Source organism: Schistocerca serialis, chromosome 2 (assembly GCF_023864345.2).
Source record: "Schistocerca serialis cubense isolate TAMUIC-IGC-003099 chromosome 2, iqSchSeri2.2, whole genome shotgun sequence".
NCBI classification, from domain to species: domain Eukaryota; kingdom Metazoa; phylum Arthropoda; class Insecta; order Orthoptera; family Acrididae; genus Schistocerca; species Schistocerca serialis.
Genome location: NC_064639.1, coordinates 586163759 through 586266968, shown reverse-complemented (window position 1 = coordinate 586266968; position 103210 = coordinate 586163759). Strand labels below are relative to the sequence as shown.

At 41.8% G+C, this 103210-nt stretch overlaps 1 protein-coding gene across 2 annotated transcripts; it reads right to left on the bottom strand.

Annotated features, from left to right (window-relative positions):
• Positions 1-14266: 14266 nt before the first annotated feature.
• On the bottom strand, positions 14267-90040 carry LOC126457605 (COP9 signalosome complex subunit 4). 2 transcript variants are annotated; one of them, XM_050094053.1, is made up of 9 exons: positions 89899-90040; positions 86145-86224; positions 71397-71515; positions 26341-26477; positions 22714-22828; positions 20777-21008; positions 15888-16058; positions 14589-14789; positions 14267-14476 (listed from the first exon to the last, which is right to left on the bottom strand). In XM_050094053.1, the coding sequence occupies exons 1-9, from the start codon at positions 89979-89981 to the stop codon at positions 14343-14345; spliced, it is 1272 nt and encodes a 423-aa protein (XP_049950010.1). In that variant the 5' UTR covers positions 89982-90040; the 3' UTR covers positions 14267-14342. The 2 variants fall into 2 exon arrangements, with proteins under 2 accessions (XP_049950010.1, XP_049950011.1); XM_050094054.1 differs by having other exon boundaries at positions 20777-20966.
• Between the last annotated feature and the right edge of the window lie 13170 nt (positions 90041-103210).

Below are 103210 nucleotides of genomic sequence, written 5' to 3'. Positions count from 1 at the left end.
CTTGCTGCTATATCGGCTGCCTCGTTTCTGTGGATACCAACGTGCCCTAGGATCCAGAGGAATGCCACAGATGTCCCACTGGGTGGGCAGGGGGGCATAAGGAGTTTTTCCTGCTATTCAAACTGTAAATGGGCAGTTTTACTGCAAGGTTTTGATGCAATTGAGGAAAAATGTTTGGTGCAAATGGCCAGAGTTGAGGTAAAAGATAGACTGGTTGGTACAATGTAATTCTCTGGTATTTTGGGTAGCCTGTCATATGTAAACCTTATTTCATTGTTGACAGTAAGTGAAATACATACATACATACATACATACTGCACATTAATGTCACTGACATCAGTTTATTACTAACTTTTTAAATGATTATTACAAGCATTATTCATTCATGAACAGTACTACAGAAAACCTGCACTCTTCTAATTGTATCTTCTTCTTCTTCTTCTTCTTCTGCTGCTGCTGCTGCTACTACTACTACTACTACTACTACTACTACTACTGACATGAGATTCTCTCCCCTTGACCTCCATTTCCCAGCACTTGTTCCTCACACTATTTTTGTTGCTCCCACCAGTATGATTCTTTAGACAAATAATGCACTGGGCATGTGACAATACTTGGAAAAGCAAATAGGAGGAACTGCCTTGGTCACGTGACTACATACATCCACACTCCAGTTAAAGTAGTGCATGTTGCTACCATTTCTTTAGCACAACCTCAAAGAAAAAACTCTCGGAAAATTAAGGATTCAGACTGCACGTCAAACTTTTACTACACACTGGAATTTCAGTTTACGAGGTCTTAAGATAATATATCGTAAATACAATGAGTTAAAAGACTTTTGCAAAACATCACCACAGATGATGAATAGAGGGCTGAATGGCATCTGGGGTGGGGGGGGGTGGGGGGAGGTAGTGGGGGCAGCAAGGAGGTCTACATGCCCTGGGCACCAAATGATCTCCAAGAGAAACCAAATTTTCCAAAAAATATATTATTATTGAGTAAATTCTATGTAATTACTATATGTTGTTGTGGATGGGGGCGGGAGTGGGGGGGGGGGGGGGGGGGGGGGGGCGGCGGACAGGCAATGAAATGCGCTGTCATGCCCCTAATACAGAGGAGGAGGGGATAGTTATCTTCACCATGCCACTAATTGGGATTCAGTCATTCAATAGTGCTTCTGGCCTACTTAGCATTCTTATCATTTCTTTTTCCTGCTTTGGCTTTACAACTAATTCTAAGCTCTTACTCAACACAAAACTACATGTTTTAACAGTAGGTGCAATTTTGAAACCAAGAAGAGCATCAGTTTTGTGAAATGGCAGCGGTATTCCCAATCGATTCTCGATCGTTGGGCCTCCGAGTGGTGTTTCTTTCTCCGTTGCGGGGCGCCTCCTGGTGGTTGGTGGCGCCGTCTCTGTCTGGTGGCGTGTGCGTGGGCAGTCAAGTTTGGGCACGAGCATTGCCTTTTGCGTCGGATGGTGGGTCCCTCCGCGCTGTCGCTGGCCCGGGTCGGTGGTTGGAGTCGTCGCCTGATTACCAGCTTTCCTGCCCAGCCTGACTGCGCCTTGCTGAGGTCTGGGTGACGATACTTGTGCTGGATCATTTTTCTCGCGGCAATTTCCCTGGACTGCGCCTTGGCAGGAGCTTGTGGCTGTGCTGCTCCCGGATATAGTTTACAGGGAAGTACTTTTCCGTCCTTGGTAGTTTGGTGCTGTTTGTGTGTTTCAGCATGCTACAGCTAAGATGATTATCTTTGTTGTTATGATTGTGTCATAATCATGGGCAAACCCCAGTGTTCGTCTTTCTCGGCATTCTGTTGGGTGATGTACCTTACTTAAAAAAAAATCATAAATTTAATCTTACCTGTGAAGCCATATTTGTAGAGCGTTGTTATTTAAATTTCATTGTCTACTGTTCACTCCAATAAAGCCACCCTGTTAAAGAAAACATTTTGGTGCTACCATTTGTTTCCCCCTTGTTCCCCTACCACGGCTCACTGGTAGCAGAGCCACGTCCTCCTTTGGGTCAGCCTTTGCCTTTTATATATTTAACGTTATTCTGGTGTTAACTTGTTTTGTGTATGTTTTGTTATTAATTGGTCGTGTGTTTTTTTGTTTAGCTGCCATGATGTCCGCTAGGTAGTGTGCGGGGGTACAGTATTTGAAGAAGGAGCAGTTTGTTCACGAATTACAACTGCGTGAGCGCCCAGTCGGTAGGACAGTGCCAGAGTTAGCGGCACGGTTGCGTGCGAGTATTGATGCTCCTGTACATATCCGTCCTGAGGTTTTTCCGCCAGTCGGTGAGTCGCATGCATATATATCTCGTAGCTTGTGCAGTTTGGAGCCAACCGTAACCCTATTTGAGTCAGACTTACCTACGTGTTGCCAAGTGGCACGTTTGCAAGCCCATCTGTCCCATTATGCCCGTTATTTGTCTGATTTGCAGTCGCTGGCTTTGATTAAAAATGTTACTCAGTTTAATGAACTTTCGGCATTAGTGCAATTGCTGCAAATGCATTTGTTGAAGTCGGCCTCGGACGCGGACGAGTTACCTGGGGAAAGCGGTCAGGAGCACAGTCTTGGCAATAGGTAGCACACTGTCACTAATAGCCAGACATCTGCGGTTTCTGAGAGTTTTTCCCGTTTACCACATCCTTTGACTGCCTTACTGCACAAGGTACAAGTTTTAGTCGTGGACTCCTTGCAAAAGATAAAGGTGTTTCTGGGGCTTTTGGTTCAGCTGTCAGTTCATGCTGATGCGTTACGTATTGATCATTCCATTATTTTGTCTGTGTTGTACACCCTGGCTAGAGGTCGTTTAGCAGCTATGTTGTCAGAGGCGCTGCGGGGCAGGGGATCCTTGTTTACCGTGCGTGAGCGCATTCTAAAGGACTTCTTGTCTGCACGTATGCACGATCAATTGCTCCATGAATATTTTTGGAAGGTACAGGGGCAATATGAAACATTAGCCCAGTATTTTGAGCGTGTCCATACTGCTATCTCTGCTCTCGATGTTGCCATGACTGAGGAAGAAGTGGTGACCGTGCTTCTTGATGGTAAGCGACCTCAGGACAGAGCTGCTTTGGTTTTACTGCAGCGTCCCACTACTTATCAACAGTTTTTTGAGCTTACTTCATGTGCTGATTTCCTTGCTTTAACCAATGTGCAATGGCAGTTGGAGGGTTTGTCGGTGCGATCGTCTGGTATCACATCTGAACCCCAACCTTTGACTTTGGAGGGTAGTAAGCACCGCTGTTTCCGTTGTGCTTCTGACTGGCACTTGGTTAGTAATTGGCCTCTGCAGCCCAAGGGCCCAGACCCCCCCGCAAGATGCCTTGGTTAACAGGAGGCGGCATTGTTTTAGCTGTGGCTCGATCCAGCATTCGGTCGCGACTGTTCCTTGCAGTGTCGTCCTCGTGCTCCTAGATGACGCCAGGACTGGCAGGGGAGGGCTCATAAGCATAAGCGTAAAGGGAGTTGGCTCCTTAATGGTAACTGTTTGTTCCTAAAATCCCTCCCCTTCCATATGAGTATGCTAGGATTGGTCAGGAGCCTGTTTGCACTTTGTTGGATTCCGGGTGCTCAGTATCCATTATTGACAGGCAATGGTGCAACGAGTTTAAGCATTTGTGCAGGTTCTCTCTTTCCCGCCCGTACGAGAGTAGATTTCGTTTAACTGATGGTCGCGTGTTGCATATTTTTGGTGTGGTGCGTGGGAGCGTTTCGATTAATGGTTTCTCGTGGCCCTTCTCGTTTATTGTGGCCGATAAGCTTAGCACTCCTTTAATATTGGGTTGTGATTTTATTCAGCATACCGGGCTCGTGTTTGATTACTCGGGGGCGGGCGGGCGGGGGGGGGGGGGGGGGGGGGGGGGGCCAAGTTTTATTTTAAGTTTTGCCCCGAGGTTTGTATTGGGTTTTGTTCTTGTAATTGGCAGTAAGGTAGTGAGGAAGGTGGTGTGGATCTGGCTCACTTGATTGCCGAAGAAGCTCTCCAGGTTGGGCGCCTAGTTGGCAAGTTTCCCGACGTTCTTACTCGGCTTGGTGCCACGAATCTCATTCAATATGAAATTCAGCTAACTGATGACATCCCTGTTCGGCGTGTGCCGTATCGCCTCCTAAGATGCGTGTCCTTAGGGATAAATTCCAGCAAATGCTGCAAGAGGGTGTTATTCCACCATCTACTTCCCCTTATGCCTCACCCAAGTTTTTGGTCCCTAAAGCGAACGGCACCGATTTCAGGCCTGTAGTGGATTACCGAGAACTCAATAAGAAGGTTATTCTTGAGTCCATGCCGTTGCCTGATTTGCATAACTGTTTTTGTTGGTTCCAAGGCACTACCATATGCTACCATATTTTCGATCCTGGATTTGAATCAGGCGTATTATCAGATCCCTCTTGCTGAGTCATCTAAGCATGTTACGGCCTTTTGTACGGACTGGTACCTTTTCGAGTTCAATCGTGTCCCCTTTGGTTTAGCTACTGGCGCAGCCGTGTTGTCCCGATTGCTAGATAATGTTCTTCACAACATCAAGTCTAAATGTGTTTACAACTATTTGAATGATTTTGTGGTTTTCAGTCAGTCATTTTCTCAACATTTTCAGCATTTAGAGGAAGTATTTGGCAGATTAAGGTCAGCGGGTCTCACTGTTAGATCATCCAAAATCACCTTATGTCGCCCTAGTATTTCTTTTCTGGGGCATGTTGTCTCGGCTCGTGGGGTTGATATTGATCATGAGAGAACCAAAGCTATTAGGGACTTTCCTGCCCCCCCGTGATCGTCTGGTGTGGCCAGATTTATTGGCATGGTCAATTTTTTTCATAAGCACATTCCTAACTTTGCTGAACTCGCTGCCCCCTTAACCGTCTTCATAAAAAGAACTCAGCCTTTGTGTGGGGAGAGCAACAGCAGCGTGCCTTTCAGGCTCTGAAGTCCGCCTTGGCTAATCCTCCTGTTCTGGCTATTCCTGATTTTAACCACACCTTTATCATGCAGACGGATGCCTCCAATGCTGGGTTGGCTGCCGCCTATTGCAGGAACAGGAGAGGGAAAGACGCCCTATCGATTATGCCTCTTGGTGCCTAACTGAAGCGGAAAGTAATTATTCTGTCTACGAGTGTGAAGCCTTGGCTGTGTTGTTTGCGGTGGAGAAATTTCTTTTCTTTTTGGACCACCGTGAGTTTATCTTAGAAACCGACAATCAGGCTCTGAGTTGGGGGTTGGCCCACCCCCGTAAGGCTGGTCGTATTGCCAGGTGGGCGGTGCGGCTGTCGGCTTTCTGCTTCCAAGTCCGATATATTAGGGGTGCTGATAATGAGACTGCAGACGCCTTGAGTCACATGTTTACTGAGCAAGAGTCCGGTCCGTGTCAACCTAGTTACGAGGTTTGTGCTGTCCTCACTGAAATGCCCAGTCTGTCTGGTGATTTAGACGGCGAACAGAGGAGAGATCCGCATTTGGGTGGCATTTATGAGCAACTTCAGCAAGGTCAGGTCGTTACCGGTTTTACTCTGCGTGACCGCGTGCTTTGTAAGCAGGACCGTGATGGTCGCAATTTAAAGATCTGTCTTCCTGGAGCCTTGGTTCCCATGGTGGTTAAATATTTTCACTCTGGCCAAGGTACACGAGAAGTTTTATTGGCCTCACTTGTATCGTGATGTTCATGCTTACGTCAACAATTGTTATGAGTGTAAGAGGGCTAAACCTGATTCGGGTCCGCGTAGGGGTTTGTTGCATTCTGTGCGTGAAGAATATCCCCTGGATCGAGTCTTTGTGGATTATATCGGCCCCCTGCCACGCACCAGGAGGGGTAATAAGTATGTATTTGTAGCCGTTGTTACCCAGTCGCAGAGTTACTGCTTTGATTACCATACAGCAGCTTACTCAGGTCATGTTGTAGTTTGGTCCGCCCAAGAGTTTGGTCACGGATAATGCTCCGGCGTTCGTATCCTGTAATTTTAAGGCATTTTGCTTTAATCGGGGGTTCAGACATATTACTACTACCCCTTATCACCCACAACCTTCCTTCGCCGAAAGAGTGAATCGTAATCTCAAGTCTGCTTTGTGTATTTACCATGCGCGTGCCCACGCCAAGTGAGGCGAGACCTTGCGGTGGATTAATCAGGCGTTTAGTTCAGCGAATCATGAATCTACCGGTACCACGCCTAATAGCTTGATGTTTGCATATCAGGTGAATTCCCCATTGTCCAACTTATGGAGAATAAATGGTTTATTGCCAGCCGTTCTCCAGGAGAATAAACTGAGGGCCAAGAATAATATTCTCGCTGATCATCAGAGGGAGGCCTCTAAATATAATCGAGGCAGGTGCCCCTACCATGCTAAGATAGGTGACCTGGTTTTTGTCCGCACCCAGCCCCAATGCGGGTCGTCGCAAGGAAAGGGGAAGTTCCGCCCGCGTTTTAGAGAGAGAGAGAGAGAGAGAGAGAGAGAGAGAGAGAGAGAGAGAGAGAGAGAGAGAGAGAGAGAGAGAGAGAGACTGGGGAGAAATCCTGGGATGGGCCTAAGGATTTAGTTAGAAGAGACTGGCGATCCTGCTGCAATTCTGGAATGGCGTCACGGGGGCAGGGTTGGTAAGTGGACGTACCCGACAGCTGATGGAGCCCTTCTGCTACATAATTCTTGTGGTTCAAAATGCCAGTGGTGGAGCCTTTGTCAGCAGATGAGATAATAAGGTCAGGATCCGTTTTTCTGTGGAGGATTGCAGTTCTTTACGCAGATGTAAGGTCTGCGGCACGATGGTGAGGCAACTTTTAAGATTAAGAAATTATGGCAAGTTAACAGAGGATGACGTGAGGGCAGTGGTGTAGTGGATGACAGTTGGATGGAGGAGTGAACTGAGTCAGGCAGGGTTCAACATTGGTCTTTGGTTGAGTGTGATTGGTAGTGTTGGTGGCGAAAAAGGGGAGGAGGAGAGAAGATCATTAACAAGTCCTGCATAATTTAATTTGGGAGTGGGGCAAAATATGAGGCCTTTGGAAAGGATTGGTACTTCTATGGGGTAAAATCTTTTGCAGGAAAGGTCCATGATTGTGCTTTTGGTCTGTGTAGGTTCTGTATTCTGTATGGATGTGGGAGGTAGTTTTTGAGGGTGGGATATATACAGGGTGGTCCATTGATCGTGACCATGCGAAATATCCCATGAAATAAGCATCAAACGAAACAACTACATAGAACAAAACTTGTCTAGCTTGAAGGGGGAAACCAGATGGCGCTCCCATAGGTCAAACGGATATCGACTGTTTTTTAAAATAGGAACCCCCACTTTTTATTACATATTCGTGTAGTACGTAAAGAAATATGAATGTTTTAGTTGGACCACTTTTTTCGCTTTGCGATAGATGGTGCTGTAATAGTCACAAACATATGGCTCACTATTTCAGACGAACAGTTGGTAACAAGTAGGTTGTTTAAATTAAAATACAGAACGTAGGTACGTTTGAACATTTTATTTCGGTTATTCCAATGTTATACATGTACCTTTGTGAACTTATCATTTCTGAGAACGCATGCCGTTACAGCGTGATTACCTGTAAATACCACATTAATGCAATAAATGCTCAAAATTATGTCCGTCAACCTCAATGCATTTGGCAATATGTGTAACGACATTCCTCTCAACAGCAAGCAGTTCGCCTTCCATAATGTTCGCACATGCATTGACAATGTGCTGATGCAGCTCATCATGCATTGTCCGTGGATCACAATAGCAAATATCCTTCAACTTTCCCCACAGAAAGAAATCCAGGGACGTCAGATCTGGTGAACGTGCGGGCCATGGTATGGTGCTTCGACGACCAATCCACCTGTCATGAAATATGCTTTTCAATACCGCTTCAACCGCATGCAAGCTATGTGCCGGACATCCATCATGTTGGAAGTACATTGCCATTCTGTCATGCAGTGAAACATCTTGTTGTAACATCGGTAGAACATTTCTTAGGATATCAGCATACATTGCACCATTTAGATTTCCATCGGTAAAATGGGGACCAATTATCCTTCCTCCCATAATGCCGCACAATACATTAACCCGCCAGGGTCGCTGATGTTCCGCTTGTCACAGCCATCGTGGATTTTCCGCTGCCCAGTAGTGCATATTATGCCAGTTTACGTTACCGCTGTTGATGAATGACGCTTTGTCGCTAAATAGAACGCGTGCAAAAAATCTGTCATTGTCCCAAAATCTCTCTTATGCCCAATGGCAGAACTGTACACAATGTTCAAAGTCGTCGCCATGCAATTCCTAGTGCATAGAAATATGGTACAGGTGCAATCGATGTTGACGTAACATTCTCAACACCGACGTTTTTGAGATTCCCGATTCCCGCGCAGTTTGTCTGCTACTGGTGTGTGGATTAGCCGCAACAGCAGCTAAAACACCTACTTGGGCATCATCATTTGTCGCAGGTAGTGGTTGACGTTTCACATGTGGCTGAACACTTCCTGTTTCCTTAAATAACGTAACTATCAGGTGAACCGTCCAGACACTTGGATGATGTCATCCAGGATACCGAGCAGCATACATAGCACATGCCTGTTGGGCATTTTGATCACCACAGTCATCCATCAACACGATATCGACCTTTTCTGCAATTGGTAAACAGTCCCTTTTAACACTGGTAATGTATCACCAAGCAAATACCGTCGGCACTGGCGGAATGTTACGTGAGACCATGTACTTATACGTTTGTGACTATTACAGCGCCATTTATCACAAAGCGAAAGAAGTGGTTCATTCATATTTCCTTACGTACTGCACGAATACCATATTTACTCGAATCTAAGCCGCACTTTTTTCCGGTTTTTGTAATAAAAAAAAAAACCGCCTGCAGCTTAGAATCGAGTGCAAAGTAAGCGGAAGTTCTGAAAAATGTTGGTAGGTGCCGCCACAATTAACTTCTGCCGTCGAATATATGTAGCGCTACACAGACACGCTTTACAGGCACAAAGATAAATACCAGTGCCAAAACCTCTGCGTCAGTAAATAAATTTAAAAAAAAAAAAAAGGTGGAAGACGAGATTTTTTTTCTCCGCCCCAAGTTTCGACCACTGCATTTTCATACATTATCGAATGAAGTAAATACAAATTCTGTATTGTTCATCTTCGAATGTAGCAGCATTTCAATGTACTACGAAAATCGGACTAGCAAGACTGTTTGGGATGTTTGTCAATATGGCCAACTCTACGTTCTGAATTTTTTCCTACCTGTGAGAAGATATGGTTGTTAATAGGAACTCTTATGAATTGTGAATCGCATGCAGTATTCTCTTCACCATAAGAATAATACGAATATAAATATTCTGCCAAGTATTCTTTTGTGTTTGCTTTTATCTCATTTAAATCCTGTCTGCCAAATAACCTACGAAACTAGTGTGAGACAACAGCAAATGCGGAAGAATATACATATCATGTCACGTTTATATTCATAGTATTCTTATGCCTAATAGTGATACAGTCAAAATGAAGCATGGCAACTGACTAGATTTTTAAATCTAAGATGACTAATTTCTGTGAAGAATGTAATGTACACGGGAGGCGTCTAACTAAAATTTTTCTCCGTTTGAAAATCTTTGCAAACTTTCATTCAGAACATCTATCATACGCAGTCTATTATTTGGTTCTTGTTGATCATTATCAATGAAAGCAGCAGTGTAAGTAACAACAAATACCAGTCTCTTGCCATTGTTTCGCTAATGAGATAATTCCTCTCTCTTTTTTATTGTAAGTGGCGGTAGCACGCACAAAAGCAAGCCATGCCGCGAGTGGCGACAGGTCGTAAGCACTCATTATCAGAATGCGATAAACAATGAATGACACAGTACAATAATGCATTTTCAGCTTAGAGTGACGTGAACACCTATAACAAAGAGAACGACACTTATCAGATCAAAGAAAAGTGAGCAACCAATTCAAACCAGACGAAGCACGTGAAAAAGGAAGGGTATCCGTATAAATACAGACGGAGTGCCTGACGCATAGCAATGGCTACCTCGTAAAGCTTAACCGCTAAGCTTACGACTTGAACCAAACTACTGTAGCTGTATCGTCATTCATTCGACCTAAATTGTGTCTCATATTATAATAGACCAACTTTGTTCCGATTTGGAGGTGCGGCCTAAATCTTTTCTCTCCCCTTGAATTTAGAATCTCAAATTTCAGGTGCGGCTTAGATTCGGGAAAATTTTTTTTCCTTGATTTCGAGTCTCATTTTTCAGGTGCGGCTTAGATTCGAGTGCGGCTTAGATTCATGTAAATTCGGTATGTAATAAGAAATGGGGGTTCCTATTAAAAAAAAACACAGAGTTGATACCCGTTTGACCTATGGCAGCGCCATCTAACGCGCCAACCATAGCGCCATCTGGTTTCCCCCTTCGAGCTAGACGAGTTTCGTTCTTTGTAGTTTTTTTGTTTGATGCTTATTTCGCGAGATATTTGGCCCAGTCACTATCAATGGACCACCCTGTATAGTAGGTCTGCAAGGCAGGGTTTGTCAGTTTTGACAGGATGTGGGGGAAGATTTGGAAGTTATTGTAGAGGTGGTGGAGAATTGTAATCCAAGGTGGGAGTAGGAGGTGAACAGATTGTAGTGTTTTTTGAGGTTGTGCAGTGCATGTAGTTCTAGTTCCTGGAAGGCAAAAATTTCCATGTGTGAGATGGGATCCAGGAATTTGGGATACCACTGCAGGAGAATTTTATGGATGGAGAGGAGATACTGCAAGATGATTTGGGCCTGAGGATTATGTTGTTGAGGGATAAGGATTGGCGGAATCTAAACAGATTGAGGTCTTTGTGAAACGAGAGGTTGCAGCTGGAGGCAGGTAATTTGATGGGGGGTCCATAAGCGAAACAAATAGGCAGGAACAGTTAAGTGGGACAGGTTTCTGGCTAGGGATAAGAGAACTATTCTGTATTGGCATGGATGGTGTAAATAATGTAGAAGAATGTTCAAAAAATTCACAAAAATACAGGGGAAAAAATCATGAGAAGGATGGACTGAATGAAATATGGGGAAACAATATGAAACCTGAGGGAGTGAGCCAACAGTAACAGGTAAAAACCAGCTGAAATCGATGTGAAAACACAAAGAGATCAAAGAAAAAATAAATACGCAGACTGTAATGTGGGTTGCAGTTCTGTGGGTGAATATGCTTGAAGAAGGGGGCGACAGCAGATGTGACTAGACCAAGTGAGGCTAATATGTGCGAAATGGAATGGAGACAGGAAGAGTGACCAATTTGGAGGTCTAGGATTAATGATATCGGCTGGAGTAATGTGGCATATGAGATGCTGCACCAACAATCAGCGTGTAAGCCTGTGATGCACATGGACAAGATGGTTACAAAATGTGATCGTAAGTGAGAGTGTATGGTGCAGTTTGGAAGGCGACAAATTAAACACTGGAAAGAAGAGAAAGGAGGACAGACAGGCAGCATTGTAAAGTGTCAGAAAATGGTAACAAAGGAACACAGCACTGGGTTATGAGATGGGAAAAAACCCATTCGACAAAATCAAACAAGATTACATCCTTTAATTGTATAGGTAGGTTAGAGATTTTAAAAAGGAAAATCCAGTATGGAATAATGACAACACTATGAGGAAAGGATAGATTGCTACTCATCATACAGTGGAGATGTTGAGTCACAGCCTAAATTGTTTACCGTGACAAATACTTATCATCCACAGACATTTTTAAATTCATAACGGACAATTGTCTTCAAGAATCTATAATGAAGTTTATCAAACTGATTCTTACATTCCCTGTCACTACAGCTTCTTTGAAAGAAGTATGAGCATTCTTAAAAGAATTAAAAATTGCCCTCACAATTCAATGACAAATGACAGGTTCAGTTCTCGTTGCACAAAACGTGGTTAAACAAATTACAAGTGACCAGAAGTTTAAAGTCAACTTGATAAATAACTTTGTTGCCAACAAGAATCAAAGCATGAATCTCCTGTATAAAAAGATAAAAAGGTAAGCCTACCGGCAATTAATCCATTGGCTTCACCACCATAGCTTAGTGTGTCATGTCACAAGTTAGTACACTACAGTTTGTGGGTTTGACCCAGTTACAGAATGCTTTTCCCTGCTGTCTTTTTCTTCATACTTACCACACTTTCACTTCCATTGCACTGGTTACAAAGTAGGTGGCAGGGAGATAAAAATACAATTGTTTCGATATTCAATACGCAGAAGGTGCATACAAGTTGTTACAATTTATAGAGTAACACTTCATACAAACATCAGTAAGATAAATTGCTCCTGCACCATCAACATTTTATGACCGACATCTACCCACAAGAGCATTTAAGTTTCAAGAAATTTGTGGGGAACTTATGTCATGAACATTCTACAGTCTGGTCTCTATAATATTAGTTTTGCAGTCATAAATCAACATCTAAAATTTGTGACTTTCACCCTTATTTTGGTCATGTACACAACATAGTTCAACGTCACCAAAAATAAAACTATACTATTAGCACTGAGCCTATGACCTATAGTGCACCAGTCTGACACTATACACACTTGGCTATCTCACCACTGCAGCAGAAGTGTGTCTATATTTATTGGTTGTACTATGCAGGACACAGGTGTACAGGCATGTTGATAGTATTCCACTTGTAAGGATACCCAAGTGTTCACTGTTACAGTCTCCCAAACCTATTTCTTGTGCATAAACACAATTGTGCTGCCATCCTGGCCACATAATCAGTTCACTTTGTTGGTTACTACAGCGTTTCTTTTGTTACAAAGTAAATGTGTATGTTTAGCATCAGAATGAGAAGTGATAAACAATTCTGTAAGTAGTCAGTAGCTAGAATGATAAATGTGTAACTATATCAAAATTCAATTGATTCCATAAGAAAATTTCATGTTCGTCTATTTATACACGGTAGAATAGCTTACGCTTCATACATGATGCTAATGGTTCATAGAGCACGAATACGCAGGAAAAAATACAGCATTTGGACGCAATCTGTTTTAGACACAGATGTAAAGTTGATATTTAAGTATTGCTGTTCTAATACAGTCAAAAAGGAAGATTAGCTCTTACCTTCTTGTAAAGTACTTCGGAGGTGGAACATTAACTTCACTAGGTAAGTATGGGACCAGAAACTAATCAGGCTAAAGGAACCATTCTGGTATTAGCCTGAAAGGATTTAGGTAAATACGAATCTGGCTGCCAGAATGGCAATTTGAATTTGCTCCTTCTGAAGAGAAGTCCAGTCTCAACAACTTTGTCAATGAAAAAGCCTTATAACTGCAATAAAAAAGTTCAGAAACAGCTACAGGTTGACTACAAGTAGGAATTTTACAAGTTGAACAGCCCAGATTCAGGAACAGCAGCTTGTTCGGACAATTAAGAAAATTTACAGAAGTCTAATCCACTGTATAGGATGGATAAAAAGGGCTGGTCAGCTTTGGTTACAATAGATCCAATCAATAGTGTGTGGCCGAAAACAGGATACAGTTGTCAATACATTTCTACAGTTATTCCAATTCAAACAAAAGTCAGTTGTTGTTACCTTACTTTCATTTCAATTTCACACTGCCAGTAGACCAGATGTCGAAGTGATACAATGAGCATAAATTTTAGAGTAGTATCAAATCTGAGAATAAGTTGCAAAGACTAATGTAAGGTATAACTGTTCTTAACCCATCAATTGGTTTGAAAATTTTAAACTTTTAATTTTTCATAGAATGCCAAAGGTGACAGAAGCAATAAGTATCACAAAAAACTATGATCAGATGAGGTTTGAATGCTAGACCTCAGATTTGTAGCCTAGTGCTTTAGCACTAACTAAATGTCAATAATTGCTGCTGGTGGCATTTTTGACTACCTAACACTCTTTGATCCACTCATACATTTCCCGCATTGAAGTAGCCAGTCTGACAAGATCAAGCAATTTGTTTTTTAATCTCTTTAGAACACAACGTGTCAAAATAGTAGCCCAAATATCATTCCATTGTGAAACTAGACACTTCTGAATTTTATCAATATTCCTTTTATAGCGAGTACAGTGTGGACATTATACAGATACCATGTACAACTGTTTCTATTTAGATGTTTTAAGAATGTATGCATGCTGCCTAACAGTATATACAGGTTTAGAAACATTAATACTGGTGCTGCCAATTTTGCCTAACCTGTGATGTCATTTTAATAAGGTATTATCAAAGTCCATGCAAAATTATGTTTTATACATACATAATGAGGTAGTTGCAGGAATTTGTAAAACCAAATATTTTTCGTGAAAATATTTAATAACAAAAGAGTGACAAAAGGAACAACGTTACTCAAATAATCCATTACAAGGCTTATCAGTGAATCATTTGTTCTTCCAGAGCCTTAGCAATCCATTCTGGTTCAGTATTTGTTATCTTTTCAATTATCTGATTAACTTGGTAGCAAAGTGACTGTATTTGTTTGTCCCATGTCGGCAGAACTTCACGTGCTGAAATGGAAGAAATTAAAAATTACAAGCCATGACACAAACAGAAACAAGGGTTTTAAGATATAAATATCATTTTTCACACCACTCAAAAACAATAACGGGATATACAAACTTTCAAAGTGAACAATGGAATCAATCTGATCAATGTATCCATTCATACGGCCCTCTGTTATCATTTGACTAGCAATTTTTTCTGCTTTAATCGGAGGAATTTCCAGCAAGGCCCCAAGTTCTTCAAAAGTAATATTATTATAAAGTTTACTAGCAGATAGCAGATTGTGTTCAATGACTGCTCGCTCTAAGATTGTGGAACCTGCAAAAAATTTACAAAAATTGAAAATTCACATCAACTCACCACAAAACTGATGAGGTACTGAATTAAAGTCTCTCACAAAGAATGACCCAGTTTCACTCATAATAGTGATGCAGTTGCCAATTCTTGGCAAATTTATTTATTTTTTCTTCATATTTAGTGTGCCCCCTGAACAGTAACAGTCTGAGATACCAAAACAAGCTTTATGGCATGCAACTTAATACTGAGGGGTGAGTAACTGTAAGGATACTGAAGATATTTGTAGAATAAGAGCATCTTTTCATGAAAGTAGCAAAGCCTTTTTTTCCTTTTACAAAGCCATAACTGCAGCTTATCAACAGAGGTCTTGGCCAACAAATTTTAAATTCTGACAGACACACTCATTTTTTCAAGCACAATTTTCATAATTTTTGTAGCACTTTCAGTACTATTGTTAAGCAATACTTTATAACTAAATTCATGAAGTTCATAATTGTAAAATAAACAACAATATTACTCTCTGGTGCATAAAGTCTCAAAAATTAAGAAGGTGGAATTTTTGAAAAGAACAGTAGTGTCAACTGTAGGCTTCTCAGGCAAAAATCTTGTAATATTCAAGTACCGATGTGATTCTAGAGTGCCGCCGCTATAGCAAACCAAACTATGTGGCAGTTAGTTTCACACATGTAAGCATTTTAGAAGTATCTTATGGGTATTAAATTTTTCTCCCATACTCAGGGCATAGATTTTAGACCTCTGTTATATAATACATATAACCTACTCATATAGTTTAATACATAGCACACTAGCTTGTGAGAGGGGTTGATCCAGGTGCAATTTTTTTTATTTTTTTGGTTACTGATCAGCATCCGTTATACCTACTGCTTTAAGCATGTGAATTCTAACACTTGTTTCTGTTAAATCCATTATCTTACATTTCTTCTGCTCCATACCAGTTTCAGTAAAATACCAGTGACTGTGACAAAATAGCGTTCAACGCACAAAATGTGTTACAATTACTGCATATTTTCTGTCTCTGTTTCCTTTATCTCTAGTACTTTTATTACACAATATCTCTAGTACTTTTATTACACAATATTTACTAGACAGGAAACTCACCATCAGGAGTAAGTGCCTTCTGATGTGGTTGAAGCAAATTCCCAAATTCTTGCAGCTCTGAGCGACGAATGATCCTGTCTAAATACATTTTTTCTAAAATGGAGTATGCTGGTAACTGTTGGCATCTCTCATCCTTGAACAGTGTTGCCAGCATACGACTTCGCTGTTGGCCTATAATATTAGAACAAATAAATAATAATGTTTCAGGAGGACAAGGTCATAAACATATTATTAGTGTCTAAAGGCTACTGCCTATTTTTTACTTAATGCTTAGCAATAAGTACTTCAGCTGTCTAACAAATGAGAGTGGGCACACTTGCTTAAATTGCAAAATGAAAGTTAATTACAGCACAATACATACTGCACAGCTACACTATTGTCAGTCAGCACAATGTAGTCACACGGGTGTGTGTGCGTGTGCGAAAAAGAGAGAGAGAGAGAGAGAGAGAGAGAGAGAGAGAGGGGGGGAGGAGAGGGGGGAGAGGCACACGTGCGCATCTTTCAATCACTCAATGCCTTTACTATACATTGGATTTCTACCTTTAGGCCTGTTCTTATCATTCCATCAAACTTCTCTATTGTCATATGTCTCTTTGGTGAGGCTTTTACATGTCAAAAAGTTAACTACTTTGAAGTACTGTGCGTATTTACATTGCACATACTGTTATATTCAAGTGAAAATTTATTCATGCTGCATGGTAATCAGTAATCCAGAAAAATTTCCCTGTACAGTCAGCCAACATTAAACTAAAATTGCTAGGTTCTTGATGCTACTCAAATGTGCTACAACAGTGTAACGTGGATTTGAGTATAGTCTTGCCTTGATAACATAAATCAAAATGTTACAGAGACTTAATACACCAGAGAAATAGAACTGAACAAAATGGAGAAGCATTAAAGGTAGAGTCTCATAAAATTCATTACTATGTCCAGTTTTGTAATGAACTAATGTAAATGACCTTCCAATGACTTGATAACTCTGTTCTAAAATTGTCATGTGTGTTAAACATACTACGATACAAAGACTCACCTCATGAACTTTTAAACAGAAAAAAAGGAGCTGCTGATAACTCATACAGATGACAAAGGACACACATCAAATGAAGAAAATGAAAAATCATATGGCATTGTTGGCCGGGAGGTCCCAACCACAAGTTCAGGCACCAAATCAGGAAGAGTTTTCTTCCTTTACACACAGTGGCCTCCTCTTATGCAGTGTAGAGTTGTGTCTCCATCATATACTGGGTGTAGGTGACTACAGAGTGTGTGAGTGAGAGTCACTGTGTTGTACGATGAGATAAGAGTGAGGGTGAAACCAGATGTCATATAGCTCACTCCTTTAAACCAGATAAAAGTGGACCACCACACTTAACACCCCCATCCAACTGACAAGTTCACAATCAATAGTGTCATGTGCCCCCAGTCCATGAAACACTGCAGAAAGGTTTGGAATTTAATTCCTGATACTGGTGCCAAGTCAAGCGATCAGAAACTATACACCACCACCTCTCTTTCCCATGCCAATCATATATTGGTGGCGATAAATACTTCCTCCATCTGGATCTGAAGCAAATGTCTCCAATTTCAGTACCACTGCAAAGGCATGCGTTAGCAAATTTTGCTGTGGAGGTGAGTCACAAACAAAATGTGATTCTACCTGGATAAAATATCAAAATGAAGTCACACGCAAATTAAGCATGTTTAGCACTTAAAAGCATCTCCCACTGTCTTATTTTACAACTTTCTGCTGTCTCATGGAATTTTCTTCTGGAGGAATGCAGATGAAATAAATAAAATTCAATTACAAAAAGCAGTCAGTAACAGTAATGTGTGCAATAGACATCCACACATCTCCTAGGTTTGTTCAAATATCTTTGAAGTCTTCCTTCCCAGTAAAGTTTTTATCTTTATGATTAAACATAGACAAATAGCAAATCACTGTTGAACACTATATTTAAATACTACCTCATAACTGTATTGCATGATATTTCCTAAGTGAATTAAATAAACTTCGTACTTGAGAAATGTCTTCAGATTGTCCATTTTAATTGAAATATCATTTAGACTGGCAGGTTCCATTGTTACTGTGAATTTTAGTTACAGGGATAAAAATGAGGAGGAGGAGGAGCAAATAGTTTTTAGACAAAGCACACAGCAACAATGACAAATGTTAAGTGCATTTGCCACCAAAGTGTCATACTAACTACGAATTAACTGACTACAATGGGGACAATTGTAAAGGGGTTTGTAAAAGCAGGTATCTAATTATATACCACACAAATCCCATAAAACCCACAGAATACTAGTTTGTAAATACTGAAATATAAGTAGTCTTACATTGAGAAATGACGAGAAGTGTTACAGCAGAACCAAATGTCTATTTTATTTGGTGGAGAATTTTATGATAGCAATACAACTTTCAAATGAAAATTTCTATATTTTATTCCATCCTCTTTCCTCAAACATTTAAACATGAAACTTTTGATGCAATCTCTAAATGTATTGCATAAGCACACTTAAAATAAATAAATAAAAGCCATCCTCATGACACATCAAGCTAAACCTTATAACTCCGTCTCCATCTTTGATAATGATCTCAGTTCAGTAATACCTGGCAGCATGCTCGCATGGCCGAACTGGTTATACGACCACTTGTGGCAAGTGAGAAATTCGGGTTCAAGTCTCAGTTTGGCAAAAATTTTCATTTTTTCTGAAATGTTCTACAGCTGATGCGGAAGCATAATTGCAAGTTGAGAGTTCATCCAGTAATACCACGCGAGACGACAGCAGTTATTACAATTCATGTTCGACTGGACAAGGATTCAAATCCATGTCTGACCATCCAGATGTGTGTGTTCTGTGATTTATGGAAATCACTCAACACAAATGCCAAGATGGTTCCTTTGAAAGGGTGCAACATTCCAAGCTTGTGCTTCATCACCAATGACCTGCCTGTTGATGAGATGTTAAATCCCCACCTTCTGTCCAATTCGGTGATGTGAGCCCACAAGTTTGCTCATGTCTCCCATGTACAGATAAAGTGCCAAATCGATAATTAGAGCCTGCATAGCTGCTTAACTAACGAGATGTTGCTTGCTATGTTTCATGCACCATTTCAAGTAGTCCAGAAATTTCCATATGATTAAAAGGGTCAGTTAAGATGCGACTGACCAAAATCACCTGCAGTAAGCAATTGTCCAGTTTCTGTGCCTGACACACTAAAGACTTGCCATCTTGTGTGACTGTGAGCAATGGTCTTTTGTAAGGTACCCAACTCAAAACTTAGATTACATTCAGTTCCCTTTGTGATGTTCACTCAGAAATTAGTTGAGGTGGACCTGCATTCACTGAAAACAGCACTGTCTGGCAAGTTTGAAACTGACTGTCATCAACAAGGTGATACACTCGTCTCCAGTCCCTGTAGGTTAGGATCTTCTTACATTTATTTTTCTTAGGCCCTGTTACACCATTCCAAACAACAGCTTCTATCCACCATTCCGTCCTACCTCCACACTGTACTGCACTGATTCCATACAACTGACTGTCCCACCCCACAAACACAAACAAACAAAAATTCAATGTCATGACATTTGTCAGCAGTGGAGTGTCACAGCACTGCTTGGTACCAGTTCTACACCACCTCCAAAGTAGCCAGTGTGCTATTTTAAGGGGTAATTAATGTTTTATCCAGTGAGCATAGGTCTGAAAGTGGGATTGAATGTTCTCACACTCTGGTATTGCTGAGAGCCAATCATCTTTTTATTACCAAGCCTATTGATCCCAAGAAAGAAACTTACGTTTCTGAAATATCACCATACATCACTTTCAGCAAAAATGTATTTTTGTGGCTTTTCCCCTTACTAGTATTATTTCACTGAACTGCTAAGGGATTGATTTTAACCTGTCTTTATATGACTTTCTAATGTGTGCACTATATCTACATAAAGGCAGTTTCGGAAGCCTCAGCATTATTTCCATACAAAGTACATCAAAGCTTTAATAACAATTTTTTGATATGATGTATACTACATCCATACAGCATTGGGACATTAAGTTAAAATGTGTGATCTGTCAACATTGGTGGAAATAGATAATGAACACTTACATAGCTAAAGACAATCAACTACAGGAACTTCCTGGCAGATTAAAACTGTGTGCTGGACCAAGGCGAACTCTGGACCTTTGCCTTTCATGGGCAAGTGCTCTACGAATTGAGCTATCCAAGTACGACTCATGACCTTTCCTCAAAGCTTTACTTCTGCCAGTACTTCATCTTCTACCTTTCATATCAGTGCTAACTCCACTGCAGGGTGAAAATTTCACTCTGAAAATATCATCCAGGCTAAGCCATGTCTCTGCAATATCCTTTCTTCCAGGAGTGCTAAACTTGCAAGTTTTGCAGGAGAGCTTCTGTGAAGTTTGGAAGGTAGGAGATGAGGTACCGATAGAAGTAAAGCTGTGAGGACAGGTCTTGAGTCATGCTTGGATAACTCAGTCTATAGAGCACTTCACCTCAAAAGACAGAGGTCCCAAGTTCGAGGCTTAATCTAGCACACAATTTTAATCTGCCAGAAAATTTTATATCAGCACACACACACACACTGCTGCAGAGTGAAAATATCATTACGGAACTACAAAAATTCCCAACCCCTCCATCCCCCACTCACAAAGAGAGGGGCAGGAGTGTGAGGAAAATGGGGAGGGGGGGAGGGGGGGGGGGAGAGCGGAGGGAGAGGAGATCTCGCCATCATTCACCTGAAGTAAGTTAGAAAATAGCATCTTTACACTAGTACACACAGTACACAAATATTGCACAACATTATTTAACATTATTATTTTTAATAATGATATATCCACAATATGTGGCTAATTATTAAAAAATGTATTACCTGCTGAAGCAAGGACTGTGCATATTAGTGCATTTCTTAATGCAGTCATACGTTCATCCTCATGAATTATGGTTCGGTAAGAAAGTTCATTATAACGCTGAGCTGCCTCAATAAATTTTCGGCGGTAGTCTAGTACTCTAGCATAACAGACTTTGTAATAAATCTGTAACTGTTCATTTCTTGATTCAGCCTGTATATGAAATAGTCGACAGAAATTAGTGAGAGAGAGTAACTGAAATATCAAAATAGAAATACAAAAAATTATCATCAAAATATTTATTAGAGCATATAATATGTTTGTATTATCATGCATCATGCGTAACATTTTAGAAACACTATTACTATGTCTTTTTCTTGTGATAGGAGTGCATTACTTCATGAACTTTACAACAAAGAGTCTTTGCTGACCTGGAAATTATCATGAAGTTATTTCTCATTCACATCTGTATGACAAGTGCATCATCTCCTATATAAATAATTGCCAGGTTACTTACAAGGGTAAGTCAATTATTATCCGCAAAGTAGTTATAAAATTTTATTGTAATCAAATAGGAAACTTACAAGAACATCATTTTCGACAGTCTCCTTGTGTTTCAACGCACTTGGTCCATCGTACAAGCTTCCTGATGCCCTCATAAAAGAAGGTTCTCGGTTGAACTGCAAGCCAGGAATTCACCGCTTCTTTCACTGCTTCGTTTGAGGCAAATCAACAGATCCTTAGTGCCTGTCTGAATGGACCAAACAAATGATAGTCAGAAGGGGCATGACTGAGACTATACGGAGGATGATCCAGTACTTCAAATTTGAGTTTCTGGAGCGTTTCAGCAGTATGCGGATGGGCATTGTCATGCAACAACACAACACCATTTGACAGGAATCCTCAGCATTTGCTTTGAATTGCAGGCTTTAGTCTGGCTGTAAGCATCTCACTGTAACATACACTGTTTATTGTTGTGCCCCTTTCCCCATAATGTTCCAGTACTGGATCTTGTGCATCCCAAAAAACCGTAAGCATCAGTTTTCCTGCGGTCAGTTGGGTCTTGAACTTTTTCTTGCATGGTGAATTTGGATGTTTCCATTCCATACTCTGCAGTTTACTCTTCGGCTTGTGATGATGGATCCATGTTTCGTCACCAGTAATGATCCTGTCTAAGAAGTTGTCCCCTTCATTACCATAGCGATCCAAATGATTTTTGCAGATGTCCAAGTGTGTTTGTTTATGCAACTGTGTGAGTTGTTTTGAGACCCATCTCGCACAAACTTTATGATACCCAAGTCTGTTAAGAGTGATTTCGTAGGCAGAGCCGTGATCAAATTGCAGACAATGTGCCACTTCGTCAATAGTTAATCATCTGCCAGAGATAATCATTTCATTTGAACACTCAACAGTTTCTTCATTTGTGGCGGTAAACGGTTGTCCGGCTCATTCATCATGTGTAAAACTTGTGCGACCATTTCGGAATTTTTCAATCCATTTGTAAACACTCCGTTGTGGCAACACACCGTTCCTGTACTGTACCGAAAGTCTTTGATGAATTTTGGTCCCTGATACACTTCTGACCACAAAAAACGGATCACTGAACGTTGCTCCCCTTTGGTGCAAATACACAGCAGAGCAGCCACAATTAACAGCACGGCAGTAATAACGAAACTAACCTAGCAGCTTGAAAATTGCAAAGATATAACAACAAATAAACAAAGCATGTGTCAACATAAAACGACAGTACTACCAAAATAAACAAAAATGTAACTACACTGCAGATAATAATTGACTTACCCTTGTATAATAGCACCAACAGAAATAGCTCCAATACTAAAGATTTCAAATAATGCAAAAGCACTCTTGCCTGCGACAAGCTACAACAGGAATATCAGTGAACACAGGATAAAATGAGAGCCCCCAAAAACACAAAAATATGGCATATCTGGCAACTTGCCTGGAGCAGTGATGCTCTATTTATGTAAGCTTCTGCCTGAACAGGATCATCATCTTCTAGATACAACCTTGCTATCTTGAGGTATGTATCAAGCTTGTAGTCCACAGTGTACTGCCTAAAAACCAAGATACAATGTCTCAGGAATCCAGTTTACATGTACAATGTTTCGCAGTTAACACATAAAAGATAACGTGCACTTCAATGCATTTTCTTAGTCAATGTAGTAATATCCTGCAAGTATGATTCCATGTACCTTACACATTACCTGATCAGCAGTATCCAGACACTTCTATGTAATACATAACTGACAACTAGATGTCACAAGAAGTGGACTTGCCACTATAAAATGAGGAGGAAGGGGTGGGGTGGGGTGGTGGGTGAGGGGGTGACAAGCAGCACTATGTTACAATCACAGTGGAATGGGTCATTAAGGAGAGCTCAGCAACTTCGAATGTGGACTATTCACTGTATGTCACCTTAGTAAAAACACACACACACACACACACACACACACACACACACACACACACACACTAGGGACATTTCCACCATTTTAACACGAAACCAAATCAGGCACACCTCATGTACTGATGGATAGTGACCGTCTAACATTGTGAAGGATTGACGTAAAAAACAACACAAAATCTGGAAAGAATCAATCTCATTCCAAAGTGCTAGCAGCAGTCCACATAGTATAATGACTGACTGGGGGTAGTTTAAAGAAAAATGGGGCGCAATGGTCAAACTGCTCCTCGTAAGACACACATTGGAAAAACAGGATTTCTGGTCAGATGAGTGGAGGAATAAAATACAAAATTACAGTGTGTTTACACAGGAGTATGCCTTTTAATGAATAATGAAATATGAAAGTGGATCAACTGCTATGAACAATATAGCAAACAAATATAACAGAAAATCCTGTGTGAAAAATAAATATGTAAAGGAGTAGTACAGATAACTCACTGAATATCACTGGGCATTTGATACGAAAATCAATTAGATGAAAAGGTTGCTAAGCAATGTTTACAGTTTCATTTGTGTACCAATCAATGACTCAATGCTGCAACCGTTCAGTGACTTGTTACCTTTACTTTTTAATTTTTTTATATTTCACAAAGTACTTTTTGTTACCATATTTTACTCAGGTTATACATGAGGTCTGTTCAAAAAATTCCAGAACATTCGTAATTTTGCCCCAATGGTGTGCTGGAGCGAAATGCAGTTGGTATTCCTGTGTTTAATGTGTAACTGCCGGAAGTTTCATTTTTGTACATCTGTTAGATGTTCTTCAGCGCTGAATTGAGTAGAGCGTTGTGTCGCAAAGTTCACAAATTTCAAGATGGCAGGGTTAGAGAAGCAAAGCATCTGCATTAAATTTTGTGTGAATCTTTACAGAGACGACCCAATTTTTTTTTTTTTTTTTTTTTTTGGGCGCACAACTTCAATGGTCATTAGCGCCCAGACTACATTAGGAATGCACCACGAAGCACAAATTTAAAACAGCAACTAAAAGGGAAAACACGATAAAAGATTGACAGGCATACGATTGAAAAAACAGCATAATCAAATGTCCTTAGACAGGTTTGTCAAGTTGATAAAATGAAGAACGCGAGCAGCTGCTCCTGGGTCATCCACTAAAATGGCATCTACAGTACATGGCAGGCCAAGATCAAGACGTAGTGTATTAAAATCCGGACAGGACGTTAAAATGTGGCGGACCGTCAGCAATTGCCCACATGGGCAGAACGGTGCCGGCGCAGCCGTCAGCAGATGGCGATGGCTGAACCGGCAGTGTCCAATTCGTAACCGGGCCAAAACTACCTCCTCCCGCTGAGAAGGGCGTGAGGAGGACGTCCAAGCCGCGGGAAGAGATTTCAAGGCCCGAAGCTTGTTGTCCATAAGTGCAGCCCAATCGGCATGCCACAGCGATAAAATGCGCCGACAAATGACCCTGCTACAATCTGATGAAGGGACACAACAAGAAGCTGTCCGAGGCTGGAGGACCGCAGCCTTGGCCGCGGCATCTACAGCCTCGTTTCCAGGGATACCGACATGGCCAGGAACCCACATAAAGCTAACCGGAGAACCGTCGTCCACCAGCTGCTGAAGAGAGCGTTGGATCCGGTGCACGAAAGGGTGAACCGGATACGGATCACTGAGGCTCTGGATGGTGCTCAGGGAATCTGAGCAGATGACATAAGCAGAATGTCGGTGGCGGCAGACGTAAAGAACAGCCTGGTAGAGGGCACGTACCAATTGATGCAGGAAGCCTACGGCAATGAATACTTAAGCCATACTCAGTGTTACAAATGGTTCACACAAGTTTAAAATGGGTGGATGGAAGTTAAAAATGACCCTCATTCAGGATGCCCTTTGACATCTACTTACAATGCTCATGTCAGGAATATCTATGAAATAGTGCGTGCCAATCTAAGAGAGATTGTAGAATTACGTAACATTTCAGCTGGATCATGTCATGAAATCCTGACACAGCATTCTGGAATGCATTGAGTTTCTGCCAATTTTGTCCCACGAGCTCTTGAGTTAAGACCAAAAATACCTTTGCCTAATGATCTGTGAGGAGCTTCTGGGTCATGCAAATGAGAATGCAATGTTCCTTAAGAGAATCTTGACTGGTGATGAGACATGGGTCTATGGTTACGATGTTGAGTCCAAATTTCAGTCTTCACAATGGGTCAGGCAAGGTTCTCCAAGGAAAAAACTCATCAGGTCAGGTCAAATGCCAAAGCCATGCTGATAATTTTCTTTGACCTTGAAGGATTTGTCCGTCAAGGAACTATTAACTGATTGTACTATTGGGACATCTTGCACACTGCAAGAAAATGTGAGAAGGAATCAATGTGAAATGTAGTGAGACAATTCATGGCTCTTGCATTACGATAACACACCCACACATTCATCCCTGTTGGCGTGTGACTCTTGCTCAGAAAACGAAATCATCTGCAAGAGGCATACCATAACTTCTTCTGGAAGTGGAAACCATGCTGGGCACATCGCATCAATTGTGGAGGAGAACATATCTAGAAAGCAGATTAAGTAATGCTTAGTTCTGAAGTTTTATTCCATGCAATTGGTATTCCAACTAGGCAGAATAGTCATGCAGTGTGAGTATGGGGAGTGGCTGTGTTCTTCAAAATGCAATAAAAATACTGAAGAAAATTAGTGTAAGCCACAAGAAAAAACGAAACTTACTACTAGGCATCTGCACTCATGGCAGCAGCAGTCAATATGAGAGAGACTACAACCAATAACTCTGAAGTTCTAGATAATGGAGAACTAAACACTATCCACATTCTAGATAATGGAGTACTAGACACTACCCACAGCTCATAATGGAAGGTAAGCACCTGGAATTCCGTAACATCCCATGTTATGCACTCAAAATGAAACTGTCAATAACACTGAAGAAAAAAAAGAACAACAAGCAACACACTATCTAGTTTTGGGCTGCAGTATTCTCCCCCCCCCCCTCCCCCAATCATGGATAAAATAATAATATACTTTCACGTATACTGTCTGCATTTCACTCACTCATTCACTCATGTTTTGGTAACAGCCCTTTTATCTGTTCCACCTGCAGATTTTAGACAGAAATAAATTACTTACTTCTGGCCTGTTTCCAATGGAATTCCCACCAAAACATTAGCTGCTTCTCTCCATGCTTGCTCACGTTCGTAGATCTCAGCAAGATGTTGACGGATGGCAGCTACCTGCTCTTCAAAGGAGATAACACGAGGCTGAACCTGAAAAATGGATGTAACTTCTAGTATCTACACAGTTTGGCTTGCATTTCACAACTTTTATACAATTGCCAAACACGAAAAATAAAACGTTATAATTATCAGAAAAGCCTATGTTCAACATATTAGCAACACATATCAAATACATTTTGAAGTTTCAAATTATATTTTTCAGTATTGAGCCCTGAGCGGTAATTCACTGAGAACAAACTTTATGTGAAACAAAAGTACGTTTATCAATAGACTGAAAATAGAAGTAATGTTTCTGCTGTAAACTTCTTGGAGCTTCCTGTTATGACATACAATATCCCTTATTTTTACAATGCCCAAACCTGTTTTACCAAGCATAATAGCTTACAAAGGTGACTATTACATCAACAAATTACCATTAGCGCCACAATGCGAGCAGTGATGAATACCTTACTATAGCAAATAACTGAGTAGTGAGACCACTATCAGCCACTTTGAAACAATCCTATCATCCTTTGAAAGCACTCCTATAGCTACAAATAAGGAGTTAAGAACATGATTCAAATTTTTCCTTGCTTAATGTCTGGAAGTTGAAGATGCCCAAGAAGCACAGTTACGTTACGCAGCATGTTCAGCAATGGCAAGGTCAAATTCGTGGCCAGCCACTGCTTTGTTTGGTTTTTGGTTTTGTTTTGCTTTAGGGCGCAAGAAACTACTGGGGTCATATGCGCCCAAGTCAAATCTATAAATACGAAGACAGAGGGGAGTTAAAAAATGACTAAACATCAGTCCCAACTGACATAATAGAAGACAGATAAAAACAGGCACATGGAAAAAGACGCCATACAGAAAAGGAAGTCCAAAACTAAAAATTAAATGGCCTTTGCCATGTTCCTTTGGTGGATAAAGAGTAAGAAGTGGTCGACAGCCCGGGCGTCATTTGCTACAATGGCCAATAACTCAGATGGCAAACCCAATTGGAAATGTAAAGGTTAAAAAATGTGCATTCCATCAGGAAGTGGCAGACAGTTAAAACTTTGGCACAATGTGTACAAAGTGGTGGGGTAGTGCCACTTATCAAATGACGATGGCTACAAAGGCAGTGCCCAATATGCAGCCTAGTTAAAATGACCTCCTCCCAGCAGGAGAGCCGAGAGGTGGTCATCCAAGCCCTTGGGAGAGGCTTAAGAAGACGGAGATTATTCCCATGAAGGGAGGACAATTGGCAATGCCAAAGGGACACCACCACCAACCAGACGGCAACACAGAGATCATCGGAGGGAATACAGGAACTTATGGGCTGAGGTACGAGGACTGCAGCCTCGTTTCCTGGCAGACTGACATGACCAGGAACTCTCAGAAACATCACACTGGCTCCACCAAGAGTGAGCAAGTGACAGTTTTTCTGGACCCGCTGCACTAAGGGATGGGCAGTGTACAGTGCACATAGTTTTGAAGAGTGCTGAGTGAGTCTGAGCAGACAACACAAATGAAAAGGCTGTGATGCTGGATGTACTCCACGGCTTGATACAGGGTGAAGAGCTCAGCTGTAAACACTGAGCAGTGTGCCAGAAGCCCATATCGAAAGACACAGGTGCCAATGATGAAGGCACACCCAACCCCATAGTTAGTCCGAGAGCCATCAGTGTATAGAAAGGTACTATCACGAAGTTCCATGTGAAGGTCATGAAACTGAAGGTGATAGACCGAGGCTGGAGTAGTGTCCTTAGGAAACGAATGAAGGCCAACGTTAACATGGGTTGCTTCACAAAGCCAAGGTGGTGAAGGATTCACAGCCACCAGGAAAGTTGCAGGTAGTGAGAATTTAAGTCACCCTAGAAGTGCCGAAAGCGAACTCCAGGAGGTAACAGAGAAGAGGGACGTGCCCCATACTGGCAATCAAAGGAATCATCAAAGGAGGCATAGGATGGGTGGCCACGCATGGCAGGCAAATGGCATGCACACCTGCTGAGGAGAAAGTCAAGGCGGTACGACAGTGGTAGTTCAGCAGCTTCAGCATACAGACACTCAACTGGGATACTGTAAAAGGTGCCCATGGCCAAATGGATGCCATGATGATGGATAGTGTTGAGACAGAGCAAAAGAGAGGGATGGATGCACAAACACATAAACAAAGCACCCATAGTCGAGTTTTGAACAGACAAGGGACTGGTACAAACTGAGGGTGGTGGTTCAATTGGCACCCCAGAAAGTACCACTGAGGACACGTAGGGCATTGAGGAATCAAGCACAGCGGGCTGTCAAGTAATGACACATGGGAGGAACAAGAGAGTGTCCTATCGAGCATGAGCCCCAGGAATTTCGTAGTTTCAACGAAGATGTAAAGGTGGTGGGAGAAACCAATTACATCGCCAGAAATTAATACAGACGCTTTTGTCAGTAGGAAAGCTAAAGCCATTGTCGATGCTCCAGAAGTAAAGATGATCAAGACGTCGCTGAAGATGCCGCTCAGTGAGACAGGTCCATGGAAAACTGCAATAGATGGCAAAATTGTCAACAGAAAGGGAGTCAAAGATGCCCAGTGCGAGACAGGCCATTACAGGGTTAATGGCAATAGCAAAGAGGATGACGCTCAGGACAGAGCCCTGAGGCACACTGTTTTCCTGAATAAAGGTGTCCGACAAGGCAGAACCCACATGCACCTTGAAAACTTGGCCTTTTAAAAGTGCCTGAAGGAAACAGGGCAGGCAGCACGGAAGGCCCATGTGTAAAGAGTACAGATGATACCAGTTCTCCAGCTGGTGTCATAGGCCTTCTCCAAATCGAAAAACAAGGCCACAGTCTAGGGTTTCCCCAGAAAACCATTCAGACATTGGTGGACAAAGGAAAGAGATGGTCAACTGCAGAACGCCATTCTCAAACTCCACACTATGCATTCATCAGTGAATTGCAAGACTCTGGTCACCAAACCAGCAGGGCATGAATCATTCGTTCCATCACCTTGCAAACACAACTGGTAAGAGATACGAGGCAGTAGCTATAAGGAAGGTGTTTGTCCTTACTGGCCTGGGTATAGGTATGACAGTGGCTTCACACCAGCATCTGCGAAACATACCCTCTGCCCAGATGTGGTTGTACTTATGAAGCAGAAAGGGCTTGCCCACAGGAGAAATGTGCAGCAACATCTGGATGTTAGCATCATCTGGGCCTGGGGTGAGGATCGGAATGAAGTCAGAGCAAGATCTAGCTCCCTCATAGTAACGGCAGCATTGTAGCACTCATGATTCTGAGAAGAGAAGGGTATCATCCAAACCATCTCCGCTCATTTCCGATGGAGGAAGGCAGGGTGATAGTGGGAGGAGCTCGAAATCTCCACAAAATGGCGACCTAAGGTGTTGGACATAGCAGTAGGGTCCACGATGATACTGTCCCTACCGTCAGGTGGGAAATTGGGGAATGGATCTTGGTCCCAGAGAGCTGTTGGAGATTGGCCCACATGATGGAAGAGGGAGTGGAACTATTAACAGAGCTAGTGAATGAAATCCAGCTATCTTTTTTGCTATCCCAAAGAATGCGATGACACTGTGCACACAACTGTTTATAATAAATGCAGTCTGCCCTCTTAAGATGACGGTTAAATATGCAGAGAGCACATCTCCGCACATGAATTGCGTCGTGGCATGCCTCAGTCCACCAATGGATAGGGACATGACGTGGTAAAGATGAAGTGCGAGGAACTGAATGTTCTACGGTGGTAAGGATAACATTTGTAAGATATTCTACATGATCATCACAATTAGGGAAATGTTGTTTGTCAAAGGTTGTCAGGGAGGAGTAAAGCTCCCAGTCGGCCATAGTAAGCTTCCATTTGGGTGTGCACGTAGATGGGGTAGGTGTCTGCAAATGGATAGCACACAGGAAATGGTTGCTGAAGTATGTGTTAGAGAGAACTGGCCACTTGCGACGATGGGCAAGCTGGGCAGTGCAAAAGGATAGGTCCAAATGGGAACAGTTGTGTGGAGTCTGGAAGGAATGTGGATGCTCCAGTGTTAAGGCAGAAGAGGTTAAGTTGATTGAGAAGATCAGCTAAGAGGGCACCTCTCAGACAGGTTCTGGGAGAACCCCAAAGGGGATGATGTGTATTAAAGCCACCAAGCAGCAGAAAGGGGTGAGGTGGCTGCCCAGTAAGGTGGAGCAAGTCTGCCCTGGTGACATCAAATAGTCGAGGGATATAAACGGTACAAAGGAGAAAGGTCAAGTGAGAAAGGAAAAGCCAAACTGCAACAGCTTGAAGGCGTTTAGTTAGTGTGATAGGTTGACTATGAATGTCATCCTGTATGAGCACTGTGACTCCCCCATGAGAGGGAACACCGTCTGCTGGGGGGAAGATCAGAAACGACCGAGAGGAAATGCAAAAGCTGAAAGTGGTTGTAAGAATGCAATTTTGTTTCCTGAAGGAAGAGAACAAATGGACCCTGCAAATGGATAGCACACAGGAAATGGTTGCTGAAGTACGTGTTAGAGAGAACTGGCCACTTGCGACGATGGGCAAGCTGGGCAGTGCAGAAGGATAGGTCCAAATGGGAACAGTTATGAGTGGAGTCAGAATCAGCCGTAAATCCTCTTTGTTAGATCAACAACCATGAACGTTCCATTGGAGGAGTCATGACGAAGTAAATATGAAGGGGTGTCACCTCGGCAGCTGCTGAGTGCCAGCCTTCAGATTCGCTGCTACAGGGCACAGAAGCAGCAGGATCCCGCTCCTTGAGGTCTACAGAAGCGTTGGCATTCTTCTGTCATCCTGCAGATTTAGGGCAGAAAAAGGGTTGGTGGTATGCACCGGCGACACGGATATCGGATAGGCAATGGTATCACATGGCAACACTGTCTAAGAGGACCATCGAGTTGGCAAAGAAGAAGACTATTTGCCTTTGATTGATTTCTTGAAGCCTTTCAGTTGGCAGAGCAAGATTCAGATGTTGGTTGGCTGGAGGGATTTAGGAAGCCTCCACAGGAGTATTCCTTCTGTCATTTCTGACCTGCCGGTTATGTAGCTGGTAGCCTCGCCCCATGAGGTGAAAGTTTGGTGGTGTGCTGCTCAGCTGGAGGAGGAGACGGGGACATTACAATGAGGCTGGGCGATTTCAAAAGCGTGGTGCTAAATTTGAGGTCCCATGTCTGTGTGGCCATGTCCTCGGTGGAGTGAGATGTAGAAAGAACAGTACTGTACAACACAGGGTTTCCGACAAGCCAACAATTTGTGAGCAACCGGGAAAGGCACTTTTCCTTCACCCTGATCTCTTGGACAGTCCACTCATCAAGATACATGGGACAATTGTGGTAGGATGAAGCGTGGTCGCCATCGCAGTTGATGCAGCAGGAAGGAGGCAGTGGACAATCGCCCTTGTGAGCATCCCTACCACAGGTTACACATTTGGCTGGGTGCTGACAGGACTCTCAAGTGCATCAGGTTCAGAATATATGGTCCACTTGTGGTAACTTCATAACCTGCTTTGATCTTTGATGGAACAACCACTACCAAAAGTGAGAAAGAGTGGGCATTAAGGAGGCAGGTGCTTTTTTCATCACCCGATGGATTGCAATGACACCCTGATCAGAGAGGCACTTCTGAATTTCTGCCTCAGTCAGTCAGACCATCGAGCAGCCACAGGAAGAATTCGGCATTAAATCGGCCTCAACAAGAACAAGATAGCCATGGAGGAGCAAAGCTGCAAGCAGTTGTTGTGCTACAGAATCAGAAGTAGTCTCCAAAAGCAAAGTGCCACTGCGTAAACGAGAGCAAGATTTCACACAGCCAGGAATTGCATCAACACCTTTCCAAATAATAAATGGATTTACCATGGCGAAAGAATGACAGTCTTCAGTACATGAAATCACAAGCAACTGTGGTGCAGCTGTGAGGGTCTTTGAATCAGTAGTCTCATTCAGTTCATGTTTTGTAGCCATTGACTGTGAAGATGATTGGCTCACTGTGAGACAATCCCCCTTGACTGCCAGGATCTCCGATAGTGCGCTCCTTCCAACTGGGGGCCCCCTTTAGAAGGTGGTGCCCCTGCCTTCGGTGACTGTTCACGTTTCAGGTCATACCTCCCAAGCACCTGACAGAGGGGCCAATTGGCAATTTGGGAAGGCAGCGGCTCAGGCTATCACCCCTCCCTGGGCCTGGGCCTGGCCTGTACCAGGGGTATGTGCGAACCCTACCTGTTCATGCAGAGCTGGGAATTATGTGTTAACCAGTCACTTGTTATGCGTCTGACAGCCTTCACGAGTGCACAGGAAGGAAGGAGAAAGAGGAACCTCAAACAACGAAGCAGAGGAAGGATAGGATAAGGTGAATGAAGGGGGGAAAAAAGGAATGAGAAGCAGTATTCTGATATTGACTACCGAAAATGCAGAATACAGTTCCAAAAACAGCGAAGGCATGTTCCCTAGGGGAGGGAAAAAGAACAGCAAAAGGATAAACTTGCAGCATGTAAGCGAAAAGATGCTGCTAAGGCTGGGGCCCTGTGGTAGCCAAACACGAAACTGCTGAAGAGTGGAAAGCCCCCTGGGAGGTGAATAGGAAGAGTGACTGCCTTGAAAAGTTATTCATTTACTGGCCAGGTCATGTACCCGGTTTTTCCATGGAGAAATGAAACAAAGGCTGCAGGAGTGACATTGGTATGGACTAGGGTATTGCATTACGTTGGCTGAGAGATGCAGTAATTGGAGTAGGGGCTGAGGAGTGGGATGGGGTGGGGTGGCCAAGAGTAGTGTGTTAGATTGGGTATATCTGCCATCAGGGCACACTGGGAGCTAGTCTAGTCAGTCTTGTCCTGGCAAAGTCTGTGGTGGGTGTTTTAAAAAAGCCTAGGCTGACACTTGATTTGCTGCAGCAGTTCTGCTGAAGTCGTGAAAAAGAAATGTAACACAAAATCTTTTTCTGGTCTAGACAGTCAGGATATTATTGTCTGAAAGGCCCCGGCAAGGTTTTCAGCATATTTAAAAAAACTGTGCCTTTTCATTGCATATTTGGCACCACTGAGTTCCAAGTCTGTAGTTGAGGTATTTTATGTGAACAGTTGACAGCAGTAAAATTAGTGATTTGTTGGTGCATAAGATCAATAAACCCAAGATACCTATTGAGTTGAGGACTAGGTGAAGCAGATTTGGGAGAATATATAGAGATTGTGTTTACGGGTCCAAATTACAAAGATGATTTATCTGAATCAGATATGGAATCGAATGTTTCAAGAAGGAAGGAAGGATTCCTATAGGTAGCAAAGGATGGTGTCCTTAGTACTCAAGAAAATTCTGGGGATTTATTTGTTGGTTTGGCCTTCAAAGAAGAAATAACTGAGGCATCAGGAGGCGACAGGGAAGAGTAGTGTTCCATGGTAATGTTCCTTGATAAGGACATGAACAGGGGGGCTGTTGATATACACAAACACAACAGTCACAACAAGAAGTCCGGAGGGAATGAGACTGTAACTGTAGACAGGCAATATAGGAGCTGTATACATCTTAGGAATAGCAAGGGAGTCTTCGAACAATTTGTTGGATGCAGGCCAAGAAAGGTACGTAATCTTTCCATGTAAGTGTTGTAACTAGCCACAAAAGGGCAGCTAGTTAGGACAGCTAGTTAGGACAGCTAGTTAGGACAGCTAGTTAGGACAGCTAGTTAGGACAGCTAGTTAGGACAGCTAGTTAGGACAGCTAGTTAGGACAGCTAGTTAGGACAGCTAGTTAGGACAGCTAGTTAGGACAGCTAGTTAGGACAGCTAGTTAGGACAGCTAGTTAGGACAGCTAGTTAGGACAGCTAGTTAGGACAGCTAGTTAGGACAGCTAGTTAGGACAGCTAGTTAGGACAGCTAGTTAGGACAGCTAGTTAGGACAGCTAGTTAGGACAGCTAGTTAGGACAGCTAGTTAGGACAGCTAGTTAGGACAGCTAGTTAGGACAGCTAGTTAGGACAGCTAGTTAGGACAGCTAGTTAGGACAGCTAGTTAGGACAGCTAGTTAGGACAGCTAGTTAGGACAGCTAGTTAGGACAGCTAGTTAGGACAGCTAGTTAGGACAGCTAGTTAGGACAGCTAGTTAGGACAGCTAGTTAGGACAGCTAGTTAGGACAGCTAGTTAGGACAGCTAGTTAGGACAGCTAGTTAGGACAGCTAGTTAGGACAGCTAGTTAGGACAGCTAGTTAGGACAGCTAGTTAGGACAGCTAGTTAGGACAGCTAGTTAGGACAGCTAGTTAGGACAGCTAGTTAGGACAGCTAGTTAGGACAGCTAGTTAGGACAGCTAGTTAGGACAGCTAGTTAGGACAGCTAGTTAGGACAGCTAGTTAGGACAGCTAGTTAGGACAGCTAGTTAGGACAGCTAGTTAGGACAGCTAGTTAAGAGACAAGTGGAGTTGAGCTGATGGAGCTTTGTGTTCAGATAAAGTAGCTATGTGGGTGTAGCTGGTGTTAGATGTGAGATAAATTGAGGAGAATTATTGTTGGTCAGACAGGGCTTCTGAAATGGGATCGCAGTAGTAAAAGTTTGTAAGCAGAGTCATTCAAAAGTTGGCAACACCAAGGTTGCTTTCACCTAGTATCCTGGCCAAAGAATAAGCACTGGTAGTGAGGACATAAACATAGTAATTTATTGATAATGGTCTGCAATGGTCACCCTTCAGGTCTGGATTTTTAATGGGTGTGGAACTGAGTAGATGAGATGGTGATGCAATTGGTGGACGAGGCCTAGCTAGGAAGCTGGCGTACTTGGTTGCTGCACATCCTATGGATTCAGTGAAACAGGGTTGCCTGGAATCTTATTTACTACTAGTAATTTAAAGTATGGATTTTCTCCTCCAGCACAGTGGAATGTGTGCCGATTCGCACACATGTGTGACAAGGATTAAGGATACAGTGCTTTGTCAGCTGCAGCTGTTTTACTGATCAGGACCCAGTGGTGGTGTCATGCAGGTGGTCAGTACAGGAGTCTGTAGGTGAAAGCCTACCATGACTCGCTGGCAGCTAGTGCGGCTCGCCCCACTGTACGACTGTGTGTTTAAGGAGGTGCCAATAGCACATCATGGACGAAAAGTGTTGCGAAGGTGGATGCCCAGGACTCCAATCGGCAACACAGGGTTCAGCCGGAGGTGTACTCAGATGTCTCATCCAACATGTTGTATGTGATAGTTTGCAGTCAATTTGTACCGCCCTTCTCCTGGGGGAGGCCCGCGCTCATCCTCATCATCAAACAAGGTAATGGCCAACAGCAGTGGCAACTTGCAGTGGCAAAGTCCCACTACAGATGGCTGGCTGTGGTCTGACGTGACTTTCTCAGCAGCATGCAGCACATTATGATTCACCAGTAAAGTTAACCTGTAACTACTGAAACAGTCATTCCACTGCAATCTGAGATGCATATAGGATGACTTGTTGCAGACTGAGGTTTTGGAAATGGGCATATTTAGGCCAGACGCAATGTCATCACAGCCAGCAATGTGGTAATTTGCCTTCATTATCCAGAGTTGTCAGGTATAGGCACGCATATTTAAAAACAGAGACATGTAAACAGGCAGAATACAGCATTGCCGCCAAGTGTCTGGGACAGTTGTTAGAGCAGTTACTGCTGCTACAATGGCAGGTTATCAAGGTTTAACTGAGGTGAAGTGGGGATTTTCCCATACAACCATTTCACGAGTGTACCGTGACTATCATGAATCCAATAAAACATCAAATTTCTGACATCGCTGTGGCCAGAAAGATCCTGCAACAAACGGGACCAATGACAACTGAAGAGAATTGTTCAACGTGACAAAAGTTGCAACCCTTCTGCAAATTGCTGCAGATTTCAAGGCTGAGCCATCAACAAGTGTCAGTGTGCAAACCAGTCAACGAATCATCATCGATGTGGGCTTTCGGAGCTGAAGGCTCAGTTGTGTTCCCCTGATGACTGCATGACACAAAGCTTTACACCTCACCTGGGCCCTTCAACACTGACTTTGGACTGGTGATGACTGGTAACATGTCACCTAGTTGAAGGAATGCTGCTTCAAATTGTATCAAGCGGATGGACATGTACGGATATGGAGACAACCTCATGAATCCATGGACCCTGCATGTCAGCATGGGACTGTTCAAGCTGGTGGAGGCTCTGTATTGGTGTGTGGTGTGTGCACTGGGGTGATATGGAACCCCTGATACTTCTAGATACGACTGACAGGTGACACGTACATAAGCATCCTGTCCGATTGCCTGCATCCATTCAAATCCATTGTGCATTCCGACAGACTTGGGCAATTCCAGCAGGTTAATGTGACACCCCACATATCCAGAATTGCTACACAGTGGCTATAGGAACACTGAGTTTAAACACTTCTAATGGCCACCAAACTCCCCAGACGTGAACATTATTGAACATATCTGCGATGCCTTGCAACTTGCTGTTCAGCAGAGATCTCCACCCCCTTGTACTCTTATGGATCTACGGACAGCTCTGCAGGATTCATGGTGTCAGTTCCCTCCAGCACTACTTCAAAAATTAGTCAAGTCCATGTTGCTTCGGCAGCCCTACACAATATTAGACAGGTGTACCAGTTTCTTTGATTCTTCAGTGTATTAACCAAAATGGCCTAGCTAAAATGGTACTGCAAATAACTGAAAACAAGTGTAAACTACAGCCATTTATGTGACTTTTAAACTTCAGCAATTTATGTTTCCTGAAGACATGCAGCTCTACTGTAGGTTTGACGACAATAGCATCCTGATGTGAAATAAACCAAGGATAAAATAGTATTCCATTCAGACATCAAAGTGGAAATTATTCAGAGGGATTTCCACATAAGGAAAAAACAAATATGACTCTTTATACTTCTTAGACTGGAATATGAGAGCCCCTAATCATCTTGGTATATTAGAAAACAAGAAATGTACAGACTGACATTAGATACTGTGGGAATTTGTGAAGTGTGGCAGCTGTCAAAACAGGATTTCTGGTCATGTGAACACAGGATTGTCAACACAAAGAGAGGTAATGGGTGAATAGGTCAAGTAATGAACAAGAAAGCAGGAATGTGGGGCAACAGATCATGGTAGATAAATATCTCTGTTGCATTACAGCAGTGCATACTGAATCCACAAATGAACAGATGGAAAAATTGCCAGATGGGTTAAAAGAGATTATTCAGTACACTGGAACAATTTAAGCATTGCAAATACTTGGTTTAAGGATCTTGACAGAAGTATGTGTATGTGGTGAACACTTGGGAGGCACTGGAAGGTTTCAGACAGATCACTTTAAGGTAAGTAATGGCTGCAAAATACTGATGAACTACTGAAAAACTGTTTATGTCACACACAGTCTATACCATACACTAAAAAAAAGAGAGAGGGGGGAGAGAGAGAGAGAGGGGGGGAGAGAGAGAGAGGGGGGGGAGAGAGAGAGACAGGAGAGAGAGAGAGGGGGGGGGGAGAGAGAGAGAGAGAGAGAGAGGGGGGGAGAGAGAGAGAGAGAGAGAGGGGGGAGAGAGAGAGAGAGAGAGAGGGGGGGGGGAGAGAGAGAGAGAGAGAGGGGGGGGAGAGAGAGAGAGGGGGGGAGAGGGGGGAGAGGGGGGAGAGGGGGGAGAGGGGGGAGAGGGGGGAGAGGGGGGAGAGGGGGGAGAGGGGGGAGAGGGGGGAGAGGGGGGAGAGGGGGGAGAGGGGGGAGAGGGGGGAGAGGGGGGAGAGGGGGGAGAGGGGGGAGAGGGGGGAGAGGGGGGAGAGGGGGGAGAGGGGGGAGAGGGGGGAGAGGGGGGAGAGGGGGGGAGAGGGGGGGAGAGGGGGGGGAGAGGGGGGAGAGAGGGGGGAGAGGGGGGAGAGGGAGAGTGAAACTGCAATGCTAGGTGTGAGATCTGGTGACCTGCTAGGCCAAAAGCAATGAACATGATATAGTTGTCCAACTCTTCCAATTCACCATTGTGTGATAGTAGTGCTAAGATAACGCAGCATATCAATGTGAAAGTACAACAGGATGCCGTTGTGCATAAAAATAAAAAAAATGGGATCTTCAAGAAGTTGAGGAAACAAAACCAATTTTGCAGTATGTCCATGTAGGACATTCATGTCACAACTTCCTCCATAAAAAAGAAAGGTCCATAAACTGTCTGAATAGAAAGTGCACAAAACACATTCAGTTTCAGTGAGTCTCTTTTGCATCCAATGACAAGGATTCTGTGACCTTGTACGATCCTGCATGGTTGAGTGAACAACTAGTCACATGGTGTCACTGAGATCTTGCATAGCATCAAGTATGGCCCACCTCAACCCATCAATTGTATATATGCAGAACATTCATGGGACCCCAACTAACACAAGCAGCAATATCACAGAACAATCAAGACCTCTTTTGAAAGGCTATGATCCCGCCACTGTTTAATTTAGCAACATGCTAGTGGAAATTTTTCTTTCTACACAAGGTGTAACAGAATCTTAAACAACCAACATTCAAATTTTATTTCTGGAAAGGAAACCCACTATGTAATCTTTCCTTACACAGAATGTAGATGGCATTACTACTATTTACTTTGTGCAGTTGTACTAAAATGCTCATTTATATGTCCATGAATGTAGGATACACAGCGTTTTATTGAAATGTGTTTTAGGAACAGTAAAAACTGAGTCTTATTGTGATTAAGCATTAGTTTATTTTCTATCAATCGTGAGCTTATGCCCTGAACTGCACCATTTCTATCTTTTAAAGTTTTTAATAAACAAATTAAATCTGTTCTTTCTTTTTGAATCACCATGTAACTACAGAAGAAAGGAAAAACTATTAAAGACTGAGTTCAGCAAAGATCAGTGTAGATTCCAAGAAACGTAGGAACATGGAAGGCAACACAGACCTTAGGACATAGTTTAGAAGAAAAATCGAAGGAAGGCAAACCTACATTTTTTGTTAGTAAGTTTAGAGAAAGCTATTGATAATGACAACTGGACTACACTATGAATCCCCAATCCCCAATGTAATTCAATGTGTATGTTAAGCAAGCAGTGAAGGAAATGAAGGAGAAATTTCTAAAGGGAATCTAAGTTAGGGAGGTTTGCCGATGATATTTCATTTCTGTCAGACAACATGGAAAAGCTGTTGAACAAAATGGAAAGAGTCTTGAAATTATAAAATGAACATAAACAAAGAAATGGTAATGAAATGTAGATGAATTAAACCAGGTGATGCTGAGGAAATCAATTACGGAATGAGGCACTAAAAGCGAATGAGTTGCTATTTGGACTGTAAAATAAATGACGGCCAAAGTAGAGATGATACAAATGCAGAATGGCAGTAGGGGGGAAAAAAAAAAAAAAAAAAAAAAAAAAAAAAAAAAAAAAAAAAAAGGGCATTACTGAGGAAAAGAAATTTGTTAAAATGTAATATTTAAAATGTTAGGAAGTCTCTTCAAAATGCATTTGTCTGGACAGTAGCCTTGTAATGAAGTAAAACACTGACAGTGACCAGGTCAGACAAGAAGAGAATAGAAGCTTTTGATATGTGGTGCTACAGAAGAATGCTGAAAATAAGATAGCTAGATTGTCGACTAATGAGGAGGTACTGAATCAAATTGGGGGAAAAAAAAGATTATGGTGCAGCCTGACTGTCAAGGAAACTTATGGACTGGCCCTTACAAGATCTGAAGGTCATGACTGGACATCACTTACCCAAATCAGTAAGAAAAAACTTTAAAAAAAAAAAATCACCTTTGAAGACATAATACTTGCCCATTGTTAAGTATAAAATATTTGAAGTATTTTAACAAAACTGCCTGTAGCTGAGTGGGTAGCATAGAAGCCTAGAAATCAACAAGTCAGAGGTTCAATTGAGACTAGTAGCAACATTTTATATTTTCATTTTGATTCTGTATTATCGAATGGAAAATGTTTATTAATATCAATATTTTATCAAACATTGGAAAATCCAGGATGGAATTTCGTAACAGTCTCACTGTGTAAATATTTTATAAGATTTTTTTTAAATAAACATAGCATTTTATATAGATATATAAATCACATGAAAATAAAGTTCAACATGTGCATACAGAATGCCTTACTGTTAAGAGGAAAAAATACACTCCTGGAAATGGAAAAAAGAACACATTGACACCGGTGTGTCAGACCCACCATACTTGCTCCGGACACTACGAGAGGGCTGTACAAGCAATGATCACACGCACGGCACAGCGGACACACCAGGAACCGCGGTGTTGGCCGTCGAATGGCGCTAGCTGCGCAGCATTTGTGCACCGCCGCCGTCAGTGTCAGCCAGTTTGCCGTGGCATACGGAGCTCCATCGCAGTCTTTAACACTGGTAGCATGCCGCGACAGCGTGGACGTGAACCGTATGTGCAGTTGACGGACTTTGAGCGAGGGCGTATAGTGGGCATGCGGGAGGCCGGGTGGACGTACCGCCGAATTGCTCAACACGTGGGACGTGAGGTCTCCACAGTACATCGATGTTGTCGCCAGTGGTCGGCGGAAGGTGCACGTGCCCGTTGACCTGGGACCGGACCGCAGCGACGCACGGATGCACGCCAAGACCGTAGGATCCTACGCAGTGCCATAGGGGACCGCACCGCCACTTCCCAGCAAATTAGGGAGACTGTTGCTCCTGGGGTATCGGCGAGGACCATTCGCAACCATCTCCATGAAGCTGGGCTACGGTCCCGCACACCGTTAGGCCGTCTTCCGCTCACGCCCCAACATCGTGCAGCCCGCCTCCAGTGGTGTCGCGACAGGCGTGAATGGAGGGACGAATGGAGACGTGTCGTCTTCAGCGATGAGAGTCGCTTCTGCCTTGGTGCCAATGATGGTCGTATGCGTGTTTGGCGCCGTGCAGGTGAGCGCCACAATCAGGACTGCATACGACCGAGGCACACAGGGCCAACACCCGGCATCATGGTGTGGGGAGCGATCTCCTACACTGGCCGTACACCACTGGTGATCGTCGAGGGGACACTGAATAGTGCACGGTACATCCAAACCGTCATCGAACCCATCGTTCTACCATTCCTAGACCGGAAAGGGAACTTGCTGTTCCAACAGGACAATGCACGTCCGCATGTATCCCGTGCCACCCAACGTGCTCTAGAAGGTGTAAGCCAACTACCCTGGCCAGCAAGATCTCCGGATCTGTTCCCCATTGAGCATGTTTGGGACTGGATGAAGCGTCGTGTCACGCGGTCTGCACGTCCAGCACGAACGCTGGTCCAACTGAGGCGCCAGGTGGAAATGGCATGGCAAGCCGTTCCACAGGACTACATCCAGCATCTCTACGATTGTCTCCATAGGAGAATAGCAGCCTGCATTGCTGCGAAAGGTGGATATACACTGTACTAGTGCCGACATTGTGCATGCTCTGTTGCCTGTGTCTATGTGCCTGTGGTTCTGTCAGTGTGATCATGTGATGTATCTGACCCCAGGAATGTGTCAATAAAGTTTCCCCTTCCTGGGACAATGAATTCACGGTGTTCTTATTTCAATCTCCAGGAGTGTATATGAATCAGTAATGTTATTCAGGTTTTTTTTTTTTACCAAATTTTAATTTAGTGAGAGTATCTTCATTTTCATTCCATTACTAATAAAAATTAAAATTCTTATCATTATCAAAAAATTATCATCCAATATTTAGGCAGTAACATTTTGATTTGGGTGATGAGTACAGAACTTACATACAACTAAAAATAAAGTTGCTGGCAGCAAGAATTTAACCACTGACTTCACAATTACGCTAGGAAATCTTATCTTCAACAGTGACCTGTTTAGTTTTTAGATGTTTAGAATTATGTTGCACTGCTTTAAGAAATTTATGCCCCGCCTCTGACCTCCAAATCCTATGAATATGAAGTAAATCTAAGCAGGCCAGTCTGTAATGTTTCTTTTTACTGTAATGTTTCTTTGCAAAGCAAGGGATCACTTGAAAAGACACATCCTGAGGTAATGAGGACATTTTGGTAATATATGGAAGTGTGGGAGGGTAAATTTTTTACAGGGGACCAATACTTCAATACAGTAAATAGGTTCAAACAGATGTACGTTGCAGTAGCTGTGCACAGGTGAAGAGACTTGCATATGACTGCCTAAATCGAGAGCTGCACTAACCCATTTCTTCAAATGACAACAGAGATTTACAAACCAGGTGTTAAACTGTTAAACATTTTCTGAAGATGGTATGGACACTAAGCACAGTTTCTTAGTTGTGAAGATTAAAGAAAACTACAGACACATAGAAAATTAAATAAATGGGATCCAGATAAGTTGAAATACCCAGAGATCATGTCGACTTTTATAGAGCCTATTGAACAACCACCAACTCAATGAAAGGAATACAATATATGGTGAATCTGTTGCTCTGAAATACGAAATAGTGAAAGCAGTAACGGAAAAACTGGAAATAAAAAGGAAAGTCTCTCTCTCTCTCTCTCTCTCTCTCTCTCTCTCTCTCTCTGTGTGTGTGTGTGTGTGTGTGTGTGTGTGTGTGTGTGTGTGTGTGTGTGTGTGTGGGGCTTTGGGAGCAGAAAACATTCGTGGTTTTTAAAATGAAAGCGTAATTGGTGTTGGCATTTTATTCTAAATAAAAAAAGATGCCCTTACAGGAATTCTTGGATAACAAGATATTAAATTATATATATGACAGAAGAAAATTTAAAATTGCAGCTAATGAAGTAGGTAAAAGGAAATACAGACACCTAAAAATGAGTGACAAAGTGCTAAAGCAGAAATAGCTAGAGGAGAAATACAAAGCTAGGAGCACAAACACATTGATGGAGGGGGGAAAAAAGTAGAGGCTGTGGAACCTTGGGTGAAGAAATTAACAATATGTCCCATGTCTGCATGGAATAGTGTTGCATTATAGTAACACATGGGGGGCAAGTAAAAGAGTGTCACATCTTCATCTTATGAAGTAATGTTGTCACTTAATATGTAGTAGAAAGCAGGTCATTTGCAAGCACAGCATAGTTGGACTAGGGTTGGAGCTTCTCCAGTGTTACGATTTAAAAATAGGAGACTAGAGAGGGCATCTGAGAGAAACTAGCAGATTTCCAGGATGTGATCAAAGTTTCTGTGTCTGTCAAAGGTAGGGTAGGTCACAGCAAGACAAGCCTGCTAACTACAAGGAACTTTTTTTGGGATATGGGTGGGACTGGAACGGATTGAAAGAGGAAGGATTCTTTGATAAGCAGTTGTACCCAAACAAGATAGGTGAAAAAAGGAAGTATCTTAACAATACGGATGGTTGATCAGATGGTGACGAGATGATGCCTTAACTGTTCAAATGAAAATGTCCACCTCTGAGATCATCTGCACTAAGTTATTGACAAAGAGCAAAATTATCTTTAAGGAATATAGGCAGTTTGAGACAATTTGTGCTTGGATGGTTTCATGTAGGATTAGGTCAGTGAAGTTTCAGGAGTGCTGAAATTTGGAAATTTTTGGGTTTTTGTTTGAGGATGTGTGTTAGTCAGAGATGATAGTTTTTGCAATAAGCCAGTTGGGCAGTTACCCTCACTGATACACCCACCAAATAGAACGCAACAAACACTAAAGGAATCTTCACTTAAAAATTGATCGTTTCATATGCTTTCAGTCATTCCGTAGATGCTTCTATCCTCACCAAGATGTATTCCATATTTTCAAGTAAATGAAAGGGGGTTTTCTGTGTGTAACACACATTTCACTTCTTTTATTTGTGAATCATCTTTAGTGGTCTGTAATATGTGTTTTAAGCATATAATGGCAATATACTCTGATGTGACAAAAGTATAAAAGGACAGACCATTGGCAGAGCTGTCATTTCTACTGAGGTGATTCATGTGAAAGGTATCCAACATGATAATCGTCGCATGACATGAATTAACAGACTCTGAATGTGGAATAGTAGCTGGAGCTAGAATTTCAGGCACTACCCCTCACCACAGACAAGTCAGTGGCCAATGGCCTTCACTTAATGATCGAGAGTAGTGACATTTCCGTAGATGTGTAAGTGCCAACAAACAAGCAACTCTGGGTGAAAAAAGCCATAGAAATCAATGTGGGGCATACAACGAATGCGTCCATTAGGACAGTGCAGCAAAATCTGATGTTAATGGGCTATGGCAGCACACAAACAATGTGAGTGCCTTTGCTAACAGCACATTATCAGTTGCATTGCCTCTCTGGGTCTCATGATGACTGGAAAACCATGGCCTGGTAAGACGAGTCTCTACTTCTGTTGGTACGAGCCGATAGTAGGGTTCAAGTATGCATGCCACAATGAGTTGCTGCACTGTGCTAAGTGAAAGGTGGTCCGACAATATCCAGGTTAGACACCGGAAGTAGTTTAAAATTACAGTGGAACTTCGCACAATGAGCATAATTCATTCCGGAATCTTATTTGTAGCGCGAAACACTTCATTCCATTTATTCAAAGAAAATTATACATACAGTATTATGTACTTTATTATTCATGATACATAACCAATTTTTTTTATGAGGAAGCTATCTATAGTCATTTATTTCTGTCAACACAAACACTTGGCAAAAATGTGACAGCATTATTGTCAAATTTTTAGCATGTGTAACCACTGCTTTAGTGGGGTGGTGATTTTCAATGTACAATGCAACCAATTCCCATGCTTTCAGCATTTCTCTTATTTTGTCACAACATTACTGCTTTGTTGATGCTGCTGCCACCTCCTCCTCCTCCTCCTCCTCCTCCTCCTAACAAGGGAACCTCCCCATCGCACCCCCCTCAGATTTAGTCATAAGTTGGTACAGTGGATAGGCCTTGAAAAACTGAACACAGATCAATCGAGAAAAGAGGAAGAAGTTGTGTGGAACTATAAAAAAAATTAGTAAAATATACAAACTGAGTAGTCCATGCGAAGATAGGCAACATCAAGGACAATGGAACTCTGGGAGCGCCGTGGTCCCGTGGTTAGCGAGAGCAGCTACGGAACGAGAGGTCCCAGCTTCAAGTCTTCCCTCGAGTGAACAGTTTAATTTTTTATTTTCAGTATATGTGACAAACTTATGTTTTCATCACTTTTTTGGGAGTGATTATCACATCCACAAGAAAACCTAAATCGGGCAAGGCAGAAGAATCTTTTTACCCATTCGCTAAGTGTACAAGTTAGGTGGGTCGACAACATTTTCCCCTCATATGACGCACATGCCGTCACCAGTGTCGTATAGACTATATCAGACGTGTTTTCCTGTGAAGGAATCGGTTGACCTATGACCTTGCGATCAAATGTTTTCGGTTCCCATTGGAGAGGCGCGTCCTTTCGTCTACTAATCGCACGGTTTTGCGGTGCGGTCGGAAAACACAGACACTAAACTTATTACAGTGAACAGAGACGTCAATGAACGAACGGACAGATCATAACTTTGCGAAAATAAAAAAAGTAAAATTTTTAGTCGAGGGAAGATTTGAACCAAGGAACTTTCACTCCGCAGCTGCTCACGCTAACCACGGGACCACGGTACTCCTGATCTCAAAGTTTCCTTGATGCTGCATATCTTGCGCATGGACTACTCAGTTTGTATATTTTACTAATTTTTTTCATAGTTCCACATAACTTCTTCCTGTTTTCTCCATTGACCTGTGTTCAGTTTCTCAAGGCCTATCCACTGTGCCAACTTATAACTAAATCTGAGGGGGGTGCGATGGGGAGGTTCCCTTGTAAGAAGAAGAAGAAGAAGAAGAAGGTCCTTTCCTCAACTTCCTGCTGTGAAACACACTGCAACTCCAATAACCCCATAAGCTCTTTGGTGGTCATTTCTTGACTGTGATCTTCCACATGCTCATCAATATCACTGTTATCCACTTCTAATCCCATGCTCTTGGCCAAAGACAATCTCGTTGACTACAGGCTCCACAGGCACTGACTCAGATGCCCTAATCATATTCCACAACACACTCTGGCCAAAGCTTTTTCCAAGCAGAAGTGAGAACTCTCTTGGTAATCCCTTCCCACGCCTTTTTGATCATCTTGATGCAGGCAATGATGTTGAAGTGATATTTAAAAAACTCAAGAGTGAGATCGGTAGCTTCAGTCAACTCAAAGCAATACTCTAAGAGAGCTTTAGTTTATAGCTTCTTAAAATTAGAAATAATACACTGGTCCACAGGTGGAGTGGTGTTGGGAAGCAGAAACTGGAGCTTGATGAATTGAAATTCTTTGAGGAGATGGTCTTGTAGGCCTGGAGAACAGGCAGGAGTGTTGTTCATAACAAGACAGAGTGGCAGATTCATCAAGCAATTTTTTTTACTTAAGGATGAAACACTTCATTAATCACATCACAAAAAAGATCACGTGTCATCGAAGCCTTGTTGTTGGACCTCCACATCACATTTAACCTGCTCTTCCGGACTTAACATTTCTTGAAGGCTCATGGGGAGTTTCTGTATGGTAAACAAGCAGCAGTTTAATTTTCAAATTGCTGCTTGCACTGGCACAGAACAGCAGTGTGAGATGGTCTTTCACTGGCTTGTGACCAGGCAACGCTGTCTCCTCTGCTGTTATAAAGGCACGCTTCGGCATTTTTTTTTCCAGAACAGACCCATCTCATTGGCACAATTAAAAACCTGTTGCGCCAAATAACCCTCAGAATCTACAATCATCTTGAATTTGTTGAAGTTGTCTGCCACCTTTGTGATGGAGCTAGCTGCTTCATCGTGCCTCACAATGCTGCGTATGCCAGTTCTCTTACACTTCTCGAACCACCCTTTGCTCCCCTTAAATATTTCTCTGGCTGCCAATGATCCTGGCGTGTTCTTAATGAGGTCAGCAAAAATCATTCTGGCCTTCTCACATATGGTGTTCTCATTAATAGTCACCCTGCAATTGCTTTTCATTTATCCATATAAGGAGCAACCTTCTGACATTGTCCAGAATACGAAACCATTATTTAGATACTCTTGTCACTCCCTTTGAAGCATCATCTCCTTATGTTGTCCTTGTTCTTGGGGATAGTGCAAATAGTTGATGAAAACCGATTGTATGTGCGTACTAAATTAGCAACACTTAACACCACATTTGCTTTTTCCAATCATTTTACATTTCATTTCTAAGGTCACTTTCTTTCTCTTATGGTTGTCTTCTTGCGGCTTTATCTTCGCTGACATTTCTACAATTGTTATTAAAATTTGCACACAAGAAAATACTGTGTGATTGCAAGCTGCACTAAAATGGTAGCAGAAAGAGTAATAAACCCAGACTGCAGTACGTACTAAACACATTGTTCATATGCCACTCCAGACAATGAAATGTGTTCATATTGTTGAATGTTTCCCCTACCACACACTACCAGCTGGTGATGTCACACTAAATAGTTATGACTCATTATGTAAAACATTGCTCACTAAGCAAGTCATTTTTTCACAATTTGTTTTGCTCATTATGTAAATTGCACATTATGGGAGGTGCTCGTTAAGTGAGTTTCCACTGTAATTGCAAATGACTGACTTGTAACTCTATGTCTAGCAGATGATATCTGCAAGGACTTTGTCCAGAACAGTTTCCTGGACTGAGAAGTAGTATCAGGAGATAGCTCTACTTGCTGCAATTCTACTTCTTAAATAAAAAATATTTCTTCCACACCATAAAGATGACGTGTAAACCAAATGTATACAAAATTGGGGAAATTCTTATTAATGCTGTACTTCACTAAACTCCACTACTCACCACAAAATTTAGCAATTGCAGATGACAACAGCATATTTAATTTATATGACAAGATTTCATCTAAAGAAATGTAATTTATGATACCTGTAAACCAGGTGCATGTGAATAATCAAACTTGCTAAAAATTATTTGTTTTCGTTTTTCATCATATTTTGAAGATTAAGGTTTTATTTAGGTACTATGAGAAGGGTTTTGCTGAAAAAAAATTTTTTTGAGCATTTAAATAGCATTTTCCTACCACTTGTATATGTGCCATGCCCACTTTTCTGCATATATTGTAGATCTTTATATCCCATATATATATATATATATATATATATATATATATATATATATATACTCCTGGAAATGGAAAAAAGAACACATTGACACCGGTGTGTCAGACCCACTATACTTCCTCCGGACACTGCGAGAGGGCTGTACAAGCAATGATCACACGCATGGCACAGCGGACACACCAGGAACCGCGGTGTTGGCCGTCGAATGGCGCTAGCTGCGCAGCATTTGTGCACCGCCGCCGTCAGTGTCAGCCAGTTTGCCGTGGCATACGGAGCTCCATCGCAGTCTTTAACACTGGTAGCATGCCGCGACAGCGTGGACGTGAACCGTATGTGCAGTTGACGGACTTTGAGCGAGGGCGTATAGTGGGCATGCGGGAGGCCGGGTGGACGTACCGCCGAATTGCTCAACACGTGGGGCGTGAGGTCTCCACAGTACATCGATGTTGTCGCCATTGGTCGGCGGAAGGTGCACGTGCCCGTCGACCTGGGACCGGACCGCAGCGACGCACGGATGCACGCCAAGACCGTAGGATCCTACGCAGTGCCGTAGGGGACCGCACCGCCACTTCCCAGCAAATTAGGGACACTGTTGCTCCTGTGGTATCGACGAGGACCATTCGCAACCGTCTCCATGAAGCTGGGCTATGGTCCCGCACACCGTTAGGCCGTCTTCCGCTCACGCCCCAACATCGTGCAGCCCGCCTCCAGTGGTGTCGCGACAGGCGTGAATGGAGGGACGAATGGAGACGTGTCGTCTTCAGCGATGAGAGTCGCTTCTGCCTTGGTGCCAATGATGGTCGTATGCGTGTTTGGCGCCGTGCAGGTGAGCGCCACAATCAGGACTGCATACGACCGAGGCACACAGGGCCAACACCCGGCATCATGGTGTGGGGAGCGATCTCCTACACTGGCCGTACACCACTGGTGATCGTCGAGGGGACACTGAATAGTGCACGGTACATCCAAACCGTCATCGAACCCATCGTTCTACCATTCCTAGACCGGCAAAGGAACTTGCTGTTCCAACAGGACAATGCACGTCCGCATGTATCCCGTGCCACCCAACGTGCTCTAGAAGGTGTAAGTCAACTATCCTGGCCAGCAAGATCTCCGGATCTGTCCCCCATTGAGCATGTTTGGGACTGGATGAAGCGTCGTCTCACGCGGTCTGCACGTCCAGCACGAACGCTGGTCCAACTGAGGCGCCAGGTGGAAATGGCATGGCAAGCCGTTCCACAGGACTACATCCAGCATCTCTACGATTGCCTCCATGGGAGAATAGCAGCCTGCATTGCTGCGAAAGGTGGATATACACTGTACTAGTGCCGACATTGTGCATGCTCTGTTGCCTGTGTCTATGTGCCTGTGGTTCTGTCAGTGTGATCATGTGATGTATCTGACCCCAGGAATGTGTCAATAAAGTTTCCCCTTCCTGGGACAATGAATTCACGGTGTTCTTATTTCAATTTCCAGGAGTGTGTATATATATATATATATATATATATATACAAAGATGAGGTGACTTACCGAACAAAAGCGCTGGCAGGTCGATAGACACACAAACAAACACAAACACACACACAAAATTCAAGCTTTCACAACAAACTGTTGCCTCATCAGGAAAGAGGGAAGGAGAGGGGAAGACGAAAGGAAGTGGGTGTTAAGGGAGAGGGTAAGGAGTCATTCCAATCCCGGGAGCGGAAAGACTTACCTTAGGGGGAAAAAAGGACGGGTACACACACACACACACGCGCACGCGCACACACACACACACACACACACACACACACACACACACACACACACACACACACACACACACACACACACACACATATCCATCCGCTTATACACAGACACAAGCAGACATTTGTAAAGGCAAAGAGTTTGGGCAGAGATGTCAGTCGAGGCGGAAGTAAAGAGAAAGATGATGTTGAAAGACAGGTGAGGTATGAGCGGCGGCAACTTGAAATTAGCGGAGCTTGAGGCCTGGCGGATAACGAGAAGAGAGGATATACTGAAGGGCAAGTTCCCATCTCCGTAGTTCTGACAGGTTGGTGTTAGTGGGAAGTATCCAGATAACCCGGACGGTGTAACACTGTGCCAAGATGTGCTGGCCGTGCACCAAGGCATGTTTAGCCACAGGGTGATCCTCATTACCAACAAACACTGTCTGCCTGTGTCCATTCATGCGAATGGACAGTTTGTTGCTGGTCATTCCCACATAGAAAGCTTCACAGTGTAGGCAGGTTAGTTGGTAAATCACGTGGGTGCTTTCACACATGGCTCTGCCTTTGATCGTGTACACCTTACGGGTTACAGGACTGGAGTAGGTGGTGGTGGGACGGTGCATGGGACAAGTTTTACACCGGGGGCGGTTACAAGGGTAGGAGCCAGAGGGTAGGGAAGGTGGTTTGGGGATTTCATAGGGATGAACTAAGAGGTTACGAAGGTTAGGTGGATGGCAGAAAGACACTCTTGGTGGAGTGGGGAGGGTTTCATGAAGGATGGATCTCATTTCAGGGCAGGATTTGAGGAAGTCGTATCCCTGCTAGAGAGCCACATTCAGAGTCTGATCCAGTCCCGGAAAGTATCCTGTCACAAGTAGGGCACTTTTGTGGTTCTTCTGTGGGAGGTTCTGGGTTTGAAGCGATGAAGTTGCTCTGGTTATTTGCTTCTGTACCAGGTCGGGAGGGTAGTTGCGGGATGCGAAAGCTGTTTTCAGGTTGTTTGTGTAATGGTTCAGGTTGGTTGGTTGGTTTGTGGGAGTAAAGGGACCAGTCTGCTACGGTCATCAATGGTTCAGGGATTCCGGACTGGAGCAGATTCGTTTGCCACGAAGACCTAGGCTGTAGGGAGGGGACCGTTTAATGTGGAATGGGTGGCAGCTGTCATAATGGAGGTACTGTTGCTTGTTGGTGGGTTTGATGTGGACGGACTTGTGAAGCTGGCCATTGGACAGATGGAGGTCAACGTCAAGGAAAGTGGCATGGGATTTGGAGTAGGACCAGGTGAATCTGATGGAACCAAAGGAGTTGAGGTTGGAGAGGAAATTCTGGAGTTCTTCTTCACTGTGAGTCCAGATCATGAAGATGTCATCAATAAACCTGTGCCAAACTTTGGGTTGGCAGGCCTGGGTAACCAAGAAGGCTTCCTCTAAGCGACCCATGAATAGGTTGGCGTACGAGGGGGCCATCGTGGTACCCATGGCTGTTCTCTTTAATTGTTGGTATGTCTGGCCTTCAAAAGTGAAGAAGTTGTGGGTCAGGATGAAGCTGGCTAAGGTAATGAGGAAAGAGGTTTTAGGCAGGGTGGCAGGTGATCGGCGTGAAAGGAAGTGCTCCATCGCAGCGAGGCCCAGGACGTTCGGAATATTTGTGTATAAAAAAGTGGCATCAATGGTAACAAGGATGGTTTCCGGGTGTAACAGACTGGGTAAGGATTCCAGGTGTTTGAGAAAGTGGTTGGTGTCTTTGATGAAGGATGGGCGACTGCATGTAATGGGTTGAAGGTGTTGATCTACGTAGGCAGAAATACGTTCTGTGGGGGCTTGGTAACCAGCTACAATGGGGCGGCCGGGATGATTGGGTTTGTGAATTTTAGGAAGAAGGTAGAAGGCAGGGGTGCAGGGTGTCGGTGGGGTCAGGAGGTTGATGGAGTCAGGTGAAAGGTTTTGTAAGGGGCCTAAGGTTCTGAGGATTCCTTGAAGCTCCGCCTGGACATCAGGAATGGGATTACCTTGGCAAACTTTGTATGTGGTGTTGTCTGAAAGCTGACGCAGTCCCTCAGTCACATACTCCCGACGATCAAGTACCATGGTCGTGGAACCCTTGTCCACCGGAAGAATGATGATGGAACGGTCAGCCTTCAGATCACGGATAGCTTGGGCTTCAGCAGTGGTGATGTTGGGAGTAGGATTAAGGTTTTTTAAGAAGGATTGAGAGGCAAGGCTGGAAGTCAGAAATTGCTGGAAGGTTTGGAGGGGGTGATTTTGAGGAAGAGGAGGTGGGTCCCGCTGTGACGGAGGACGGAACTGTTCCAGGCAGGGTTCAATTTGGATAGTGTCTTGGAGAGTTGGATCATTAGTAGTAGGATTAGGATCATTTTTCTTCGTGTTAAAGTGATATTTCCAGCAGAGAGTATGAGTGTAGGACATGCCTTGGTGCACGGCCAGCACATCTTGGCACAGTGTTACACCGTCCGCGTTATCTGGATACTTCCCACTAACACCAACCTGTCAGAACTCCAGAGATGGGAACTTTTCCTTCAGTATATCCTCTCTTCTCATTATCCGCCAGGCCTCAACCTCCGCTAATTTCAAGTTGCCGCCGCTCATACCTCACCTGTCTTTCAACAACATTTTTGCCTCTTTACTTCCGCCTCGACTGACATCTCTGCCCAAACTCTTTGCCTTTACAAATGTCTGCTTGTGTCTGTGTATGTGCGGATGGATATGTGCGCGCGAGCGAGCGCGCGAGCGAGCGAGCGAGCGAATGTATACCCGTCCATTTTTCCCCCTAAGGTAAGACTTTCCGCTCCCGGGATTCGAATGACTCCTTACCCTCTCCCTTAACCCTTTTAGTGCCAAATACGATCTGATCGTGATCCAGATTTTCGGCGAAAAATGCCAGTAACGATCTGATAGTGATGCCTTTCTCATTTGATAGGAAATACTAACAACTTTGCCTTCAAGCGCGTAAAAAATGAATGAGAAAGGCATCACGATCAGATCGTTACTGGCATTTTTCGCCGAAAATCTGGATCACGATCAGATCGTATTTGGCACTAAAAGGGTTAAAACCCACATCCTTTCGTCTTTCCCTCTCCTTCCCTCTTTCCTGATGAAGCAACCGTTGGTAGCGAAAGCTTGAATTTTGTGTGTATGTTTGTGTGTCTATCAACCTGCCAGCGCTTTCGTTTGGTAAGTCACATCATCTTTGTTTTTAGATATATTTTTCCCACGTGGAATGTTTCCCTTTATTATATTCATATCATTAATTTGAACCCAACAATTACGTTTGTTATTGTCGCTGTTGCATTTCGAAATCTTTTCTGTCGTCTTATTTTCTCTTTCTGTTTTTGCCAGTAGTTTCACTTTGTATTCACCTCCTCCTATTTACCGTAATCTACTATACAATTTTATCCCGCCGATATATACTCAATAATACGTAATAATACGTAACCCACTTCCAAACAATAACAAAAAAAAAATTTTTTTTTCCGCTTTCAACACTACCACTGCCATAAAATCCACCGTTTCTAGTTCACAAACAGTTCCTTTCACCTATTAAACAACCATTTCGGCTAGTTCTAATAACTTTTGCTTTATTTCCATTTCCGTTTTTCTCACATGACTGATCATTTTTAGCCACTTCCCACAGAATTTAACATCATTATTTCTTCGTCAGACAATTGTTAACCTCATCTTCATAATCTGCCACCACAAAGCCACTCCTTTTAATACATTTACACGCTGTTTTTTCGAAATTTTCCCTAATTGCTCCACCCTTTGATGTGTTTTGGCGGCAACACAACCACCTAACCTTTGTGCACATCGTTGTCTACCAACTCAAGTTCACCACAGGATCAACATAGCCCAGCTTTAACCAACACTTTTTTGCCTTTTTTCACACCAGATCTCCAGTTGCTTTCTAGTTCACCTTTATCTCTCCCCATATATTTTCATTTTCATTTCAGCCTCATGTTACACTTTCCACCTTCTAATACCATGTCACCCTCACAACACCCCCACAACGACCCCATTAAGTTTTATTTACATTCCCTCCGCAAACATGCCTTCGCCCTAGTCAGATTACACTCCCATATTTTATTTTCTCAGGATTGTCTGACATTTGGCATTACCCCCAAAGGCCTCACACTTAAAGTTCCCATCTCTGGCTGCAACCCTTCTTTCCATCAGTCCCTATACCAGTTCCAAACTGAACAATCCATTGCCCTCACCCACCTAATCCTTCACCTACACATCAACTCAGCCAATGAACGCACCTGTCAACTCCTATCCTTAATAAAAGTCCGCAATCTTTCCTCTCCCACATCCACACCGGATGTTCAGAGCATCCTCCTACAGGCCAACCGCAAATTAGAACAGCATGCCACCCTCCACCTCAAAAAACTATCCAATTTCCTGGTTTCCCACCTCCGGAAAGGCAACTCACTCACCCTTCACAACCTTTCCAGTACACCTCAACCTCCTCTCATTGCACACAGACCCAGTCTCTCCCATCTACTCAATCTCCCACTTCCAGCTCCACTCCCTCCAAAACCTCAAGATTCCAATCGACACAATCTGGAACAACAACACCCTAAATCAGTAGTTAACCTTTCCTCGAAACCTCTCTCCCAATCCGAAACTTCTGTCCTATCCAAAGGACTCACCTTCAGCCCCACTCCCAGATTCAACCAAACAGCCCTCGTCAAAGATTTACTGTCCTACACTCGTACTCTCTGCTGGAAATATCACTTTGCCACGTAGAAAAATGATCCTAATCCTACTCCTAATGATCCAACTCCCCAAGACACTATCCAAATTGAACGGATGGATGTGCGCGCGCGCGAGCGCGAGTGTATACCCGTCCTTTTTTCCCCCTAAGGTAAGTCTTTCCGGTCCCGGGATTGGAATGACTCCTTACCCTCTCCCTTAAAACCCACATCCTTTCGTCTTTCCCTCTCCTTCCCTCTTTCCTGACGAAGCAACCGTTGGTTGCGAAAGCTAGAATTTTATGTATATGTTTGTGTGTTTATCGACCTGCCAGCACTTTTGTTTGGCAAGTCTCATCTTTGGTTTTTTTTATATATACATATATATATACATATATATATATATATATATATATATATATATACATATATATATATATATATATATATATATATATATATATATATATAGATCTTTATATCCCCTGCATTACACTTTTTTTTGCTCCCGTGTGTGTTGGCTATCCTTGGAATGCAACAGTCGGTATTCTTTTGTTTCTGCTGTTTGTAAACAACACGCTTTCAAACACATGGTTAGTTTCGTTCCAAGTATGACTGAGTAGTTGTTATACTTACATTTGCAGTGCTTGTTTGTGTGTGTTTTGTTGTGTTTATTGAAGATGACGAAATGTAAAGGCATTTTCAAGAAACGACAATTTAAAGGAAACAAGTTTAGAAAGATTTCTGTACAAGGTTATGTCACCGGGCAATGATGTTTCTAATTGTAATTCTTCAACAAGTGCATCATCAAAGAAACTCTCACCATTTCAAGAGAGTTACAACGAATTTACTGTAAGTGACAAAGGGTGCAGTAACATTATTATAAATTTGAGAATATTATCAGATGTAATTTCCTAATTTGTACAATGTACAGTGTGGTGAGTCACAGAGTGCGAAAATTTGTGAGAGTGCCAGTGGGAGAAAAGGCCTAGCAATTGCTTTGGATTTAATTTGCACTAAATGCTCAGCTGTGATTTCATTTACGAGTTCTTCAAAACCAGATGCAAGTGGACCTCATGAAAGCAATATTAGATTAGTTTATGCCTTACGATTCATTGGCAAGGGCATGGCTGCAGGGAGAACATTTTGTTCTGTGATGAACTTACATCAACCACCAAATAAATTTGAAAAACTGACTGCAATATTAGAGACAGCTGTATGTGAAATCATTGAGAAAGCATGGAACTGGCTGCTAGGGAAGCAGTGGAAGAAAATGATGGACGTTGCACTTGATGGAAGTTGGCAGAAAAGAGGACATACTTCGCTGAATGGAGTAGTGACTGCCACGAGTGTAGACACTGGTAAAGTGTTAGATGTGGAGATAATGTCTAAACATTGCAAATGTTGTAAAGTCAATGAACATAAAGAACACAACTGTGTGGCTAATTTTAGAGGAACAAGTGGTGGTATAGAAGTTCATGGAGTACAACAAATATTTCATCGCTCCGTAGAAACAAGAGGTGTACGTTACACTAAATATTTGGGCGATGGTGACAGTAAGGCATACAACAATGTGGTGAACTCTAAGCCATATGGAGATGCCATTATTAGCAAAATAGAATGTGTAGGCCATGTTCAAAAATGTTTGGGAACAAGGCTGAGAAAACTAACTGTTGATATAAGAAGAAAAATTTAGAAGATGGAAGATAGTTGACCGGACAGGGTCGGTTAACTAAAACTGAAATAGAAAACTTGCAGGTATACTATGGGCAGGCCATTAGGAGAAAAAAAGAAAATCTGGAGGCAATGAAGAAAGATGTTTGGGACATATTCTTCCGTAAGTCCTCTACTGATGATAAGCCATGTCATGGATTGTGTCCATCAGGAGAAAACTCGTGGTGCAAATACAATAGGGCTCAGGCAACTGGAGAATCTTAATTCACACCAGCATTCGTTTCCTGCTGCTGTTATTACAGCAATTAAACCTATTTTCAGAGACTTGGCTCATCCTGACCTCCTAAGGAAATGTCTGCAAGGGCAGCCTTCCTAAAACTGTATTTGTAGGCATGCATACAATGAAACTAAGAGCTCATGGTGCTGTTATTACATTCAATTGTGGTAATATTGGAAAGTGTTGGGTACTGGGAATTAATCCTGGTGAAAATATGATCACTGGGCTGCAACACTGCGATAAAATGAGGATAGCTGATGCAGACAGGTCTGCAGCAAGACAAACATCCAGGAAGGTGAAAAAGAAGCTGGAAAACCTACTAGAGGCCAAAGAAGGGTCATCATATGCAGCAGGGCAGTTCTAATTAACTGTAAATAACAAATTGCAAAAGTTTTTTTCTTTAAAATCAATTTCCTGCAAACTAAAATTTTCAGTACATATGCCCCATTGTATCAGAAACTATCATAGACAAATAAATGAAATTTTCAGAGACTCTAAAGCATAAAAAGCCACCCTTGGTACTACATTCATTAATATTCCCTATTAGGAAGTTCGCAAAAAAATATTTCCTGCAGAAAAAACTTATTATTTTTTTGTTAATAAATTTAAAAACTATAAAATGGACAGCTGACTATTAGCATCATGTAACATACAGTAAAAATATTAAGGTCCTGCATCAAATAGTTTTTTTCAGAAATGGGTCAAATACTTGCCTAAATTAACGTGGGTTAGATAGGCAGGGTGTGGTCCCCTTAAGATTTTGGTAACTTATTGTGGTGTTATCCAAAGAACGAGGTGCTATGTCAAAATTGGCACCTCATGGTGGAAACAGAAGTAAGAACAGTTGCTGCCTGACGCAGCAACGAATGAAAGATGTTGGCATTGACGCACATCAAGAGGTTTCATATGCTGTCACTGCTGGAAGAGTACTTACATCAGAGGACAGTGCAACTCAACTATAATCTACAATCATTATTTATGACAGCATTGTCTTATTCCAGATCCAGCAGTATATGCTACATTAGAAGTCAGGACAGTATTAAAGTGTATATTTGAACTGTACATTGAGATGAGACTATCATTCAAAATTGTATCAAGTGACAGTGTTCAGCGACAGTGACAAATGCACACACATTCCTGTGGTCATCGATTGTTTCTAAATTAAGTATTTTATATTGTTCAAAACTTAGCAAAGAGATATAATATGTTTTGTGAGTTATGATACCAGCTCTACCTCCTCCAAAAGTAACTCTTGGTTCACTAGGATCCATTACACCACCGACATGAATGTCGCGATTATTTTTTCATTTAGCACTACACTTATTTGAAAGACATTTATTTCCTCTTTCAAACAAATATTTTACTTTGTACAGGAACATAGTTCAAGAGCTATTTGTATTCAAAGTTTTCATATTCCAGAATGATCCAACCAATCATAAGATATGAAGTGCTATAATTTTGTAGCCCCGATTATTTGTTTCCGAACAGTTTATTAATTATTTCAAGAACAAAATTTCACTTTCTAGAAGATTACTGGTGAGCTTTGCGAATCCCTGTCCACGTTACAACTTCCCTCTCATAAAAACAGAACCTATTATTTTGCTAAAGTGAGCAGTTCCAGGCTAACAGGTCTAACATCGGAAGTAGTTCCCACATAACCATCACCGATCTTGAAATTGTCTTAACATTCAACTAAGATCCCAATGAACATTGAGCAAGTTTTACTTTCACAAATTTAATACTTGCAGAGATATCATCAATTGTTTGACCCCACAGCATGGCATTCAACTGTACGCCCCGAGTTTTCGGAAAATTTGTGTTATGTCTCTGGCAATATTTTGTTGAAAGAAATAAATCTACATTATTTTGTCCTGTCTTAAGAGAAACAATAAAGATTTCACGAACATTTTTCATTTGGATAATCTGAAGCAAAGTTGGCCGAAAAACTATCCTTTTAAAAAACTGTCAAGTTTAGTTTTTTATAACTGCAGAAATACCGGTAAGTTTGTGATTAAAGTGAAACCTTGAATGTTATGAGTTACCAACACAAGGTTTAGCATATAAAATTTCTTTTTCATACTGTTTTCCAATAGTTTAAAATTGTGGGCAAAGTTGATTTTTAACAAATTGTCAAAAACGGATATTTTTAGCTCACTCTCCTGTAAAAGTATTTTCTGATAATTCTTTTGATCCATTTAAAATTGAAAGATCATGTTCCAAACCTCCTGAAAAACCGGAATGGGCTTTGCAATAAGGCCCTAAAAAACAATGGCAAGGTAAAAGTGTAGTGAAAATATCCCCATATTCCGCTGGTACTCAAATCTGACAATGTTTATTTGTTTTAGAATTTTTTAGTGATGTCTGAGGAAAGTAAAATCAGCATTGATAATGAAAAAGTGAGCTTGGAAAAAAAATAAAAATAAAAATAATAATAATAAAATTAAATTTAAAAAATTCCCTTAAAAAGCTCTGAATGGTTCAGCTCTATGAACATCTTTTTATAAAAAATGATGGGTCTGACTGGACCATCTGAATCAGAGGCTCAGATGGTTCTGTGACCGTGTAGTCTGCACATTCCTCAACTTGTGCCGAAGGGTGGTTGGGTTTTGGGTTCCACTGAATAGGTCAGGTGTCCACTATACGCAGGAGGCGGCTACATGGGTGCCAGGGGCTGTGTGGCATGGACTGTGTGGTTTTCTAGGTTAGAGCGTCTCGGGAAACACAAGAAGGGTCTCCGGAAACACAAGAAGGGCTTCAGTCACAAAGGGTGCAGGCCGAACACAGGAGGATCGTGGATACTGGAACCTTTGGTATAACTGTTGTAAATTGTCGTAGCTGTGTGGGGTAAGTACCATAGCTCCAAGCGCTAATAGAAAGCACTTATGCTCAAATTGTTATAGGCACTGAAAGTTGGCTAAAGTGATAAGGCTAGGCTAAACATGATTGGTGGTGGCGTGTTTGTTGCTGTGAGAAGTAGTTTAGCTTGTGGCGAAATTGAAGTAGATAGTTTCTGTGAGTTAGTATGGACAGAAGTCATTGTTGGCAACCAGAATAAAATAATAATTGGATCCTTTTATTGACCTCCCAATTCAGATGATACAGTTGTTGAAAGGTTCAAAGAAAACTTGAGTTTGATTTCAAACATGTACCAGACTCATACGATTATAGTTGGTGGTGACTTTAATTTACCCTCAATATGTTGGCGAAAATACATGTTTAATTCCAGAGGTATGTGTAAAACATCATCCGAAATTGTGCTAAACACATTCTCTGAAAATTATTTCGAGCAGTTAGTTCATGAGCCCACACGAATAGTAAATGGTTGAGAAAACAAAGTTAACTTCTTACCAACAAATAATCCTGGGTTAATAACAAGCATCAAAATGGACACAGGGATTAGTGAACGCAGGGTTGTCGTAGCGAGACTGAATATTGTAACCCCCAAATCCTCCAAAAATAAACAAAAAATATATGTATTTAAAAAAAGCAGATAAAAATTCACTTGACACCATCGTAAGAGAAAATCTCCACTCATTCCAAATTAATAATATAAGTGTATACCAGATGTGGCTTGAATTCAAAGAAATAGTATTGGCAGTAAATGAGAGATTTATACCAAATAAATTAACCAACAATGGAGCTGATCCTCCTTGGTACACAAAATGGGTCAGAACACTGTCACACAAACAACGAAACAAATATACCAAATTTAAACAGACGAAAAATCCCTGAGATTGGCAATCTTTTACAGAAGCTCAAAATTTAGCACAGACTTCAATGCGACATGCTTATAACAGTTTCCACAAAGAAACTTTCATCTTGAAATTGGGCTGAAAATCCTAAGAGATTCTGGTCGTATGTGAAGAATGCCTTCTCTGCGCGATATCAATGGAGATACCATCAATGACGCTGCTGCCAAAGTAGATTTACTAAAACAGCCTTCTGAAATGCCTTCACAAAAGAAGACGAGGTAAATATTCCAGAATTCGAATGAATAACAGTTGCCAACATGAGTAACATAGAAGTAAATATCCTTGGAGTAGTGAAGCAACTAAATCACTTAATAAAAGCAAGTCTTCTGGTCCAGACTGTATACCAATTAGGTTCCTTTCAGAGTATGCTGATGGATTAGCTCCATACTTGACAATCACATACAACCATTCGCTGAACGAAAGATCCGTACCCAAAGACTGGAAAGTTGCACAGGTCACACCAATATTCAAGAAAGGTAGTAGGAGTAATCCACTTAATTACAGACCCATATCATTAATGTCAATACGCAGCAGGATTTGGGAACATATATTGTGTTTGAACATTACAAATTACCTCTAAGAAAACAGTGTATTGACACATCGTCAACATGGGTTTAGAAAACATCGTTCTTGTGAAATAGAACTAGCTCTTTATTCGCATGAAATGTTGAGTGCTATTGACAAGGGTTTTCAGATCAATTCCGTATTTCTGGATTTCCAGAAGGCTTTTGACATTGTACTACACAAGCAGCTTGTAGTGAAACTGAGTGCTTATGGAATATCGTTTCAGTTATGTGACTGGATTTGTGATTTCCTGTCAGAGAGGTCACAGTTCGTAGTAATTGATGGAAAGTCATTGAGTAAAACATAAGTGATTTCTGGCATTCCCAAGGTAGTGTTATTAGGCCTTTGCTGCTCCTTATCTATATAAATGATTTGGGAGACAATCGGAGCAACCATCTTAGGTTGTTTGCAGATGACACTGTCACTTATTGACTAATAAAGTCATCAAAGATCAAAAGAAATTGCAAAACAATTTAGAAAAGATATCTGAATGGTGCAAAAATTGGCAGTTGACCCTAAATAAAGAAAAGTGTGAGGTCATCCACATGGGTGCTGAAAGGAATCTGTTAAACTTCAGTTACACGATGAACCAGTCAAATCTAAAGGCCGTAAATTCAACTAAATACCTAGGAATTACAATTTCAAACAACTTAAATTGAAAAGAATACACAGAAAATGTTGTGAGGAAGGTTAACCAAAGACTGCGTTTTACTGGCAGGACACTTAGAAAATGTAACAGATCTACTAAGGAGACTGCCTACATTTTGGGCTGGACATAATTAAAAGAAAGGCATTTTTTGTTGCGACAGAATCTTCTCACAAAATTTCAATCACCAACTTTCTCCTCTGAATGCGAAAATATTTTGTTGACACCTACCTACATAGGGAGAAATGATCGCCACAATAAAATAAGGGAAATCAGGGCTCGTATGGAAAGATATAGGTCCTTGTTTTTTCCGTGTGCTATAAGAGATTGGAATAATAGAGAATTGTGAAGGTGGTTCGATGAACACCCTGTCAGACACTTAAATGTGATTTGCAGAGTATCCATGTAGAAGTAGACGTAGATGGCATGAAGAACATAATAAGTTAGTGTTCATTTTTTTGTGTCTAATAATTTGAGATTACTCGAGCTCCTTAGGATGACAGTTTGCAGTCTGAAATTTAAAGAATGGATGCTACATTGCTGTAAACTGTCCTGGACAAGAAGCTACACCATCTATAGTTACTAGCTATTTCATACAGCACAATCCACAGGAAATAACTGTATTGGTTATGGACCCATACCAATCTGGATACTCTGTACACTAAGCAAATGGCAGTGGATGCATTTAGTGACGAAGGAGGACCAAATATTTGGAGTGTCATACCATCATTCCATTGCCAAACATCTAAGTTTCCAACTTAAAGCCCTTAATTTTGATTTAAAGGGAAGAAAGTTTATCACCTTAATGGACTTGACTGAAAATTACTTATTTTTCATTTAGGATGCATTGCAAGGCTTTCACTGGGAAAATAGCCTAGCAATTATCCATTTTTCATCTTTTTTCCCCAAAATCAGAAGATGGACTCCACAAATTTTTGCAATGTCAATGGCAGACTGTGACTTGACAATTACTCCACGTTTTTATCAAGGAATTTATGTACAAATGCGGTTTTCTCAGATTTCCCACATCTACTACTTTCAAAACTTCTCTCAATTTGTGCCATCATAAAAGACTTCCGAACGATGGTAGAATGGAATTTCTTTGCTACACGTCATGGAAAGCCATCTTGCAATGACATCAGAGGCACAAAATTATTAGCGGTAAGAATGTGTGTGCAAATGGCTATCTAACCAGGAATTAGTGACAACAATGGAAGTATATTAAAATCTGACCTCTAAACACGATAATATGCTGTATGCATTTATAAATAAACAGTAGTGGATTGGAAATTCCTGTAAGACTTCTACTGAGCAGAAGGACACTTTAATAATCTTTATGCACACAAATGGCCCAGCAAATTCATTTTATCAGCCATCCGGGTGCGACACGTGCTGGGTTCTGGACCAGCACATTATTGCAGTTATTCCATCTCCCAATAGTGACACCATCCAGCTCGCGGTATAGTTTTCCTCATATTCAACAGCAAAGTAACAAAACTCTAAAAAAAATTCAACAGTTTGGAATAAACCTAAGTTCAAGATCCTAAAAAGGAACCACCTCTAGCTTCAGCCTGGGATGCTTAAATGTATCATCAGGCTTAGGACTCTGAACAAACAAAGGGGATCCTATGGTAAGGAAAACTTTACTACTACTACTACTACTACTACTACTCCTGCTGCTGCTGCTCATCTTCAGGCATGGCCCTTCTGGCAACAGGGATGCTGTTTTCTTCCATTTTAAAAGAACAGACACTGTTTAAGCCACCATGGACCATAGCAACACATTTATCGCATTTAAACAATTTCTCCTTAGTAAACTTATGTTCCACAAACCACTAACTTTGCAAACAAAATTATGCTACATTTTAGAGCAGAACTAAACTAGCATATCAACAGCACCACAAAATAAAAACACAAATTAAAAATTCCCATTAACATGAATTGTTTTCCAGAAAATATCTTGTAGACTGCTATAAACTTCACCAAAGTTTCACGATGCGACTTTGTTGCACAACTTTAAGGCACGTTTACAGCTATTCTGCAACCATGATATCCGATGCCTTGCTAATGCACAGTTAAAATTTAAAGTTCGTAGATAGTTTGATTTTGTAGTTATTACAGCAGAAAACTGGCTGAATTACGTCCTAATGAGTAGAGACAATACATCCTTTTTTTGTACTTTTTTGAATTGTCCTGACTCAAATTCATCAGGATTACCTTCCCCGGAGAGTATTGAACAGCTGCAGGACACAAACTATATCAGACCTAATACGGGTGCATTTTCACTACGCCACCTCTTTGTTGATGCTTTTCAAGGCCTTATATCCGAGCACTGAAGAAACAAACCCACATTTTTAGGTAGTTTGGAACAAGGCCTTTCTATTGAAAAAGGTTTAAAAGAGTTGGCACAATATACTTTTGCAAAAGTGGGCTGCAAATACCCATACTGACATTTTCAAAAAAATCATCATCTATGCTCTCAGTTTACAAACTATTGGGAAGCAGTATGAAAAGTAAATTTTATATTCTAAAACCTTGTGTTGGTAATTCATGACAAGCAATGTTTCAGGTTTATCACTCACTCACTCACTCACTCAGAGGTACAAAAAGCTGAACTTCACATTTTACAAGCAGGTATTTTTTTCAACCAACTGGACATGAAGTCTTTCATATTATTTCTCTTAATAGAATACAAAACGTTTTACAAAATAGCCTCAATTTACTTCTTTCAAGAAAATGTTACTCCAGATATGTCTCAAAGTTGCCAAAAACTCCAGGTTGCATTGTTGCATGCTGCTCTCTGGCGTCAAACTAACAAATATTTCTCTGCAAGTATTAATATGTGGAAGTAAAACTTGAGTCATGGCCACTGGGAACACATTTAGAGGTTCACACAAAATTTTGTGAAAATACATGATAGTCATGTGGGAGCATCTCTACCACTCAACCGGGAATGTCTCCCACTAATTCACCACTTTTGGTTAAAACAATTTACTTCAATGCCTATTTTATATTTGTATCTTTCATCATTCTGTCTAGTGTTTATATCAAAAATGTAAGTATCCTGTATTTTACCATCTTGTTATTTCTGTAATATGCATGTCTATAAACAGGTATTATGCACAGAGCAGCAGTCAATGAGTGTGTGGTAACTAAAACGCATACTTCTATGTTGTCAGTGTTTGGTGCTCATCCTGTAAAATAACACGCCATACAGTCAGAGCCCAGAAATAAACCTTTTAACTTCTATTTCATTTCAGTGTTTTGTAAAATCTTTCATAATCCATGTAACTTGCTGACCTGTGTGACAAAATTGATGATGTATTACAAGAAAGCTGACCATTAAAATCAAATTTGATGTTAACAAATGTAAAGAATAAAAAGTAGATTCTAAAATGTTACATTTATTCAATAACTTTTCACCACACCCAATAATCACAGGCGGGAGATTAAAGAAAAAATTCCAAGAGACTTCTCTAAGAGGCGCAAAAAAATAGGTCAGTAAAACTAGAAGCTTCAAGATTGTTACAGGATGTACCCTTGTAAAAGGCACATTGTATAATGACACTCCAGTAGGTTTCAGTTACATTGCAAGAGATGCACTTAATGACATCCACCAAGACATATGAAATAGGTAGGAGATGACCAACTCCATTTTGCGCAAATTTCTATGACCTTAGTTCTTGGGATTATCATGTGTGTGGTCTTTTAAAACAACTGGTGTGCACATCAGATATCCCCATTATAATGATGCTTCATCAAGGTGTCATGAAAACCTGTCATATCACTATACATCTCACAGGGATGCATAAAAAGATGCAACAGTCCATCTGAGTAATTGTGTTGTGTTGTGTTGTGCTGTAAGTGTGTGCCGAGGGGGGGGGGGGGTTGGGGGGGGAGGAGGAGGGGTGCACAGGTATGCGCACACTCACGCCTGTAAGGAATCTGTCAACCCGAAAGCTTGTAAAAGTTAAATCCTTTAGTGTATGTTTCCCTGCCATCGTTTGGTGATTAGATTTTTTTATCTATCCACTTACATTATATCATCTACAGAGTTTGTTGTAAGAAGAACTTCTGGAACCTCATGGAGATCTGGAAGACAGGACACAGTGCCAGAAATGTAACTGCTGTGTCTGTACTGCCACTTATATGCACCAGAGGTGATTGTATTGCATACCCAATGGCACCCCACACCATCACACCTGGTGCTAAGTCTTTACTGTGACGACAAATACAATCTAGCAGTGTCCCTTCTCCTTGGGTCCACTGTGGACAGATAGGTCTATCATGAAGCTGTATGCAGAACCAGAACTCATCCGAAAAGGTGAAGTGGTGCCACATCAGTGTAGCGACTGGGTGCACCACTGCCAGTGACCCGCTCTGCTCCAACATCATGAGAAATCACAACAATGCTGCTCCAGGTGTCTTTGCACCATCCGGGTTGTACAATCCTGGACGGTCAAGTGAACAACTAGTCATGTGGTGTCACCGAGAACTTGCATAACGTCGAGTATGGCCCATCTCAACCCATCAATTGCATATTTGCAAAACAGTCATAGGCCCCCAACCAATGCAAGCAGCAGTATCACAGAATGATGAATCACTATGATCCTGCCACTTAATTCTGACACGTGCTGGTGGACTTTTTCCTTCAACATGAAGTGTAACATGACCTCAACAACAACCCATATTCAAATGTGACTTCTGAAAAGGAAACCTGCTATGTAATCTTTCCTTATATATAGAATGTAGATGGCATTACAACTACTTACTTTGTGCTGTTGTATTGAATGGAAATAATATTTCATGCGAATGTGACATTTGTTGCAATTTTAGTGGCCAGCAGTGGAACTCTGTACAATAATGTTTGTAAGAAAAAATATGATAGCTCAAACAATGAAAATTCAGGATGGAATGATACAAATATAATGATAAGAACAAACTGATATTCCTCATCCAATGAAGAGGTTGAGTCAAAGACAGGCACAACAAAATGACTGCTAAACAAGTAAGCTTCGCCGCCCCCCCCCCCCCCCCCCCCACACACACACACACACACACACACACACCACTGTCTCCTGTTTCCGTCATTTTATAAGCTGGCGTACACGGGCACAGAGCAGCTTAAAGGCTATGCTCTAGGGAAGGGTGCCGCTTATGTTGCTGTAGAGTTCGCCGACACACTAATTGCCTCAGCGACTTCAGACGACCCCCAAGGGACTGTCTTTCGCCGGGGGCACCTTAAAGAGTGAGGGACTGCATTTTCTGCCACAGAAACAATTGTGGTAGTCATCTGCTCAACCATCACATCCATGTCACCATGTGGGGAGATTCAACAGTGACAGCAGTGGTGAAAGATTCCCAGTCTGCCTTGTTTAAAGCCCATCTGGGCAGGCTTCCATGAGCCTGATGCCGGGGCAGTGACAGGAAGATGGGGAAGTGGTCACTGCCACACAGTTCGTCATGTGCTCTCCAAAGGACAGATGGGAGAAGTCCTGGGCTGCAAATTGATAAGTCAATTGCCAAGTAACTACTCTGAGCCACACTGAAATGTGTGGTGGCCCCAGTATTTAAGAGGCAGAGGTCAAACCGACAGTAAAGTTCTGATACCTGGCCAGTAAGCAGTGTTAGGCAGTTGAGCAATCAGTGCAGCTAATACATTCAGGGGTACTGCACCATCTGGAGGAAGATATACATTGCAGACAGTTATTTCCTGCAACGTCCGTATTCTGACAGTCACAGTTTCAAGAGGGGTTTGAATGGGCACAGTTTCACTACAGACTGAGTTTAGGAGAAACGCAAACTCCACCTGATACTCAATCATACTCGCTACGGTTCCTGGAATATCCCTTATAGCCGCGGAGGGCAGGGGTCTGCATTGCCGGGAACCATGTGTTCTCGAGGGTAGTGCAGAAAGCAGGTGTGAAGCTTAACAGTTGCCATAGTTAAGCCAGGTGGTGGAAAAAACGACCGCAATTTCACTGGAGGATGACATCATTGTGAGACTGGGAAGGTACAGAACATTCAATGAGGTAGTTTAAGCCTCAGGGTCACGTGCTGCCACCAACTACTTGCCTGAGCAGTCTATATCCACTGTGTTTGAGGGTCCGGTGAGATCCAGGTCCTCAGCGGACACCAGAATCTCCAACCCATCCTCAGACGCAGAGCTTGTGGGTAGTGGTGGTGTGGGTGCCACTGCAAGTTCCTTGTTCTTGGGGGTCTCCTTATCGATTTTTCGCACTGTTCCTTGGGTTTCACTGAATCAGTCTCCGGGACAGAGGATGAGAATGAAGCCCTAAGACCAGCTGCTTTTGGGCTCTTCAGCCACTAGTGGAGGAGGAGGAGGAGGAGGAGGGGTGACAGAGATGGAAGGATGTGGAAACGGAGAGAGCATTGTGGGAACAGGGAAGGGGATAGCTGGGTGAAGGACAGTGACTAATGAAGATTGAGGCGAGCTGGTCAACAGGAATGTAGGATCTATTGCAGGGAGAGTTACCACCTGTGCAATTCAGGAAAGCTAGTGTTAGTACAAAGGATCCAGATGGCACAGGCTGTGGAGCAGCCACTGAAAGGAAAAACGTCGCGTTGGGCAGCATGCTCAGCAACCAGGTGGTCCAGCTGTTTCTTGGCCATAGTTTGTCTGCCATTCATGTGGACAGATAGGTTGAATATCTTGCCGATGTATAATGCACAGTGGTTGCAGCTTAGCCTGTAGATCACACAATTGCTTTGAAAGATAGCTCTGCCTTTGATGGGATAGGTGACTTGTGTGTGACAGGACTGGAGTAGGTGTCTGTGTGAGAATGTATGAGAGATCCGAATCTAGGTCTATTATAGGAACATGAACCCCGAGGCAATGCATTGGGAGCAGGGATGGAGTAGGAATCAACGGGGATATTGTGCAAGTTCGGTGGATGCCAGTAGTATAAACCCTGGCAGAAAATGTGATTCAGTTTTTCCAGCCTTGGTGGTACTGAATCACAAAGGGAATGCCTCTACGTGGCTGGATGGTTGGACTTGGGCAGGTGGGGGTGACTGGAGAGGTAAGGCATAGGAGATTTATTTCTACACAAGGTTGGCAGGGTAATTATGGTCTGTGAAAGTCTCAGTGAGCCCCTTGGTATATTCTGAGTGGGACTGCTCGTCACCACAGATGCGATAGCCACAGGTGGCTAGGCTGTATGGAAGGGACTTCTTGGTAGGGAATGAGTGGCAGTTGTCGAAGTGCAGTTATTTCTGGTGGTTGGGAGGTTTGATATGGACTGAGGTACTGATGTAGCCATCTTTGAGGTGAAGGTAAACATTGAGGAATGTGGCTTGTTGGGTCAAGGAGGACCAGGTAAAGTGAATTGGGGTGGGGTGGGGTGGGGTGGGGGGCAAGTGATGAGATTCTGGAGGAATGTGGATAGAATATCTTCACCCTTAATAAAGATCATGAAGACTCTGGGTGGTTAGGAAGTTTTTCTCTAACTGGGCTACGAATACGTTGGCATAGGATGGTGCCACGCGGGTGCCCACTGCTGTACCCTGGATCTGATTATAGGTGATGCCTTCAACAGAGAAGTAAATGTGGGTGAAGATATAGTTGGTCATGGTGACCAGAAAGGAGGCTGTAGGCTGGGAACCCATTGGGCTTGGGAAAGGTAGTGCTCAACAGTGGCTAGGCCATGGTCATTAGCGTTGATTGTGTAAAGCGAGGTGCCATCAACAATGATGAGCAGAGCATCCCGTGGCAAAGTAACAGGAATAGTGTGGAGTCAGTGCAGGAAATGGTTTGTGTCTTTTATATAGGAGGGTTGTGGTTAACAGGCTGAAGGAGATGGTCTGCAAAAGCAGACACACTTTCAGGTAGGTACAGTAACCATCCACAATGGGGCATCCCAAGTGGTTGGGTAAGATAGAAGTGCGGAGATGTTAGGGGTCAGAGAGACTCAGGGAAGGGTTCTAGGATGGGCCTATTGATTTGAGGAGAGACTGGAGATAATGTTGGAGTTTTGGAATGGGGTCAATGTGACAGGCTTTGTATGTGGATGAATCTGACAGCTGGCAGAGTCCCTCTGCCATGTAATTTTTGCAATTCAAAACCATAGTTGTGGAGCCTTTGTCAGCAGATAGTACTGCAAGGTTAGAATCAGTTTTCAGGTGGTGGACTGCTCTTCTTTCTGTGGATGTAAGATTAGATTAGTTTGCTTGCTGAGAGGTTTGGGAATGGTGGCAAGGTAAGGTTTGAGGTTAAGAAATTCTGGAAAGTTAATGAGGGTGATTTGGGGGGCAATGGGGGGGGGGGGGGGGGGGGGGGGGGAGATCACGACTGGATTGAGGAGTGAACCGAGTAAAGCAGCATCCAACAATGGTTTTGGGTTGAGCGATTGGTTGGGTTGGTAGCAAAAAAGTGTTTCCAGTATAGAGACCAGGCGGAGGAGATGTCTTTAACAAGTCCTGCAGGATTGAATTTGGGAGTTGCGCAAGAGGTAAGGCCTTAGAAATGACTTCTGTGGCATTAAGGCTTCTAGAGGAAACTTTCATGACTTTAGGCTGTTGATGTTCTGGATTCTGTATGTGTTGGGGCAGAATTTTTGAGGGTATGGTAAAGGTAGGTCTGCAAGGCAGGGTTTGTCAACTATGAGGGGATTTGCACAAGATTTGGAGGTTGCTGTTGAGGCGATGGATAGTGGTAATCCAAAGTAGGAGTAGGAGGCAAACAGGTTGGAGAGTTTGAGGTGGCATTGTGGATGCTACTCTAGTTCCTGGAGGGCAAGAGTTTCAGCCTAAAAGATGGGATCTAGTAATTTGAGATTGCACAGCAGGAGAATTTTACAGATGGAGAGAAGGTATTGCAAGGAAGTTTGAGCCTGATTTTTGCAGAACTAGGTTGGTGATGGCTACAGACTGGATAAATCTGAACAGATGGAGGTAATTGTGGAAGGAGTAGTTGCAGCTGGAGTTGGATAATTTGATGGTAAGGCCATATGAAAAGTCAAAATTTTTGTGATGACAGCTTACACGAGACAAGTCAGTCATACCTCCAAACTGCTAAGATACTTTCTGTGTAAACAACTGAGTAACGATAAATGAGTATTAATGAAATGCATAATATATGTGATGTGACCTAAATTTACCAGGATGAACTTTGAAGATGTTTCTTCAGTTGCCAGGGAGTAAAATACATAATAAGCTATCAGACACAATGAAGAACAAAAACATTTCTATAAAATAAAAATTACAATTATTATTGAAAGAGTAAAAAACATGAATATATATTCTGGATTTTTGACGGAAGGGTATTTTCACTATAGTATCAAGCAAAGAAAACAATACAAACAACGAACAGCTTCTTATCAAAAAAAAAAAAGAAAAAAATTAAAATTTACAACAGAAGATAGAAAATGATCTGTAGAGCTGCTAGTTAATGATGATAACCACTAATATTTTTTTACAGAATCCTTGTGCACTGTTACACCTGGATATAGCTGAAAAAATGAACTGTGTGGCCATGAATTTCAACACTTTCATGTGAGAGAGAAATGGGTGAACCGTTTTCAGTTCTGCTTCCACAGGCAGGACAGCAACAACTACCCATAGTTGGTGTATCTTTTATACCAAAGTCTGAACCCTCAGTGGGAAGTACATGATACAAGTACATAATAAAGTCAAACAAAAACAAACATACTTACCTTGTCAAGAGTGTAATGAGACACTGCTTTTGAAATGGGGTCAGGTGCAACGGCCAACTGAGTGCTGACATCAGTGAGAATTTGGCGTGATATTACCAGACTTACATTTTCATTCACAACTGCAAGGTGAAATAAAACAAATGTTTCAGAATCACATCACTGTACATTGCAACTGGGATTACTGTGAATGTACAAAAGGACAACTTGTGTGATTTTATTAGTAACTGTACACAAATACGAAAAATTTACATTATATTAATGAAAAACCACAATGCTTCATTTCTCTCATACATTAATGCAAAATTAAGAAGATAAAATTTTGAAAATGTAGTTTTACATATCCACAGCAGTCAGACTCGGCAAGGCTGACTGAACAGGAGTGGAAAAATTCAAGGTACAACATCTACAGATTATTCTCACAAATGTGTTGGAGGCCTATGAAGTATCCCCTGTTGATTTGAATGATCACAGCTTTTGTGAGTGCATTCCAAAAATTGAGATAATAAGGTGAATTTCTAATATTTTGAAATCTTATATACACATCTTCACCAGTTACTATCCTTCATGCTTTATGTATTGGTATATACTCACACAGAAATGCTCAACACCACCCCTCATTATGAAGACTGTTCAAGAACATCAGTTCATAAACATACGTCAAAAAAAATAATCAGGTTCTGGAAATACAATATCACTGGGTAGATTAAAAACACCAGATGAGATTTGAAAACCCGAGAGCTTAAAGATGGAAGACTGGGTAATAACCAAGATAAATTACTGACAGAACATCGCGTAAGAGTGAAGAGAGAGGAAAACAAAATGCATTATACATGGTAGACACGAGATATGGGGCGAAGAGAGTAGATAGGTCAGATATTAAAAGAAATAGAAAAGTAAAAGAACGAAGAAATGAATATTTACTGAAAAGAAATGCAAAGACTGAAAAAATTAATGTAAATTAAGACCAATTATTTCAGGGACATGGCTTGTTCCAGGGATTAGAATACTTCTGGGATGAGAATGGCGTTATATGTTGACTGCATGGTGGAAAAATATGCATGGGTTTAAGATGTAAAAACTGATTATTTGAGTGTGCAGGCATGCCACTTCTTCGAAATTATTTTAAAGCCACTGTCCAATATCACAAACTGTCAATTCATTCATGCAGGGTTCACAGCCTTACTCAATTGCACATAAATCATTTTCCACCTACGCAACAATTCCGAAATAAAATGCTTATTTTCAACTACTGATCAGTTTAAATCTTTATGTAATATCCAGTACAGTACCCAAATGCTCATCTGTATTACATTACAATTCATACGCAACACCCATTTTGTACATTCAATATAGTCCCCTGAAGATGGTACTTAGCAATGAAGTGGAACCGTACTGCTGGCAAAGTCATCCACATGGAGAAACTGTACAAGACAGAAACCTGTGACACACCCTGTCCTACGAGTGCCACAACACGCACAAGCACCTGGCAGTCTAGCATTGATCTGCACTCGTAACATATGTTGGCAAATGTTCCGTACAACAACATGTTGACCTGTTGCTCACAGAGCCTCCGGTAACTGCCAAAAGAAGCACTAAGTCCACTGCTGCCTTACTGGTACTCAAACTATCAGTGAACTTTCATTTCTATGTTACTTACAGCTCCATCAAGAAGAATTGTGTTCTCGAATATTTAATGAAACTGTTCTACATTGTTTACCTGAGCGCTGTTCTCATTTTGCTGCCATCAGTGTACAACTTACCACAAACGATGAACACGTGGGTCCCACGGTGGCCACTACACCATCAATTGCGATGGTGAGGGCAAGGTTCAAGACTGAACCCTGAGGGGCTTCTTTCTGTTGTACATATTAATTGCTGACAACTGAACCTACCCACACCTAGAACAGTCAGAGGCATAGGAAGTTTATAGAAAAATCAGTAAGAAATCCTGAAAACCCCACTCGCGTAGTGGAGACAGAATGAGGCAGCACCAATCAGTATCCTTCACATTCTGCAAAACGAACACTGCTATCAGATATTAACAGTCTACAAAAGCATTTCACATTGGAGATTTCAGATGGATTATATGGTCTTTAGTAAGCCACAATGTTCCTGAAAGCCACTTTGAAATTAGGATAGATGTCCTCTGGCTTCCAGATAGCAACACAATTGTCAGTTCAACATTCTTTCAAATGATTTATACGAAGCCTATTCAATAAGAGAGATTAGTCAGTAATTACTCAAAATTTGGGGTTTTTCCTGGTCTCAGGTAGGAAGAATAATATTCTCCCACCACAAGTGGGTAAGCATTCAGTTGCGGATTTTATTCGGTCCAGGGAAAATGTGTACACACACTGCTAAAGCACTGCACAGCTGTCATTACCTGTACAAAACACTACAATTCTAGGAGCTGTGCATGGAAGAATAAGTTTTTTTTTGTTTTACAAAGCATATGCAGGTCATGAAAGATGGACAGTAGTCACTGCATGCAGACATTTGAACGAAGTACACCACAAGAAGTTCGGGAACCACTGAGGGTTGGTATGAATACCGACATTGATAGAGATGTCAGATCTGTCTTGGATGCCCAACAGCCATAAATGCAGTAACATTTAGTTTGTACTTGAGATGATGGTGAGTGAGCTCACGGACGTTGTGGACTGTTCACACCCCAGCAATGGAGCTGTCACTCAGGTTTATTAACACAACTTTAAGGTCACTGAATCAATTAAATGTCCATTCAAGGGTCACACTCACACACACACACACACACACACACACACACACACACACACACACACACAGAGAGAGAGAGAGAGAGAGAGAGAGAGAGAGAGAGAGAGAGAGAGAGAGAGAGAGAGAGAGAAGTGGTCATATATCACAGATATCTTCATAGGCTTTCCACTGCATCAGAGATGCTCAGGCTGATAAACTGTATCGATACTTACTGACAGCACATCACTGATGCAAATGCCAAGTTTTTGGACTCCTGTTGGTAGGTATGCATGTGCACTCTTGTGGCAAGTTCTTAAGACACCTTTGGTGAACAAGCGAGCATTTGGTTGAAGTTCACAGAGGGCGTTAAGTCTGAGTTCTGCATTGAGCCTTTGACATTGGGTTGGTCATGTGGTTGATCACTGGGCCCACACTATCATGCTGTAAAGAAGTGTTTTGGTATCTGCCAACAGCTGGTTTGGGTGACTTTTTGATCAGTACGTTGCTTTGTTGCTGTCCACCTGGGAAGTGAAGTGACACGCTGTAACAATGGACTTACTTATGCGCTAGATTTCAATTCTGGGTTTGGTAAACCTATTTGTCCATCTGTTTAGGCTAAGTATCTTTAGTTTACAGGCTGTTCAACAATTCAGCTAAGAGATTCCAATTTTAAGAGTTTGTTGTGGAACTGAGATGAACAACTGTCCTTCCTTGCAGTACTGCAAGACTGCTTGTTCTAGCTTGTGCTGTTTTTATAAAGGTGCGAGTGCCTTATGCATATGGCAGAATGATTATAAGCAGTGGTTTGCATAGCTGAATGAGGTTGTGTTGTGATGCTCTTGAGCAACATTAAAGTTATATGGTGTTTAACTACATGTTTCTTCTGCTGCACAAACCTTTACAAATTCGAGTGGTATTAAATGTGGGCACTGTGCGAGTGTGTGGTGCAAAGAGACGAACTGGGCTTAAGTCCTGTGGTTTTATGAGCCTAGTGGGGGCCCAGTATCTGGTTGATTATTATGAAATTTTACGTTAAAGTTGCTTTCAATTGTTGCTCAGTTTCAGGAAGCTCATAATCAGGTGTATGAATGTATGTACTCAGCGACTTGTTGGCAAAGCAAATACCGCATCATCCTGTCCTTACCTTGAGTATCTACCACTGTACACTTGAATTGCTTAATTCACCTGTGAATTCTTGTCTAGAAGCAAGCAATTTTCCTGCAGGGCTATGCCCATAAAATTTCTCTTCCTATCTATTCACCTGTGAATTATTTGCTGAATTCAACTGATTGTAGCTTAGCATATCTTGTCCATTCCAGCTGCTCTGATTATTTTTCTCAAGTGCCCAATGTCTAGCTATACTCGGTTCTTGCTTATTACACAGTGGTTCATGGCACTGGAGATTTTGATTGTTAGATTGTTTTACAATAAAAAGGTAAGGCCCATTAATTCAGTGTGTGACCTATTATTTCTTGTGTATTTTTAACTGCTAGAATAATTATCGGATGAAGGGACAGTGCCCCCAATATCTAAGTTGATATTCATTGTGTTTGAAGGGCGATGCTTGCTAACTTGGTTAACTATTAGTAGGCTCATTCCTTAGGGGTGTATAGATTTTGAAAGCTCTAATTATTAGATTGTTTGCCAAGCAAGGGTTAGTGCCTAATGTGTGTTTGCTGGAATTAAGAACCGTTCTTGAGGTAGGGTTTATCACTGGTTGATAAAAGGGGTATGTGCCTGTGCAGAAATTCCAGGTTTAACAGTACTTTGCCAGAAGGGCTTCAGCCCACAATTCAGCACAAATCTTATCTGTCTCTTGCGTAATTTGATTTCTTAAAGAAGAAATTTTTCCCGAGGGCATACAGCTTTACTGTGTGGTTAAATGATGATGGCATCCTCTTGGGTAAAATATTCTGGAGGTAAAAGAGTACCCCATTCGGATCTCCGGGCAGGGACTACTTAAGAGGACGTTATCAGGAGAAAAAACTGGCGTTATACGGATCAGAGAGTGGAATGTCAGATCCCTTAATCGGGCAGGTAGGTTAGAAAATATAAAAAGGGAAATGGTTGCATTAAACTTAGATACAGTGGGAGTTAGTGAAGTTCGGTGGCAGGAGGAACAAGACTTTTGGTCAGGTGAATACAGGGTTATAAATACAAAATCAAATAGGGGTAATGCAAGAGTAGGTTTAGTAATGAATAATAAAAAAAAAATAGGAGTGCGGGTAAGCTACTACAAACAGTATAGTGAACGCATTATTATGGCAAAGATAGACCCGAAGCCCATGCCTACTACAGTAGTACAAGTCTATATGCCAACTAGTTCTACAGATGATGAAAAAATTGATGAAATGTATGATGAGATAAAAGAAATTATTCAGGTAGTGAAGGGAGACGAAAATTTAATAGTCATGGGTGACTGGAATTCGAGAGTAGGAAAAGGGAGAGAAGGAAACATAGTGGGTGAATATGGATTGGGGGAGAGAAACGAAAGAGGAAGCCGTGTGGTAGAATGTTGCACAGAGCATAACTTAATCATACCTAACACTTGGTTCAAGAAATCATGAAAGGAGGTTGTATACATGGAAGAACCCTGGAGATACTAGAAGGTATCAGAGAGATTATATAATGGTAAGACAGAGATTTAGGAACCAGGTTTTAAATTTTAAGACATTTCCAGGGGCAGATGTGGACTCTGACCACAATGTATTGGGTATGAACTGTAGACTAAAACTGAAGAAACTGCAAAAAGGTGGGAATTTAAGGAGATGGGACCTGTATAACTGACTAAACCAGAGGTTGTACAGAGTCTCAGGGAGAGCATAAGGGAACAATTGACAAGAATGGAGGAAAGAAATACAGTAGAAGAAGAATGGGTAGCTCTGAGGGATGAAGTAGTGAAGGCAGCAGAGGATCAAGTAGGTAAAAAGACGAGGGCTAGTAGAAATCCTTGGGTAACAGAAGACTTATTGAGTTTAATTGATGAAAGGAAAAAATATAAAAATGCAGTTAATGAAGCAGGCAAAAAGGAATACAAACGTCTCAAAAATGATATCGACAGGAAGTGCAAAATGGCTAAGCAGGGATGGCTAGAGGACAAATGTAAGGATATAGAGGCTTATCTGACTAGGGGTATGATAGATACTTCCTACAGGAAAATTAAAGAAACCTTTGGAGAAAAGAGAGCCACTTGTATGAATATCAAGAGCTCAGATGGAAACCCAGTTCTAAGCAAAGAAGGGAAAGCAGAAAGGTGGAAGGAGTATATACAGGGACTACACAAGGGCAATGTACTCCAGGACAATATTATAGAAATGGATGTAGATGAAATGGGAGATACGATACTGCATGAAGAGTTTGACAGAGCACTGAAAGACCTGAGTCGAAACAAGGCCCCGGGAGTAGGTAACATTCCATTAGAACTACTGACGGCCTTGGGAGAGCCAGTCCTGACAAAACTGTACCATCTGGTGAGCAAGATGTATGAGACAGGCGAAATACCCTCAGACTTCAAGAAGAATATAATAATTCCAATCCCAAAGAAAGCAGGTGCTGACAGATATGAAAATTACCGAACTATCAGTTTAATAAGTCACAGCTGCAAAATACTAACGCGAATTCTTTACAGACTAATGGAAAAACTGGTAGAAGCCAACCTCGGGGAAGATCAGTTTGGATTCCGCAGAAATGTTGAAACACGTGAGGCAATACTGACCTTACGACTTATCTTAGAAGGAAGATTAAGGAAAGGCAAACCTATGTTTCTAGCATTTGTAGACTTAGAGAAAGCTTTTGACAATGTTGACTGGAATACTCTCTTTCAAATTCTAAAGGTGGCAGGGATAAAATACAGGGAGAGAAAGGCTATTTACAATTTGTACAGAAACCAGATGGCAGTTATAAGAATCGAGGGACATGAAAGGGGAGCAGTGGTTGGGAAGGGAGTGAGGCAGGGTTGTAGCCTCTCCCCGATGCTATTCAATCTGTATATTAGCAAGCAGTAAAGGACACAAAAGAAAAATTCAGAGTTGAAGTTAAAATCCATGGAGAAGAAATAAAAACTTTGAGGTTCAATGATGACACTGTAATTCTGTCAGAGACAGCAAAGGACTTGGAAGAGCAGTTGAACGGAACGGATAGTGTCTTGAAAGGAGGATACAAGATGAACATCAACAAAAGCAAAACGAGGATAATGGAATGTAGTCTAATTAAGTCGGGTGATGCTGAGGGAATTAGATTGGGAAATGAGACAAAGTAGTAAAGGAGTTTTGCTATTTGGGGAGCAAAATAACTGATGATGGTCGAAGTAGAGAGGATATAAAATGTAGACTGGCAATGGCAAGGAAAGCGTATAGATTTAAGTGTCAGGAAGTCGTTTCTGAAGGCATTTGGATGGAGTGTAGCCATGTATGGAAGTGAAACATGGACGATAAATAGTTTGGGCAAGAAGAGACTAGAAGCTTTCGAAATGTGGTGCTACAGAAGAATGCTGAAGATTAGATGGGTAGATCACATAACTAATGAGGAGGTACTGAACAGAATTGGGGAGAAGAGGAGTTTGTGGCACAACTTGACAAGAAGAAGGGATCAATTGGTAGGACATGTTCTGTGGCATCAAGGGATCACCAATTTAGTATTGGAGGGCAGCGTGGAGGGTAAAAATCGTAGAGGGAGACCAAGAGACGAATACACTAAGTAGATTCGGAACGATGTAGGTTGCAGTAAGTATTGGGAGATGATGACGCTTGCACAGGATAGAGTAGCATGGAGAGCTGCATCAAACCAGTCTCAGGACCGAGGACCACAACAACAACAAAGAAGAGACAGTGCTCGAGGTCTAAGTCAAAGTGGAACTGGAACCTCTGGGATTTTATGGAGTAATTAAGGATTAAATAATATTGTTAAAGGGCTAAGGCCTGTTGATTAAGGGCAAACTTCATTTACATCTTTTGTACCTCTTGTGTATTTTGCTTGTACTACTTATTTCCTTGAGAAGTGAGTATACCCAAGGTCTAAGTTAGTCCTTCTGTGGAGCAATCCAAAGTTTAATAGTATTGCACTAGAATGGTTTCGACCTGAGAATAAATGTTAATTTTATCTGTGTCTAATGTACCTTTGTGAATTTTAATTGTACCAATGATTTTTTTTAAGAAGAGGCAATGCCACATGTTTAAGTAAAGATTACAATTGGAATTATCATGTCTCCTACAGTGGGTGTCTATGGAGAAACTAAAGTTTTACTAATATTTGCTAAAGGGGCTAAGGCTAACTGATTAGGTACCTCTTGGTAAAATTTTCCACATCTGTACTGAAGTGTTCCTGTGTGAAGGAAATGGTTTATTAAGTAAATAATATATTGTGGTGCTCAGACGTTATACACTCAGGAACCCTCGAGTTCTAGTCTGATCTGCTCTGAAGATTGCCACTAATTCCCTATGCCTGTCCTCGAGGCATCACAGGTGTTGGAGACCTGGTTCAAACAGGAGAGTTCCTACTATTAGCTTCTACTGGAAATGTTTTTGCCCCACAGGGTATTGTGGGCAACTGAGTCCCCAAATAGGAGGAACAGAATAGTGGAGACAGATTTCTATTAGACCTACCAATACGTTATACAGTGTGCACATCTCGAAAAAGATATATATTACACAATGATACCCCTAACGGGCAGGTAGACACAGATTGTCGCAGTTTCTAGTGCTGGGTTGGGTCACTAGTTCTCTGTATACCCTATACATATCCAAACATATAAGCATGCGGACAATGTGTGTCTTAGTATATCTTATGACACAGGCCAGAATTCCCTGTCTATTTTAGGTGGTGTGTGCTGAATGCCAATAATGAAGTATAAGTGCCTCAGTTACACTCCCAAATATAACCTGCATAACATGATGAGCAATTCAAATTTCAGCCACCACTTTTGAGCTGTAAAATTTATCTAAAATTCAACACCTAAACTACATGATAAGTTGTTTCTATTACTCCTTCTGTTGTTTATACCCCACCCAGGACATTCCAGAATCCCATTTATAATTTCTTTAAATTAAGATCAGATGAGGCATACTGTGCCAAATAATTTACTTTAAATAATCCTTATGTAATCTCACACATTTCATTAAATGCACTAACGACTATCCACAGTGCTTGCATTTCCTTACATACATTCCCGGAACTGGTTGTGGAGGGGCAAAGGATGTACCCCTTGTCTCTGTTAGAACTGATGCTGTTGATTCTAAATTTGGCTAGTTCTTTGGTAACAGAGTCCCAGTACGATTGTGTTTGGGCCAAAACTTCCGCCTTTTCCAGCCATATTTTATGCCCGTTTTCCAAGTGACGTTCAACCAGCTTTGTTTGATATGTTGTGAATGCTCTGAACAATGCTTGGTAACAGTGTGAATAGTTTGATCTATATAAATGCTACCACATTCATAGGGGGTCACCACACAAACCAAGAACTCTTAAGATCTATGTTGCCTTTAACAGTGCATCACCTTTGAGGCAGAGTGGAACACTGGTCTCAGACCACGCCTTTTTAGCACAGAGCCTACCTTGCTAGTAGTTGCACCATAGTATGGAAGCAATGCTGCTGGTTTGGTCTCTTCTGTGAGGCGTCTCATAGGTGGCACTCAATTTCTCCCTTGCTGTAACCATTTTCTCTGAAGCTTCAAATGCTGAAATTCAGACTCTAGGTGATCATTGTCAGAAATAATCTGTACCGCTTGTACAAAAATATTCAGGACCACTTCCTTGTGTAGAAGGTGGTGAAAACTGCTGGCACTTGAGTACCAATCAGTGTGCTTAGGTTTCTTGTACACTGTACAATCAAGCCAGAATCCTGTCTTTCATTCAACCCAAACATTCAACAACGGACGCTTGCCATCCCTCTCCAATTCAACAGTAAATTTAATGTTGGGATAGACGTCATTCATGTGATCAACGAACTGCTGCAGTGCATTTCCACCTCAAGGCCTTATCACGAAGGTGTCAACGTTTCTAGGAAGCAAGATGAATACAACCTCATGGAGTTCAGAGCTTGCTCCTCCAAGTGCTCCATGAAAAAGTTCCTAACTGCTGGAGGCAGTGGGGATCCTCTGGCCGTGCCTATGGTTTTCGGTACCCTGTACACAAGGAAGCAGGACTGAACAAGTACATACAGAGGGAAAAGTTTATTTCTGGTGACAACCATCTAGAGTCAGTTTCACCATTTGAACTGTGTGTTTCGAGAAAATGTTTACAGCAAGAGAGGAACTGCTAAACTTTTCACGTGCCACCGACGAAAAGACGGCTTGTGAATGGGTGAAGAGGCCAAGCCAGCTGTGTTCCTTCCATAATGTGGAGCAACTATTAGCAAGATAAGACACATGCTGAAGGGACACTGACTGTAACCAGTGTTCTGACCCATCTCCAAGATAAGAGGTATGTTGCAGTCCGTTACAGACAACGTAGATCTTCGAGTTCCTGGAGTGTATGGTGTCCCCTGTGGATGTAATAGCATTTACATAGGTCAAACTATTTGCACTGCTGCCGAGCACTGTGCAAAGCATTCACAACATATCAAACCAAGGGAACTTGAGAAGTTGGCTATAGCTGAACACTGCCTAGGAAACAGGCATAAGTACAATTTGTACAGACTAGAGTTTTGGCTCAGACACCATCTAACTAAGATTCTGTTATCAAAGTGGCGAAAATTAGAATCAACAGCAATAGTTTTAACAGAAACCAAGCATACACACTTAGTAGGGCATTGAAGACAGCTTTGGACATTGAGCGAAAGCACAGACACAGGGTTGACTATTGAAAGGACGCGGGAGTGGCAGTTGCAAACATTGCACTGGTCTCTCACGTCATGTGACGTCACCTGGTTCCGTGGTAGGATGGAGCCACCAGGAGCTGCCCAATTTTCCTTCTGTGTGTGCATCACTCCCACTCTCTCTGGAAGGTTTTGGATGCTACCATTACATCTATACAAGCAGCACATCATGCCAGACCAACAATTGCTGATTTTAACTCCTGATGACAATGGTGGAGACAGCTGTCCAAAGTTTCAGTGTTTTATTCAAAATTATGCAGCCTGTAAACCAAAAAAGATTTTATTGCGGTTGGAGGAAAAGGAAATTGCTGGATGGCTGCACAAGTGATTGCTTAAATGAGTACAAGAATTAGTACTGCTGGAAGTGAAGAGGGGAGATCCTGCTTCAGCAAAGAGAACATTTATAGGACTACTCCAGAAGGTACCAATTGCCAGTCTTTTTCTAGAATGATTGATTGTGTCAAAAAATTTCAAAGCTTAAGGTGCCGCTGAACCATGAACTTGGCAATCGTAGATAATAATGATGTTTGGTTTGTGGGGCACTCAACTTGCATGGTTATCAGCGCCTGTACAAATTCCCAACCTTTGCTCAGTCCAATCTCACCACATTCATGAATGAAGATGAAATGATGAGGACAGCACAAACACCGAGTCATCTGAAGGCAGGTGAACATCACTGACCCCACCGGGAATCTAAACAAGGACGACGTGCTCAGGAAGCGAGAACATGACCGGGAGACCATGAGCTGTGGACTTGGCAACCATAGGCCAATCATGACAAAACCAGGGACCAGTAAATATGGACACGATTAGCACAATCTGCATCGCAAGAGCGGAGAGCATTGAGTTTCTGCATGCAGCTAGTCTTTAGTTGACGAATATGGAGCAATCATGTCATCTTTTTGTCAAAGAGGAATCTCAAAAATTGGGACTGTTCTGCAATGTCCAAGCACAGGGAACTGAAGCAGAGTTCTGGGTCAGGATGGGCCATGGTATAACAATTTTCTACGACTCGCAGTTTTGCAGGAGGGAACTTGAAGCAATGGGAAAGGTTGCAAGCGAAGGCTCCTCGGATGGCACCTTGGAGCTGGTGTTTGACCAAGACTACAGACTGGGAACTATGACAAACGCAAAAGATGTTGGGTTGTTGTCTGGCTTAAGGATTTGGATGATGGTACTACCTCACTATTGCAAAGGCAAACACCTAGCCAAATACAGTTTGATGACCAAGTAGATGGAGCCTTTCAGTAACATTCAGATGTTGGATCATCTGAATAGGAATCTTATCAGGGTTCGGGTAGGGATGGCGGTTATTGCTGAAACAGTTTTCTATTATACTGCTAGGTGGAATAGAGGTTGCTGATGCTATCACAAAGTGTTCTGCAAGAATAAATGCATCAGAAACAACACACACCATCCAGAAGGAAGAGCACCTGAACAGTTATTGATCTCTAGAGGACCCCACGACAACTGGGCTTGATCCACACCTAGTATGAAGAAGCATACATTCCCGAGAAGGAGACACAGTGCTCCCAGCATTCCTTTTTACTGTGTTTAATTAGGTAGTGAGGCTTAGCATGAAACCACTTAGAAGTGAGGAATGTGGACTGTGAAGAATGTCACTTGAGATTTTGCAGGGCCCTTAGACACACACAAATAGCTGTTGCAATGACTTAGGTTTACCGTGGCACCAACCATCTGTAGAGAAGGAAATATCAGTTCCAGCAGCATGGGTTATCACATCAGAGACATCTACACAGCCTCATAGATGTAGCCTGACAGATTAATAGCTGAAAAAGTGCCATGGCCTGAAGTGGACAAGAGTACTGTCAGTGAGGAGAGACAGAACAACCTAAGAAAGAAGCTGGTCAATCAGGCAGCCCTTATTAGACGAAGCAGTACTTCCTCACAGGAGATGGTGTGCACTGAAATCCCAAGCTAGGAGAAATGGGGTGGGAGAGGTTGGTGGTGGTGGTGGTGGTGGTTGTTAGATTGAGGTGATCATCTCAAGGCAAGTAAGTGCCCAAATAAATGTTATATCAGAGCAAATCAATGTACAAAGTTTTTGGATGCTCTTTCGCGGTCACCATGGTTTGAGCAGAGTGCACTGTAACCCTGAACAGTTAAGGAATGGCCATCTGTGAAGTGCGTTTCTTGTAGAGCAAGAAAGATTACAGTAAAGGAGGATCTCAGTTGCTGTAGTTCCAGCAGAGGACAGTTATATCCAGTGCAGTTCCACTGGATCATCATGCTAAGGGTGTCCTTGTTAGCCGCGAAGCAGCTAGGAAGGCAGGTTATGTCCCAGGATCACTGTAACTAGGAGGAATGGAAGAAAGCCAATGAACATTGGTTGGGAGTCCAGTGGCATGGTGGGGGATTTGGTGCCTGCGGGATCACCAGAGTAATCTTCTCCCGAGGTCTTTCCTTCTTCTCTTTTACAACTTATGGTTGTCTAGATTCTTATGAAGTCTTACCAGTTGTCTGTGTAGAGGCGGAAGAAAGAGTGGGCACCCCTGATATTCACACTCTCTGGCTCCTTCAGCTACAATGGGAAGGCCTATTGTCCCCATGGTCAAATTTATTTGAGTGGCTACCAGATGTCAATGTCAAGGAAGGAAGTACACCAGGCACTGCTGATTACCTGGCAACAGCAACGGTAAAGGTCGATATCACAGACTGAAAACAACAATCATTATTTCTAAGCTCCAAATTATGAGAGATTATCTGTGACCTTCAATTCTTGGACTTTTGCATTCTTTGAGTAGATTAGTACACTTTGGGAGTTGGGGAGGGCAATTGTTCCAACAACTGACACAGACAGGTGGGAGCACACGTGGTGAGTTGTTTTAATGTGCCTGGCTGCAGTCTCCACAAAATCAGGTTTTACGTACACTGGGAAGACATACACTTAAAAGTGCCGGCATTTAAAATATCCCATCAACGGTGGGAAATATAGCTTCAAACTGCAGTGGCAACACAATTTAGACCTTTTCTGGAAGCAAAACCTCCTCAAAAGTGAGGATGAATGTGCTGATGTCTACCTCATTTAGTGGTCCTTGATGTACATGATGTATGAAAGATCCCTCACCTCTGAAAGGGCTTGCATAATGTTTTATTTGTCTGCAGCTTTATATACAAGTGAAAATTTAATCCCTATACCATGCAGAGGTTCTTGTAGGCTATGATGGTAACAGGTGTCTCACCAAACAGTTTATGGGAGAGTAGCACTCAGGACTGGGTACGATTTGCTATGCTAATTAAAATGGAATTACTTACCATTTTGCTAAGGGAAGAGAAATTGTCAAACACATTTTCAATATTCTCCACAAAAACATTGGTTTAGTAGAAAGGGCCCTCCGTTTGTTTGGGTGCAAACTAGGTACTGACGGGAATAACTGTTCACGAGTCACTTTGCTTGTTTTCTACAATGGTGTAGCCAAGAAGAGAAAGTTCCTAGGGTTGTGATGTTCAGCACTCAATTGCAGTCTGATGAGACTGATGGCATCTAGTGGCCACCAGTCGATAACTTTGATCATTTCATGACCTCAATATCCCCAAGACGTCACCTAATCTGAATGAGGGTCCACCACCCTCGAGTGCCGCCAGATAGTTTAAAGGCCACCTGGCATGATGGCCAGTGTATATAAAGCCTGTACCCATAAATGGACAGGCACCTACTCCTTGGCATAGGGAGGTGACAACCCAGGCACCAACAATCGATCCCTGTTTGGTCAGAAGGCTACCAAATAGAGGTATCCGACATCTACATCCACCTCTATCAGCCGACCCCCGCACAGTCCACACAATCTAAAAAATTTTGAGAAAGGGGGAAGTTAAACAAAGGTATGGGGATGGAAGACAAATTAACCGAAATTTGTAGTGTAACAGAAGGGAACAAAGTGGGAGAAACCAGAACTGACGTCCTATGAGTGAGGTAGGTTGTCAGCTGGGAATCTGTTCTACAGAATAAGTCTGAATAAAAATACAGACAAAATAAAACTGCGGCTCAGAAAATAAGATTTACTTCAGTAGCTTGGGAGCCCACAATCACCATGCACACACAAACGAGCTCTAAACCCCTTGGGGGGAGAGGGGGCGGGGGTTAATGTGGAGATAAGCATAACACACAATAAGAAAGTTTTTGCTAAAACAGAAGTAACATAACAGCTTTTGAAACTTTTAGTGCAAAGCAACGTAGTGGCCAGTGGCTTCACAAACAAACTCACTTGCTTCAATGAAGACCTTCAGAGCTTCAATAACATCACTTCCCTGTAGGGTGAGCACCGCCTCAAGAATGGCACGATACCTGAAAAATTTAAAACACTGTTCTAAAATTCTATATAAAATTTATAATAAGTAAAAAGATAATTACAATTTATTTAATTTCCCTTTAATCATAATCTGTAACTGATAGAAACAAAAACATTGCATACGAGGCAACATGAAATATACCAATACCAGCAGTCCAATCTATGATGTCATCAAAATGTCAGACAAACCACTCATGAAAATCCAGCATATAATACGTTACAACAAGAATTATAGGTATTCCCACAATATTGCAAATTCACAACCCATCATTTTTCAGCTTAACTTGTTACTCAGACTACAATATAGAACATCACATCCCACAGTCTACACAATATAGAACCAACACATTGCTATTGTCTAGAGGGTCTAGAGGGCTGTTGCCAGCTTCCAACTGCGAAGCATTGTCAGTAGCCGCCTACAGAGCTCTGATAACGTTGAGGCACAGCCATAGAGATGTTTACAGAGTCATGTAATGTTACTGGTTGATACAGTCCCATGAAGCTGCGCACCCAGCCTGTTGCAACTGTGAAGGATCAATTTTTGCCGATTCAACTATAGTGTTTTATTTTATCTTCGTTAAGTCCATATGACAACACACATAACATCATGTAACTGGGCGAAACACGTGGAACCAGTAATTCCGACCGAGGTGCAAAAAACACTTCAAAACTACACAACTTGCTGTGTGAAAATACTAATAGCAAAAAACTTTCACTATAGCAATGTGTGCTTTGTTACCTCCCTGATACGTTAAACTGCTCTACAGCCAGGAGAAACCCCCTACGTATGACCAGTCTGATGCAATTTGGACTATTCTAAATTGGATACAAACAGGATATGGAAAATGTGCAGACACACTCCACAAGTGGAGGAAATCATCTAGTGATTGCAATGCTGTAACTCATCTTGTATCAACACATCGCACATGTGTCTGCAAGGCACCTTCCGAAGATTTTCTGAAAATAATGAGTGGAGTGAAACTCAATGGACATGGGATTTTGGCACTTTATCACAAAGCTTTGTGTTCTTAGTAATTTTCCTTTGCTGAACACACAGTTCTCTGATGCCTTCGTATTTTAGCAACGTTTCTATTCTTGCACAGATTTTCTTCATGAATATGTTGCTAAAACCACAAATAGATTGTATATAGTGTCGCAACTATCAAATCTAAGGAGTAATGTTGCCGACATGAAAATGCCATCACATTAAAGCACCACCCAGCTCATCCAATGGAATTTTAACTTAATTCATATCTTGTAATAGTCACTCTTGTCTTTAGCAATTACTTTTTACCTTCTATACCAATTATCTCGCCATATTGTGTGGGCTGTGCAACCAAGTGCCATTGTTTGTTACTGTCATCAGTCGAAAACAAACTTCTTCGGACATCAGCAAAAGGACAACTTCATTTAAGTCCCCATGTTATGCACTAGTTCATGTGCAATCACTGTTTAGCTGTGTAAACTGGCTATGCAGATTATTGTGCAATAGCTAGCCAACACAACACCTGCAAACAACTAACACAGCCCTAACTTCTGATCTACACATTTTAAGCCAATACTTCCATAAAGGGTTGTTACAACGTTACTACAATAAAACAGATGTTGCAGATTTTCATCTGTCCAACAGATTGGCACACACAAGCCTTGATGTTTATTTCGAGGAGAAAAACTTCATTACAACATGCACCCAAAATACCTTAGGATCACCTTCAACAGCACATCTGATGCAAACATCTGCTACGTTCAAAAGCGGAAGTAACAGTATCTATAAGGTCTGTGGTACTGGTTAGGAACTATAAGCAGATTCCCCTTGAGTAGCAATAACTGGACTGCTGTATTCAACAGAGTACTGATTATCTCTTCAGTTTTATAGTCCATATGTGAAAAAGATAAATGTACTACTTAACGAATCCATGCATATCATTAGTGGATCTACTCACACATACTGGTTACCTATTTCATGTCACATTCTACCTCCTGACATCAGATGGAAGTGTGCATTCCTATTTGTCTGAAGATAGTTGATAAGCCTGACTTTCCAATATTTAATGATTCTTTTCTACAAAGCAAAACAGATCGAGATCATTGCATTCCACTAACAACAGCAATGATTCTTGCCGAAGATGAAGTCAATGCCATCTATGAATATAAATGTTACTGGCAGAAAAACTCTTCCACTATACCTGAAACTGTTCTGCAGTCAGGAGAAACCCCCTAACCAAGACCAGACTCATGAAATTTGGACTACTATGAATTGCATACAAACAGGACAGGAGAGAGATGCGGACAATCTCCCCAAGTGGGGGAAATCATATAGTGATTGTGATGCTGAATGAAACAGTTGTTCATCTTGTGTCAACATGTCGTGCACAGGCCAACAAGGCTCCTTCCAAAGAATTTTTGAAAATAATGAGTGGCATGAAACTACATCCTTGCCTATAACTTGCAATTTGTACTGTATTATGCTGGAGAACTGTTCTAAGTGTTGAAATGTAGAAGTTTGAAAAAACCGCACTAGGTATTAACCTGACATTGCATCCAAATGTTTTCTGCACAATGTTTATATACAATTATTCTTTTTTAAGAATAGGATGAAAAATCTTCTAGTAGCAGTTACTATTTTCAGTTAATCACTTTATTGCATAATTATATGCCATGATGGAAACATGACCAAAGTTTATTACACAGAAAAGGTGAATTTATGCTGGCTAATAGCATAGTTGCTTTACCACACATTATCTCATCACACTTTGTTTTCACTTAAGGGCAATCAACTACAAAACAAAATATTTCAACTTATAAAAACATCATCTACACATAAATTGCTAACAGCTATATAGAGGGAAAAACTGAACGTAGGTGTTGTGGAAAAGAGAGCCACATTAGGCCTACACCTTTGCTTTACAATATGATACATTAATTATTTAGTAAAGAATAGGAATGCCAAGTTGTGTTCTCATATGACAACTAATATTCTCGATGATATTCTATTCTGTATATTATATTATGATTCACTAGCCACATCCTGTTTATTTATAGACCTAATGCTTTAATTCTAACCAACACAGATACATTTCATCGGAAAATAAATCAGCCAACCCCGCAAGGAGAGAATGAAACGACCCATTATAAAATCATAAGCAAAAAAATAATTTTTGTAACCGGTCACTATTTCCACGCTCATGTGTTACGTGTTGATAAAGTTACTTGGGAGAAAAGCTTTGAAAGTATATTCACATTAAAATAATTTAAATATTTAACTACTCATTTTGTCATAAAGACTCATCAGTTTCTATAGGGAAATAAATTGGGCGTATGACAAGCTTAACTGTTCGTGATCTGGTTAACTATAATCCATTAGCAATACAGCATTTCTTCACTTAATTCAACATATCATCCCAATACAAACTATAATCGAAAAGCCGGCAGGAAACCTTTGCCAAAGGCGTAGGAGGTAAGAGTCCAAATAACACTTAGTCCTTTGTACTTGTCCAGGCTTAAAAATGCAACTACAACATATTAATAGGATTAGTTTCACGATTAAAACTTAACAAGGGTGACAATTGTTATTGTTTGAACACTAGACAAGTTTGCCGTCCTTACACATTACAAAAACGAGAAAAAATCCCTAACGCTGTATTTTAATAGATGTTTCTGTGTGACATACTTGTCAGCTTGATCCTTGTGCGAACCTCCTGAATTAGCAAGAGCTGCTAGTTGCTGGCGTACAGCATTTACTGTCACCGCCATCCTTCCGATAAATACAAAACTGAAAACACAATCTGGAAGAAATACAGTGGTTTATTATCTCAGCTGCACACAAGAGTGTTATCTTTGCCCTGGCAAATACTGAGAGAGAGAGAGAGAGAGAGAGAGAGGACGGACGGACGGAACGGAACATTTAACATTCGACATTGCATTTAAAATGGAGGCATTCACACAGACTGCCAGAGGAACGGAACGTTGAGTTCAAGGTTTCTCATGAAGAACGTTTTGATGTTGAAATTCGTGGGTGGAACGGTGTCGTCACTTGCTGACATCGGATGTTAACCCGTCTTCACCACACTAACTCGTGTTTCAGTACTTTATTTTGTGCTTTTGAGTCTTCTTAGTCTTTATTTCGTTCGCAAAGAAATTGCGACCAACTGAAAATATTCCGCTATGATTTGAATATTTCCTTTCCATTGAATTTCTTCCGCAAGAGAACTGACATGCTGGAAAGCAAAAAAAATGATTTAGGTGTTACAATACCTGGACAGAGGAAATGCCTAAATTTTGTTTAAATAAGAATATACGTTTATGAAGTTATTTTTATTAAATAACCTTTTTGAAACAGTGAAAAGTTAAATTTGTTGACAAAGAAAAATAGCTTCAGTATATCCATTGTGTGTTTATTTGTATGTATTATCTCATAGTATACCTTTTCGGAACGGATTTGTTATGGAACTGTAAGTACTTCTAGTTATAGCTGAATCCATGAACTATGGCGGCCCATGTACAGACGGCGATTGCATCATTGCCGGTTGCAAACAACAGCTGCGGTATGCACATAGGGATATAGATGCCAAACAGTTCGTTCAAATGGCTCTGAGCGCTATGGGAATTAACAGTTGAGGTCATCAGTTCCCTAGAACTACTTAAACCTAACCTAAGGACATCACACACATCCATGCCCGAGGCAGGATGCGAACCTGCGACCGTAGCGGTCGCTCGGTTCCATACTGAAACGCCTAGAACTGCTCGGCCACTCTGGCCGGCCCCAAACAGTTCGTAAGCTTGTGTTTAAAGGGTAGTGGGCAGCGGAGAAAGTTATTCGGTGAATTTTTATTCAGTTTGTTGCGATTTATCAAAAAGTTGAGCTCCAACCACAACATGAGTACCACTGTGAGATAGGTGGATCGAAAAGAATAAGATGTTCAATGTCATCTGGGACAGCAACTTGCGACACTTCGTCCTGAGCATCTACATACACGGAAGTACGAATGCTTGTGTCCAGTGACAAAATTAAAGTTTTCAGATAATTATTTTCGTAAAACACCAAAAAGTTGCTGCTATGTGCAATGCTTAACCACTTCCAACGTGGACACAGTCTACCACAAATTACATGTTATATAATATTCTGAACGGAATAATTGTAATACACCAAAAATATTGTAATGTAGTATTGGAAAATTTTCTGTCTTTTGTGACTGTGATACACGTTTTATTTATACCAGACGCATTTCGCTTTTTTTTTTAAAGCACGTCGATTAAAACAAAGTTGATAAAGTATACAAAGTCAGTTGTAGACTTATAAAACCATAAGGACTGAAATAGTGAAGTATTTGAGTGTGTCTGTCATATATAAACAGCAATTATTCGCTAAAATTTAGATCAGTTGCGACAAACTTTGAATGTGATCTTACAACTGCTGTCCATTGCAGATGCTTCAAAATAAAGCAAAACGCGTCTGGTATAATTAAGACTTTTATTATTGTCGCAGAAGACAGAATATATCTCAGTACTACTGGTAAAAATGCAATTGCACAAGAGAAGGAATAGAAAAAGAAAAAACAACATGAATTTTGTATGTGTGGCTTTCCTTTGGTTGTTTTCAGTCGCTGCGACCATCTCTCATCAACAGCATTGCAGTTCATGTCAGTGTCTGACTCATGTGGTGTTAGAGGGATGACTATGGGATCAAGGAGATTATCAATTAAAATTTCCCTGTCTATGTCCTCATCCTGTAGCTGTTCTGTGTGCCGAACACATTCAGCCCATACTGAGTAACACTGTAAAGTGCTTTGTGCAAAAGCCTTACTATGGCAGCAATTTTAAATGTCGTGATTCCTTCTGCAGGATACCCTTTCACTTGCATACATATGAGTTCTATCGGATTGTACTGGAAATGAAGTGTGCCAAAAGCAAAACTCTATGTACGCGTTCCTGTGCAGTACAATCAATTTCATACACTTTTACACGAAACTTACAAGATTTAGCAATCCACCCCAAGTTTGTCTGACGGTGTGCGGTATCGTCTTACTTGAAAGCTACAGCATGAAATCAGCTTTTTTGTACTTGTTCTGGGAGACTTGTCAACAACAATTGAGTGATAATTCACAGTGACCATAACAATCACTGAGTTCGCAGGTTTTAAGTAAGGGAGAAACTGTTTTTAAACCATAGTGTAAATGTTTCTGAGTTGATTTCAGAATGATAATCACCTGAATTGCTCTTTTTTGCCCAGAACAGTAATTTGCTTTCTAGAATGAATCAGAAGGCAGAACCAGTGTGAAGCACAATGATTCATCCCCCTTTACCAACTGATACTTTAAAACCACTGTGGTGGTACGCCACATAGTGTGATAAAAATTATATTGAATAGCTTCGCATATATACCAAAACTGATGTTCTAGGGAACTGATGACCTCAACTGTTAATTCCCATAGCGCTCAGAGCCATTTGAACGAACTGTTTGGCATCTATATCCCTATGTGCATACCGCAGCTGTTGTTTGCAACCGGCAATGATGCAATCGCCGTCTGTACATGGGCCGCCATAGTTCATGGATTCAGCTATAACTAGAAGTACTTACAGTTCCATAACAAATCCGTTCCGAAAAGGTATACTATGAGATAATACATACAAATAAACACATAATGGATATACTGAAGCTATTTTTCTTTGTCAACAAATTTAACTTTTCACTGTTTCAAAAAGGTTATTTAATAAAAATAACTTCATAAACGTATATTCTTATTTAAACAAAATTTAGGCATTTCCTCTGTCCAGGTATTGTAACACCTAAATCCAGCAACTAAGAGAAAAATACAAAAACGTCAACTGACGGAAAGAGCTTCTTCATAGGGTATTTTTCTTGCTCAGTAATAACCAAAAATACCTACAGAGACAGAAATATTTTAAGATGTGCTTAATTTTAATCAACCTCTGTAAATTTGGCCCTGAGCTAAGTAAAGTTTGTCGTTCACGTCAGGGGCGTAGTGGTATGTTGTGCGGCCACTGCATGGTTAGAGGATGTGACAGGGGAAATATTTTATTGTTTACCTTCAGATGCTGACAACTCACGAGCATGCACAGCTACAAAATGGTACAAATGGCTCTGAGCACTATGGGACTTAACATCTGTGGTTATCAGTCGCCTAGAACTTAGAACTACTTAAACCTAACTAACCTAAGGACATCACTCACATCCATGCCCGAGGCAGGATTCGAAACTGCGACCGTAGCGGTCGCGCGGTTCCAGACTGTAGCGCCTAGAACCGCTCGGCCACTCCGGCCGGCACACTGGTTATTAATGTACCAGCAATAGCTGTTCTTGTGCTTACACTAACCTGGGATCTTGCAATGATAATCACTTAAATATGTTACCCAGACATATGTATTCCTGAAATTTCATTACTCATCATCAATTATTTTCTAGTGCTGCTATTTTTTCCATCACTGTATATGTTGGAAATACTCATAAGTAATTTAAAGTAAGTTAACTGTCACAGGACAGGAATAACTTGAAATCTTAGTAATGTAGAGATGTTAAATATAGATAATGCATTCAGCAAGAGTGGAAAGTAGTAACATTTTAAAAACCACCTCACTGACAGCAAGTCTTTCACAAAACATAGACAGCTATTCAAAGCATCCTCCCTGCATCTCCAAAGACATTTAGTGAGTCGTGCTTCTGTGCACTACTGGCGGCATAAATGCATCCACAGTTACAAAAAAAAAAAAAAAAAAAAAAAAAAAAAAAAAAAAAAAAAAAAAATCACAATGCTAGCATGCTTGGGCAAACTGAGTGGTGAGGACGAGCTGCCGACTGCCTGTCAGCAGACGGCTTGTCTGCTTCTGGAACTGTCGTCATTGCAGCAGCCATATGCTGTATCAGACATTACCTCATGCTCATCATTTGAATGAACACGGTGGTGAGTGCGATGGCCAGGCTGCAGTTGTCACTCCCTCTAGCAGCATAAGTGTAGCTGTTGGTTGGGGCGGTCAGCAGCTGTTGCGGTCAGCAGCTTCAGGATAGCTGCTGTCACTGCCTTCTACTGTCTTGGCGTCTAGCCTAGTTCTCTTCTGATTGGGAGCGGAGTTCGCCTCCTTGCTGAGTCTGTACCACTCAGCATGTCCAGGTCGTGCAGTGGGCTTCCCATCTGCGTCTGCATGGGCACTTTCTAGCACATGTGTGCTAGAAAGTTGTGTAGAGGCCACATCTGCTGTGTCAGTTGCTGGCTGTTGTGGCACCTCTGAACTGGTGACATCATTCACCCTGCTCGCACCCTAAGTTTCATCTGAGTTCAGGCAATGAACGGCGCACCTCCTGCCACTGTTGGCGACTTTCCCCTGGCTGGGGCGCAGACAGTGGCTGGAGCATGCTGCTGTTGTCGTCTGTGGTGTCCAGTATGGCATGCAACATTGGCATGCTATTGCAGCTTGCAGATATTTGCAGCCACGATAGCTCGCCATCTGTAGCTCACCACAGTTTGCACTTGTCAACTTATCCTCACACTTCAGTGTACATTGCTGGCTTGCTGACTGCCAGCACACTTCACACAGTGGTCAAATAACGAACAGTGGCATCCCACATGCCCAATGACCTGACATTTGTAGCATTGTGGCGACCCACATCAAGACTTTGGGTTTTCTCGAGTGATGAACGTCATCACTACTAGGCTGAATAGACTCTGATTTATGGAGTTGCCTGTGACCATGACCGAGAGAAGCATTTCATCTTCACCAGTGTCTGTGGACTTCATCTGCACGACTGTACAAATCCCAAACCCAAATTTCTCCAGCTCCAGGTGAGACGGTTGCATCGTCCATGGAATATGGCTTTGATCACGTTGTCAGGTTTTGTCATGCAAGTGCAGAATGGACACTCAACGTGGACTGACCCACTTATTACGCTCCAGTAATCCTCACAGTCACGTAGGTTCATCTGTATGAGGCGCTTTCCAGTAGATTTCGCAGTGAAGTCTTACTTTTCTGCTGTGTTGTTTGCTGCAGGCATTCCGTGTAATTGGGCTTCACTTTGAAGACGAACGATGGTGATCTCAGCTCCTTCCTCACAGCAGATGGTATGGCAGCATTGTCTGCTACCTCTTAAAAGACAGTGAAGACGCCTTCAGGGTTGCTGCTGGACTGCGATTCAGGGCACTCTTCTTCTCTGCCAACGTGTGCATCTTGCTTGTCAACCCGTTGTTGATGTGCAGGATTCTGGTTGCACGTTTATTCTTCCACTGGCTATTATCAGCGGTAGCAAGGCACTTGCGTAGTTTTTCATGGCACTTTTATCGAGCCGAAACTGCACTGCTACAGGGTCTTCACTTTGCGGAGTGGGGGATGGGGGGCTGGGGGGGGGGGGGGGGGTGCGTTGGTGGCGTCTGCAACATTCCCTCTCCCAAACTGCGTCGGTGCATTGTCTGTTGGTCGGCCGTTAATTCACCTCCTTCCTCCGCTGAGCGGCCTCGAACTCCGCCATGATCGCGGCTTTGAACGACTCTGTCAGGCGAAGTCTTGATGCACCCTCTGGTGCGGTTGTGATACCAGTGGCAGGAGGTGTGGGCGCAGTGCCACATACTTACATATCCTCGGCACGGTCTTTTATCGTCATGGCAGTTGTCTAGTTGTGGGGCAGGGTGCGGCCATCGACTTAGTAGGCTCAGTCGCCTGAGCAAGCTCAACCAAACGGCAGTCCGCCATACGCAGCTTTTGTTGGACATTCTGTGGAACTCCTTTCTCATCCATGAATTCCTTGCACTTGAGCTTCTCAGTGCGGAATGACGTTCTGTGGTGTCTGAGTGAACGAGTTTTGGTTCACAGGCTGTAAGCGATAACTGTTTACAAGAGAGATGACGAAGAACTCGGCTCCTCGTGCATGCTTGCAAGCCAAACTCTCTCGCCCAATTTCTTTTTCCCCCTCTACCATGCCACGCTGCCTGAGCGTGGAGTGAGGGGAAGGGCAGAGGAAACTGTAAAACCGCCGCGTGCGACATGGGGCTTTGTTACATATTTTTTATTTATCAACAAAATAGAACACGAACAAAAATATTTTAGCATTACTCAATTATTTTTGGTGCGCTGAAGACATAATAAAATTTATATCTGTCACAAACAGTCGGCATATGGACAGGAGGAGACAGTTTTGAAGATTATCGTTAATCAGGTTGTTACACAATCGTGACTGATTTGGTTTCATAATCGAAAACAACCTTTCATATACATACGTTGATCAAAACATCGATACCATGTTTGCAACCTCATTACGGAGACGCGCAAACTCTTCCCAAAGATAACAAAGCAGAATTCCTGGACAGTTTTAATGCAGAGGAATTTGTCTTTTAAGCGGTGATTACATCGCTGATTGATCAGTTCCGTTTGCAGATGCACAGGGGCACTTTCTACTGAAACAGCAAACTGTCTCGAAAACAGCTCAGAAATGGATGTAATACTGACAGTTCCTCAAACGTTTAGAAAGCTATTCCTGGAATTGTTTGAACGCCACAATGGATTCTTCAAAATTTGCATTTTCTTTAATACCAGTGGGATTGGGGAAATGGACCGTGTTTCTTGTCAGAAGGCGTCCCTTCCATAATGCTATTTTCTTTTCAAATGCATTCACTTTCAGCATGAAATCCTAACTAAGCTGCTTCTTACCTTACAATGCTTTACTGAGGGCAATCTGCAGTTGGCTCTATTTTAAATGGAAGCTCTGCATCGCATTCCGGATCTTTCAGTTTTCGTTCTTGATTTTCTTTTTTCTTCCGTAATTCAACAATAGCGGGGTTTAAATCGAAAACTCATTCCAGATATGTCCATTGACTTAACCAACGTACTTTGCAGTATTGTATAACATCGACGTATTCTTCGCTCAATTCCACCAAAAACTGCTGCAACTGACGATGTAATAATATGTGTGACTTCATAAAATGTACTATTCACACTATCAATCTGAGCACGTGTTTAATGGCTGCAGATGTAAAACAAAGTGCTTCTTCATAAATAATGAATCTCTTACAAGTCGTGTTTCGATCGTTATAATTTTTAGCTCTTTCGTCGTCAACTCCTTTGAACTCTTTCTGCATGGTGTTTTAACGCCGTTTCATAGCTAATTTGCAGTACCCGTCGATTATGCAAGTATATAATAGACACTGAGAGTTCTCATCTTTGTCCTCTGTGATCCCCACTCATTTTTAAAGGATTCCAACGACAAATCGAAGGACTGCCTCTTCTTGCGCAAAGAGCCACTCAACCTGTGAACTTCCTTCATACCACGAACAAATGGCGAAGGACAAGCAGCGCTTACACCAAGATTCTTCCGAACTGATGATAGTAGTGTCGACCAAAATAAACTGCCCCAAATGCTGGAATAAAATAACGCGTCGCACTGCAGAATGAAAGGTCGCGCTGTACCGGGAAGGGTCGAGCGAAGCCAAGACTAGCCGGGCGTCGGTTCGCAAGCAGGCAGCACATTATGCGCGAATGAAGTTCTGCATGCTGTGGCCGGCCCTGGTTTAGATCGTATTCGGTTGATGTAGGGGAAATCGAAATCGAAACGAACCATTTGATATAAGACACTTGCGGTTTGTCAAGCCTAGAAACAACCTCAAATTGGCCTACGAAAGTTACAATACCTGTTTGCCGTGCAAGATTTTTAATATCATCTTCTCTTACGCCACTGTAAATTTTACCTAACAGTTTTGTGAAATTTAACAGTGTAAAATTAACAATTAAATCGTTTTATTTCTCTGACCTTGTTACTGGGAGACAACTGTGATGGTACGGGTTAAACTTAAATCGAACTGGAAATTAGTTTTTGCATATCGTGTTTGATAGCCTTTAAATTTCAGTACTCTCACATAAAATGTTACATACTAATGTTAACGGAAGCCGGTGGCATAAGAGGGCGAGAGAATATTAAAAATCTCAGATTATGGACATGTGGTGTCTCTGAAGTAGCTTTTGTAGACCAGTTTGAAGCTATTTCTCGGCTTGAAAGGTCACAAGTGTCAAACTGTTTATTTCAACATCCCTTACATAACTGTGGTTGGAGTAACTGGGTGGTTATAATTAAACTGGTGGTGTTCTGTGTGCTGCAGTACAAGCTGTATACATTGCAGGACACTGAAAATATCGAAGGTACGTTCATTAATCGGTGTGCTTATGGAGAATGCTGAAAAATAATAGTTCGACATTCTGCTACGAGGTGAAAATATGGCGCTGTAAGCAGTCGGAACATGAAATGTTTCCTGTTTTGATATCAATATGCTGCTTGTTACTTGGCGACACATGTTGATTTATTTTGTGACCAACATTTCAATAGATTTTGTGGCGCATTTTACACTGATATCTCAAAAAGACCCAGGATGTGTCCCAAATGAAGACCCAAACAATGCCGTGACTTTTCCCTTCGTTTTTTATCATACATGGAGGTTGATGACATGTGACCAGGGAATATTGTTTGGATGGACGATGCACATTTTACGATATGATACGATATTGCAATGAATGCACATCTGAAGGAACATTACTTTCTAATTCACAATAACAAAGGCACTGCAATATTTTATTTATCCACCAAGACTGAGGAAGTGACTTTCAAGTAAAATGTCTCCCTGTACGGAAACATACATTATGAATGTACGACTATACGTTGTAGACACATGGATGACGACATATCGAAGTTTGGGTCTGGCTCTAAGTCGTGCTCGGATAGCCAAATGGTAAGGCGACTACTCGCTATAAGTGGGAAATTTGGATTCGAGTCCTGCTCCGGCACAAATTTTCATTGCCGCCATTTCATTACACGGTGGATGGTAGCCCATATTCGCAACTGCGAATACATTTCAAGTACATTTTACTCTTCACGGCGACGTGAATGCATAGAACTGTCCTATATCGGATCTATTCCGCCACATAGCGCGCAGAAACATCTACTGCACTCAGCTTATATGACTGTGTGGTGTGGTTTCACAAGGTCCTTCATTCTTGGTCCATTTTTCTTCCAGGAGATGAAACCTAATAGGCTTGTTAGGTGCACAGTGATATCCGCACATTATAAGGACCTCTTTGTACGACATGTAATTCCAGTTTTACAAGAATGCAACTGTGTCCACACCATTATTTTCATGTAAGATGAGGCGACTGCACAAGTCATTTGCCAGGTGAGGGATTTGCTTCGAGAAACCTGCAGTAACGAACGCATCTTCTCTAGGAAACTTCAAGACCTTCCAGATGCCCCCACTGAAATCCATGTCACTTCTGGTTGTGAGGATATCTGAACGATCGTATCTATGTGGGATGTATTCGGACTCTTCCAGGCAGCTTACAGATCCGTATTTTCACCTAGTGGTAGAAAGTGGAACTATTTTTTTCAGTATAATCCGCGAATACACCGATTACTGAGCATACCTACCATTTCTAGAGATATTTGCGCTCCGTTGTTATAACTACAAAGAAATGTGTGTTTTTCTCTCCAGAAGCGTTTCGATTTCTTGACGTAAAGTATCACCAGTGGTTTGTAATTAAAGATATTTACAATTTGATTTGTTTTTAAGATAGAAAAACAGTTCGCTAACAATTTGTTGGTTTTTACTTACGGTAATTTCTGCTTGCTTTTTCGCCTATGGTAGAAAATGCTATCTGTTAGCAGATATTTGGTTTCTTTCTTCATTAAACACGTGCTTGTAGTCGAATTTTTGCTGCTTTGCAGAATTATGCATTCTCTTTTGTTTTACACAGCACATTTTTTCGTATACCACTGTTTACTGATTTTTTTTTTTATACTTCTAAGTACGTATTGTCTTCTGTAGTGTCGGCAACATTCCCTCGAGATTGTCTTTGATCTATACTTCATTTGTTGTAGTTAATTATATTGTGTTATTCTATTTAATTTTGTAGCTGTGTACTTTAGGAGTGTGTAAGAGTGATGATGGTATAGTGATGGAGAGGAGTAGTACTTCTTTTAGTGTGTGTGTGCTGAATATGTGGAGGAGGCTGAAGCAAAAATGAATGGACATAAGTACATAGTTTTGTGATGGAGAGTTATTTGGAGAGGAGCAAGAAGTAAAATGAAATTGGTAGTGGGGTGGGGGGGGGGGGGGGGGGGGAGGGGAGGGATTTTGGTGGAAGAATGCGAAGAATAGAAAAAGCTCTTTCCTTTTCCATGTGATTTTTTTTTCAATTACTTTATTTAGTGTCTAGATCACAATATTTTTTTTTCACTGGGCAGCTGTTTATTATATGTTAATGTTTTGTGTATGTAGAAACTTTCTTGAAGAGGGAGGAAATTTGCTTGGCCTCTAGTATTCCTGTTTTAGATATCTGCAAATGTTGAGTGGTTTGTACAATATTTCAGTGCTCTGAAGTATTCTTTATAGCTTGAGTCAATTGTCATGCCAATCATTCCAGTGTACATTTTATCACAATCTCTGCAACTGAGCTGATAGATACCAGATTTTCAGTATCTGTCTCGCTTTGATTTCAGGATTGGGATGTGCTTTTGTGTTGAATTGATTGTTTTAGAAGAAATGTTTATGCCCTGTTTCTTTAATATGTTACCTATTTTGTGGTTGAACTTGTTATGGTAGGTCACTGTGTGCCATTTTCTTGTGGTAGTGCAAGTTGTATGCGTTGGCGTGATTTTTTTTTTGTTTGTTATTTGTGTGTCTATTTTTCTGTTTACTTTGTCTACCATTCTTTCTTTGTGTCCATTTCTTAATGCTATTTGTTTTACAATGGCCAGATCTTTTTGGTAATCGAAGTGTTTAGGGGGATCCTGTTCAATCTGTTTAACACGTATCTGCTTGCAGCCTGTTTCTGATTCTGCAGGTGGTTTCAGGCTGCATCACACTACTATGTACTTATGTCCATTCAGTTTTGCTTCTCCTTCCTCCACCTATTCAACAACACGCACAAAACGAAGTACCGCTCCACTCTATCGCTATTCCTTCATTACTCTTACACTCTCTTACAGTACACAGCAACATAATTACATAGAGTAACACAATATAATTAACTATAACAAATAAAGTAAAGATCAAAGACAAATTAGTGGAAATGTTGGCAACACTAAAAACACAATAAACACTTAGAAGTATAAAAATAAACAGTAAAACAGTGGTGTACGAGAAAGTTTGCTGTGTAAAAAAAAGTGCATACTTCTGCAAAGCAACGAAAAATTTGACTACAAGTATCAGTGTCTAATGAAGAAAGGAACCAAATACATCCTAGCAGATGGCGTTTCCTGATGTAGGCGGGAAAGCAAGCAGAAATTACTATAAGTAAAAACCAACAAATTATTAAAGAACTTTTTTCCGATCTTAAAAACAAATCAAATTGTAAATATCTTTAATTACAGATCAATGATGATGCTTTACGTCAATAAAGCGAAACCCTTCTAGTGAGAAAAACGAGTATTTTCCTGTAGTTGTAACGAAGGAACGAAAATATCCTCAGTAATTGTAAAGTTACTACAGACAACGTGGCCACACAAATGAAGAATTTAATAGTTTCGATATTTCGGTGTCCTGCTATGTCAGAGCCCACACTGCAGCGCCTGGAACACCATCAGTTTAACTGACAAGTTGTAGACAGGCACATTTAAAAGACATTCACATAAAGCTTTCAGCCACGGCTTTCATCAGTAAAAGAGAGACACACACACCATCCCACCATTCACACACACTCGAGCAAGCACACATCACGTATACACGACCGCCAACTGCAGCATTTTGTGCCCGAATGCCCGGCCCGAGATGCTGCAGTTGACGGTCGTGTGTACGTGATGTGTGCTTCCTTGTGTGTGTGTGAATGGTGGGATGGTGTGTGTTTTTCACTTTTACTGATGAAGGCCGTGGCCGAAAGCTTTATGTGAGTGTCTTTCAAATGTGCCTGTCCGCAACTTGGCGCGTCTTCTTTACAGTAAGTAGCGACCTGTCTTTTCCTTCATTGTTGATATTCCTACCTGGAGTTTCCATTTATAACACCACCCTTCCTCTCCTCGTGGTAGGCGATGGCTGTCCTCCCCAACGGTCACACACGGTGTGAGTCCGAATTCTACCAGCAAGTTCCACGTACATTCGAACACATACTAACAAAAAAAACGATGCATCAAGAAGGAATTATCCGAATGGGACGGAAATCGGCCGAGTAGAATTCTCTTCAGTGATGAGTGACGCTTCGAACTGAGCCCCGATGACCAGCAACGTTATGTCTGGAGATGCGACAGACTACCGTTGGATATCATCTTCACTGTCGGCCGCCGTATAGCAGGACAACCAGAAGTGGTGCTCAGGAATGCCATTTATTTTCAAAAAAGGAACCCTTTGGTTGTCATCCGTGGCATCCTTACATCACAGCGGTACGTCGACGATATTCTACGCCCCGTTTTGTTGCCCTTCGTGGCAAGCCACCCAGGCCTTACTTTTCAGCAAGATAATGCCCGCTCGCAAAGGCGAAGGTTTCTACTGCTTGTCTTTGTGCTAACCAAAACCCACCTAGACCAGCAAGTTCGCTGCATCTCTCCACAGTCGGTAACGATTGGAGCATTATGGGCAGAGTTCTCCAGCCAGCTCAGGATTTTGACGATTTAACTCATCAGTTGGACAGAATTTCGCACGATGCCCCTCAGGAGGACATCCAACAACTCCGTCAATCAATGCCAAGACGAAAAGCTGCTTGCACAAGGGCCAACGCTTTACTGACGTGCTCAATTTGTGAAACACTTTCTGCTACATTTTGTGAAACTACAATCATTTGTTTGCTTGTAGATGTGCATCACATTTATCCATTTCCGTTCCAATCGAGGTAATTCCTTCTGGTGCAACGTTTCTTTTTTTTCTCTCTTTTCTTTTGTGTATAGTACAATAATCTCTTTGGTTTACATAACGATATTCCTTGATTTGGCAGGTGCGTTTACTACAATGCTTTACATTCTCTCTCACTGATCATTTTGCACGCGGGAAATTATTAAAACATGTACACATCAC

Excerpts from the sequence above, each read along its gene's own strand:
- LOC126457605 (XM_050094053.1), bottom strand. The coding sequence starts at position 89,981 with ATGGCGGTGACAGTAAATGCTGTACGCCAGCAACTAGCAGCTCTTGCT. Across the intron at positions 86,225-89,898 it reads CACAAGGATCAAGCTGACAA|GTATCGTGCCATTCTTGAGG; the intron begins GTATGTCACACA and ends TAAATTTTTCAG. Across the intron at positions 14,477-14,588 it reads TTCCATTGTTCACTTTGAAA|CACGTGAAGTTCTGCCGACA; the intron begins GTTTGTATATCC and ends CTTCCATTTCAG.